General features: G+C 50.4%; 6 protein-coding genes across 12 annotated transcripts; 3 read left to right on the top strand and 3 right to left on the bottom strand.

Annotated features, from left to right (window-relative positions):
- Positions 1–26,526: 26,526 nt before the first annotated feature.
- On the bottom strand, positions 26,527–75,802 carry MORC2 (MORC family CW-type zinc finger 2). 3 transcript variants are annotated; one of them, XM_059485194.1, is made up of 26 exons: positions 75,638–75,802; positions 70,110–70,163; positions 68,636–68,670; positions 67,595–67,663; positions 55,962–56,052; positions 54,424–54,532; positions 53,077–53,236; positions 52,884–52,995; positions 51,527–51,652; positions 47,253–47,332; positions 45,055–45,137; positions 44,118–44,203; positions 40,636–40,776; positions 40,052–40,206; positions 39,796–39,924; positions 38,428–38,533; positions 33,219–33,351; positions 32,644–32,718; positions 32,157–32,531; positions 31,577–31,717; positions 31,429–31,483; positions 30,514–30,655; positions 29,998–30,189; positions 29,810–29,903; positions 28,286–28,474; positions 26,527–27,426 (listed from the first exon to the last, which is right to left on the bottom strand). In XM_059485194.1, exons 1-26 carry the CDS (start codon positions 75,721–75,723, stop codon positions 27,358–27,360), a joined length of 3,087 nt encoding a protein of 1,028 aa, XP_059341177.1. In that variant the 5' UTR covers positions 75,724–75,802; the 3' UTR covers positions 26,527–27,357. The 3 variants fall into 3 exon arrangements, with proteins under 3 accessions (XP_059341177.1, XP_059341178.1, XP_059341179.1); XM_059485195.1 differs by having other exon boundaries at positions 53,086–53,236; XM_059485196.1 differs by lacking the exons at positions 70,110–70,163; positions 75,638–75,802 and having other exon boundaries at positions 55,958–56,052; positions 68,636–68,651.
- A 17,585-nt stretch (positions 75,803–93,387) lies between these two features.
- Positions 93,388–115,254, top strand: SMTN (smoothelin). Its single transcript, XM_059485226.1, has 21 exons — positions 93,388–93,551; positions 98,558–98,718; positions 98,961–99,054; positions 99,161–99,239; positions 99,334–99,617; positions 101,060–101,162; positions 101,346–101,563; positions 101,690–101,753; positions 102,922–103,014; positions 103,537–103,860; positions 104,815–104,918; positions 106,936–107,052; positions 108,049–108,207; positions 108,299–108,374; positions 108,643–108,807; positions 109,355–109,417; positions 109,582–109,645; positions 109,976–110,146; positions 110,244–110,364; positions 110,436–110,587; positions 114,337–115,254. Exons 1-21 carry the CDS (start codon positions 93,501–93,503, stop codon positions 114,485–114,487), a joined length of 2,814 nt encoding a protein of 937 aa, XP_059341209.1. The 5' UTR covers positions 93,388–93,500; the 3' UTR covers positions 114,488–115,254.
- Positions 115,255–115,884: 630 nt separating this feature from the next.
- Positions 115,885–117,519, bottom strand: SELENOM (selenoprotein M). The gene is given in 6 exon segments (XM_059485224.1): positions 115,885–116,505; positions 116,595–116,673; positions 117,098–117,132; positions 117,217–117,252; positions 117,335–117,471; positions 117,474–117,519. Coding segments are annotated over 6 exon segments (546 nt in total). The 3' UTR covers positions 115,885–116,292.
- Positions 117,520–121,483: 3,964 nt separating this feature from the next.
- INPP5J (inositol polyphosphate-5-phosphatase J) lies at positions 121,484–129,552 on the top strand. 5 transcript variants are annotated; one of them, XM_059485297.1, is made up of 12 exons: positions 121,484–122,165; positions 122,959–123,069; positions 124,536–124,644; positions 125,228–125,344; positions 125,416–125,591; positions 126,151–126,262; positions 126,662–126,771; positions 127,062–127,251; positions 127,442–127,579; positions 127,926–128,018; positions 128,246–128,350; positions 128,447–128,812. In XM_059485297.1, the coding sequence occupies exons 1-12, from the start codon at positions 121,558–121,560 to the stop codon at positions 128,579–128,581; spliced, it is 2,004 nt and encodes a 667-aa protein (XP_059341280.1). In that variant the 5' UTR covers positions 121,484–121,557; the 3' UTR covers positions 128,582–128,812. The 5 variants fall into 5 exon arrangements, with proteins under 5 accessions (XP_059341280.1, XP_059341281.1, XP_059341276.1 ...); XM_059485298.1 differs by having other exon boundaries at positions 128,469–128,771; XM_059485293.1 differs by having other exon boundaries at positions 121,487–122,165; positions 128,455–129,552.
- Positions 129,553–129,858: 306 nt separating this feature from the next.
- PLA2G3 (phospholipase A2 group III) lies at positions 129,859–132,307 on the bottom strand. Its single transcript, XM_059485299.1, has 7 exons — positions 131,878–132,307; positions 131,681–131,813; positions 131,478–131,612; positions 130,912–131,372; positions 130,672–130,801; positions 130,427–130,561; positions 129,859–130,268 (listed from the first exon to the last, which is right to left on the bottom strand). The coding sequence occupies exons 1-7, from the start codon at positions 132,305–132,307 to the stop codon at positions 130,088–130,090; spliced, it is 1,605 nt and encodes a 534-aa protein (XP_059341282.1). The 3' UTR covers positions 129,859–130,087.
- Positions 132,306–133,792, top strand: LOC132081274 (basic proline-rich protein-like). Its single transcript, XM_059484885.1, has 2 exons — positions 132,306–132,312; positions 132,396–133,792. The coding sequence occupies exons 1-2, from the start codon at positions 132,306–132,308 to the stop codon at positions 133,790–133,792; spliced, it is 1,404 nt and encodes a 467-aa protein (XP_059340868.1).
- Positions 133,793–140,780: the final 6,988 nt, after the last annotated feature.

The raw sequence follows: 140,780 nt of genomic DNA, 5'->3' as shown, positions 1-140,780 counted from the left end.
TTTAAAAGAGCATCTAAAATATCATTTCATTTAACAGGGTGTTCCAAACATCATTTAGAAATTTAGACTAAAAGTAACACTTTTCCTAGTAGTCTTTCATTTTTTGCAGCTCAGTGCTAACATAGGCAGCAAAGAAGAGAACAGACCACAGCTCTTGCTGGAGCATCTTGAAGAAATGCCCTTGCTTATGTTCTAATCATTCACTTCACCAAAATACCTAATGATGAAGAAAAGGTTGTGAAAGCATTACTAGTAGTGTTACATGGCAATGTAGGGGTGTGATTTCTCAAGTTGAATTTATATCACATAAATTGTACTTAGCAAAAAGCAAATGAAGGGGTTTTATTCAGCTCTCAGACTGATGTTACATGTGAGTAACGTAAAAAATGGTAACAAGAAGGATATTTTTTAACAGTGAACATGAATCTTAATTACATCCCTACGATGGACATCTGAATCTTATGAATAGACAGTGTCTGATTTAGAAAATAATAAAGAATGATCACAGTTTAAAGAAAGCTAGGATCATAAACCCTTTGCTGATGGAATATAGCCTGTTCATTGGTTGAAATGAAGCAGGTAGACAGGACATATGAAATTTTTTTTTTGTGGATCAAACATTTATTTTCTAAAGTGATGCTGACAGATGGTGAACTCACCAACTTAGATATTGCACAGTAGACAAGGGTACATCACTTGCTCCATCAAGTTATCCCGTGGAATGATCATCCAAAGGGATTTTCCCTGCATCTGTGAAAATGTGCCTACCTTTTTCACAATATTTTTGCAGCAGCATTGTTAGGCCTGATCAGCTGGTATGGAGGGTGAGTTAGCAGCAGCAAGGTGACTGGCCAGGAGAATTTGCTTCAATGGATTTTGATCTCCTGGATATTTTGAAGATCTGCTTCAGCCCTGTTTGTCAAACACCACCTTTAAAGGCTGCTAAACAATTGTTCAGGCTATGGATCACATGAAGAAATACTTTCTGGTGTCCATACTGGGCCATATGCTCTTTTTTCTCTCCCTCAACTTCTCCATCACCTCTCATCTGTTTCACATGCGCTATCTTCAAGGTCCACAGGCTACTTTTCACAGAATCTTCAGGCCTGATGCAGTAAGAATGATGAATAGAACAGAGCTGGGATCAATTTTCCAGTTTGGATAAAATGCATTCTGCACACAAATCCAAGGAGAAGGTGTTCCCCCGATGCCCAGAAAAACTTTCACTCCTGCTAGTGTTCTACGTCAACCGCAACTTAGTCTGAAAGAAAAGCTTTTCTTCTGAGAGTGTCTGAAAGGTTTGTATGAAGCACAGATATTTGAGAGAAGCAATTTTGAATAGGAGAGGAAAAACAATGGCAAGAAGTTTTTAATTTTACTGGTTTTAATTTTAAATTCCATGCATGTTTTCAAAAATTGTCAGCTCAAATGCCCATCAACATCTTTTAGTCATCTGTAAGTCATAGATATATTAATATAAAATGTGCTTCAAATCTAAAGAATTTCAAATTTGCACTCCAAGTTTCTATGCCTAGATTTATGATTTCCTACACATATTAGATGAAAGGAAGTCCTTTTTTACTGTGGGAGTGCTGGAACACTGGGACAGGTTGCCCAGAGAAGTTGTGGGTGTCCCATCCCTGAAAGTATTCAAGGTCAGCTTGGACAGGGCTTGGAGCAGCAACAAAGGAGAATCTTGATGGTAGAGAAACAAAGTTGGACTATAGAAGAAACTGGGATTGAAGTATAGGAGCAAGTTTTCTCTCAGCTCTTGGGGTAAATTCAAAGTTGGTCAAAATTGCACTTGTCTGTGATTTTCACTACTGCAACAGAAAGGTTCATGAAAACTATGCAGAAGATAGCAAATTTTAAAAGAGATAAGAATTACAGCATAAAATCCATGGGATGGGTTACAACATGAGACACTCTCTATGGAGAAAATCTCTGTGTTTCAGCACTTCATCATGGTAAGATTTCATGAAGTGCCAAAGAAGGCGGCAAAATATCATTCGGGACATTATTTACTGGAGTTCAGCCTGGCCATTAGTAGGAATTGGGTTTGAACATCATGTAGATATACCACACACACTTTCCCTTCACTGAAAAATTACTGCTTACAATGAATAAGCGATGAGGCTCAAAATTGATTGAAAGCATCTTAACCATGTCAAGTATTTCATTGTAAATGATCTGTGGTCCAAATACTTCTTCCACCTTAGCGAGGGACAAACAAATTCTTTCATCTCATGATGGTTTAAAATTGTATCAACCAATGTTTTCTGCTGAAAAGATACCATCTATTTTTTTCTATTTTTCAAAGAAAATATTCCTAGACATACAACACATGAGAACTAAGTAATTTTAAAGAAACAAATGAAATGAAAATATTCTATTAATAGAATGAAATGAAAAGCTGTGTTTTAAATAGGAGGTAAATATTAAACAGAATTTTTGTACCAGGCATTTGAATTATTGCACCAGCTGTTTTGCCCATCAAGAGAGGCATTTAGCATTTCAGTCTTTTCCAAGGTGTTCATGATCTGCTATGCTGATCTCTGTGTGTGCCTAGGTGTGTGTGGAAGGGGGGGCATGTGAAGGGGAGTGTGTATGTTTGCTTAACACTTGTTGTGGCAGATTCATGCCTCAGCTCCACATTTTGTTTTAGAAAGGTCACACAGAGTGCATATGAAGTTTACTATCAACAAGAGATCAATTCCCAAATCATCCATGTGACTCTACCTTATAAGTCATCTGCTTTGTTGCATATTTTATCAAATCTACTTTCAAACCAGATGGAGGAAGGAGAATGTGAGAATCCCTCCAATGTCTTGCAACTTTTACGCAAGCAGATTTTCAAGAAAGCATCATTTCTCTTTTAAATATGTCTGGAACAGGCGTGATGGTGGTGTCAACCTGTTGGAGTTTTTGTTGCTGGGAGAAGTTGTACAAAAGGATTGGTTTTTACATTGACCAGTTACTGACTCAAGCGCAGGAATACATTGGAAATTCAACTGGGGGTTCCTTTTTCCAGCAGACTACTTCTAGAACAAGCTTGTACACTGAAGCTGACTCTTTTGCTCTCTTTTTGTTTCTTTCCTGTTTTCTTGGTTTCTTTGCCGCTATCTAGACAATTTTGGAACTTTTTTCCCCAACTAAAATTGTTTCAATAGTCTGATCATGATAATACATTTTTACAAGGAATTTTTAAAGTCTTTCCTCGAGTTAAGAAAGTCAAGGACTTAGGTCTTTTTCTTCCCTTATCAATATTGCAATGATATTGATAAGTAAAGACCAACTCTTTGTTTTTAACCCAAGTAGATAATTCCCATCCATTAATCCATTTTGTGGACCAATATTTGCCATTCTGATGGAAGTTGTCACTTCTTAACAATAGACATTCTGTGACTATGTTGACAACACTTTGGGTGAAGATCCTAACTGGTCTTAGCTACACATAGGGAGAAATTTGCTCAGCCAGTGTCAGTCTTAAGCATGCGTATCAGAAGATCTTTCTAGAGCTGGGAATTTTCCCATGAAAGGGATTCAGTTAGGGAAGAGACACTTGCCCCAGAGGTTTACATTCTTCTTGAAGACTGCTTAAGGAACTTAGATGCCATGTCCATTTGGATCTGTGTCTGCACAGAACTTTGTCATGCCAGTGCTTGAAATGCATCTTGAAGAGAATTCACTAGCACAGAATGAATGAGAGTGGAAGGGGTTGGTGGGGCTAACCAGGCCCAACCCCCCTGCTTAAACCAGGATACCTAGAGCCTCTTGCCCAGGAGTCTATCTGGGTGTACTTTGAATGTCTTCAAAGATCCAGGCTCCACAATCTTTCTGGGCAGTCTGTGCCGTGGTTCAGTCACCCTCACAGTAAAGAATCATTTGGTGATGTTCAGAGGCAATCTCCTGTATTTCAGTGTGTGCCCACTGCCTCTTGTCTTTTCACTGAGCATCGTTAAAAAGACACTGGTTCCCTCCCGTTTGCACTATTCCTTCCGCTATGTATGTGTGCTGCCATGTAGAGAAATGTCAAAAACCTCCCTGAAGGCCAGGCAGACAATATTCCCTTCATCTAGCAGTCAAATTGATTCATCAGAGGAGTTTAAAAAGTTGTTCAGCATCAAGTTCCCCTGATAAATCCATGCTGACAACATTATTTTGTCGTCCTTCATGTGCCTGGCAATGCTTTCCAGGTATAGCTGCTCCATCAACTTCCTGGGGATACAAATGAGGCTGGCTCGCTTGTACTTTTTCAAGTCCTCCTAGCTGCCTTTTTTGAAGATGGGTGACATTTGCTTTCATCCAGTCTTTGTGCACTTTCCTCAGTCACCATGATCCATCAAATATGATTAAGAATGGCCTCAGAATAACATCTGCTAACAGCCTTGAGACCTGTGGCTCCATCTCAACAGGGCCTGTGGACTTCATGGAATGCGTACCAATTCAGCAATCCAAAAGGACAAAGACTAGAGTTCCCTTTTAAGACAAAGCACCCTATCATGGAGCTGAGCAGCTTTAGATGTCGGGAAGCTTCCCCTCTGAGAGGATGCAGAAGACATTCTTTTACCTTATCCAGTAATAAAATTGATTGACCACTCACTTGCAATATAAAAAATTAAATTATTTCCAAAATTGTTGCCGCGTAACTAGACAATCATGTACTGGCTGGGTATTTCCCTAACAGATGACAGCACTTTCTTGATGTCTCTTATGTGTACAGACTATTCGAATTAGGTCATTTGAGTTGGGATTACTGGTCTTTGAACTTTCTTTCTGATGAATGTGGAATATTTACTGAAGCAAGGACCTGAAGATGAAAACTTCATTTCCCATCAGTGCACTTGAACATCCATGGCTGTAATGCCATTGTTTCTCACCGAGTCAAGAATTTATGACTACAAAGTGGATCAGCTCCAAAAGGAAAGATAAAGGTTGCATAATATTCTCTCTTGGTAAAGATATTTACCTCAAATGACGAGACCAAATTCTAATCACTCACTGGCCTAAAGCTTCAAGGAGGCGGAGATGGACCAGGTTTCCTTCCACTGCCGTTCTCTTTGTCACCTCAGGGTTTAATAGAGGTATGTAGACATTCAAAAAGACAGTTCTGCTGAATTCATAAAATTCAGTCTTAAAAAATAACCCAGACCCTGGGGAAATGACTTCTCTTTCCCATGGAAAATGGCCTCCATTTGCGGACACGTGCCCTGGCTGACTGTGAGGTGCCATGGAAGAAATATGAAAACTTTGCTGGATTTCTCCAAAACTAAAGCTGCCAGCAAGTAGGACCCTGCAAGTCCTTAGAGCCCCAAAGGCCTCCTTTCATTTGATACCCAGCCCCTGGGGAAATTATTTCTTTTACCCATGGAAAATGGTCTCCGTTTACAGCCACTCACCCAGGCTGACAGTAAAGTGCCAGGCTAGCACTTGGCAAAATTTGCTGGATTTTTCCAAAGCTAAAGCAGCCAGCAACTACGACCCTGCAAGTCCTTAGAACCCCAAATGCCTCTTATAAACTGATCCCCAGACCCTGAGGAAATGACTTCTCTTTCCCAGGGAAAATGGCCTCTGCACTCACCCTGGCCAACAGGGCAGTGCCAAGCATGAAATTGCAAACTTTGCTGGATTTCTTCAAAACTAAAGCTGCCAGCAACTAGGACCCTGCAAGTCCTTAGAGCCCGAATGGTCACCTTTCATCTGAGACCCAGACTCTTGGGAAATTACTTCTTTTTCCCATGGAAAATGGCCGTCATTTGTGGACACTCACAATGGCCAACAGGACATGGCCAAGCTCGAAATTGCAAACTTTGCTGGATTTCTTCAAAGCTAAAGCTGTCAGTAACTGGGACCCTGCAAGTCCTTAGACCCAAAAGGCCACCTTTCATCTGAGACCCAGATCCTGGGGAAATGACTTCTCTTTCCCATGGAAAATGGCATCTGTTTACAGCCACTCGCCCTGGGTCTCTGGAGGGCGCATAGCGTGAAATTGGCAAACTTGCTGGATTTCTCCAAAACTAAAGCTGCCAGCAACTAGGACCCTGCAAGTCCTTAGAGCCCCAAAGGCCTCCTTTCATCTGAGACCCAGACTCTTTGGAAATGACTTCTCTTTCCCATGGAAAATGGCCTCTGTTCATGGCCACTCACCCTGGCTGACAGGGCGGTGCAAAGCTCGAAATTGGCAAACTTTGCTGGATTTCTTCAAAACTAAACCTGCCAGCAACTAGGACCATGCAAGTCCTTTCAGCCTCAAAGGCCACCTTTCATCTGAGATCCAGACCCTGGGGAAATGACTTCTTTTTCCCATGGAAATTGGTCTCCGCTTGTGGCCACTCGCACTGGCAGAGAATGCAGTGTAGGAGTAATTTTCATGCATAAACCTGCCATGCTCAAAATTTCAGGGACTGTCATTCTTAGCTTTCTCTGACTGCTGAAGTGCATTTGAAAGGATGTCATCATTTGGATTTCCTACTCTTTTCAGAAAGATGCAAAAATGGAGGACATGGCATCCTGGATCCTCAGCATTGCTTCGTACCTTATTTCTGTATTTGCTGCCACTGTGCTAAGTGATGTGGTTAGTCACCAGTGAATGATGAGGAGGGGGCTAAAACCTGAACAAAACCACCCCTGAAAAGACACATCAGGTGGCACCATAGAAAATCAATCAGAAACTGGTGTGGGATTCTATTAAAAGCTGGAAATTTTTGGAGGAAACAAAATCATTCTATGTTTTTCAAACCCTATAACATACAGGTAAAACCATATAAAAGGAAGACCTTGCAAAAAACAGTTCAGGTATTGCTATTCTAACTAAGCTGACCTTTTAAATTCTTATAAGAAAATAATTATAAGAATGATAATCAGTTTGCATAACAATCTATTCTTGCAAGAAAACACTTTGCACCTGCAAAATTAAGACATCTATCCTGTGAGAATCTGTGGTGGTGTTCACAGGGGTCCCAGAATGAGAGAAGAGATGAGAATGTAGACTCCATGTTTCAGAAGGCTTGATTTATTTTATGATATATATTATATTAAAACTATACTAAAATAATAGAAGAAAGGATTTCATCAGAAGGCTTGCAAGGAAAGGAAAGAATGGAATGATAATAAAATCTGGTGTCTGACTGAGACAGTCCGATACAGCTGGACTGTGATTGGCCATTAATTAGAAACCACCACATGAGACCAATCAAAGATGCACCTGTTGCATTCCACAGCAGCAGATAATTATTGTTTACATTTTGTTCCTGAGGCCTCCCGGCTTCTCAGGAGAAAAAATCCTGAGGAAAGGATTTTTCATAAAACATGTCTATGACAAGAATCCATGAAGAAAGAATGTAAACACATCTAGAAAGAAAAAAGTTTAGCAGACACGTACACTAGCCTTTACCAACCAATGAACTGAATTTCATTGTGTTGCTGGCCAACTAAATTCAAACATGATGCCTTCTGATACCATATAAAAATGAGCTTTGTGCAATAAAAACTGGGCTATTCTGCACAAAGAAACAGGTGTCTTGTCTGTATCAATTGCAACAAAACCCTTGAGATTTTTGGCTTTGATTCTAGTTCTAGGGATGCAGTAAGCCTTGCTGCAATGATAGGTGTTCACTCTCACAAAGGGACCGACACACCAGACTGGAGAGCTCAGAGATGTGTTGGTGCCTTTTCTGCCCAGGGAAGGTAAAGGCCAGGACCTTTCTGGCCCCACACCTTTATTGTGGGAGCAATCCCTGGATGTGTTCAAATTTTGGTGCCTTCCCTTCCTGGGGGAGGAATATACCCAGGCCCAGGGTTGGTGGGAAGATTTTGGGCTGAGGGAAAGTAAAGGCCACTGACAGATTTCTGCAGTGCTCCACAGTCTCCACAGTGCTCTCAGGATCCTCATCAGGGCTCCCAGTGCCCCTTCCATTGCTCCCTGTCTCCTGAACTGCTCTCCAGTGCTCCTCCTTCCAGTGTTCCCCAGTCTCTCCATTTGGATGGTGGCAATTTGCTGGGCAGTGACATCCCAGCAGGCATCAATGCTCCCATGGGTGATCATTGCTCTCCAGGCACCTCTCCCTCTTGGTTCCATATCATCTGCACCAGCAAATGCACTCTGGAGCTCTCCCTGATGTCTGGATTCTCCTCCTGTCAGGTACCAGGGGAAGGTGGGGGGCCTAGGGGCTGGCACAGGTCCCTATGAGAACCAGGGCTTGCAAAGGAGCCTCACCTACCTCTTCCTCCTGAAGAGCAGGTACCTGCAAACATGGCACCCACCTTGGGCTATTCTGCTGCTCAGTCCCACCCTGAGCAGGAGGTAAAGAGGCAAAGCCTCTTTCTCATCCTCCTGAAGAGCCTATGTCTTCCCATGAGGCCCCCCTGCCTGTCCCATCCCCCGTGGTCCCAGCCGTTTCACAGCTTCATCACCAGGCCTAGACCACTCAGTCCAGGTGGGAACAGAGGTATTTATTTTGTATCCACAGGTGGACCTCATCAGTTGAGCAGCCTCCCAGCCCCATCAGCAGCAGCCTCTGCTGCAGACACAGCTCCAGCCCCAGCCCTTCATGCGCTGGAACAGCACCTGGAGCTGAGGTGAGAGGGAGAGAGAGAAAGAGAGGCATCTGATCAAACAGGCAAGCAGAAGGCAGAGAATTTCTGTAAGATTGGCTCAGGCCACCTGAGATCAGATCACGTTAAGGTGTCCATGGAGATGCCTCTGATTTCCCGGCCCGTGGGAAGGTCCCCAATGCACCCCCTGGTGCAGCTGAGGCAAAGCCAGGTTGGCCTGAGACCTTGGGTGTCCCATACAGGTGTCCCCACTCAGGGCAAGGTGTTGTGGGGTAGGACTCTGCCAGGGAAGGACATGCTCTCAGGTTTGGGAAGGGGACAGCCTGCCATCAAGGTCCCTCTGTCTTCAGCCAGGACTTTCTGTCCTGCATGAGAAGCCGATGTTGGGTGTCCAGGTGGGTGCCAGGGGAGTCCAGCCCACAGGCAGCCTCCAGATCCCACTTCTGTCCCCTGGGGCTGCTTCAGCAGAGGAATATGGGAAAATCCATTCCTGTGGAGTTACCTGCAGAACTGCCTCTGCTGCTCCTGCCGCCGCCTGTTGTTCTTTGCCAAAAACATGAAGATGTTCCTCCGTGTCTGATGTGGCTCCAGCCCATGAAGCACCTGGATGGCTCGTGGGGAAAGGTGTCTGCAACAACAGGGAATCACCATCGCAGAGCTGCCAGCTGCCTCTCCCCTTACCCCACCCTGTGCCCACACAGTCCCACATCCACCCACCTGGTCCCACATTCACCTACCTGGTCCCAGGCTGGAATCTCTCTGCCATTTTCTCTGTGGGGAGGGGGGTTCCAGCTGTCCCCCACTTCCCAGCAACCCCCTTTCTTGGGGGCTGGGATGGACGATGTGGAGCCCAAGCACCTCCAACGCCAAATATCTGCCAAGGAGAGGACACTCTCAGCAAACCAGAGATGCCATTTCTCAGGGGGCCCCTGAATATGTGGGAGCCAGGAGACTTGGTACCCCACCATGAGTGATGGCTGCTTTTGCCCTGCAGAGTTCTCCCTTGTGGGACATATAGGCAAATCCCTGCCCTGCATCTGGATGACCCCCAACTGCACCCCTGGGATGCCCATCTCTTTGAGTCCTAAGAGTCCCCTTGAAGCCCCAGAACATCCTAACCCCATTGAGAGTCCTCTCTTAATCTGGGTCCCCAGGGACTCCTATCACCTGGGTCCTAGGAGTCCCCCCCAGTCCCCAGGGACTACCCCCAAACTAGCCCAGGAGTGCCCAAAAGCCCCCTGGGACACCCTAAGCCCTCAAGAAACATCCAGCCCCTCTCCAAGGGACCTGTCCCATGCCTCATTAGTCCTTTGTGGTCCCTCCTGACCTCCCAATTCCACCCTCTGTGCCCCTGTCCCAGAGGGGTTCTGTGTCCAGCCAGAGTGACCTGACAGAGAGGGTCTCTGCCCCTACCTGCGGCATCTGTTGGTCCTCCCCAGCAGCCCAGGCTTCCCATGCTGCCCATTCCACCTTCTGTTCTCTCCAGTGGGAATTCCCATGCTCCCATCCTGCATACAGCTGCCAGACCTCCTGGAGGTTTCAGGCATGATTAGTCTCAGCTTTTGAGGGGCTTCCTTCAGGTCTCATCCATTTGGCACATACCTGCAGTGCTCTCTGGCAGTTCTCAGAAGCCAGGAGTGTGATGTCAGGCCTGGCTGAAGGAGATAACTCCTGCCTACCTGCCTCTCTCATCCGCGGAGAGCTGGCTAGGCATGGGGTGAGCACACTGCAGAAATACCAGCAGTCATCAGCATGAGCATGGGGCAGATAGGGAACCTGTTTCCCTTGGGACCAAAACTCCACAGGTGTTCAGGAGAAGTCGGGAGCTAGGGCTGTTCCCATGGACCTTCCTGAGTTGCCACACAGTCCAAGTGTCTGAGTGGGATTTCACCCAGTGTGCAAGGATCCCTCCAAACCATTCCCACAAGAGTTTCACCTGGCAGATGGCTCTGACCTTGGCTCTTGCTGTCTTGTGCCTGGCCTCTGGTATGGCAGCGCAAGGAGGGAAAACTTTCCAGGATGCTCTTGTTCCCCTGAGAAAGGAGGAAACTCTTGGGAGCAGTCTGTAAAGTTTTACGGTCACAGATGTGATCACCCCATGTGTGACAGAGCAGCAGGAACCCATTCCATACCTGTTCTGACACTGTGTTTCTCTGCAGCCTTTGTATGTTGGGTGGAAACAGCATCAGACACAACAAGCTGAAACCTGGAATCACAGAATGACAATATCTGGAATTGGAAGGAATCCACAAGAATAAGTGAGGCCAACTCCAGAAGCAAATGATGCCACAGGCTTGAGGAATGGCAGACCCCACACTGCAGGCAATGAAGCAACCAGAAAATCAACAAGGAAATGCACTCACCTGGGGAACATGTGGGCCTGTGCAGCCTGCACACCCTGAGCAGTGGTCACTCCATTGTTGACACCAGAACCTGGCATACTTAGCCTCTGTAGAGTGAAAGGGAGCTGTCAGGAGATTTCCATGGAGAAAGCAGACCAGTCTCCTGCTCCTATAGGAGCCACTTCTCCAAACTCCTCTTCCCAAATCTCATTCATGAACATCATGGAATCAAAGAACCAATAAGAAGAACCCTTGGAGGCCAACAAGTCCAACAGTGGCCACATGCACATGTCTCTTAAATCCCTCCAGGGATGATGAGTCCACCATTGCCCTAGGCAGCCTGTTACATGAAGAAATTTTCCCTAAAATCCCACCTAAACCTCTCCTGGTGCAATTTGTCTTCTGTTATCTGGGAGAACAGGCTGACCCCACTTGGCCTCACTCTCCTTTCATGCAGATGCAGAGAGCAAAAAAGGTTCTCCCTAAGCCTCCTTTTCTTCAGGCTCAGCCCCCACAGCTGCTCCTCATGAGACTTGTGCTTCAGACTCTTTCCCAGGCTCTCTGCCCTTCTCTGGGCACTCTCCAGCACTTCAATGCCCCCAGATTCCAGCTCACCGTGAGCAGCAGAGCCACCCAGGTGTCCTGACTCTCCAGTCCTGCAATGCAGCTGCAGTGGAATTGCATGCACAGGACATTGTCCTGGCAGGACAGGATGCCAATATTCTCAAAGGCGAATGCAGGGTGCTGCCTGTCCCTCAGCTGGAAGGAATACAAGAGAATGGTCTCCTCCACACAACCCCTCACCAAGTCAGGCGGGAGGGAATTAGTCTGGGACAGCCACCAGTAATCCAGTGGCATGATCACGATGTCACCTGCAAAGAGGAGAGTATTGTCACTACCAAGATGAGCAAATTTTCACGTGAGATTAATGGCAAAATGTCAGAAAGACAGGTTTAGTTTGGGGGCAACTCAAGCTGTCCTCCAACTTTGGAGGCAATTCCCCCCTGCCATATAGAGCAGAGTGCACACAGTCCCCCCAAATGTGGAGCTAGATCCCTTCTCACCAGGGATCATCACTGTTGGGAACACCAGCTCCTGTAGACAGGACATGTCCATGTCCAGCTGGAACACAGGTCTTCGAACCACATACACCTCTTCTGTGCTGTTGATTTGTTCAGGGACCACAGCAAAGGTCCCAAGACCTGGGACAAGGACACCCTGCCCAGGAAGAAAACAAAACAGTTGAGATAGCTGTCACATCCCAGACCCTTGAATCCAGGGGTTAAACTCAAGGTTCCTTTACTCTTAGCTGGTGCAAAGCAGGAACCCCATCAGCTATTCTCAATAGGTTAAAAATCACACAAAACGCAAACATATAGAAAACTAAGGCAATTTTGGCAATGGAATAAAAACACTAACAAATTCAACATAAAACCACTTATCAATCATCCCATTACTTAGCATTTACCCAAAAAGTTTCCATGAAAAGGGGATTAGAAGGAGAGACAGAAAAGGTACAGCAAAACACACACATATAGCTACCAGCTCCTGGGTTCCCCCAGAGTCCCAGACAAGGCACAGTTCACATGCTGGCTACCTTGTGGTCAGCCTGTTTTAAGTCCTTGGTGGGACTGCTGATAGGTGCTATGATTGACAGCCCAGCTGGGACAGGGCTCTGCTTCACTATGTAAAGCCTGGCCTGCCCCTCCCACCAGACACAGACCCTGGCATTACAAGTGCAAGATGTCTCGAGACGTTGTTCTAATCCAGACTCTGACAAAAGGAAATGTGAAAACTGTGGGGAAAACCCATGTTCTTCATTTTTTTACTTTCCCTCTTCAAAATATTCACAAAAATTCCTTGGCTAAAGAAGGACCCAAGCCATTCCAACCTAGGGAAAGATTCCCAGGGATGATCATTGGCACAGACCAGCAGGATCCTCCTGTATCTCTCTGCTAGGTCTCTCCACCCCTGGACAATCAGGGCCCACTAAGATGAGTTCTCCGGGGTGGTGCTTGGGGAGGGGGACCACAGGGGTCCAAGACACCAGCCAACCTTGTCCAGCTTCATCTGTCCTAGGATGTAGGCAGACACGACATCCCAGATGGCCACCACCTCTGAAAAATACCAGAACGAGGCGTCAAGTTGCACTCGTGGCATTTTGGGGAGCTCTGTGGAGTGATAGATGGGGCTGACAAAGAGTCTGGACTGGACTGTGCCCCTGGTTCTACTCCCCAAGGGAGCTGGGTTCTCTCTACTCCCCAGGCAGGACTGGGGCAGAACTGGGGATGTGAAAAGTCCTCAGAACCAGGGCTGTGATCATCTAACCCCCAAAAGGAGATGGCAACCCAAGATCCAGCTGGCTCCTGAGAGCCCAGTAGGAGCTGTCAGACCTCCAATAAGAGCTAGAACCTCAAGAGGTCAGAGCTCCCACAGCTCAGAAGCTAGCCCTGGTAAGGGGACATGCTGTGCCCATGGGACCCTCAGAGCAGCCCCAGCCCTGTCCAACCCTCCTTTTCTGACCCCTGAGGCTTTCCAAAACCCTTACCTTTGGTGGAGAGACGCAGAAGTGTGGGGAACAAGTAACTCTGTTTCTTGCTGATGCTGATGGTGGAGCACTTCTCCATCTCCGATCAGCCCCTGCCCTGCCTGTCCCTGAGGGCCCTCCCATTAAAGCTCCCACACCCACCAAAACAGCCCCCCAACCCCGCTTGAGGCTACAGGCAGTGCCCAGCAGCCTCCCCTTGTCACCATGGGGGGTGCCACCTTGTGATGTCACTGGTAGACTGGGGAGGTGCATTGTGATGTCAGCAGAAAGATGGCACTTTGGAGATGGGGGAAGGGGGTTGTGGCAGGAAGAGCCCGTCCTGGCCCACCTCAAGTGTTGCCAGGTGTCAAGAGGTGCCACTGCTGCTGCCTTCCTAGAGAAAATCATAGCTAATGACCAAAATAAACATATAAAAATAGAAATTAATAAGTAATATCTATTTAAAAATTATGAGGAATCTGTTTTCTGGGATTTTTTTTTTTTTTTTTGCTATGAAATATGACAGATTAAGGGTTTTTATCCCGGCTCAAATATTTCCAGGGATCCTCTAGGAAGTGGCACCTCTGGTTTGCTGAGGATGTTTCTGTTGCTATTGAGTTAGGGATGGCTGATATAAAGCAACATTTGACTCCGTGCTCTGAAGGCAGAAGAGCCAACTTTATTAGAACTTTGAGGTATTCACATTGTCTGAACAGAGAGAGACATAATTCTCTCACCCAGGATTTTTCCTGGGGAAGGCAGTGAGAAGCTCAGAGAAGAGAAAACAATTTTTATCTCTATTCACTGCTCCTGTTTGGCACATGTGGAATGTGTTATGGGGATTGTTTACCAAAGGTGATGGTTGATTGGATTGACTGGCCAGTTGGGTGAAAGCTGTGTTGTGGCTATCTCCAGGCAGTCATGGGGTTTTCTTGAGTATCTCTTTAGTATAGTTATAGTATCATATCAATGTAATATAGAATAGCTTAAAGCATTTCTTCAGCCTTCTAAAATCATGGAGTCAGAGCACATTATTCCTGCGTGGGGGGCTGCCCTGCATCAATGGAACTTCACATTTTTATAGGCAAAATCGTTCACCCAGAACTTCTGAGTTTTTACATTGCCTGAGAGACACAATGCGTCCTCATACACCATTAGATCCTGGATTCAAGATAGGGATACAGTAATTAATAAATTTATTTTTAGGGCAATCTATGGGAGATATCAGGAGGAAACTTCAGAAGTTCCAGGGACCAGAGGAAAGGAATTTGGAGGCCTTTCTAGATGAGGCATGGAGGGTTTTCAGCAATCGAGAAGAAGGGTATAAGCAAGGGATGAGAAAGTTAATGGCAGTAGTAAAAGAGTGAAGGCAAAGGAAGGTGGAGACAAGGACCACCTAGGCAAGGACCACCTAGGCAAGGACCACCCCGGCTGGGCAAAGATCAGTATGCAAATTGCAGAAAATTTGGACACTGGAAAAACAAGTGCCCTGAACTAATAAGAAATGGAAAAGGGGACCAGGGAATGGAGGTGGTGGTTGCTTGTACAAAAAGCAACTGCAGGGGACCAGGGGACCTTACCCCAGGGGATCCACTGGTTATAAAAATGAAATGGGGGAAGGAGGAAAAAGAGGTGGAACTTATAGTTCCACAGGGGCAACATTTTCAGTTTTAAATAAAACTTTGGTGCCTGTGAGGAATGAATATGTTTGGGTAAGGGGAGCAATTGGCCAATCTGAAATAGCATATTTTTGCAAGTCACTCAAATACAAATATGGAAAACAGTGAGGCATCCATAAATTCTTATACATGCCCAATTCCCCAGATTCGCTCCTAGGGAGAGATTTATTGGAGAAGTTGGAGGCAACTATTTTGTTTAAAAATGGAGAGTTTACTCTGGAAGTTAATGAGCAAAAATATGTAGAAGTGCTGAGTTTAATACTGACAGCCATTAAAGCTAAAGAAGAAATTAGTGGGGAGAGCCTGAATGAAGTGCTTCTGGGAGTATGGGCCTCCGATGTACCAGGGAGGGTGAAAAATGCACTACCAATATAAATTAAGCTTAAGGGAGAAAAACAACCGGTTATAATGAAACAGTATCCTTTGAGGAAAGAAGATAGAGAAGGAATTAGACCGATAATTGAAATTTTTTTCTCTGGGGTTATTGAAGGAGTGCCAATCTGACTTCAACACTCCTATCCTGCCTGTCCGCAAACCTATGCATCATACCGGGGCGTGCAGGACTTATGGGCTGTTAACAAGATAACTGAGGATCTCTACCCTGTGGTGGCTAACGTGTACACCTTGTTAACATGTTTAACGCCAGAGCTAACTTGGTTTACTGCTTTAGACTTGAAGGATGGCTTCTTTTGCCTTCCTCTCCATGAAGCCAGCCAGAGAATTTCTGCATTTGAGTGGCAAAATTCCAAAGGTGGATGAAAAACTCAGCTCACATGGACAGTCCTACCCCAAGGACAAAAGAACTTGCCCACCCTGTTTGGATAACAACTTGTGAAGGATTTGGAATCCTGGGAAGCTCCACCAGGAAAAATATTGCACTATGTAGATGACATCCTAATAGCTACCCCTACAGAAGAAGGGTGCATGGCCTGGATGGTAAGCCTTCTAAACTTTTTGGGGCTGCATGGGTATAGAGCATCAAAGAAAAAGGCTCAGGTAGTAAAACAAAAGGAGTTTGCCTGGGTTATGAGGTCAGTGCTGGACAATGGGGAAAGAACACATAGAATCAGTGTGCCAAACCCCGAAGCCTCAAACAATAAAAGAGCTGAGAACCTTCCTTTACATGATGGGATGGTGCAGACTATGGATTTACAACTACGGAGTACTTGTGAAACCTCTGTATTTGCTCATTGCAAATAGGAGAGATCTCCAGTGGACGAAGGAAGCCACACAGGCCTTTGGTCAACTGATAAAGGCCCTCATGTCAGCTCCAGCTTTAGGACTTCCAGGCATGAGTAAACCATTCTTTCTCTTCTCTCATAAGAAATAGGGAATTGCCCTGGGAATACTGGCACAGGACCTGGGCCCATACAGGAGGGAGTTGCTTATCTTTCTAAACAGCTGGATACAGCTGGCAAAGGATGGCCAGGTTGCCTCAGAGCAGAGGCTGCAGCTGTACTGAACATTCAGTAAGCCTGTAAGTTCAGCCTGGGCCAGAAAATGACTGTGCTAGTGTCTCATACAGTATCTTCAGTACTGGAAAAAAAAGGCAGCCACTGCCTCTCCCCACAATAGTTTCTGAAATATCAAGCTATCATGTAGATTTTCATGTTTCTCTTGTTTCTCTTTGCTGATTTATGACCGGAGATAGTTCAGGGACGCCACTTGTAAGTTTCCTGTTTCTCCCAGCTGTTTAGGTGGCCTGGAAAGGCCCAGGGATGGCCTTGAAGAGCCCGGCGCTTCAAAGGACGAGGAGAGACTTCTGATCTTGTCTCGGTCTCGGTGTTTATTAATTGTTTATCTAAAAGATTTTCTTTCAGCCCGACAGAGGTCTGCACAGCAAGTCAGCCATGGGCACACTCCGCAAGCCCCCGGGGCGGTCACTTATCTTTATACCCGAAGTTACGTGTACAATATTTATCATTTTTCCCCAATACCTTCTACCCTTATTAACCGGTGCACTTCTAGTAATAACCAATCCCAAAGTGCCACCATCACCACAGAAGATGGAGGCCAAGAAGAAGAAGAAGAAGGACAGGACACGCCCCAATTCCTCCATCTTACTTCTTTAGACCCCCCTGTACCAAAATCCTAAACCCTGTGTTTTACACTCTAATTAACTTATCCCTTCACCATTCACCCAGTGAATTCCTCCCAGTCCTCATACAGGCGTCGTCTCCTGTGTAGGATCAAAGTCCAGCCACCAGACACTTCTGGCAACATTCCAGGACTCCCGAGCCCCCCAAGGGTGGTCTCGGCCACTCTGCACCTCCGTCCTGAGGTGCTGAGATCCCACACTATCATGGTAGAACTGGATGATGTAGAGATAGTGATAACTAACATTGTCAACACACCCTCTTTTCTTAGTGGGAATCAAGGAGAGCCAATTCATCATGACTGCCTGGAGACTATTGAAGCTACTTATTCCATCTGCTCAGTCCTGAAGGACACTCCTTTGGATGATACAGAAACCTGGTTCACTGATGGAAGCAGCTATGTTATCAATGGAAAACAACATGCTGGGTATGCAGTTACCACATCAAGGAACCTAATCAAATTAGGACCATTATCAGCAGGTACCTCTGCACAGAAGGCAGAAATAATTGCCTTGGCCTGTGCATTAGAGTTATTAAAAGGAAAGAAAATAGCCATTTATACAGATCCAAGATACACATTTGAAGTAGTGCATGCCCATGGGGCTATCTGGAAAGAAAGAAATCTGTTAAATTTGCAAGGGAAGAACATTAAACATTCACAAGAAATAATACAACTGTTGGAAGCAGTCCAAATGCCTGAGAAGGTGGCAATCATGCACATTAAGGCACATCAGAAAGTGAGCTCAGAATTGGAATAAGGAAACAATCTGGCGAACAGAGAGGCAAAAGAAGAGGCAAAAGGTGAGGTAACAGTAGAAGGAGCCTTAATTCCCGATGGCCAAATCTCCCTAGAAGGTAAGTCAGTGTATAATTAGAAGGATAGAAAGCTAACTGAGGATCAAAAGGGAACATATAACCAGGAAGAATGGGCGGTTACAGCAGAAAGGAAATTGGTTATCCCCTCCCATTTACTATGGCCAGTAAGAGAGGATCAGTGGAAAATACACTGGGGAATTGATGCCTTGTATAATAATTTGATTGAAAGAATCACTGCCAGGAACTTATATGCCACTGTTACTCAAGTAGCCCAGTGTAGCCACAGCTCTCTTCATAGAGTGAAGGCAGGCACAACTTTCCAAGGATATTTCCTGCAAATTGCAACGAGGAACCTCAGAGAAAGAGAAAACAATTCTTATCTCTATTCTCTGCCCTGTTGTTTTGCACATGTGGAATGTGTTAGGAAGATTGTTTACCTGAAGGGATTTGGTAATTGGATTCTGTGATGGTTGTCTATATTAATTAACCAATCACTTGAAGCTTGTGTCCTGGTTGTGGCAGACAGTCACAGGTTTTTCTTTGGTATTCTTTAGTATCTCTTTGTAGTATAGTATCTCTAAATTATAGTATAGTATAATGCAATATAGTATAGTTTAATAAAGCAATTGTTCAGCATTCTGAATCAATGGAGTCAGATGCCAATCATTCCCTGCGACAGGGGCACCCTGCATTCAATAGCCCAGCAGTGTGAACTTTGCCTCCAGACTAACCCAAGAATACCCCTAAACCAAACCTGGGCCAAATTGGAAAGGGCCATGAACCTGGTCAGCAGTGGCAAATTGATTTTTCAGAATTACCAAGAAAAGGGGGTATCGATATTTATTGGTACTAACAGATACCTTTTCAGAATGGCCAGAGGCTTTCCCTACTAGGACTGCCAAAGCCCAGGAGGTAACCAAGGTGCTGTTGCAAGAAATAATACCACACTTTGGAGTTCCAGCCACAATATCCCCAGATATGGGACCACATTTTATTTCAAAAATAATACAGCAGGTCAGTCAACTTCCAGGCATAGGCTGGGAATTTCACATGCCATACCATACCCAGTCAGGCAGCCAAAATGAGTCATTTGCAGCAGAAAAAATGAGTCATTTGATCAAACAACAAATTGTGAGACTAGGACAGGAGGTTAATTTGCCTTGGCCCCAGTCCCTCCCACCAGCATTGCTGTGACTCCTGACTAAGTCCAGAACTAAAGAAAAGCTGAGCCCCTTAGGAATGCTTTATGGGAGAACATACGGTGGGCAGAAAGGGATATCCACCCAAATTGGGGAAGAAAGACTGACTCCTTATATGGTAGCCCTAGGGAAGCAACTCAGAGAAACTGAAAAACGTGGCTGGAGCTCAGAGCAGAGGGATAGATGGACGAGTGCATGACATACAGCCTGCGGATTATGTGTATGTCAAGTGTCTTAAAGAAAAGACCTTGGAGCCACAGTGGGAAAGACCATTCCAAGTGCTTCTCACCACTTTTACTGCAATTAAGATCTAAGACCAGAATGCCTGGATTCACCACTCTCGCGTAAAGAAATCTCCTGAAGCTCCTTGGAGAGTAACACCGGGTGATGAACTAAGATTCACTCGAACAAAATTAATATATTGCAGTTGAAAATGTTTAGCAATCTAGGTTGCAGGAATTTAATCAAGAAAATTATTTTCTTAATGTCTTAGGGTGACATTATGATGCTTGTATGCCCAGTCGGGTGTTCTGTTTATGCTGGATGTTATATTGGGTGCCTTCAAGGCTAGCTCTCACAGTGCAGGCAGGGAGAAGAAGAAGCACAGAGTTTCTTTATCAGTTGCACTCTCCCCCGCAGTCTGCTGGAACACAGAACTCCACTGTTGTCTGCGCACAGACAGGGAAGAACACAGTGCATCTTTTGCTTTTTAGTTAGTTTAGCTAGCTGAGGCAGTCAGAGTTTTCCCTAGACTGTTTGTCTTTCCCTTTTCTTGGAACCATTCAAACCTGCTTCAGACCAGAACCCAGGGAAACACCAAGAGCTCGCACTTTGTGGCCTACTGGGGTCTACTCTGGGCAGCAGCCATTCCCAGCACCAGAGGGACTGATAACAGTGACCACTCCCAGGAGAGACTTTTCTGAATTTGTCATCTCTTCAGAGTGGTGAATGAGTTTTGTCATCCAGTATTGTTCATTTCTTGTGCTGAGGAGTGCTGTGCCTGTTAAATAAACAGGTTTTTTCCAGTTGTCTCTGAGGAAATTCTTTCCAAACTGTCTGGGGGGAGGGGCCATGTGAGCTTGCTTTCTGGGGGGGGGGGGGGGGGGGGGGGGGGCGGCGGCCTTTTGGAGGTTTTCTCCCAAATTTGCCGTAAACCAGGACAGTTAGTAACCATAATTACAATCCTAGAACTAGAAAATACTCAAGCCAGATAATGCTGAGTGGCCTTGGTCCCAAGCTTTTACTGGATACACTGGATCCATGGGAGAATATTCTGATTTAAAAAACCTAAACCTGTCAACTGTAGTCATGCACAAAAACCAAGTATATGGAAGGCAAGAGTGGCAAAGACAAAGGTTGTGGTCACTTCAAGGGACTATAGGAGAGGAAATCAGGATAGGGTGTAGAAGAATTAATGGAACAGATCATAGGACAGCAATCCAAATTAGTGCTTCAACCTCTCCCACAGGCAAACACCAGGAGGTTTGCAGTCATTCAAGTGAATTAGACTGTTGGTATAACTTTACGTTAGTACAGACAATTGAGGTGGTTTGTCTCTGGGCCCATGACACTACTGGGCTCACCTTGAAATTTAAAATAAATGCCACAGTTGAGCCCATTACCCCAGCCCAAACCCAAATCACACCACCTAGGCCTGAAGCCAAAATTTATAAAATCGGCCCATATGTAATAAGGAAGACAGGCCAACAGCAGTTGTTGAATCATCTCTTAAGTGTGTCGAATTACTAATGCAAACTAACATCTCTGAAATTCAACCAGCCTGCTCTTCTTTCCTAAAGACATCCTTTGAGGGTTGGCTGACACAGTTGCAAAAGCAGGCATATACCAGAGGCAGAATGTGAAGAGATCTGACTGGAATATTAGGGACAGGGCTGGAAGTTTTAAATGCAATTGATTCAGAAATATTAGTGAATAAATTGGCCACTGCAACAAGCAATCCAACAAAATTAAAACAACCCATACAGTCAACTTTGTTAGCATTGGGAACCAGTTAGTGGCAGGTTTCGAAAATATTACCAAGTTTGAAAAAAGCAGAAGACCAAGACCATGGAGTAATTATAGATGCACTTGCTATGGTTCAAGATAATGTGTCTCTGGCTTTTAGTTGTATAGAGACAATTATGGTCACAATCAACAGCTGCTTCAATTATAAGAGAAGGGAGTGAAGGAGCTTTTCTGATTGAGATTCAAAAAGTTGTTTGGGACAATGCTACGGATTTTGAGAAGAAATTTCAATCTTGGTGGACATTGCTAAACTTCACCTATGACTCAAGTGATAACATAGCTAATGCTTTTGTGCTCATACAACGCCACAGTTTACGTTATTCATCCTATTTGAGCATTAGGACTAAATCAGTGCTCTACCCTTCAGAACACAGGACATGGGCATGAAGAGTAAGTGAAAAATGGCAAACTGTGAATCCAGAATCTTGCATTACCTGGGAACAACAGGGGTTAATTTGTGAGAGTAATACAATCAATGCTCAAGATACATGTCTTGAAACTGAACAGGGTGTTTGTCTTTTTGAAATTCATCTGAATACCAGTCAAAGGACTGTGCTTGTAGATATTGGTCAAGGTTGTGTGTGTTTGAGAACTGCATGTGCTATTATAAAAATAGACAAGAGCAATGAACTTTGCTCAGTGAGAGTCATTTTAACCCTTTGTATTTGTAACTTTGTTAAAATTTTAGGGTGTGAATTTCTGAATTTGGCACCAGTTGTATCTCACCAGCTAATTTAGTCCAACAATACAATGTATCACAGGTTGTCACCCACACCTACTAGAACAAACCTCATGTAAATTTATTAAGCATCAGGACCTTGTCAAAATTCTAAGGGATATTCAGAAAACTGGACAGAAAACTTTACTGTCCATTGTGACGCGAAGGAAATAAACAAGGTTCTGCAAAGAGTAAAACTAGATGCAAGTCACAATTGGTGGGGTTCATTTTTCAGATGGTTGCCAACTGCAACCGGGATCCTAAATACATTATGTCACCCCATCATTGTTTTACTAATTGATAAAGTTTTAGTAATTGGTGTAAGTTTAAAATTGATTTTTGTAATACTTATTTGGAATTGGAGACTGTTACAACAAATAGCAATATTAACCTCTTTATCATGAGTACATAGTAAAGCATTAGAAGACACATACCATGAGGATTGTAATTTATACTAAGTAAAAGAATTTACTACTTTATTAAAAAGAGGGGACTGAAGCATGGAGTCAGGAACTAGAGGATATATATCAATCACAGAAATTAGAAGGTATTCATTAAGAATAGGCACATAAGATGGTGGACATTGCTTAATATTTGCTGCATCCTTAGTTGTGTGAGAAAGAAAAGGAATACAGGAAAGGAATATGTGCAAAACAGCAAGAAAGAATGCAAGGATGCCTGATAAGGAGGAGGATGTTTATCAAGAACAGGATACAGTATGCAAGGATACTGAGATAACAAGGCTCCTTGGGCCCCTGAAATCAGATGAATCTGGACTCCTGGCTTGAACAGAGGCCAAAAGATTAGTAAGCATGTGCAAGGCAGCAGGTCAAAAAGTCAGTCCTGAGGAAGACAACTTTACTTCATCCCTTATGACCCCTGAGACCCCCGAGACAACCACCAGAGACAACTGCACACCAGCAAAGGACTGATAAGATGATTAGCATACAAAGTAGAGAGGGAGAGGAGCCAGGAAATAATCTATTCTGAAACATGACGCATATGTAACATTCTAGAGGATAAAAGAAAACCATGTCTGTACAAGGGGTACGCATGTCTTTGTAGCAATATTCCCATCCATCTGGCCAAATAAAAACATACCTACTTTAAAACTCATTTTGTCTTTGAGTTTTAGAGTCTCTCTCCACGTGTCAATTGAAGCCCTCTCTTTAGAGAAAAACAGTAATTTTAGAGCATTTGTCTCCCAGAATTTGTGTCCAAACTGAGACCGATACTCACAGGATCTGCTCTATGTGACAGCAATTGCTTGCATCTTTAATGGGGGTGTTTGGGCTTTGTATTTTTTCCTTTTGTTTCTTTCTCTCATGGAATTTTGTCCCATCTGTCTCTAAGAAAATATAATTGGTACTTAAGAGAGACAAAAGAAGATGCCAAACTTGAGGGGCAGGGCACCTAGCTGCACTTCTCTTACCCTCTACTCCGAGAGGGTTTCTCTCAGAGGGCCAGAGATACTGAGAGAACTGGGCTGGGGAAAATGGGTTTGGGAGCAGCTCCTACCTCTCCTACCCTCTCAGCTTTCAGAGGGGAAAGAGGCTTCGGTCCCTGCAGGAAGAATTTGCAACCAGCACCACGTTCAGTCTCCTGCTGCCTCCTACCATGAGTGGAGTGCTGCTTGTAAGAGCGGCCGTTGCACTGAGACCTTATCAGCACCCTTCCACAGCAAATACAGGATCCTTCACCATCTCCTGAGGTGCCTCAGGGGAAATGCCAGGATCCCTGAGCCCCTTCTCGCTCCAAGGGAGCCTTTCTGGGCCCAGTTTGGGAGACGGTCTGCTGCTGCTCAGCTCCTGCTCCAGGGGTTTTTCGCAAGACTGTTAACCCCACACTCCCTGCCTGCCAGGACACACCGCAGCTCCTACTACAGCTGACTCTTGCTTGCTATCCCAGGTGAGCTCGTTCCTGCCGTTTCAGCTTGCCACTTCCAAGGTTCCTGATTAGGCACTGGGATCGGCTGCCCCTGGAGGTTTGTGGAGCAAGCCCTTTTCCCAACCCTTCCGCCAGCATGTCCGCCATTACAACGTGAGAGAAATAACCGAGCCTGCGCCACAGCGCCCCCTGCAGGCGCGGGGGAATCATCGCCCCCGCCCTGCCCGGAGCCAGCAGCGCCCCTGGCGGCTGCGCCCGGAACGGCACCAGAGGGGAAATGGCGAGACTGAGTCTCTGCCTCTGGGTGTTGGGAACGCCGCAGTTGGTGTCTGTTTGCCTTGGGATGCATACTAGGAAAGAGCTGCTATTCCTTTTCCCAAATATTTGCCCAAAAGCCCCTAAATTTCAAAGTTAAAATAATTCTGAGGGAAGGGGGTTATAGTCTCCATTCCAAGAGATGTTCCTGCCTTCTTTGGCAGACACCTTGGCAGACACCTTGGCAGACACTTGCTTTTCAAACTAAGACAAGGTAAGCTCTGGTTGAGACTCAAAAAGTGATTCAAGAAGTGCTTCAAAAGGACAGGAACGACACAGTCCTCCTCATTTCCTTGCTAAGAAGCAACTCTGGGCACTGATGAACTCTTAGGGACAATGAAAACACACACCCCTCAGCGTTCTCCATCCAAAAAAGATCAGTGTTACTTTACACCTCTGCAGAGCTGTGCATGCCAGGACATCCTCTCCATTTCCACAGCATTTTAGTTCACAGCAACTATCAAGAATTGGCAAATTTTCCAGATTCCCTTGGTTTCTCTCATGAGTGACCCTCATCTTTACTTTCCTGCAGGCGAGAACATCAGTCATCTACTGCTCTTGGAAACAGATGCAAAGGGAATGTGGCAGAGAGCTTGAAGGAAAAATGCAACCTGCCCACAAGAAGTAAGCTGGCATGAAGTATCCAGCTGACAGCTCTGGGAGAAATTTCAACTATGGAATGTATAAACAAGGGATTAAGCTGGCCATAGAGAAGGGGAGGGAAATGTTGTGCAAAAGGAAACATGTCCTTAGTATTTCTGCTGTAAGAAACAGCAGAGGAAGACTTAGGGGAACATCTGAGGCATCAAGAGGCTTAAATGCAGGACAGAGGTGTCCTGACAGGGTTAGAGGCAGGGGACAGGTTTTTGATGGCAGCTGGAATGATCTTCAAGATATGATAGGGACATCCCTGTGTGATACCAGGGAAGAACACCCATAGGAGTGGTGTGTGGTGCAGAGCTGTGGGGCAGTCTCTACCCCTGATTTTAAGAGCTCAACAGGAAAATGCCCTGAACCACTTTATAAAGCTTTGGAGTATACCCCACTTGGAGCCAGGAGTTTGGATTCCCTCTGGAGGCATTCTGAGCCTATGGGTTTTAGAGGTGTTACTAAAACCTGATGTTACACACAGAGTTGCCTAACAAATTTATAGAAACAAAATCAAGAACAAGAAAAAAGCAGCTGCAGAGCATTGTCCAAAAGGGTTTGAGAATGAAAAATCTATTTTACTGGCACTTAAAAGTTCTTGGCTTTCTCTTCCTAGCAAAAAACCTTGGTAGAAGATCAAAACAATTAAATGCATTAAAAAACAAGAGTTAAAATTGGAAATGAGTGGTTCCACAGAAAAGAGGGGAAAAAGACCAAACTTCAAAACAATTGCACTTTCCTAACATGGGAGAAGTAGGAAATCAAACTGTGCCAGGAAGCTCAAGAACTATGTAAGAACAGTTAGCCCCATTCTGGTGCCCTCTGGGTGTCCAAAATTGAAGCCTGTGTGCAGCAGCAGCTCTGAACTGCAATATAACAAAATCTCCTTCTTTAGAATGTCTGCTGTCTCCTGGGAAGGACAAAGACTTCTTTCACCTTAATAAAAAATGCATCTTCTCTGGATTATTTTCATCAGAAACTGCAGTGTATCATCACAACAATAAATCTCCAGTATGTGTGAGGAAATGGAGACTGGTGGAGCCTGTTCCTTTGCTTAAGGAATGCTGCCCCTTTGTGCAGGAGGGTGTATGAGGAGAGGGGAATACTCCTTACCTTTATTTATTGTGGGATGTCAGGCCCAGATTCGGGATGGAAGCAGTCTCACCATGTGCTGTGATAAGCACCTGTAATTCAGGTAATAAGCAAAAGCCTTCCCCCTCTTCTGTGGTGTGTAGAAACTTGGGAGTTATTCAGGACTATAAACAATTAGTGCCAAAGATTTTTGGTGCAAGAGATTTTTAATTTGGAAGGGTTTGCTGCAAGACGTCCATTACACATCCAGGTGTCAATCCCCAGGGTCCATTCCACCTGACCTCCCTGATAGTGGGTACCTCTTGCTTTACACCATGTTTACAACCATCTGGCTTGCAGGGGACTACAGTTTCCGAACATGAGTCCACAGACACTTTGTCCTAGCAGGCCTGCGAAGCTGCTGGCCAGCTGACAAACTCTGATGAAGTCCCCTTGGCCACAAGTGGCTCACCAGGAGTTGGCTGCAGCTGAAGGATAAGGGAGAGTTGTTTTCTTTGCTGCAGGCACAGGGCCAGATGCCAATCAGCGGTGTAGGGCTCCAAAGGCTCCAAATAGCCTCTCTCTAATAATCAGAAATCTCTAATAATAAAATTACCTGGTAGAGCAAATTGAGCAAAGCGACACAAAACTGAGGGGGTGAAAATAGAACAGGGGTCACTTTATTGTCAGGTGGATGAGGAGTTGTTCTGATGCTGTACTTATGTCTCAAAGAAACAGCAGCAGAAGTGAGTGATAAAGTGACTGCAAGCAGAGAACCCAAACGCCAGCATTCTTCCTCTGACTGTGAGCAGTCCAGGAGGTGATCCTCTTCTACAAGGACTTCAGCCTCTTGGCTATTACCACGGTGGCAGTTTCACCCACTTGCAGCAACCTCCTGTTCAGGAAGCTAACTGCAGGTGCCAGTGCCAATTTCCGAGTTCCACCAATGTTCCATCCCCTCTACTCACACTCATACAAGGACATCTCCTTTCTATAGCTCCAATTCATGGCTTGGCTTTCTCTACCTCAAGTTCAGTATCTTCCACAAAAAAAGCCTGACCCCCTCTGCCACAACTCAAGGCTTATTTTTTAATTGCTGCCAGCTTCTTGCTGGAGAACCAGTAAGCTAAGCAGGGCGCTCCGAGCTCCCAGGTTTAGCATATGAATATACTTGAGTTGCAAAAGCAAAAGTTACATCACTAAAACCAGCCATTGTAACAGGCACAGTTCCCATTTCTTTTAAAAATAAATATTTATAAACAAAAGGAAGAGATTCAGAGAACTACAAAATTAAAAATTTTCCTGCCAACAGCACAAATGCTTCTCATGTACAGTCACAGGAACAAGTTGTACACCAACATGAGCGCTGTCTAAAAAACTCTCTCCTCATCAGCTGCCTCAGTCCACCTGCACAGAGATCCACATCTCCCTCTGCAGCAGCCAGCTCTTCTGCACTTCTCCACGACTTGTGCTGGAGCTGCTCAGTCACCTTTCATGATCAAGTCCTCAATATATGCATCCAGTTCATCATCTGTATTAATATCAATGTCCTGAAACCAAAGCAACAAGGAATACCAGTGAGAAGTTAATACTGAGGAACAGCACAAGAAAAGAGGAGCCAGAGCAGCTTAGCACCCTCTGTTACGTCTGACCTGCTCAACCTCTATGCCCCAACCTCCAGCACCCCTCCAGCTGCTGACAGCTTGCAGTGACAACACCCCTAGCTTTCCCTGTCAGCATCCGAAAGACAACACAGGAAACCCATCAGCACCAGATGCTCAAAAAACACACTCAAGTGGTGGATCTACTGTACTGATTGTGGTCGAGGAAGATTTGGTTGGGGCTCTTTTAGATTTAACACATTTTCCTAACAGGGTGAAACTGCTTTCAGATGCTTTCCGTAGCCTTTACAGGTTGATCCTGATTTTATTAAAGTAGTTTTCTTAGTTTAGAGTTAGTTTATTTATTTAAATGTTTCAATTATATATTTTCTATTTTAATTTAATAGTATAACTAATATATCAATTTCACCACAACACTTTTTCATGTTGTTTGTTTAAAGGTTTGCATTTCTATTCGTGGAGTTCAGAATCTGCCTAGGAATGTGGCAAAAATTCCCTGATGAGCACTGCCTACACCTGGGGAAATTCTCAAGCAGCCTCATGGCAGAGAACAAACAGAATCTGTGCATAACATACACACCATGAGAAATCATTCTCATGTGAGAATTAACACACATCAGACTCTCAGAGCCTGGATCCCAAGTGTGGGCAGTGACAGCCAAGCTGCTCCGAGCTGAGGAAGTTGGAGCCCAGTGAGACACTGGAGTGAAACACTGTAATGCTTGGAGGGGATGAGCCAGGTGGCTACTCTGAGACAGCTCAGGGTTTGCTGCTACTCCTCACCCACCTCCTGCACTTTTTGCAGAAGGGCCATGATATTAGTCCTCAACTTCTGCAGTTTCTCCTCTGTTTCCCTCAGCTTCCTTTCTAAGTTCCGGAGGTTTTCCTCAGATGCTTTGGCCCGGGCATCGGCACGTGTCTGATATGAATTGCACAGGTTCTGCAGACCCACCTCATACTGCTTAAAATATTCTTTCTGTAGTAGACAAAACACAAGATGTCACATTAAGAGAAAGCATCAAGCATCAACAAAAACATGAGCATTCACAGGCTGTAGAAGACCCAAACTCCTGGCCCCCATGATCAAATCCTCCCTGCAGCGTGCCTCTGCATACTCTGCCCACCCTTGTATTTACATCTGATTTGCCTACACCAGCCAGCACAGAATTCACACAGCTTTTCACATTCTTCCAGTACCAGAACTGCCCCCAAAGCTGCTTGAATTTAGATTAAGGGTGCAGTGTACTTTAAAAAGCATGAACCCGCAGGTATGGTTGCAGGCCTGACATGCCCTGTAAATTCTAAGTATCCTTGGTACAGATCACCCAGACATCATAGCCTCCCACTGCAAGGTAGGGACAGCTACACTAACCAAAAGCCTCAGACACAACCAAGGTGTCCTATAGAAGAAGCAGGAATAGTAACTCCAGCAAATGCCAGCAGATGCCTGAGTTAACAGAAGAGGAGGAGATGAGACTGCCAATACACACACTTCGAGTCTGGAAGTGCAAAACAGAACAGGCTTTGGTCATGTGCTCATCTGCAGGTGGCTTTTTACAAGTGCCTCCTTGGAAAGGTCTGTCTTGGTGGTATGCTGGAGAAGGAAAAAGTAAGAGAGGCCAGTTCCCTTGCCCTGCATTGCAGCCAGCACTGGTACCAGGTAACATTCCTCCCAGTACCAGGCTGCTGGTGGAAGCTCAGTCCTACCTGTCCTCAAATAAAGAGAAGTCAAAAGTCTTATGGTGTGCAGCTGACTTGCTGGCAGTCAACCTGTTTTCCCAGGGAAGTGGGAAGGGGTTTACTTCAATGTTCTCTCACACTAAAGTAAATGGCCTATAAAGGGATTGAACCCCCACTAACGCTGTGGGCTCAAACCCTGTATGCGCCATTTACCTTAGAGTTGGACTCAATGAGCTTTGTGTCTTCCTTCCAATTCAGAATATTCTGTGAATCTGGGGATAATTATTTGTTATTAATTTATAATTTTTAAGATTGTCGCCAGATAAGTTATAAGGCTTATAACTTATAAGTTATAAGTTTAATAGCAATGGTTAAGAATTTAAGATAGTAGCAGCCAACAGCATTCCCACACACATGTATGGTAATTAAAAACATCCTCAGACAACTCTTACAAGACTCAAGGCATCTCTCAGAGGTCTCATTCTTTTCCTCAGCTACGTTAGTCTGCCAAGGATCCAAATTATTTTTTCAAGAGTGCGCTCCCGCATTAGCAAGACGCACATTTGCCATAAGAAAGGAATATGTGCGGGGAAAACACATAAACTTACTTTTCTAGAAGTACTGAACTCACCAAGGGAAATGCCAACAACCCTTCTGAGCTCATGGAACTCAGCTCATTCTTGGAGATTGGAAAACTTGGAGGCAAGAAGTATCGCAAACAATTCCTGTGCAGGAAAACAAAATGCAAAGCCAGAGCTGGCAGTTTAACAGACTGAAGCAATCAGACTGCAGAGCTCACAAGATCTGCAGTGAACCCACCTAAGGATCTGGACTAGTAAGTCAACTGTTTCTTGGCTGCTGCTAGGACCAGTGGTGTCAGGCTCGATTCTGATGCAATCCGAGGTAGAAGGTTCAGCCATGACCGCATCCTCTTGCTGCTGTGTGTCTGGAGCCTGGTACTCAGGAGAGGGAGGCTTCATAAGCCTTACATCCTCACTGCCCTTCTCCACCCTGAGGAAAAGTATTAAGGGAATGTCAGGAATCTTTTTTTACATTGGACATACCTGAAACACGGTTAACAGTTTCATCAAAATCTGTACCCAAGTGTCACACAGACTTCTAGACACACAACAGCTGCCTCCAGGGCAGGCATCAGAGTGACAGACTGATGGAGTCTGTAATGCCCATTCCTTATGTAGCCCTGGACAGTCTTGACCTCACATGTTTCCTGACATGACAACAGCATATTTGTCTTCAGGATCTATGGCAATAAAACAGGCCCTTCCTCCCAAAAAAACCCCAAGCCTCCACAATTCAGTAGCTCTAGATAGTTACCAGCGATCCCTTGGTGTGGTGTCTGTAGGGACATAATCAAACTTCACCTTCCACCGGATTGCATGCCTGACCCTTTCCACAGCTGTGACACGGCCTGTGAACCATTCCTTGTTCACACGCACTTCCACGTGCAGCCCTTTATCTGTGAGGGGGAAGCAAAGGTGTTTGTAAACATTCAGGTGCTGGAAAGCACATTCTACAGGGGCTCTAGAGATTCAGGCACCTCAGCAGGGAGAACACCTGAACCTGTGACAATGCCCTCAAGCAGTACGGACACCATCAAAACACAATGGGCACACAGGTCAGCTCCTGCTGAGAAACATGAAGATGCATGGAAATGAACTGGCAATTCCGGATGGAAGGTTTCTCCTGTACTCCAAGCTGTTTCACATTGGCTTTATAGTCTCATGATGGGCTCTAGGACAATTTGCCACATGTCCCTAGTGGGCCACTTTTCAGACAGCTCCCTGGAAGCATGCTGAAAAGATGCCCTGCTCTGGCAGATGGTGCAGTACCACCCCAGCTATCACCTTTCCTGGGGTCTCCCAGTCACTCTTCTCTCACAGCAGTGCAGATCTGGATAGAGTCCTGAGCATTTTCCAGCTAGCATGGCTGCATGATCCACTCAGGATAGGTGAACATGCCATCAGCTACACCCTGCAGCCCAGCCCCACCCCTGACAACATCACATAAGACAACATCACATAAGCATCAATCACAGACCTTTCCATGCCACAATTGCCACTGGTCTAATCAAAGGGTTCTCAGCCAAAATTTTTCATGCAAGTTAGAGTAATCTTGGGGTTTGGAGTTCAAATCTACACTATTTTTTTATTTTAAAATCTCATTGATGAAAGCACATGTTTAACTTGTACAACAGTTCTTTTTTATGTCAGATACTGGCTTATTTCTCACCTTTCTGTGCTTTCTTCAGTTCCAACAACTCTTCCTCTCCAGCACTGTCTGTGAGCTGGGAGCAGAGAGAGCTCAAATTAGCCACCTCTCATCAAGATTATAAACACCTGACAAATACCTTCTGCTGGGGAAACCAGCACACTCTTACCTCCACCACCACCTCATTGGAATCCTTCTCTTCTTTCACTGCCAAAAATTTTCCTCGTTTTGTCCTCTCCTTTTTGGGCTCACCCTCCTCCTCAGACCCATCCTCTGGGATGTTCGAGGCCCTCTTTCGAGTGCTGGAAGCCTGAAGGAAGCAAACAAGCTCTAGCTATTAATTCCAGCCTGCTTCCAACCAAAACCTTCTTGCAGCCAAGTTAAAAACAAAACAAAACAAAACAAAAAAAAAAAAAAAAAAAAACCAAAAAAAAAAAAACCCAACACTCAGTATTTTATTTGGTAGTTAATGAGCTTTTCTGGAAGGTTTTAGAGGTGGTATATCATCATGCAAACACTCATCCCACCACCCCATGCATTTTTTTTTTCCCTGGGGAAACAATCTGGTCTAACAGGAAAGAGATGAGACCAGTCTTCTCAAGGAGTGTAAATGACACCCTAACCCAAGAGTAAAGTAGAAGTTCTCTTGTCCTGTGCAGTGCCCACAGTGCACATACCACAATACAGAACAGACAGGCTTACAGGACAGTGGGTGAGGAGCTGAGGGGTTTCATCCCATTGATTCTTACCTGTAAACATTTGCCAGAGGCAGATTTCCTTACTGCTGGCACCTTGGCTGCTTTTGGATTGGGTGTCTCACGTGAGCTTTTGGGACTCTGTTGGCCAGAGAGCGACTTCAGGCTTGTACCTGGCTTGGCAAGAGTTTTTAAAGTGCTGTTAGACTTCCCAGCTGTCACAGTGTGATGGTGTGTCCTTGAAGTGCTGGCCTCCTCCTTGAAGAGCATGCTTGCTAGCCTGGGGGAGCTGGTATTTGGATGATCTGAAGAACTTTTTTTCAGCTGAGTGCAGGACTTGTGAGGAGGTGAAGATCCTGGTGGCCTGCTGGGAGCATTCTTGATTACATCAGGCAAAGGAGGAGATCGTGGGCGCTGAGATCGGGTGTGCTGAAACAAAGGAGGGTAGAGAGAGAGGAAGGGTAGAAGAGTGGGGAACTGCTGTTCAGAACAGCTAAGGAAGCACAAAAGAGTAAAAAGCCTACAGTAGGATTCCATTTACCTCCCTTGAAGGCCGTGTAGTCACTTCCAGAGGTAGTTTCTTTAAGTCAGCCTGAGATAGAATTGGAGTGGTTTTCTACAAAAAACAATAACAAAAAAAGAAAAATTTGAAAAAAAGAAAAAAACCTCCAAACACAAAACCAAACAAACAAACAAAAACACAAAACCAAACAAAACCAAACAAAAAAACAACAAACAAAAAACCAAACAAACAAAAAAAAACAAAACCAAAAAAACAAAAAAAAAAAAAACAAAACAAAAAAAAAAACAGATCAGAAAGTTCATGTTTACAGGCTGCCAGGGGCTGCCGGAACCCATTCCAGCAGTTCTCCAGGCTAAACCAAACAATTATATGGTGTGTTTTGTGTTCTTCAAGAGATATTCCTTCAGCTGTCATTTCCATTTTCCCAACAGAAAATTAAAAGCAAGATGAGATGATCAATTTCTGTTGTTATAACAGCCCCAGCCCTATGAAGGAGCAAAGATGGTTTCAGACTCAGCAGCAGCCCTTTGCACAGGGAAAGGGCTGCTGCTGAGTCACACCTGCTCTACTTAGCTGGAGACCTCCAGACTCACCTGCAGAGCTTCCAGCTTTTTCTGCTGCTGGCGGATTTTCTCTGTCAGTTGTTTCTGCTTTTCCTCATTTGATTTCAAGTCTTTTTTTAGAGATCCCAGTGGTACCTTCTGTTTCTGCTCTGCAGCCTCACATCTAGAATGGAGGGAATGCAAGACACCCTCAGTAAGGACAGCAGAACCTGTACCATCTCATGCAGGATTATCCCAGCATACCATTCTAAAAGCAGCAGGAAAGCCACCTGCCTTTCTGCAGCAGCCACAATCTCAAAAGCAGTGGTTTTCATCTTGGAAAAGAAATATGAATTAAGAATGAAAAGCATAATTGCTAATAAAAAGGCATTTATGCTGGAAATCACCAATTCAGAGCCCAGGAACTGTGACAGTTGTGACAGCTTCTGTACTGCATTTGTACTCCAGACTTTTTCAGCAATTTTCCTTCCTATCACCTTATTTCTTCACATCAGTTCTTCTTTCTACATACTTTTTTCCCTTCATAAAGGAAAGCACAGTACCAGAAACCCATGACTAAGACATTACCACAAGCCTTCCAGTCCCAAATGCCTTCTGCCTTGCCATTCAAGTGTGCTGCCAGGCAGTGTGCTTTGCAATATCCTGTAGCTAATTGCTTTGTCCTTTGCTTTCCTGTAGCTGTTCAGCCCATGGCCAATAACAGTGGTGAGTATCCTACTCTCCCAGGTCCTCTCAGGTGCAGAATCCTGGAAGAGTCCTTGAGAGAGAAGGAAAAGAGAAGCAGGAAGTACTCTCTCAAACGCACTGGCATCACCTTTGAAGTGCCTGGATGAGCAGCTGGCCCTCAGGAGCACTGCCAGAGGAGGAAGAGGGGACTGAGCCCAGGCTCATCACCTATCACCAAACAATCACAGAACGACAGACGAGGACCAGCACTGCTGGGGTAAAATCATGGAAGAATAATTTGAGCCAGGAAAGCAGCAGACAGCCCTTTTACAACACAAGAGATGCAGCAGATTTCATTGGACACTGGAACCAAGCTGGTAACCTGAAGATGTAAGAGAACCCTACTCTCACTGTAGAACACTCAAAACTCCAAGAAGCTGAGGAGAGATGATTCTATCAAGATCTCTAGCTATCAGATACACTCTGATCAGCTTTGTGAGTGAGAAGGAGCAAAAGCAGCAGTTCCTCCATCAGCCTCTTCCCTGCTGAAACACTTTCCATAGAGCGGTTACTTCCTTGGCTAAGAAAGTGTGTGTCGTCACTGCAAAATGACTGCCTGTGAATGAAACCTGCAGTTCCCAAAGATAAAGTTGAACAAGTGGCACCATAAACAGGTTTCCCAGCACAGAAATGCATCTTCCAGCTCATGGCAAGGCTGGAAGCATTGCCAAGCTATGTCTTACAGCACAGTAAAGAACAAAAGCACCTTGAGTTCTGTGACAAGAAAAATTCAGACTACTTATGGCATCCAAACCCAGAGACTGCATCACTGGAGGCAGCAAACCAGAACAAATGTATTATCTTGGTAGTCAGAATGGACTGAAACCAAGACTCCTGATAATGCTCAAGGAGCTTTGAGACACACAATCATCTTCAGCTGGTGCTTCAGCCACCCATCCAAATGACATTTGGGATCCAACTGGATATCAGATAGGAGAATAGAGGCAAGCAAGCCTCACATTATTTCACAGTGTGAAACAGGGACACTGCCTTCTCTGTAACGAAATTGAGTGATAGTGGCACCTGGTGCTGACCTCAACAGAGACAGTGGCACTGGAGGGAGTGACTGCTTCTCATAACACAGACTGAGAAGGGCATTCAGCTCCCATGATCTGGAACATCTTGCCACAAGCAGCCACTGAAGTGCAGGTGGACAAACCAGAAGGGCAGGGAACAGGTCAGTGCCAATAGTAGACACTGTGCTGAGGCAGCCAAAACTACCATACGACCTCTGATGCCAGGACAGTCCCAACACCTGACATTGCTCTGACATTGCATCATTTCCGATTTGGCTGGATGAGACCCTGCACTGAGCCTCACAGTACATCCTCAAGCTTGAGGATGCCACCCATGTGCTTCTCAAATCCTGCCATCCTTCAGACACTACAAATACCTGTAATGGTCAGGACACAGATATGAAGGTGTCCAAACTCTGCACAATGACTCAACAGTGCAGCACTTGGAATGTGCTCCAACCAAAAGCCAGGAGTGCTGGAGAAACTTCTACTTCATGTAAAGGACACAACTGCACTTGCTGCTGGAAAGCACATGTAAGCCTACTTAATCAAGAAATGTCCTGGAGTTATTTATTCTCTCAAAGTAAGACTCCTGAGACTCCTTTTGAAGCTAAAATGACCAGAAGTTTGGCTCACCAGTGCCAAGTGCCCCACCTGCCCTTTCCCAGCTTCCTGCACGGGGAATATAGGATGGCACAGCATGCACTGCAGAGGTACTCGGACTCACCCCAAACAATACCTCAAAGTGAAAAGTAGCCCCACCCACACACCCCCAATTTTCAAGGTATTGCAAATAAAAGATCTGAATTCTTTCATCACTAAATCAAGTTCCTGGTAGGTGATACAATAAAGACTCCCACTTCTGCAGACAGAAGTGCAGAAATATAATGGCAGGTGAGGGGACCTGAATAACACCCTTCCATAGCTACCCTCAGGCCATCCCAGAAGCTACCAGCCCATCTAGGGTCCATTTCCACAAGCCCAGAGGCCCAAAGACAGCTCAGGAGACGTGAACTGGGCTTTTTGGGAATTGCGGAATGCAAATCTGTTCAGAGGAACAGAAACCCCTTTTGGGGTCCTGCCAGGACTGTCCTACGGCTGCCTCAGCTCTGGTGTCTGGTCAAGGGGGCAGCCCTCTGAAACATCTTTTGGACCAACACCAGGAACCAAAAGCAAGTAAAGGAAAGGACTGAGATTATTTGGGAAGAACAAATATGGGAAAAATACACTATAACAAGGGCCAGTTGTACATAAACCTTTGGCTGGTCAGTACACCTCTGTGTACTAACCTCCATGTCTCCCCCTTTCCTAGGCAAGGGCCTCTGTACTGGGGTGCAAGTGTCAGTAGCTGGAGAGGGACCACTGGTCCCAGTGACTCATGGGCCTGAGTGCCACCAGCTGCTGTGACTACAGGCAAGTGAATGAATATGAGCCACAGGAACGTCAGGCCAGAGGAGCCAACCAGGAGGCTACCTGGGAGCAAGGGAGGGGATGTCTAAGGGTGATGCTCAGGAGCTGATCACTGGAGACATGGGTGAGTCTCACAGCTGATGGAGATGGGTATAGGGGTGTAGGCAGAACAGTGGGTGTCTCTAGGCAGAAAGCATGTGGGGAAGAGCAAGGACCCTGATCCAATCAAGACAGAGAAATCCCCAGTGTGAGACACTGGGAGGTCTGGAGGGTGTGTGCGCTATGTGTAAACACAGAAGGAGGTCAGTACACCTCCCCCCGGGACTGCAGGCCTCAGGGCCCATCTATCCCAGTGGAAGTAACCAGAGGCTCGGGATCTGAAGGCCAGGTATGGACATGAGTATTTCCACTAGTGATCCTTCACCCTGATGAGCCAAGAGGGAAAAGGATGAAGCTGCTGGTGTGGTCTGTGGGAGCACTGCACATGCCCACTTGTGCTATCTGTGGGACTGGATGTATGTACATACACAGTCTGTCTGTGTTTGTGTGTGTCTACAAGCAACATCTTCTGAACTTCACTACTCCTTCCAGCCGAAGGGCTGGGGACGTGCCAGCCCCTTAGGTTCCAGGCTCAGCCCTGCCCCAGCATTTTGTCCAGGAACATCCTCAGCACTGCCACACTCCTCGGAGCTCTACAGCAGGAGCTCTACATACATATGGAGCAAACAGAGAAGTCAGCACAGGTATTCTCCACTAGGAGGTACCAAAAGGAAGAAGTCAGAAAGTCAATACTTTGAAATAGCATCAATATTCTGTAAAATTTTCAGCCATGGATATTAAATTCTTTATTCCAATCAAAAGTTACCACCTGGATTCATCCCCTTTGACTTTAAGCCCTGAGCCAAGGGACCTGACTTACAGAGAAGCAGCTTCCCTTCCTTACACAATACAGACAAGAACTGGCTTCCAGCAGTGCTGCTTTCCACAGAGAAGCAACCTAAAGCAATCATTTTCCTCACTCAAATAAATGACTACATTCTACCTACATTTTGTGACTGTAACACACATCACTGGAAAATGAACCACTGTGCTGCTTCCTCAAGCATGCAAAATGTCCCTCCTGGGTTCATCCCAACCATGTGGAATTGCCGCAGTTTGGTGTCTGATGGGTGGGAGCAGTAGGAGCAAAAAAGGCAATTGCAAAGCCCCCCCTGAACTCACCTAACTCCCAGCCTGCACCATGACAGTTCTCCAATTGCCATCTATCGTGCCCATGGCAAACCTAATATAATCTAAACCTGTAATAGCATTTCTGGTGCCAGGGCAGAAAAACAACCAATGATTCAAATGCCACCATATCACTTGGTTGACAGGCTAGAGGCAGCTCTGGCTCCACCCGGCTCAGGCAGGGCCACCCAGGACTAGGAGCTCAGGACCCCATCTTGGAATATCTCCAAGGATAGAGACTGCACAATCTCCCTGAGAAACCTGGGCCAGGATTTGGTCACCCTCACAGGGAAAAAAGTGTTTCTGATGTGCAGAGGGACCTTCCAGCACTCCAGTTTGTGCTCCTGGTGTCTGGTCCTGGCACTAGGCACCTCTGGGAAGAGACAGGCTCTGTGCTTTTTGCAGCCTGCCTTTGTCTGTTTCTATATGTCAATGAGAACGCCCTGAGCCTGATCATCTCTGGGATGGACAGCACACACCAGTGCTGGGGCTATCCTCCCCAAGGACGGGACTTTGCATTTTCCTAGCTGAATGTCAGGATAGGCTTCTGCTGGCCAATTTCTGCAACCTGCAAGTCCCTCTGGAGGGATCTATGACGGCCTGGTTTGTCAGCTGCCCCTCCCAGTTTGGTATCACCTGTCACTTGCTGAGGATGTCCTCTGCAATTTGCACATTGCAAATGCCCACCCAGCATTCAGCTCCCTATACGATTGCCATTGCTGCCTTTTCACAGACTGTGAGCACAACTTAAAGGTACAGAACCCCTCCAACTGTTTTCAAAGAACAGATGATCAGAAAAAAGCTCCACATGTGCAGATAAAGCACCTTGCAGAAAAGTCTTAATATTAACTGATTCTTACCTGTCTTGTTCAGGATCAGGGTTCATGGAGCACACCCAGGTGTCAGGGTAGTTCCTCTCCACTGAGCTCAGCTGGAACGGGAGAGTCCGCCACTTCAGACAGACATCTGTCAGACAGACACTTTGCAAGTCAGAATACACAGCCTGAGACACATGATTTTTTCCCATAGCCCATTTAATGCCCAAGTACCACACCAAAGTGTATCCAACAACAGTAAGACTAGTGGCCAAAAAAGTGAGACAGCCACAGAATATATTGAGTCAATTATTTATTTGTGCTCACAAAACACTTGAATGAAACCCTCAAAGACAACTCTACCGAACAAGAATGCAATGAAGCCTAGCACCAACCAACACCAGAGGACCTCACACTCCGGCTGCAACTATGACATACACAAACTGAATTGAACAGCCAGTTCAGACATCACAGCTCAGCCCAGCAGACAGGCTGTCTCTCAATTATACCAAAGTAACACAAATCATAGACATATCCACTTAAAAAAAAATCTACTAAATTTTTGATGAACCAGGAACACAAATTTGTTTTCCAGAGTACTGCTAGCCTACCAGGAAACCAACAGCTTCACAAAATCAAGTTCTGCCAAGAAAATCCAAATGTCCTCAAATCAGGCTCTGGAAGGATATCAACAAGGGAAGACAAGAAGGAGAAAAAAATCCCTCCCCCTTCAAAAGAACCTTGAAAAGACTGAGACAACCATCAAGGCAGAAGAGCCTAACAAATAATTCCACAAGAATGGCCTCACATTCCTTCCTACAACCACATCCTTAAGTCCCGGGGTGAAAATAAGGGAGCTTGGTGTCCCTCTACCAGGTGACAAAGTGATGGTGTGGAGCTTCCCATTACTCTAACAAGGGCTTAGCCAGAGCTGTTTTGAGGTGCACAGAAGAGAACTTGCATTAAATTCCAAGGAAACTGTAAAAGGTTCCCTCTGTGCTGGCACAGTGCAGGCCAGTGCATCAGGGTACAAATTACTTGGCCACTTCCCATTGCCTGTGCAGATGTTTCACATCTTATTCTGGTGCTGGGATGGGTGCCTTTGGTGAGCTCCAGTTCATATGACATTTCTAAGGCTGTTCTCAACACTGCTACTGGCCATACCTGCCCTGCTCTGTCAGAAGATTCAGTTGAGAAGATCAGTTAGCGAACTAGCAAACTGTGCAGGAAAGGAGCTTTATGCCTGGCTGTCACAGAATACCACTGAGTGCAAACAAAGGCAAACTGCAGAGGAGACAGGCCCTAGGGAGGGATGATAGTCCATCCCAAATCTCCTATGCATTTAACTGTCCCATCTGCAGCCAGGAGTGCTCCCCCGCCTTCCCCAGAGAGAAGCAGCTGGATCAGACGCACCGCACTGAATTGTGGTGGGGATCTCCATGGCTCTCCTGCGCTTGTAACGCAGTTCACTAGACGGAGGCTGGTTCCAGTTTGCTGATAAATAACCAAATTCATCCCAGAACTTGATGATACCTCTCTGGGCTGGAAAACAAACCATATTCTGCTCAATATGGAGTCATTATCACAAAATCACCATCTGCACTTCTGGCTGACCTTCAGCCACCCAAATTTCTCCTTCCAGACTCTGGTAATTGTGAAGTTTCACTACCTATTGCAACATCCTTCCAATACTGAGCCAAATGCTCTCCCATGGCCTTCAGCAAGTGTCGATACTCCTTGGCATCAGCAAAGTCTTGCTTATTATGGGTTGGCTCCAGAACCAAATAGGGCACATCCACCACGCCTACCACTCCTCCACATGCCCTGGAAGAGGGACACAGAGTGACACAGAAGGACACAGATTAAACCAACAGGCTGGCAACATGAACTGTAATGCAAAATGTAAGATGGGCTCAAATATTTGTACTTGCTGTCAAGACCTATTTTGCCTGTCTCTGGAATGAGGCACTAGTACTACCAGCACTCATCAGCACCAAATGGCAAGCTCCTCATACTGCTGCAGGGATGGCTAAAATTTGTGTCAAGAACTCTCTATCAAGAAACCAGGAAAATATGAGGCAGTACTAAATATAATTTATTTGTCAGAATGCAAACTGAAGGCTGACAAAATGAGCAGGCCTCAGGCTCAGGAAGAATGATTAATGCAAAACATGGTTACTGCGCAGCCTAAGTCAGATATAGAAAAATGTGCCAAGCTTAAGCAAAGATTGCAGAAAAATCTGCAGGACTCACATGCCACCCTCCAGCTGTGGGCCCACCTTCTCATACATCTTGATCAGCCGACTGCAGTTATAAATGAACATGCCGTCCAGCTCGCGCTGCTCAATGTTCACCCCAAAGATAAAATTCAGCTCCTTGGGCTCCTTCAGTGCCCTGTAGGGGACAAAACAGAGCCCCTAGGGATGCTGGAAATAAAGCATTCTATCTGCTGGTGTTAGAGAGAGGGTATGGAAGGCCAGCACCCTTGAGCATTAAACTGCTACTTCTGAAAAATACAAAACATTTGCTGAAAGAGCATTACAACTCAATATGAACAAAATACAAAAACTTTGCAATACAAATACTAATTTAGGCTGGACAGAGAATTTTTCAATTGAATATGTTTTCTCCTTCAGAACAGATTCTGGTTTTTACTTCAGATGTTTTTATTCAGTGAATTAGTCTTATGAGAGCGCTGTTGCATCCAGACTGGTCCTTTCCCATGCTATTTTGGTTTGTATTTTCCAGCTATATATCCCTTTCTAGATAAAGCATGGAAATTCAGATTTCAATAGAAAACTACAGTCTTGATATTCTGATTCTAGGAAGTTCTCCTAATTCCAAATTTCACAAGGCTGCTCCTTAAGTTCAAAATCTGGAGGATACAACATACAGCCCAAGCAGAGCTCCTTTTTCTGCAATGTTAGGATATCAATTTGCATGATTTCTCCCTTATCTATGCAGCAGGTGACTCCAAGAAAAGTTGGCCTCGAGTATGTTTGTGAACCCACAGGATTTCTCAATCTGAATCTTTGGTTAGCAGGAATTCTATTTCCATTAAGGCCAAAAGCCTTGAGATTTTGATCTCTTTGTGCTATAAATCAAACAAAATCCCTGTGTCTCACAAACAAGTCCTGCTCTTCAACATACTAAATTAATCAGGTTCCACAGCTTCCCTGATACCCACGCTGAGAATTTTTCATAAGAAGGATACTCAGCCTCAGTATGGAAGTATCCTCAAATATGAGGCCCAAACCAGTAACTACTGCTAGGCATAGCCTATACCATGGTCCTGCCCACCCTTCTCAATTTTGACCTGCTTTATATTCCCCACCTACCCCCATCAAGTCCTTTGCAGTTATGTACCTTATCTTAATGAGGAATTTAACTTCTGCTTAAACGGTTAGCTGAAGATAGTGGAATTCCTTAAAATGTTCAGTTGACTGTCTACTAATACCAAATATTAGGAAGACCTGAACCACACACACATGAACCCTACACAATGATCACCTGCAGATATGAGATCTGAGTCTGTCTTAATGGTGAAACTTTTCAAAATAAATACCAAAAATAAAACTCATATTCAATTTTTGTTTAAGGCCATCATCCCTCACACAGATGCAATGGTACCCTGTGACACAGCATCATTTAAAACAGGTGACTGTAGTACATTCCTAGGAAAACACCTGAAATAGCAGTTTTCAGTAATTTCAAATCTAAACCGTTGCCAAGAGGGGATTTGAACACTGCCAACTGCTGGGCTGGAATGTGACCTGTTGGTCTCAGCTCACTGTCGTAGAAAACCATGATTCAAGAGCATGAGCAAGTGCAGCAAAACACCCATCTCAGGGATTAATTTTCTTTTTCTAACTTCTGGAAAAGAATGTAGAGCCTTATACTTCAAGAAATAGCATGTATACTTGAGGAAGCAAAGGGAGTCGACCACATCCTTATTGATGAGCATCAAACTCCGATTTATTGATCCAGTATGCACACTTTTATAATTGTGTTAAATTAAGTTCATACATATTGCAAAACCCGAGCTCATTATTGGCTACAGATTACACACCAACCCCTCCTCTTGTTTTCAATACCTGTGGTTTGTTATTGAGACCAAAACTTGTTTTTCTCATCCTGTTATTAACTGTTCTCAAGGCCTCCATGTTTGTCACTCTGCTTTCCCATCACTATCCAAGGACAAGGTATTTACTTGTTATTAAAAAACAAGCCTAAGAACTTTGCTGTTTACAGGAACATGTCTGAGAACATGCTGTTTACAGCTGCCTTTTACTTTTCAATCAGCTGTATATTTTCATGGCCTTTTTTCCTTCAAGCCATGTCTGAGCAAAATTCTCCAACATATACTCACCTACAAAACAAAAAGGACATTTCACTTTTATCAAAGAGGACAGGAAGTAAAATTACCATCCAAACCACGGAAAATGAAGTGGTGGGTCAAAAGCCAGGGATTTAATTACTAGAAATTTAGTACCTGTCCTACTGTCTGGATTCAGAGCCAACCTGATCTTATATAGCCTTTGGAAACCTGAAAGCACTTCTTTCATTGATGCACCCAGCATCACGGAAACAGCAGAAAACTGTCCTAGGACATCCTCTGTAACTCAAGAATTTTCCAAAAGACAACAGGGATTGCTTAGTACAGAAGTTAATGTGCCTATTATGCACATCTTTCAGGATTTTTTTTTTGGTTTTCTGAATGAAGTACAATGCTGTAGAAAAGCATAATCCTCTGATCTGCTTCTGATCACCAGTGATGAATGCAGGGACACAGGGAAAGCCATGTACCTGCCCAGAGTGGCTTTTTGCTGCTCAGCTTAGTAACAGGAAGAAGTATTTTGCCCATGGGCAGGAAGGGCAGAAGACTATTCACAAATTTTTTGTTGCACAGTAATGTCACCAAACCCAAGTATTAAAGAACAAAGGTGTAGATGGAAAAGTATGTGGAAGCTGAAGGAAATAGGTTCTCTCACAAGCTTCTGTATCATTCAGATCCTAGCTCTAGCACTTTTAAATTAAAGTTGTATTTATTTGTTTCTTTTCAGCATCTTAAGATGCTCTGGCAACAAGTCTGCAATAGTTCTGACCTAGGCAGCCATGTAAATGGGCATGCATACACATAGGGAATGGAGATGTTCTGTATCCAAATTCCCAACTTCCTCAAACTCAGCATGTGTTTTAAGAGCATTTGTTTCTGGTTTTCACTTCATTTGAGAAATGCAAAACAAACATATATGAAGAGTGAAATATTCCTGTGAGTACATCAAAAACCAAAGTTAATTGCCACCAGAGCTAAGCTAGAAGAATGCCTTGGGATTTCACAGCACTGACTACACCAAAACTCAGCCTTTTTTAGAAAGCATGCCTAAAATTCCTAAAGCTGTTTCATTGTAACTTGCAAACATTTGTTCATCAGCCTGAATCTTATCTGCAAGTGAAAAAGCAAGACTGAAAAAAACTGATATGAAAATCAGGTAAATATTTACAGCAAACAACCCAATCCAGAGACCCACATGTCTTTCAGCAGGTAAGAGGGGAATACCAGAGGTAACCAGAATAGTGCCCCAGCTGCTCAGTTTAACAGCCCAGGTATATAAGATGCCCATGGATATTTAAGCTTTGAGCTGAACCGAAAATACATGCAAAACGGGAGAGCTATATGAGCACCTGGAGCAAACAGCCTAGGTGCTCCAGAGTTTGGAAGCCCCTGCACTCACCGCTGCTTTGCATCCTTAATCCTTTTCTTGACGTCAGCCTCCCGCCGCATGGTGATGGCAGAGTTCTGGACCTGACGCAATGTCACCTGCGAACAGGCATTGCATAGTCAAGCTGGGAAATTCATAAAATTCACTCCATTTATGATATTCTGCTCTTTCAGAAAGAGCTGAGAAGTGTTTCAAGTGTAAATAAGTCACAACTGGTAGACAGTGACAACCAGTGTGACTCCAGAGGCAGGGCAAACTTATGCTAGGTTTGGAGGAAAATGTCTACATGTAAAAAGAGGACTAAGGACATTGCAAACAGGGGCAATGGAGCACAAGGAAACATCCAGGGCACTTGGATACTATTGTTTCCATGACATACCAATAGGAAGCTCAGTGATTTTAAACTGGTGTTACTTGCTGACCTTCTAGTGCCCCTGCCAGCCTTCCTCCCAACTCCTGGCACCAGGGCACAGCCTTGCCCCTCAAAGCCACAGTCCCACTGGAAGGAAGCAAAGAGGCCCTCTCCAAAAGCCCCTGCCCAAATGCTGCAGAGACAGCTGCACAGGCAGCAGGGAACAGCCAAAAGGCCCATAGCTCTAGTTCTGTTCCGCAGGCCACTTCCACAGAGGCTGTCAGCAAACAGCACCTGGAGTCAGGAGGTCACCTTCTCATGCAGGATATATTGGGTGTGTAGGCAGGGGAATGCCAACACACTTCTCACTTGGGCGGCACACCGTGTGAAGATGGTGAAACACACCCAGTGGTGATGAAGCCATGGAGATACCTAAATGTTGCTGGAAGTTCACTGCTGACTGGAGCCACCACCTGCTTAACCAGCACACGGCATGCTGCCATGGGGTGCTGTCCAGTCAGCATCACTCCACCACCAGTGCTCTGAACACCACTTGGTGCTCAAAACACGACATGCTGCCAAAAGCTCAAGGCTCACCCTAGACTCCCGCGTGAGATCCCCTCCGAGGCGTAACTCGAGGGCACGGGCTTTGCTCTCCGCCTCGCGAGCCTTCTCTTCCGCTGAAACATACAGAGACAAGGATGCTGTCAGCCATTTGGTACAGACAGACACCATCAGGCATTCACCCAAAGAGAGCAATTCCAGAGAGCCTTTGCTGCACTGATGTGTACAAAGGTACAAAGGAAACACAAAAATATACAAAAATCAAACCTTACATGAGAGGGTTTGAGAGGTACACCAAAAGCACTGGGCCAGTTCACAGAATTACAGAATCAATTAGGCTGGAAAAGACCTCTGAGATCATGGAGTTCAATCTGTGACCAACGCCACCATGTCAACTGGACCACAGCAATAAGTGCCACATTCAGTCCTTCTGTAAACATCTCCAGGGATAGTGACTCCATCACCTTCCTGGGCAGTTCATTCCAATATATAATGATCCCTTCTGTGAAGAAATTAATCCTAATGTCCAACTTAAACCTCTCCTGGTGCACCTTCAGACTATGTCTTCTCATCCTGTGACTACCTGCTTGGGAGCAGAGACCTACCCCCACCTGGCTACAGCCTCCTTTCAGGTAGTTTCACCTGAGCGTCCTTCTCTCTAAGCTAAACCACCCCAGCTCTCCTCATAGGAAATGCACTCCAGACCCTTCACTAGCTCCATTGCCCTTATCTGACTTACTTCAAACACCTCAATGTCCTTCTTGAAATGAGGGGCCCAGAAATGGATACAGTACTTGAGGTGTGGCCTCACCAGTTCTGAGTACCAGGCAGGGGGGAAGAATCACTTCCCTGGTCCTATTGGCCACACTATTTCTAGCACAGGCCAGGATGTCATTGGCCTTCTTGGCCCCCTGGACACACTGCAGGTTCAGTGATCCCTGCACACCCAAAGGCATCAGGCTGGTTTGGTGATGGTAATGTGTGACATTTTAGGGCCAATGGGACCTGTTCTCAGCACTGGGACAACAATGGACACCACTTTTCAGTGCCATACACTGAACTCCACTTTTAAGTGTCATGAAAGCCTCACAGACTGCTTCAGGGAAGAAGCTTCTCTAAATCCTACTCTTTGCATCTTCTTGAAAAGCAATGGGAGTGTGTGCTCAAGACATGCCCTGGCTATAGGACTCAATGTAAAAATAAATTCACCTATGAGGACTGAGGCATACAATAAAATCTGTTTAAGCTTCATCTTACCAAGTCTATCTTGCCAGGCTGTACTTCCTAAAGGAGGAACAGGGAATATGGCAATTCACACCATTTCATTCTGCTGCTTTTCTTTGGGGCAGGGTCACAATCACACTGCCCTCTGTGATGCTGTACAGGCTGAATGTGGCACCATCCCTTGTATATATGACCTGCAGCCATGTGCAGACATGCCTAAAGCAGCTCTGACACCGGGACAGAGGACACATGCCTCCAAGTGATTTATGTATTTGATTTATGAAACCTACCAGAAGATACAGGTCACATATAAATTACTTACAACTTCCAAGATTCCTCCTTCACTATAGTATTTTTGCATTAAGGGTTAGGGAGGGATGCTGCTTTTTATGTTATATTTCTGGAGATTTAATGCAGCTCTAATACAGTTTAATGCTGTATTTATATGCTTGTGTGATTTATATACGCTGAATAACCAATTATGACAAACTGAGTTTTCCCTGAGGATTACAGAACTTAACAGGAAAGGAAGATCAGATGGGCAAAAGGTATGCCAGGAAGGATTAAAACCAAACAAACCAGGGCTCCCTTGTACACCCAGACCCCAGACTCTTTACATTAAGTGACAGAATAAAAATCTACTTTTTTAACTGCCTTAACAGGAAAGGTGCAGAATGAAAACATAGCCAGAAGCTCATAATATCTTAAAGGTGAGAAAAGAACTGTAGGATGACAGGGCTCAGCCAGCCTTCTGCTGGAGTGGGGGAAAACTGCTGGGACTCCAAGGGTTATCCTGTACATCTGCTACTCAGATGATGAAATGGTCTCTGGAAACAATGTACATTCCTTCCACTGCATAAACGTAAGTCTGTGTCATCTGTAGTTGCTGCAATAATACAGTTCCTGAGCAATTCCAGTGATCCCAGAGGCTGCCAATCCCAGGTCACATCATTCAAGGGTCTAGTCCTCCCCTTAGCAACAGATGAATGCATACCCTGATGACTCACCTATCCTTGCCAAGTGCTCTGCTTTCTTCACCTCTTGCTCTGCACGGGTCTTGAAACGGTTTGAAGTGTATTTGTACATCCTGTGATGATCAAAATTTATTAATCAGCAAACTCAGCAGTAAGGTCAAATCAAAATTTCATCACTGCATGAGAGAACAAGGTCCCCACATGCTACTCTACTCCTCCCAACAGATTCAATAAATGGAAGAGGTTTACATATCATGAACTGGACATTTCTGGATGAAGCTAAGCAAAATCTTTTTATTTCACAGATATTTTAGTAGTAGCTCCAACCACAATATCCTCTCTTCTTCTGCATTAACCAGTGGGGGTGAAATATATCCATATTCTCGTAGCAAATCTCAATATTTAGAGAAATAATTTCTTCAGAAGTAAAAAGGAGGAGTGAATACATATGGAAAGCTTCTCAAAATGCTCCCACCACAGCTAAATAACCTTTCCTGTGAAGAGCTGTCCACAGGTGCAGTCTGACAGGTCCATCTCACACCGGGCTATCTCAAAGTAGAACAACAATTTGGTAAGAACTTCCAAGTTTCAGGACACTTCTTTGTGTTTTGTATCTGACTCACAACCTTGTAAATTGTGCTGGAGATGAAGCAGCTTGTTTCACCTTCCCTGTATGCTAACATGCCAAATACACATCCAAATTCACTGACTGCTGCAGAGTGAAAGATTGGTGCCCGTGAGGCAGAAGTTCATGAATGTGTATCACCTCCAAGCATGTCACAAGGAAAGATGACACCTAGGACAAGCAGAGTCTGCAGGAACTCAGATCACCTTAAGACATGAGGGTTTGGATATACCCAAGAGGATTAAATTTTCCAGTATTTAGCTAAAGCAAAAGCCAAAAAAACTAGAAATGCCGTTTTTACAGAAAGGCAAAACCACACGGAGATGTAACACTTGACTGACCAACTGACTGGAATCACACTTAGATCCTAATGAGGGACAAAATTCCCCCCAAATGCAGATAAACTGTCAGGATTTATGAGAAACAACCTTGTACTTATGAAAACTTTTGTTTAGGTTTGTTTCTGTGGGTGAGCACACAGGGTACTGACATCAGACATAATCTCACCAACAGGAATCCCTTGCTCCCAAATCTAGAAAATTAATACCACAAGAGCAGTTCCCGGAAATACATTTCCCCGGAAATACATCTTCTGCTATTTTTAAGGATTTCCTCCCTGGGGAAAAAGTAGACAAGTGCTAAGACTTCCAGAAATCACAGTTGGTGATTTCATCACGTCAGGAGCTAAAGAGTCGGGATTTTGGTGGTGCCATCTCTAACCTATGTAAGATTGACTAAAGCTATCTGGGGCCAGGAGACAGTACACTCTGAAAACCGGGCTGCTTTCAACATGTTGGCATAACTACATTACTTCATCCACACCTGCCTGAATTCTAAGGAGAAAATAAAAAGACAGAGAAGTAGAGCAAAGCTGAATTATCTCCCCATACCCAGCTCAGCAGGCAGGGCAGCACTTGGGGGGACCATAGGGACAGCACTACTTTGCTATAGGGAACACTATAAGCAACAGTTGGATGTCCTAGATGATGGCACTGTGAACCATCACGACCTTCAAGACACTCATTCCAACTGCCTTGGAGGGTCCTTGTGGAGGCACACACCTGCACAGCCCATATTGCTAAACAAGCTCCAACAGGTATTGGGGAAGAGATGGAAGCAATCCTTCAGGAGACACAGGCCACTCCCAGGGAAGCTGGGAATGTGGCAACACAACTGCAAAGGCTGGTGAAAGATCCACACAAAACCAGCCAGCCCCTGCCACCAGCATGTTATCAGCTCCAGAAAGGTGAGGAGAGGCCTCTCCCACAGAAACATGGGTGGTGACGAACAGAAAACAAGTGTCCTGCTCAGGAGATGCACTGTTATTCCTGAAAAACAGTGCAAGGGCTGCAAAACTTTTTTTCAGTAAAGGCACTTACATACCCTAAATCCACAGTGGATTTCTATTCATTGTCCACAAAGACCAAAACTGGAACCTGCAGACAAGCCACTGTACAGGCTTTTCCTTCAGAGATAAAGGCAACCTGACTGACAGCAGGAGGGAGACCCCTCTGAAAGAAAAGAGCCCTTCAGATGTCCCAGACAAGCACACCAGCTACTCAGGCTGTAAGGCAGCAGCACCTCCACTGTCTGTTCCCCATCCCTTTGCTTGATCAGGAAGATTCAGGATTTATCTGGCCCAGGCTACTGGGCCAGAAACACAGCCAAGCTAAAGAGCTGAGCATCACTGCTACATTTGCTGACCCCAAAGGAGCACCATAATGGAGGTCCCTTCCCCGTGCACTCACACACAAAACAATGCTGGCACAAATGCAAGGGATTGACCCAGTATTACCCTGCTGAGCACTCAAAGCCTAGTAGATAAATGGGGAGGCTGAGCTCTGGCTTCAGCTCTAAAGGAAAAGTGAGGGCATAATTGACCCTTTTCAGCAGGTTCAGGGAGAAAAACGTAAAAAAACCCTACACCTATGTCAGTAAAAGCAAAGTAACCACTTTCAGAGTGGACTGATTTACTGGTTTTCCCTTTAAAAAGAGCCACTCAAGGCAGATTTGAGCTCTCCTGAGGAAAAAGACAGCTTCCTCAACCTGCCCAGGGCACAGCATGGCATCTACCCCAAGAGCAGTGCTGGCTCTCAGAACCCACAGGAAAGACTTTGATGGCTTGTCCTGATGGCCACACAGCTTCTAGAGGCCAAAGCTGGCATTGGGAAGTCCAGCCAGAAGGCAGCAGTCTGGACAGTCTCCAGAGAGGCCCAGTAAAGCCACAATGATTGCCAAAAGACTGAGAAGATTTACACTGTGCTCTGCAGGAAGGTCTTTACTGCTCTGTTGCAGGAATGGGGATCGTAAATGTAAATGTCTTTACAATGTTCAGGAATTTGTACTGGCCTATCACTATAAGCAGATCTACAGGAGTTTGCTCACATGCAGCACAAACAGATCTGTAAGACACATCTGCCACCAGCACACATCAGCTTGGGGCTCCTTAGAATAGACTACTGACCACTTGAAGAAGAAGACACTGAAGAAGAAGAAGACACATTCAGAAGAAGACATGTTCATCTGGGGTGACCTGGGACACCTAATATTGTCATGACGCTGACAGCATCACCCACAATGATGGCATCCTGTCTATAAGTCTCACAAGAAGCTTGTCTCTGATGAGACAAAAATCTGTGTCCTCCCCCGGTTTCTCTCCCTAGTACTTTTGATGAACTACAGCACAAGCAAAAGCAGCACAAGGCCCTCACACGTAGATAAAACACCGTCAAAAATACAGAAATCCAGAGATTCTCTATCCAGTAAATCAGGATTTACAGTGGCAAGTTCCCTGCCTTCCGCAGGGAAACAACTGGCCTGGCCAGCATGAGGAGCAGTGAGTGTGTAACATTCTTTTATTTTGGTCAGGTTTCTGATACCATTTCACACAGTCTCATGAAAGGAGCTGAGGAAGCCTAAGTTAAAAATCAGCCAGGCTCTTCAGGCACTGTCAGTGGTGTGACACTGCCCTGCGGCTGCTAACAGCGCCTAGCAGGCTGGGTGAGCCCAAAACGCTACTCAAAAAATCCACTACTCAAAAAATACTCTACAAAATTACTACTATTTGATTCAAATAAATTATGCCAGGGTATCTAGAATGCAGACTGTGTGCTCCCAGAGAGAGTCTGCCTCAATCAGACTGAAATACAGGTTTCCCCTCCCATGCCAGTAACCTTTTCCAGTCTCTCTTCAGCCAACTGACAGCACACCCCAGCTCACAGTCACATTTTTTGTTTAAGGAAATCTAAAAGGAATATAGGGAAAGCTTTTTCTCAATCTCTATTCAAACCCGGATTAGCTACACATAGAAGCAACTGTTTCAAAGCACTCGGTCTAGTTTCTTTTTGGAAATAATCCTAACACCCACCTTCTGCTTTCCTTCTGCTCAACAACATAGTTACCCAACAGTTTTGTATGAATATGGTATTTCATACAACTAGGATCTTAATTTCTTTGTTTGCTCTGAAAGGGAGCCAATGACTCAGGCAACTTTCAACGGCATTCGATTTTCCATGATGTATCTCTCTTCCCATGATGTCAACACCACATGCCATTCTCTTATGGTCTGATTCTGTGGCGTTAGAGTTAGGAATGGAATTATGCAGGATACACCTTGAGAGCAAAACACTGCACCTTTTCTCTAACTCCAAATGGTCCCACAGATCTTGGATCCAACACTTACCTTGGCTTGTAGAGGCAGCATGAGAGTCGTTTGGTTTGTACTTTGTGTCCATTGATGAAGATCCTCATCCTGGGATCAATATAAAGCACAGCAGCATAGGCACGGAAGGAACGGCGCTCCGGCTTGCTGCAAGAGAGACATCTACTTCAGAATATGCCCAAGAGATACTCTTAGCAAAACAGACAGGTGAAAGAAAAGGTCTTTCTGTTTTAATTACCATGAAACTACATTAAGTAAAGCTTTTCTTTAAATTTTTTTGATCTATGTCTTCTCCAGACTCTTTGTTGAGCTGTACATCATAACTACAGCTACAAGAAACTGATACTCGTGTTACTGCAACCTGAAGAGGGAGTTTGAATACATCTGGATAATAATGGCCAAAGCTATAAACTGGCCTATTTAACACTTAAAGTGTGCCCACCTATCCAGAGCATTTCCACCCTTCAGCGAGTCAGTCGTACGCTGCCTCAGAACCTGCACTACTCACTGACACACATGGTACCACAATACCAGAAAGAAGAGGCAGTGATCAGTGGCAATCACACCTGCCTTACAAACAGGCATTAAATATGCTGAGAACCCTCAGAGGGCCCCAAGGAATTTGCTCAGTAACATCACTCTAATACATAGACAGAGCTGCTTTACAGGGTCTGAAACTTCCTATGGAAAATTCAATGCAGAGGAGAAGCGTGTAATCTCACCAAAAACATAAAGCTTGCTAGGTGTGCCCATGGAGCTCTGGGACTTAACCAAGCATTTGGCTCATTTCAGCTCAGTTTTTTGCTTTCAGGCTACAGGTGATCAACTCAGCAAACACTCAGCTCTCTCTGAACAGGGGCCTGTGCTCTTCCAGCTGCCCTTTGAGCACATCCTTCTTGCCCCTCTCCAGGAAGGAGTGCTCCCCGACAGATGTGATGATACACCCCACCTGCCTTCCATACTATCCACCCCCAGAGGCTGACCTGTGCAGCACCTCATGTTTTGCCACAAAACTGAACACCAATTTGGGAGCAGCACTGACTCACAACCAGCTCTCATTCTGATGAAAACATCTTTGATAGGTGTATAAAATTAAACATAAAACTTAGAGCTCCTTTTTTTATGGTGCCTAAAGGACACTGAGTTTTCTGCTTTGGCGAAGCTGAGATCAGCCATGGCAGGCACTCAACCCGAACACAGCCACAACACCCATGGGCTGACCCACACATGTACACCAAACAGCTTAAGAACAAACTACAGATCTTCTAAATTCCCTAATTCAGTATAAAATGAGAATCTTAAAAAAACCCATGCACATAGTATATAGCCAAACCCTACACTAAATTTGATCAAGGCCTGTTACACCAGTCACACTTACGTTCCCTCTGGGGGTGTTTCTGCCATCTGAATATCTTGAGGGTCAGAAGTCACATCCAGCTCTGGCTCTCCGTTATCCATTAGTTTGAGGTTAAAGATGATCACCAGAGTGCCTGAGAAAGTAACAAGTCAACCAGGTGAATCCCAACCAAACCCCAAATATCTCACTTGTGACCTGCACCATCCACATGTACCTTTCTCACCACGTATCTTATTGAACTGGTCCATCACTTCCCATTCTGATTTGAAAGGGGAATACTTGTAGATGAGCTCCGTCTCAATAGCAAATTTCTCCATGTTGTCCGTCAGGGGTTCACGGCTCCGTGCGTTCCAGGTGGGTAGGGGAACGATGACCTGCAAATCCCATTGTATTGAGAGTGACTCAGGCTCTCCCACTCCAGTCAAATCCCTCCTGCAGGTCATGGTCCAGTGACTTACCCCTCCTCACAGCCCCCTAAGTCACCAGGAGAGGCCTTTCCAGCTCTTCAGTGGTTTGCATGTCTGTCAAATGCTCACAGACCCTCTCTGCCAGCCTCTGAGCTGCCTTCTCAACATACCAGTCTCAGAGTGAACCATTCCCAAGTTACATGTATGGTACTGGCTACTCACACACTCAAGGCCTTTTTTTCCCCTTCTCATGTAGCAACTTTCATAATACTAAAAAAAAAACCACTCTGGCTTAATTCCTCTCTTGAACTCAGATATCCTTCACTCATATTTATCCTGATCTCAGTCTTTGATTTTTTAAAGGATGCTAGCAAGGTGGCTTCTGCCACGTAGAGTAAAAATATACACAGAATTCTAAACTGGAGCTGCACATCAAGGACACAAATCCCATCCCAGAACTGTGGTCAAGCCAAAAAAGTAGCCAGAGCTGCTGTGGGAATTAGACTTACTTTACTCTTCCCAATCTGCTTCAGTCATGGGCTGGCTACCAGCATGCACTGACCCTCCCCAGCTTCACCCTTCAATCCCTCCCTCATACCAGAAGACGCTTTCTGAAATACCACCCCAGTGCAAATTTAAATTATCAACCTTGCCTGGAACAACAATGCCTGAGTTATTTCTTAAAATATACAAGTTTCTCATAGGTAGAACTATGCTGACTTTTTATTAGAAATCAAAAATATTTGTAAGAAGATACACCTGCAGTAAATGACCCGTGGGTAGCAATTTAAAACATCTTTAGTTCTCTACACAAAATCAAATCAGCACAATAAAATTAAATACATCTCAAACTCAAATTTTGTGGGAAAAGAAAAATGCATGTCCTGAACTTAGCATAAGCACACCTTTAAGTGACTGAAATAAGCCCTTCAAACTTGCTCTACTCTAGAGACTTCTTAATTAGAATTAAAACCAAAAGGAAAAAAAATGTGTTGACTTTGCAGAAGCCCTACAGTGTAATGCTAAAAGAAAACCATACACTGATCCCATCAGAGTCACAAACAGCTCTGAGACAGACTCTTCTGTAAGAGCTAGGCAAGTTCAGATGAGGCAGCATTCACTATATTAGTTCATTACAAGAAGCACATGCAAACCTCGTCGATGCCTTCTTCCTCATGGAATGTCCGTGATAAGAGGAGGCAAGTCATGGTGTTATCTTTCTTTGTGAACAGGATAAAATCCTTCCCAATCCGCATGGAACCCCTGTAGGCAGAGGTCAAACTGTGTGTTACACCTGATGCACCATACTGTTCAGAATGCAGGCCACGTTACTGAGCTTTCTTCCCATTAGGTTCAGTTAAGAGATGCCAAAACCAGGTTAGGCAGAAGAGCTAAAACAGCAACTATCATTTCTCTCTAAACACCTCATTCCTTTCAGAAGGCATATCAATCTGGGCATTTTCACAATGTTTCAAAACATTTAACACCAGTCACAATTAAAAGGTGCACAGCATTGCAGACTCATACTATGCAGAAAGTTTAAACAGAAATTAAAATAAAATTAAAAGACAACTGAGGTGAGATGTGACAATAACCTTCAAATCTTTGAGCAGAAATGTCAGTGAGCAAGCAAGCACATTCCTCATTTCACTGTATCCAGAATCAAGTGCAGCAGTCTGGAGACAGAAAATTCATTTCCTAACCTAACTAAAGCCTTACTGACACTTCAGCTAAGGCAGCTTAGCAGCTTGTTGTCACAAAAAGGGACAGTCCCTTCCTTCTCCCCACTCTCCTAAGTTATCCTGTTACCAACCTCATCCAAAACACCTTAACAGGTAACAATTAACATTGCATCGAAAGAAGTATTGGTGTTATGTCAGCGCATTTCTCTTCAGACTGCCTTAAGTCCATACCACAGCAATTCCACAACCTACCTTTTGCATATGCTAGGGCTTCAGGCAGCATTTCTCTGATGTAATAAAGTACACCTCTTGCTCAAGGTTAAGAAAGGACAGAGATCTCTCCTGGAAGCAACAGTCAGGATCTGGGATCTGTCCTGCACTGTAGCTGAACTGACAGTGTCTCAAGATCCCCTAATTTTTCCCCCCAGGTTACTGAATCCCACTGATTTCCCAATAGGATGCATATAATCAAGGCACATGGGTGAGCACAAAGCAGAACAGCCAGAGTAAGTCACAAAGTCCTGTAACTTTCCCAAAGACACAGCAAACTTCTTCCTCTTTCCTAGCAAATCCACTCCAACCAGTGTTGTGCTCCTCTGCACTTATTCCTACCCTTCCTCTCATTGCTTCCATCATTCCCCTTCTCCCTGCATTTGTTTGGTTTGAGAACAAAAAAAATGGTTTAAGTCCATCTGCCTTGCACCAGATAACTTTCCTGTTGGGAGGCTGAAGCACTATTTTGCTGCCTGACTGTAACAGGAAGATGACCATTTTGTCCCTCTGCGTTGGGTCCCAAATCACTGATGTTCAGCTGTACAGAGCCTTCCTGGCCACTGGAATACTACAGCAGATGCTGAGAGAGCTCCTGTCTACCAAAGTAGGGGATCTTATAGCTCATCTGCTTTTGTTTTTTTCTGGGAAGAAATCTATACACCTCTGAGCAAAAAGTACACTGATCATCTGGACTATGACCTCCCCAACCTCAGGAGGCTGGCTCTTGTTGTACCTACGATTTCAAGCCGTTTCCATACTGCCCGATTTGAGTTGACTCAGGTGATCGCTTGGCTGATTTACCAAACTGGATAACACTGGCAGCTTCATCTGTAACAAGAAATAGGGAACAGAAAAGGCTTATTTCTGTGTACAGACACACACAGACACATCTTTTAGATAAAGAAGGAAGGTAACTTCTTCACCACTGAAAATAGGCCAGAAAAAAGGCCAGAAGCCCAAGCTGAAGCTGCATCCTGAAATTGTACCACAGAGCCCTGTGAGACATATACTGCTTGAGGGCACTGATGTTACCAGAAGATCTGTACATGTGCCATGATGCTGACATAAAGAGTTTTAGGTTTCAGTCTAGTTCACTGTCCCATCTGAACTGCATGAAGACATTTCTTTTTGCAAAAAAAAAAAAAAAAAAAAAAAATCCACAAAAATAATCTATTGTGTCCATCACAGTTGTCAATTCTTATAAATTAAGACCCTGGGATGCAGTGGGTCTGTTGTATCCCATGTCCCATTGACACCTCACACTTGAGAGCACTGGCACTAGAGCATAAGTCAGAACTATTAAAAAGGTCAGAAATCCAGAATAAACACTGCTATTTCTCCACAGTGCTGAACTTAACACTCTGGTTAATTAAAGCACTAGGAGGACACAAGCTAACTTTGGCAGCAGATTGCTGGACCCCTGGCAGCAGGACAGCTGGGGAGAAAGTCAACACAAGCCGGTCCTACAGCAATAAGCAGAGGATTTCATTAGCACAGGACAAAATGAAAGGACACAATGGCTTTACATCTCAGAGGGTCTGTCATTTTTAGTTCCAGCCTTTCTACTGTACAAGGGATAAAGACTTTTAACATCATCCCTAGGACAGATTCCTTTCCCTTCGCCCAAGAGATAATAATCATTTCACCAGAGTTTACTGGGAGAAATAAAGTTTAATTCCAGAGACAAGGAACACAAAGTGCCTTACTCTGAAGGCTAAAAACAAATGCATACACACAAGCTATAAGGGAGCACAAGACATCACTCACCCCACCAGGCAACTATGGGGAGGCTGAGCCCATGGACAAGCTAGATTTCAGCATGCAGGAGACACACAGGCCTATCAGCATTGACCAGTTCTACAGTAAAATATTCAGTACTAACACCATTGGTCTGACATGGCATCACTGAGCTGGTGTCAGAACACCATTTTCAGTTGAAACTATATTCAGATTTAAAGACACAAATACAGGAGAACAACTGTGCAAAAACTTTGCTGCCTAAACTGCAGTTGTTCTCAATGGAACTCCACAGCTATTCCAGAAACAGCTTTGGACTGGATAAGGGTACCTCTACTTTCCCTTCAGCCTACTGTACTATTTTCTAGCCAAAGAAAGAAAACACTCGAATGTCTTATATTTGAGATCTGGCTAAGGATGTTGGTGATGATCATCCTCATCACCATTATCATCCAATTGATGATGATCATCATCATCCAGTTTTTATTACTCTAACTACTATTACTGTGTTATTTTTAAAGCCTGGTAAGGAAAGTAGATACAGGATATTAAAAAGAGAAGGACTATTGGAATCTTTTTGCTCCACAAATATTTTTTCAGTAACCATTTTTAAGAAACTTTTAGAAAGCCTAAAGAGGGTGAAGAGTAATTATCCAAAGCACTTCCCCTCTCAGGAAAGGTGATCAGATGGTTTATCACTCATTGTTGGATGTCTGAAATCACCCTATTATGACTCCTCTTTCAGGTCAGAGGGATGAAGGTGATGCTGAGCAGAGGGGAATGTGAGGTAGAACCTCTCTCCAAGCTGTCTTTAGGAGAGATTTAATATTTATATCCTCCCAAGAATCAAGACACAATTTTTTTCCCCAGCTCTTTATAGAGCTGCTCTTTGTAGGCTCTGGAGGGTGTTTCTACTGAAGGCTATTTCTGTCACACTATTTTTGTTTTGTTGTGCCTCAGAGTTACTGGATTTAAAAAAGCCAAACTCCCCAGCAAGAAAAATAGAGAAGGGAGATCTATGCAAAACAAAGAAGAGAAAAAACAAGCTGAACAAATTCACTCAGATGGTCAAGATAAACAGGATTTAATTCATTACCTGGGGGGAATTAGCCTAAAGACAAGTTGAACTTTCCTGAGGATAGGGGAACAAGGGAAAAGCTGTGACATCCTTTGTGACTGTAACAAACACAGGACACCAACCCCACATGGGGCAATGACTGGAAACAGACAGTGACTGACAAATCACTTTGATATATGTTCCTATAATTTGTTTTAAAAATCTGTTAACTTTATAGGAAACATCCATGTTTAGGTTAAAGATTTAACCTTAAAGAAGGTTAAAGAGACATTTTCTCCTGAGAATTGTGTAGACTTCTCCCCTGAAAGTGGCCCCCAAGAGTCACTGTCCACACACACAAGTGCGTACACACTCTAAAGTAGGAGTTGGAGTTCCACTTAAACATTTTTCCTCACTATTGTGAGCCTTGGATAAACAGTATTTTTTAAATACAAATAAAGCAACTACTGAAATACTAAATAGCAAATACTATATACTAAAATATAATAATGCAACCAACACACTACTACTTAATTAACTGCCTCCATTAAAACAAAAGCTGTTTTGAGCTTCCAAATTTCAAAAACACAGTTGAAAAAAAGCAAGACTTGATATATTTGCTTCAATCTCTCAAAAAGCAACAGAACAAGCCCTCTTAAAAAGTATTAGAAGCCAGACAAGGCAGGTAACTGGGCTAAGTCTGCAGAGATTTACAAAGGCAAGTGACACCTGACTGATTTGGTCACCTTCTACAAGGCAGCACTTCCTGTCCTTATGGAGACAGTAGTGGGTGTTGTTTGGCTGGACTTCAACAAAGTGTTGGACACAGTTTAACACAGCCTGTTCCTGGACTAACAGAGGAGACACAGACCAGGCAAGTGGTATACAAAACAAGTAGGGAACTGGCTCATGGGTCATGCTCAGAAGCGATCATCGATGGTTTTCACTCCAGCTGGGAGGTTGTCACAAGCAGAGACTCCAGGGACTGATGCTCTGCCTCATACTGCTCAACATCTCCATACAGGAGCTGGACAGTGGGGTGCTTTTGAATCCTCACCAGCTTCATTGATGGGGGTAAATTGGAATGCTTTCTTATTACTGTGACCTGATGAAGGTCTCCAGGGTGAGAGACGGAATCTTGGTTGATGATCAGAAGGCTGGATTTATTGATATATGATATTTAAGACATTATAACTATACTAATAAGAATAAGGAGAGAAGCTGCAGAGGCTGCTAAGCTAAGAATAGCATAGAAAAGAATGAATAACAAAGTTCTGTGTCCAGCAGAAAGCAAGGACAAACTCTCCTGTGAGTGGTCAGCAAATCCAAACACTCACAGAAGCCCAATCACCGCTGCACCTGTTACATGCCACACCAGCCGATAACAATTGTTTACATTCTTCTTCTGGGGCCTCAGCTTCCCAGAAGATGAACAAATCCCAAAGAAAGGATTTCTATGAAAAAATGTCTGCAACATCTCACCTTTCTAAATTGCATAAATTAAAAAGAAAAATGCTGATGTGAAATGAACAGGAAATTTCCTCACCTGTAAAATATACAATACCAACAAATCACTAAAACAATCCTACAATCTAAGAAAATGCAAAAAACTATGCAAAGAGAATTCAAGTCCAAGCAGCTGAGTTTCAGGAACAGTCCATGAGCTGAAGTTCCTTCTCTTGGAATATCTGAGAGTCCTTTTTGGTCCTGAAACAGACTTCTGCAAAAGTCCCATCAATAGTTATCACAAACCATTGACAGTCTTACAACAATTTCAAACAATTTGAACAATTTTGGAATGTCCTTTTCTGGCTCTCCAATGCTTCAGTGCTTCAGAGCTGCTGAGCTGCTGCCCACTATTTTCAATCTTTTTTATTTAATTTTAAATTTTTTTTTTTTTTGACCGAAAAGGAAAAGAGCAGCAGCCAGCCGAGCAGAGCAGTGCCAGAGAAGGAAAAACCCTGGGGGCCCTGGCCCATGACGGACCAGGAACCCCAAAACTGGCCCACAAAGGGGGGGCCAGGACCAGTAGGAGAAACCATAATCCCCAGAAACATCAAGAGGCCAAGTGATGGCCCTGGCCCAGAAACTTCCTGAGCCCAACAGGCCAGGCGAAACCCATGACACAGGCTCTGCATTCCCACATGCCTGCACCCTGCTGCCAGTACAAGGGCAGCATGGGTGATGACACGCTTCCTTTTCCCAAAACCACTGAGGCATGCCAGCAGTGAGGGAACAGAAGCCTTCCCCAGAAATCCCATCTGGGGACTGGAGATGTTTGTTCCCCACAGCAAACCAGCTATAGTCTCCTCCATCTGTGCCCTCTTCCCCTGCAATGCAAATGCATCGGGTTTTTTGTCTCTCATCTGCCCCATGGCTTCATCCCCACCCCCTCCGGGCTGGGGACCAGAAGCAGAGCTCTCGGGATGCACCTGCCCCCCACCACTAGGGCGCAAAAGAGGCAGCAGAGATGGCAGCCTCCACGGGACAATCCCAGAAAAACCACCCCCCAACCCGCCTAGAATGCTGATCTTGAACGCAGGCAGACGCACTGCCCCTGCCCCCAGCTGTCGCGCACCCCCGGCTCCACGGAAGGAGAGACCAGCCACCGGGGCCGCTGCAGGGGCAGCCGGTCCGGGATGGTCCGAGCTCGAACAAGCTGCCAGTTCCAGGGCAGTCTCTGACACCGACATGGAGGACAGAGTCTCTGATAGCGGCAGAACTGCTGGGGCAGCCGGTGGAAGCAGCGGGGGGGCCAGAGCCGGGGAGGGAATCACGCTGGGTGTAGGAGTGACCGCGGGCTTTTCTGAGGGTCCCGCGGGTTCGGCGCCATCTCCAGCACCATCCTGAACAGGGACCATCTTGGCTTGAGGCGGCGGGAAGGCCGAAGGAGCTGGAGAAAACAACTCCTCCGCTGAGCCAGAAGCTGGAGACGCGTCGTTGTCGCCTGGCAACTCAGCAGCCACAGGCGCAGGCGGGGAAGCCGGAGAAGCCGCGGGCGGAACCGCCCAGAGAGGTGGAGATGGGATCGCCTGGAGTGGCGGCCGCGCCGGCGAGGCGGGTCTTGGAGGCGGACGCAGCGCTGGCAGGGGCGGGGGGGCCTTTGGGACAGGTGCCACCCCCATCTCTGAGTGGGGTGGGGTCCAAGAGGCCGGCTGTGGCAGCACTGTCCACTCCCATCCCCCCTGCGGGGGAGAAGGGGGGGAAAGAGAGCTGTCCATCTGCGCAGGCTCCGGAGAAAGAGTAAAAAAAACCTTCACGCGGCGAAGTTTCACCCCCCTCCGCCGCGAAGCAGGGGGGGCTGAGAAGCAGAATCTCATCCCCCACCGGGTCTTCTCCCACTGGGGACGGTGGAAACAGAGCCTGCCCATAGCAGTTAGAAATCCATGGAAAAACAGCTGCTCTCCATTTCAAAACTGGGAAGAGCTTTCTAAATGCTGGGTAGACAGGAGGGAAAATGCATCCCTGACTCCACATGAATTGGAAAATGGAGTCCATGCATTCCCACACGAAAACATCCAAAGCGTATAGGACATCAGTAAAGAACTCAAAAAGCTTTGCCCATCGAAAGAACTCATAGAGATCTGTTTTTGACAAAAAAAATCTGTCCTCTTCACCCCATCTTTGCCAGAGGGCAATAAGTTTCTCCTCTGAAGGAGAGAACTGAACCTCTTCCTCCAAGGCATGTGTCTTCCATACGAACAGCCACAAGCTACGAAGGGCTGGTTCATCAGGAAGGGAAAAGCCTACAGTACCTTTTGAAAGAGTCCAGCTTGCTCTGGCCAGCTCCACAGTTCTGCTGCTCTTTCCAAACATCTCCCGCAGGGTTTTCAGGTTCTCTTTGTGGTCAGCCTTGGCTGTGAACTCTGTCCAATTCAGGATCTTCAGTTCTTCAGCTCCTGGCTTAAATCCACTTCTGTGGTCACTTCAAAGCAACCATCACATGCTACACATACAGGATTTTACCCAGTGCAGCAGTTTGCTCCTCTGGTCTTATCAAATTAATTTTGCTCTGATATGAGGGGTCACCAAATATTACAGCGACCTGATGAAGGTCTCCAGGGTGAGAGACGGAATCTTGGTTGATGATCAGAAGGCTGGATTTATTGATATATGATATTTAAGACATTATAACTATACTAATAAGAATAAGGAGAGAAGCTGCAGAGGCTGCTAAGCTAAGAATAGCATAGAAAAGAATGAATAACAAAGTTCTGTGTCCAGCAGAAAGCAAGGACAAACTCTCCTGTAAGTGGTTAGCAAATCCAAACACTCACAGAAGCCCAATCACCGCTGCACCTGTTACATGCCACACCAGCCGATAACAATTGTTTACATTCTTCTTCTGGGGCCTCAGCTTCCCAGAAGATGAACAAATCCCAAAGAAAGGATTTCTATGAAAAAATGTCTGCGACACTTTCTTAGACACCTGGACTGGCTGAAACAGTGGGCAAGCAAGATTGTGTCTGAATTTCAAGGGAACTGTGAAGTCCTGCACCCGGGATTAAATAACCTAAGAGCCCAGCACAGACTGGAATCTGCAGGTTGGGAGGAACAGCCTTGTTGGAAGGGTCCTGGTAGACAACAAGCTGAGTATGATCCAGCAGTGTCCCACAACAGCAACTGAGGCAAACAGGATCCTGGACTGTATCCACAGGGACATTGCCAAAGAGATGGAAATGTGATTAGCCCACTCAGCTTTGTGTTTGCAGGCCCCACCTGTTCTGTCTCCTCAGCTCAGGAAAGATGCAGACAGCCCGAACAGGGTGCAAAGGAGATGATCAGAGGGCTGCAGAAACTGCCCTATGAGAAGAACTAGGTCTCCTTCCTTGAGAAGAGAGGGCCCAGGGGGAATCTCATCATACTACAGTACTTGAAAGGTATTTAAAAAGGCTACCCTTCCCTAGGAGCCACATGAAAAAGAGGCAAGAGATACAAGTTGCACTGGGAGAGGTTTCTTCTTAAAATAAGTACGAAATTTTTTAGAGATCAATCAGTCATTTAGTAAATCACTAGAACAACCTACCCAGGTGTGTGGTGGAATCCTCCATCACTGGAGAGACAGGGTGCTAAATCATCTCTTCCCTTGCCCATTAAAGGCTGGAACAAATTATCTTTGAGGTACTTTCCAACCTGAGCACTTCTGTGATGAAAATGCCAGTTAAGAGACTTATTTTCTTCAATTGCTTAAGAATAAAACTACAGTCATTTCCTAAACTAGTTGTTATACTTTCTCAACCCACAAGTTGATTCATTGAATCATTCAACCTGTATTTTGATTCTTTAAATTCACGCAGCACTTTCAGAGCCAGGTATTAGATAAAATTTCAAGCCTGAGTAGTTGATTTCACTGATAGTATGAGAAATGTGATGTGCTGCATGAAATCTATTGTTCGGTTTTCTATGGACTCCTATATAGTTCCTTACAAAAGAGCCAAAGTTTTGGACCAGTACTATTATTCTGTGTTGGGGGAAGAGGGTATTTACTGGATAATAATATATTTATTAATATTGGAAATTAGAAAAAGGTTCTTCACCAAAAGGGTGATTAGGCACTGGAACAGACTCCTCAGGGCAGTGGTCATGGTCTCAAGCCTGACAGAGCCCCAGGAGCATTTGGACAACTGTCTTAGACACAGGACACCCCAAAATCCCACCCTTCCAACTCAGAAGATTCTATAATTTTGACACCTCTCTGCAGGACATGATGGTTCCTTTGAAAAGAGCTGTCCTGTAACATCACTGAATCCTTGGACCTTATGATAACTCATGACTACAGTGTGAGATGTTTCCAGCTTGAATACAAATGTTTTTTGATCTTGAGACCACACAACCCAGAGTGATCATTAAGAGAGCCAATGCAGTGAGTACTGAATGTAACTGCAGCAGGAATCACTTGACAAACATCCCTAATTTTTAGAAATGAGGAGTTGTCATTTGGCTTGCTAATCAGAAGTCATCAGAGCACTCAAATCTGACCAACTGCCTCACTATACCCTCCCATTTTCAGAGCCTGCCAGACAAATCTAGAATTGCCCGAGACAGAACAAGACCAAAGAGAACAGCAACAAGACAGAGTTACACAAACTGTTACTGGAACAGTTAACTCGAGCCCTTTAGCTCTTCCCTCCATTTAGAAGTGCCCAGACGCAACTGAGTTTATTCACTCATCATCCCCAGATGGTGCCCCATCCAGCCTCCCAAGCCATCCTTTCAGTTGACTTGGGAAGATCCTGGGCTAGCATGGGCTACAACAGCACTACAGCAAGTCATGGAGGTATTCTTTTTAACATGTCACCTTTATGTACAATAAAAATAATTTCAATTGAAGTTATCATGCACAAAAATAAAACACTCCCAAGATCCATGATTTCTGTTGAAGCAAAGTCTGTATTGAGGGAGAAAAGTCCAATAAAAAGTTTTCTGCTGACATCTTTCAAAGTCAGATATGAGATCTTCAGGATATCTTTAAAACTGGTAAACCCTGCATCATGAGAAATTACAACTCATATCCCTACAGCTAGGGATGGAACCAGAGAGCCCCATGCAGCGAGTTTGAATGACTCTCCTTAGCTGCTTCTGTCCATGCTGACAGGCAAATGGTGCAGCACACAGAGCTTCCACCTGGCTGCCCTTGGTCCAGCATCAAGACAGTCAAAGGACCTGAATTACATGGTATTTTCTATATACAATGCATAGCACTGTGAAACATCCCTGCAAGGCACAGTATCTGCCAATCTTCTTCACTAAACATTTCAGGCTATCAGGATAAAATTCTTCAACATTCAGCTGAAAGATTAGTCAAAAGAAGCCACTTAATAGCTGTCTTAGGTAACCCAAATATTATTGTATTTCATATCCATCTGTGCTCAAAATTGAAAGTCACTTTAAGACCCAGCGGTGCAGCCAGAATCAGAACCACAGGGATGAGAGCAGGCGAATGTCAAGCTCTTTCAAGTCAAGGCATTCCAGGCAGACTTTCGTCTCTCCCCTCATAGCTTTTGCTCAAGGCAGAGGCTCTGCTTTGTTTTTTTTTTTTTCTTCTCTTTCTCTCCGACCTCCAGAGGGGGTTGTTTAAGGTAGGTTTTCTGTGCTCACAACAGTAGCAACTGTTGCTACAAAATGGGACCACACATGTCATAATGAAAAACTGTTTCAGACTGAATTTTGCAGCATCTGTCTGCAGCTGTAGCAAGGTGCTAGGAGGAGTGAAGAGGCCCCAGTCTCTGCAGCTGCTGCAGAAGCCAGCTGACACGAGGAGTCACAGAGTCTGAGCCACTTTAGCTGGCTGCCCTGCCATCCTCTGCCAAGATGAAGGTGAAGTCCTTCCAGAGGTTCTAGTCCCTGACCAAGTACCAGCAGCCAGAGCATGTCAGTCTCAAACACCGATGGAGCTGCTGCCACCAGAGAGGTAAAAGGGAGGGCTCCCCTCCCTTTGTCTTCCCATACACAGTTGCCCATGGCAAGCCCCGAAGTCACCTCGGGGAAAGGTGTCTGCCATTTTGAGCTTCTCTTGGTTCCCAGGGAGTCCATGACATTTAGTAATTTTGTATCTAGCGATTATTTACTGTTAGTTTGTGCCTGTTGCTGTTTTGCTTGTTAGTAAACTGTTATTTTTTCACTTATTTTTACACATTTCTTTCCTGTGGAAAGGGATTGGTTAAAACTAAGGGGATATAACTCATTTCAGAGCATCCCCCTTAAATTGTCTTAAACCAAGACAATAGGCAATACTTAAATCCCATTTTGTCACAAAACCAGCACTACAGAAGCAATAACTGTATAAAAGCTGCCATAAAATTCTGTGGCATTAGAACAGACACCTGGCACCTTCCAGAGAAACACACAGGCAGAGAAGGTCATATTTTCCTCTCCCCTGATTCTAAGGACTATCAGAAGGCCACACACCTCAGAGCTTTTTTTTTTATGGATGGGGCTTTACTGTTTCCTTCAGCTTAACTGATGGCAGAAAAGTACTCTTGGAAGACCCGTTTAGCAACCTCAATCGTATTCCAAAGAATATACAGAAGGTATCTAGAGTTCAAACCAAATTCCTTTATGGAAGTCACAAATCTGTGTATCAGAGCACAAATTACATTGAATGAAATGCTTTGTATCTATATGGGGTGGGATAGAGTTCAATCTCTCCATGCTAACTTGCATGGGGCTGTATTTCAGAGAAATGTTGGCAATATATGGTTTTCATTAGTGCTGAACACAGCTTACACAGCATCAAGGTCCCTTCTGCTTCTCAAACTGCACCACCAGCAAGCAGGCTGGATTGCACAAGGACTTGAGAGGGGACAAGTCTGGGATGGCTGATCCCAACTGACCCAAGGGATTCCAGACAGTATCATAAAATCCCAGAATGGTTTGGATTAGAATGGGCCTTGAAGATCATCTGGTTCCACTCCCTGCCATGGGCAAGGACGCCTTCCACTAGACCAGGTTGCTCCAAGCTTCATGCATCTTGGTGTAGCGCTCACCAGATAAAGCTGGGGAAGTAGGAGGAAGAGAGGCATGTGTGACCTTGCAGCATTTGTCTTCTCAAGTCACTGTTTTACATAATGGAGGCCTGCTGTCCTGGGGGTGGCTGAACAATTGCCTGCCCACAGGAAGTGGGGAATGAATTCCTTGGTTTGCTGTGCTTGCGTGCACAACTTTTGTTTTCCCTACTGAACTGTCTTTATTTCAACCCATTAAGTTTTCACATTTTACCCTTCTGATTCTCTCCACCATCCCAGTGGAGCTAGAGTAAGCTGCTGTGTAGGACTGAGTTGCCAGCTGGGATCGAACTAGGAAAATATCACAAGAGGAACCTAAAGTACTGAGGAATCAGTGCAAAAATGTTATTTACACATTTCCTTTGTCTTCTCCATATTCACCTCCCAGTTTCACCCAATTTTGCTACCCTGTATGGAACTCCTCACAGGATGATTTACCAGTCCTCAAGACTCAAAGGTGGGTTGACAGTGCTGTTCATTTATGCTAAAGTAAAGCAGAAAAGCTTTTAGCTTTCACCTGCTAGATACAACATCAATTTACTGCAATTCTTACAAGGCAGAAATACATTTGCTATATTCTCATATTACTAAGGTTTTATATTGTCCAGTATTGATCTCAAACACAATGTCCATGATGAAACAACGGCAAACTGTTTTCAAAGCAGAACCTTAATTTCTGCCATGGCACACCTTCTGGTTAGAGCTGAGATACACTGATCACCTGGCAGCCAGATGGAGAAAAGGCTTATGCTACCTTGTACTTGCTCCCCTTCTTGCTCCACTATCCTCCCTTCAGCCCCAAGGCCAACTTCAGTGTACTGGGAAACTTCAAGCTAGGCTGACCCAACTCTAAAATGCAGCAAAAAAATTTTCTTTAGACCAATTAGTTTTCTGCAATGGAAGAGGTAAATGGTCTGATACGTGATATGGTGTGAAAGAGCAAGAGGAGAGGCAGAAACATGTATACAGGCATGGAACATGTCCTTTTCAATGGAACTAAGCTGTTAATTCAACTTAAACCATAACATGAAACCTCGGCTTGCAAATGCAGGTGTAACTTTCTGTCACTTACTTGAATCCATTCCTGTTCCATCATCCAAAAAACATAGCATGAATCCACCTCGCAGGTCCTCTCGTTGCTCTGCAAGAAGAGTTATTCACTGCTCCCATAAGCAAAAGTTATAAGTTCCATAAAATGGGATCAGTGTTAACAACAAAAGTAACACAACAAATAGGACTTTTAAACCTGCAATATGGCTAAGCTGTAAGAAAGAGCACCAGATTTTTGTTACAGAATGACTAAGAACTTCTTCAGTACAAAACTGAGCTACAAAACTGTATTGTGTCAGTGGAGTTTTTCAGCATTCACTACATAGAGCAACTCACTTCACCTGACCCCAGGTGAAGGCTGACTTAATTGCTTCCCCAAGATATTTGTAAAGGCAACAGGGACTTTTTGAAAGGCCACAGGGGACTATGGCACAGAAGAAATGGTAGAACAATAGAATTATTCAGGTTGGAAAAGACCCTTAAGATCATCAAGTCCAACCACAAATCTAACACAGCTGAGTTCACTAAACCATGTCCCTAAACACCAGATCTACACATTTTTTAAATATGGATAGATAGTGACTCCCCCACTACCCTGGACAGCCTGTTCCAGGGTCTGACTACAATTTCAGTAAAGAAATTTTCCCTAATATCCAATCTAAACTTCTCCTGGCAAAATTTGTAGCTGTTTTCTCTTGTTCCTGTCACTTGTTACCTGGGAGAAGAGCCCAACCCCTACCTGGCAGCACTCTCCTGTCAGGGAGTTGTAGAAGCAAGAAGGTCCCCCACAAACCTCCTTTTCTCCAGGCTGAGCTCCCCAGCTTCCTTAGCCACTTCTCATCAGACTTGTGCTTCAGTCCCTTCTTCAGCTCCCTTACCCTTCTCTGGACATGCTCCAGCCCCTCAATATCTTTCTTGTCTTGAGGGGCCCAGTACTGACCCCAGGATTGGGCATAAGATTCTAGCTCTTATTCAGTCAAGGACAACATACGTTTGCAGCCTAAACCCAAGTTAACTAGTGACTTAATTGCTGACATGCAAGGAAGCAGCATGAGTGACTTACCAGTATAAATGTCTATTCTCGTGGCATCTGCATCTCTACAAAGAAATAGAACCACAATAGATATCCAAACGTTAAACAGAAATGAAGCTAAAAATCCAGGCATACACAAGCATTTCCAAAATAACTGGCTGTATAGATCAAAGTCCACAGAGGCCCCACAGTCATGAGTGACAGAAAAAACTGTCCATTTGAACTAAACTCCAGCATAAGACATTGCTAGCACACAAACAGTTCTGGTGACAGGAAGTACCACTGGCATTCTAACAAAAGTCATTCTGGGGCTGGAAATCAAATGAGTACACATTTCTGAGCTCCCTCCTACACAAAACAAACATCACCTATAGTTCTTTTGTTGAGCTGCCTACAAAAGGTTTAGTAACTCCATATAAACCTTCATTCCAATACATTCAGGATTGTTACAGTAAACTGTCATTACAAGATCACTTAAGTGAGGCCCTTCACACGCTGCATCCTCCTCTGTATTTGAAAGTACAGCATGTACAGCACTACTGCCCTCTTTCCAAACCAACCTTGGTTTGCTGACTTAGAGGCATGGCACTATAGAGCAGTAACAAAACCCCACTTGACAAATGCCACAGCCACTTTGTTTCACTTTGATTTCCAGCCCAGCCTAGCTACTTCTTCCCAGAAGACAACCTCTCTACAGCCAGAGGGGAACCAAGGTAAGGGAAAACCACCCCCAAAGACCCTACTTTTTCTTACCTTGTTGCAACCATGAACATAGCGCCAGCCCGCATGTGTGCACACGAACACACACACAGCTGATTCCCTAAACAGAAGCTTTCCAACTCAAAAATGCCCCAGTTTCAGCTTGTTACATCACAAAATGCACACTGTGACAAATCACATTTGAGAGAAAACAATCCCAAAATACTTCCATAGTGCTTCATGACAGTACTTCCTCTAGCTCAAGACAAAAGCACGCAAGGCTTGGGAGGCTTCAACAGCAGGGATTCCCTCCACACACAGATGAGACAGGTAGCCCAACAGCTGCAATTTCCAAAGACCATATCTCCTGAAGTGTCAAAATTCCTTTAGCATTTCTTGCTCTGTTTTTCAGCATCCTGCTTCTGATTTCATTTTCATTGTCATGTTTGATACTATGATTTTTTATATATCAGAGGAGTCACAGCTCCTGTAATATTTATTTTAGCAATTTCTTTACACAAAAAGGCAGACTAGTTTTTTCTTTAAATCTCTCTTGTTTCTGCTATCAATTTGCTTTCCAATATGATTTGTTCCAGGATTCACTCAAACTTGCCTTTCCAGGCATAATTATTTTCTTTTACGAAGTTGATGTGGCAATGTAAGACGAGCAAATGAAATATTAAATTAAAATTCTATTTTCTTTAAAATCTACTAGAAGTGAAAATTGCTTAAGATCAACTAATACATAGGTGAATTAAATCTTAACCAAAGTTACCTTGGGAATTAGGCAGTCTCAGGTACATACCTGGCATTATCTACAAGTTCAGCAAGGGCACCAAACAAGAACTCATGGGTAGTTCTGCAATGAAACAGAAATCAGCAGAGTTACACCAACACTTAAAAAAAGAGACCTTTAAATAAACGAGAATCTCAACAATCTCAAGAGACATAGTTTCCAGCCTCTTTAACTCCACCTCTTTTAAGCCGCTCCCGTGTGGAAGCCATTAGTTATATGCCTCAACATTGAAACAGATGGTGAGAAAAACTTAAGCAGCTAATAAAAATCATTATAATACACTGTCTGTTGACATAAATGCCATATCTCCACTTCAAGACCAAGCTGGCAACCTAACTTCAAATCTAACAATTTTTTAAACATAGATGAACCACATTCACCATAAGGTTACCAGCAAAGATGTGGAGAAACAGCTGATGGAATTTGTTACTCCTCGAGGTTGTTCAATGAAGAGACTAAGACCTCAGAAACCAGTTTGATCAGCATGTTTCAGTTTGCACAAAACCCTCACATACAGCCAACAGGTGACCAAGAAGAAATTTCTTCATATTTTCAGCCTTCCAAGAACAGACACACAGGTACTTCCCACACATAAAATATATAGCTGTCCACACTGTTGATAACCACAAAACACACCTTCATAGCCATCTTCAGGGTGATCACACTGAACCCATCAACACAGCTCCAGTCAGAGGAAAACACATGAGGCTTTAAAGTTATCACTAAAACCATGGGAACAGAGATTTCCATATCTCCACTCTCCCACAGAGACAAGACCAACGGGAACAGTGTTTGGAAGACTATCTACCCAAACAGAAAGCTTCCATAGAAACACAATCTTGGTATTCCTTCCTTTGAACACGATTTCCGGCTGACCTGGTTTCAGCAGGGATACAGTTAATCTTCTTCTCAGTAGGTGTTAAGAGTTGTGCTCTGGATTTAGTGCGAGTATAATGTTGATAACACACTGATGTCTGGTACCAAGCCAAGCATACCCTAAGTCAAGGGCTTTTCAGTGTCCTGCACTAGTCAGCTATACAAGCAGCTGGAGGGGAGCATGGTCAGGGCAGCTGACCCAAATCAGCCAGAGGAATATTCTGTACCACAGAATCTTCTGCTCAGTGTACAAACCAGGGGAGCTGGCCAAGAGGTGCCAATCACTCCTGGGGGACAGGGAGAGCATGGGTCAGTGGGTGCTGAGCAATTGTATTGAGCATCACTTGACTTTTGGGGTTTATTCTTCTCTCACTTTTTCCTATTGTTATTATATGTTTCTTCCCTCCAATATTTGAAAAGTTCTTATCTCAGCCCATGGTTTCAGCCTTTTACCATTCACCTCCCCATTCCACTGGGGAGGTGAGTGAGCAGATATGTAAGATGATTACAGATTTCACATGTTCTCTTGAGTTTACAAGTGTCTATTCAGCTCCACAGGTCAACATCACCGAAGTATATTTAGGAAGTGACCCACAAGCAAATGCATGCTTTAGCACTAGTAGCAATGCTTAAAGAGCACTTTTTACTCCACAATTTTAGGAACACTTCAAAGAAAAGATGCAAATAAGATACAAATAAGGATTTCCAAAGAAAGATGCTGAAACGAAACAATTGATAGCACAACTATAGAAGACAAGAAAGGCAAAACAAAACATATTCACATAGCCCGACACTACTAAACTTGACCATCTCCCAAAACTGCAACCTCTTGTGCTGACACAAGCAAAGGGAAACCTTGCTACAAGCCAATGAAAATTCACTCCAGCTATTTATCAGTAACAGAAATGAATACGTACTATAAAAGTCTTCAATTTATGAATTTAAACACACTTGTCAATATCTAACTTAAGTCAGATGAAGTGCTTTGGCCTGATTTAATCAGCTAATCTCAAACAAACCCATTGGTCTTGCCTTACAGTCAAAAGTGCCTGAAATATTTCACATCCATCATCATCAACCAGTGACCATTTCTCACATCTCCTCAAAAAAGTTTAGGATTATTTTACTTGCAGCACAACTTTAAAAAAACAAGACAAACTGTTGGCAAAATAAAGCCTATCAGAGCTTGCTAGCAACCTGCAAACACGGTGAGGCATCATCAGAGGCAACAACAACCTGCATAAGAGTACCCAAAATACAACTATTACTGCCGTACAATGGGTGAAACAACATATAGAAGGGAGGAAAGGAGTATCAAAATCCATAGTGTCAACAACAGCTCATCTGGGTAGACAAAGACTGGCCTGGATCATCCCACAATGTGCACTTCCCTTTGAGCCAGCTCCATGCAGAACTGGAGGCTTGACAGGGAATCTAAAAGGGGAATCCAACATTGGCAATTTATTGAAACATAGGTAACAAAAGGTCGAGTTAGATGGCTCTAATACATTACTAACTTCAAACGCCTCTACAAAGAATCATTTGGAGTAATGTCCCAAGGGAAGAAAAACTTGTTTTGCTCCTACAGGAACTTCCAGCTTGAACCTAGGTGGACTCCAGATCCTGCAGACAAGTACCTAATTACTAATGAGAGACTCAAGACTTCACTTTTCTTCTGAAGGAGAGCACATCTGGGAAAATGTTTTATTTTGGCACATGCATCAGGAAAAACAGACATTCTCTAAATAATGCACTCTGTTTCAGGCCAAAATAGACAAAAAGCACAAGAAGAAGAGGGAATTTGGTGGAGGGAGGGTAGGGACATATTGTTGGTCTGTTATTACCAGTTTTTCTCAAGTCCATCATTTAGTCATCTTGAAGTCTATTCAAGTGACTTTCTTCGACTCCAACTGTATTCACCAGGACAATTTTAGCTACACAACAACACACAAGTTGCAAACTAAAGGCTACCTACTGCTAGAAGACAATCACAGGTCCTCAACTTTTAACAAAATAATTCAATTTTTTATTATAAATATTCAAAATATGCTAATATAAATTGTCTGGTCTCTGTTATATTTTTGGCATCATCTCAATGAGTAACTTTGGAAGTGTCTTAATATAAGCATTTAATTGTTACAGAAAACCAATGCAAAGGAAAGCAGATGACACTGGAAAGTCATAAAACAATGTACATGCAATTTTCATGTGCTCATACACCCTGATTTTCATTCTAGGATTTAAAAGAATTTTAACATAGAAACATATGGGTTGAAAAAGACTTTTAAAGGTCATCTAGTCCAACTTCCAGTCATGGGCAGGAACATCTTCCACTAGGCCAAGTAGCTCCAAGCCCCATCCAACCTGGTCTTGGACATTCTGAGGGATGAGCAGCCACAGCTTCTCTGGGCACCCTGTTCGACGGCCTCCCCACCCACACAGGGAAGAACATCTTCCTTCTATCTAGTGTGACTCTACACTCTTAGGCTAAAGCCATTGCTCTCTGTCTCATCACTTTGGAACTTACTAAAAAGTCTGTCTTCACTCAACTATTCAAGTAAGCTGGAAAAACACAGTGATATTTTTACTTTTAAAAAATATGGCAACTGAATCTATTCATGTAGATGCTAGAGGCTCAACTCCACGTCCCATCAGACATGTAAGCATTAAGCTGCTATTGGCAAGATCTGCTGCAGTTCCTCAAGCTCAGGGACCTGATCAACTGTCTCCTGTAAAGCACTTCAAACTGAGTGCTCTGAGTCAGACATATGGAAACTTTTCTGAAAGAAGGTCTTAAAAAGGAAGGAGAAAAAAAATTTAAAAACACATGGTTTTCCTCTGCACCCTAGCAGCCAGATGGTTGGTCTTTCACTACAATTTAAAGAATTTAAAAGTTTTCCACCTCCTTTATTATGAGAATACACTTAGCACTGAACTAAAACTTAGCTAAGATGGGACAGGGTTCCTCAGCAAGCAACAGTGTTCCTCAGCAAGCAAGAGAGCAGTCCAGAGGAGACCAGTCTCCTCTATCAAAATCTCTATACTGGCCTAGGGTTGATTTGGGGATTAGCTTGTTTTCTTTTTTGCTCATTTTTTTTCTGGAGGAGCAGGAAAGGTTGTTTGTTATGGGTCAGTTTGCTGCTTTCTTTGTTTTTATAATGACTTCCATTACTCCTATTGCCATTCTTAGGGAAGCATTTCACTTATGCACTGATTCCCATAACCTCAAAAGGCTCTTTGCTCATGATGGACAAGGAGCTCTGGCTTTAGCTTATCCAAGCATTGGCTTCCAGCTCTTTCCAAGAATTTGGTAATGCAGGTATCACTGCAGACATGCAGCACACCACAAGCAGACAGTAGCGTAACCACAATGGCAACATGAAGTACTTTTAATATACTTGACAACAGCAGCAACAACTCAGTCTTTAGCACAGGCTTTATCTTCTTACGAAGATGGACAGAGTCCTGGAGCTTTGCAGGCAAACACAAGCTGCTGAAAGAGCATTGCCATCATCTGCACAGTCTTCTTATCCACAAAAAAAAGACTGTCTTCTGGAGCTGGACATGAGAATTTCACAAATCAACAACAGCACCACAACATGACTCAGTACTGTCCATCTTCAGGCACCAGATTATTCACTTCATATGCAACTGCCACCAGCCAAGCTAAAGAGCAGTGACATGGAGCCATTACTAGGTTTATTTCCCTGTTCAAAGCCCATTACTTTCCTGATTCTGAAAATAAATGGATTGTAATGGTCTTGGCATATGTGAGATTAGTCTTAACTGCTCTTGCATTGCTCTTGTAGATGTATCTCACTACCAACAAAACAAACCAGACAAAAATCCTTTGAAACCAAGTTGCCCATGTTTCTGTGCCATCTTTAGACTGCTGTAGACCACTGACCCTTCACATGCTGAAAAGGGAAACAAAAAGATAAGCCTGCACTTTATTTATTCTTCTATTGATGGACAGTAAGTCAACTCTTCCACAGAACATCAGCAGACAATCTTCGCCAGTGACCAGCTGATCCAAATGAAGCAATGCCAAGTGGTTCCACAGAGTTCTTCCAGTTTGGGCAGAACGAGCTCTTCCGTCTCCTCTATACTTGTCATTAAAGGCTCAGGAGCAGCAGGCAGTCTTGATGGGTGCCTGACCCCACTTAAGTGCTGCTCCCTGATGGTGCTCCTCATTTTCTAGACATGCACCCACAAGAAACTCATCTTCAATAATGGCTTTGCCTCTTCTCAAGAGGCGTTATTTTGGGGGATTCACTGGCGACATGCAAAAAAATCTGACTGGAAAAGAGTACCATAATCCTGTTAGTCACACACAAAGCCAGATGCTACAGAGGGATGGTGGCTGGCACGACAGCGCACACACACTGTTCCGCAGAGGTCGACCGTGCGGGTTTGGTTGCCCAAGGTGACTCCTTGTTCCTCCCGGGGCCTCTTGTCCCCATGCACCGGCTCTCCGTGACCCGTGGACCTGCCCGCGGTACAAAAGCCGGTCCCCGGAAGGACCACGAAGCGCCGGGGCCGGGGGCAGGGAGCCGCTCAACCCCACTGGCCCGCGTGGCTTCGGCCGGGCCCATCGCACTGAGGCGGTGTCCCCAGCAGGCCGGATGCCGCAGGCCCACCCCACCCCAGCCGGTACTCACGAGTTGGTGTGCAGGTATTCGAAGGTAAGCTGGGCCCGGTTCAGGCTGCTGTAATTACTCAGGGACATGGCGGCCGTGGCCGCCATCGGGCCTGGGCCTGCGCCCGCGCCGCATGCACCGGCGGCCGCGCACGCCTCGAGCCCGCCCCGCCCCCTGCCGGTCACGGGTGACGGCCGGGTGAGCAGCCGGCGCTGCGCTGCACCGCGCTGCACTGCACTGCGCTGCGCTGCACTTCGTTATGCCGCGCCCCGCCGCCGCGGTGCGGTGCGGTGCGGTGCGGTGCGGTGCGGTGCGGTGCGGTGCGGTGCGGTGCAGGCCTGCTTTGTCTCCGCCGCGCTGGGATCGCGCCCGGCACAGCAACTGTCCCCGCGGGGCGGAGCCACGCGGCTGTCCCCTATTGGTCAAAAAGGGGCACGTGATGCAAGTGCCTCGGCGCGGCCAATGTGTGCCCTTCGCCGCCGCGTGACGGGTGCGCGCGGCCGGGTGGGAGCGGTGAGGTGGGTGCGCGCGGCGCGCGGGATCCGTTTTTTCCCTCAGGCTCCGTTCAAGGCGGCAGCCGAGCGCCTCAGCGCCGCGGGAGCGGCCGCCGCCTCCTAGGGCGGGGCCGCGGCCGCGGCTGTGGCGGGGCCGCGGCTGTGGCGGGGCCGCGGCTGTGGCGGGGCCGCGGCTGTGGCGGGGCCCCGGCTATGGCGGGGCCCCGCTGCGCGGTGAGGTGGCCTGGGCGCGGTAGCTCCCTCCGGCCTTTGCCGAGGTCGCCGGAGCGGGGGGGCTAGATCGCCGCGGTGCCGGCGGCCTGCGCGGAGGGCGCCAGCTGGCGGTGACTGCTGGGTGCCAGGTTGGAGCGGATGAGGCCCGCCGGTCCCAAACGGCGGGAGTGGCTCCCGGACCCATCTGGATGGAAGGATCCCGCCGCTGATCTCTTATGACGGTTCCGCGCGGATTTCGGCTGCGCTGGTGAAGGCACTACGAAGTCGCCGAGGAGAAGCTCCTGAAAGTGCTCATACTTACCAAAATACATTAATGTAAAGGGTATATAAAATCATAAATATTCTTGCTTCAATTCTGTGCTTTTGGTTCATCTTGAAATGTGAAAGAATTGAGCTCAGGGGCTGTCCTACCTCTGTTCTGCACCCATCATTGCCCCCATCCCCACAAAATACAACCTGAACGCAGGATCCCTGAAGACTAGGAATACTTGTCTGAGCATCTGACTTGTCCAATGGAAAAACAACTCCAATCATTCTTCTGAAATGGACTCTGAAACAGCATGGCTGTGTCTTGGATACTAGGAATCTGAATTTAATATCCAGGAAGGAATTTAAAATCTGAAGGAATTCTGTCTGTGCAGAAATTATTGTGGTATATTTCTTCTTGAAGAATGTCCAGCAAGAATGAAACATGTAAGATAGCAGATTTAAAAAGGATAAACATTATTTGATACTTTATTTATAGGGCACCAAAGGGAAAAGGTAAAGATTTTGTTAAAAAAAAAGAGAAGCACTTTAAATTTTCCAATAGAATCTTATTCATTAGAGGAAAAAAAAAGAAGGCTATGGGAGTGGGATTATTCAGCCTGGGGAAGAGAAGCATCCAGGGTGATCTTACTGCAGTCTTTCAGTACCTCAGCGGGCTCCAAGGGAGCTGGAGAGGGACTTTGGACAAGGGCTAATGGCTTCCCACTGTCAGAGGGCAGGGTTATTGGAATAATGAGAAGAACTTCCATGGGAGAGTTGCGAGGCCCTGGCACAGGGTGCCCATAGAAGCTTGCTGCTCCATCTTTCAAAGTGTGAAAGACCAGGTTGGACAGGGCTTTTGAAGCAACGTGGCCTAGTGGAAGATGTTCCTGCCCATGGCAGGGGGTATAACAAGATGAGTTTTAAGATTCTTTCCATCCCAAGGCATTCCATGATTCTGTGGTATCCAACACATGTGGTAAAAACTTAAATGTAAATGTTACTCATAATTGGTAAATGGCTAAAACCTGAGTTTCATATTTGAGTTGTTTGACCCCCATTCCCAGTTGTGTATGAGCGTGAGCTGACAAGTCTGCGGCTTTGGCCTGAGAACTTAACTTCCTAGAACAGCATTTAGTTCTGTTTACCCTCAGTTTGGCCTGTTCAGGCCAGCAAGTTGTATCGTTCCTCCTGGCAGGGATTTTTCTGTGTGTTAGAGAAAATGCCTTGTGAAGGTGTCAAAAAATCACTGTGCATGTGTGTGCAGTGGCCCTTTTAGACCTTAGCTCTCAAAAGCTTTGCACAGCAGGACACTGAACTGCATTAAAGAATTAGGAAAATTGCTGTTGAGAACTATGTTTTGGTATATTGGGTTTATGACAATCAATGAGTCTATTGTAGATTGTAGCATCATCTGTTGTGCTCAGGATTTATTTTGTTACATTGTAATCAATGTCAGCAGCAGATATTCAAAAGCAATATAAATCCTGTCAGTGTAAGGGCGAGGTAATTACCCAAATATGTGTTCCTGAGGAACATGAGCCTGAACTTATGCATCATATCAACCTTGTCCTGTTAGGTAATCTGAGTATCTCTGTGCCTGTCAGGAACTTTGTCTCATCATCTTACCTTCAGGGAGCAGCCAATGTTTCTTTCCTGGTGTTGGAGAGATTGACAACATTATCTGAGTACTGCAGCAGTGTGGACAGAGCAGCTGACCACCTTCCTGCTTTTCCTATGGGATCTGACTGTTCTGTGGATCTGGCCCTTGGTAGAAGACCAGTACAATGCAGTTCTATTTCATTTGGTCAGCCCAGGCAGGAAATTGCTTATTACGATCTCACCATTTGGTGGTGCTCAATTTGACAAAGGTTAAGTCAGAATTTAATTTTTACACTTTCCCTAGCTGTTCTGCAGTAGGTTTCAGACATGTTCCTGACTTCTGCTCTTTGGTCTCTCTTGCCCAAGTCTTGAAAGATTTATACCTTCATTTGCTGGCTCTCTCACCTGCCAGACATTGGCCCAAGGTGTAATGGAATGAATTCACCTTTTGCAAAGCAGCATTTAGATTACATCACAGCTCTGCCTTGGCCGTGGCAGAGCCATGCTTTGATAGGAACCTCTCTGTCCGTGGATGGAGATATAACAGGCTTGTTTGGCCTGTGTCCCACTGCTGCAAACTGCTGAATTTCTCAGTACTTTAGAGATGAAAGTCTTCCCACTGGAAATTCACCATTGCTGTCTTTTGGGGCAGCTGTTTTTCCTTGGAAACTCTCTCCCTAAACTTTGTTTAAATAGTTCTAGATCTTTCAGTTATACTGGTTATGACAGGCAACCTCTTTTTTTTTTTTTTCTTCTGCTACCAGCACCATTTCCCTGAATTTCTCTTCCAGGATCTGTGGAATCTCTGCTTTCAGTCCCAAGATCTCCGCATCTTACAGTAATGAGCAAAATAAATCTGGCTGCTCAGGTGTCACAGGCAGTACCCCCTCATTTTTGAAGTCTCCAGTGTAGTAGAAGGCAGCAGTTTGCTCTGGTACACATAACTTTCCTCGTAAATGACCTGTGGGTTGGTGGTTTGTGCAGCCTGTACAAGTGGAGCTTGGGGCAAAGTGTACTGTTCTTCTTTAACCCTAAGGCTAAGTTTCTTACTCTGAGATAATCCCCAAGTCTCCTTGTAAAACTAGTCTTTTGATTCCACGCTGTTCAAAATCTGTGTTTCTAGGCTGTGGTGTAAGTTCCCATGCAGTCCCACATAGTGTTTGCTGGGTCCTTAATCTGGCACAGCATTTTGTTAAGCCTCTTTCCACTGAAGTCCAGGCCATAGCCTGAGGTCATTGAAGAGTTTATTTATGTGGCCATTGTTCTGCAAGTTGAAGGTAACTGCTTCTACATCTGTGTGGGCCTTGAGTCAACAATTGTTCTTTTTCTCCCCATTTGTCAAGATGCTAGCCTGCTAAGCCAATACTTAATGCAGGAGTCGTTATAGTGGTAAGTACTAGATTCTGCACCAGACAAGTGCCATGAGTGCAGCCAAGTGTCTTTTTCACACACCTGTGAGGTCTCCCAAGTTAACTGTTTGTAGCTTTATTCGGTCTTTGTGTACATGAAGAAATGTAAAACTTTGTGTTGTAGAAAATTAGGTTTTCAGTTGTCAGAATGAAATAAACAGGCAGTGAAACATAAATCTGACACATCACCAGTAATCCTCAGGTGTTTACTGATCCTGCCTTTATCCGTTGTTTTCTGGAAGGAAAAAATGGCATTGCCTTTGGATGCAAGGTCCTCTGTCTACCTCATGACGGAAGCTGCTGAAGTTCTAGGTCAGTGCTGTTCTACCAAGCATTCACCTTACTTCTTCTAAGAAGATTGGGTGCAGTTGCAAGCCCCAGTAACCAGATTGTCATGGACCTCTTTTCCATTGCCCTGAGTTTGTAGAAAGAATTTCAAAGCAGCTTCCTTTAGTGGGCTTGAAGTCATGTTGCCTCACAGCTTTTTGGTTCATTCTTTCATGTCATGCCGTATGCTGCCTCTGCCGTGTGATGAGTTCTCATTGTCTCCCAGTACAGAATGGGAACTTCTGCTGTGAGTACAGAATGCTGCTGCCTCCTAAACACGTGAGGTGTTCTCCTTTAGACAGAGCATGCCAGTCTCACTCACAGAGAAGAGCTATGTCAAAAAGCATCAGAAGCATTCCTTTTCTTGAGCATGAGTTGTATCTCCATGTCAATTCAATACAATCCAGGAACACAACCCTGAAGTCAAACTTTTAGAAGGAAGTGTTTTCTTCCTGGCTTCTCCTAGTAAGGAGTTATTCCCTGTATGACCTGAAGCAGCCCTGTTTCTTGTGTTCATAGGCACATCTGCCCAGCTTCTCCATCATTTGCATCAAGTAGCAGAGCAATTTGCTGACTAAACGTAAGTATCATGAAGTTGGACCTCTCTTCATGGAAGTGTCTTTTTCTCTTATGTTGGGAAGCCTAAATTCTGCAGTAGTTTTGTGAACAGTCTGTGTATCAGTCCTTACAAGACATGCAGAGTAAGATGTTCAAAGATGAGCACCTACATGTGGAAGGTACTGGCATAGCAGTTCAGAAATCTTTTCTGTAGTGCCAGGTGTCAATCTCTCAATGCTTTGTTTTCAGGAAATGTCACTTCATGGATTTAAATTTGTTATTTCAGTCTAGGTACCATTCTCGGTGAGACACTGGTTGTCAGGAATTACTTTGTAAATGAGTTTGCAGAAGAGTAGAAAGGGTGATTAAGAACAGGGAGACATCTTGGAGTGAATTGTCAGCAGAATGGTGAACAGGGAGGATTCTCTGCTGCCAGTCAGGCTCCCAGTGTCCTGAGCCCAGGTTTGATTAATGAATTAATAACATGAAAAAAAGTCACAGCTGTTACAGCATCATGTCACCGCCTCAGTCCTACTGCAGAAAACACCCTGTGCCTTGGCAGGAAAGACAGGCAGAAGAGCCTACAAGAAGATGGCAGAAAAGGAGCGATCGTGGTGTCTTACAAGACTTTGCCCCACAAACTTGAAAGAGTTATGTATGGCATGAACTCACTGTCAGAAATTAATATTTTGGTCAAGATCCACAAGGGTCCACAGGGATGCTGCAAAGGACCCAAGGCCAGAGGCTTTCTGCTCTGAGCTGGAACAATGATGTTTTTAGTGGCTTCGACCAACATAAGAAGGTGTGCAGGCTTCTTAACAAGGTAGCTAACTAGTACAATTCCTTTTATGAATAAATAATTTTTCCTGTCTCATTATTTGAAATACGTGGACTGTGTTTCTTGTGGGTTTGGTCCAACTCAGTGTCTGTTTAACTCAGGCTGATGGATGTGTGCCTGACATGGGTAGTTCAGGTAATTTCAGTATGGCAACTTGAAAGCAACCAAAAACATACTCTTATAATGAAAAGCTTATGGGAAAATCTTGGGTGTCTCATGGAAGCAGCATCCTAGTAGATTGAGCTGTGGTACCAATGAAGAGATGAACAGATGAATCACCACATCAGAACATACATGGAGAGTGCTACAGAGAGAGCAGGGCTTAGCCAGTAATTTCCATCAAAGCATCTCTCAGTGATGACTAGATAACTGCTCCTCTGGCATTTGCTGGGAATGCCACCATGGATCAAATGTCTTCTGTCATCTCTGAAGGCATTCATCTCTCCTAGCTTTAGCTCTAGACAAGTGCTAGGTGCATGAGAGCCCTGGGCTGCCCTTCTGCCTTATAGGAATCTGACATCAACATGAAGAGCTGACTGCCTTGGTGGGAGAGAATGAGGGGAACTTCACAGATGTGTAATATATTCCCTGGAATGTCAGGGTTTGGGGGAAGCTGGTCAGTCTGGCAGTCAAGAGATGGTGTGAGGAGCAGAAGTACTGTAGGAAAAAGATGTCAGCTCTCTGTCAGTACGCAGCTCTGGAGACTGTCCCTAGCCTGAGCTAGGACTATCAGGAAGCTGGGAAATTCTTGGGAGGCGAAAAAAAGAATCTGTGAGGCAGTGTCATTTTTTCAGCAACTTCACCCTGAAGTTATTTCTTGTTACTCAGATCTTCCATCCAAACCTAGTTATTTTCTTTAAGAGAAACAAAGTCAGGAAATGTTTTATCAGCACAGTTGGATCATCTCATGATGGTTTCACCAGTCCTCATCAATCCTGTAATCCCATTCCTTTGGAGGATGTGTGATATCATCTTGCTTGTTCAATACATCCTAAGCCTCACTTCTTTGTCCTGCATTGGTGATCTACATAATACATCATCTGCATAATATTTTGAAAAGACAATGGATTTTGTTTTGTGAAAGTGGTTTTGCCTGTGTGCCTCTCCCAAACTCCTTCCCTAACCCTGCCCCACCTAATGTAAGGAAGAGCAGAGTATCCATAGGCTCACAGGAGTGTCATGGTGGCTTGTCTCCTACTGGCATGTGGGATAATGGGTATGTGAAAGCCAATGAAGAGACTCCAGCCTGTGTTGAAAGTCAGTTTTGGTGTTGCATCAGGTGGCGCTGGCTGAAATGTAGGAAAATACCAGTATTAAAGACAGTAGTGCAAAATTTAAAGGAAGTGTCTGGCTCTGGGCTGAGGTTAAATGGAGAGGTGACTGCTAGGCCAAAGAGATGCCAGCCCTTTCTGAGGGCTCAGCCCAGGCTGAGCAAAAAGCAAGAAATAGCCAGACAAAGGGGTGAGTATCAGCAGTACTGCCTGACTGGGATCACTCACCAAGGCTACAATCACTGAACAAGGGTGCAAAATCAGGAGAAATTGAGTGTGAGAGGAAGAATTGGGCTAGGTTGTTCACATGGTAGGGGGAAATGGGGGCAAAATAGAAGGCAAAGCTAGTGATGGAGCTGTTTGGGGCCAGGGTGGGCTTGGGAGCGTTACACCAAATCTGCTAGGGTTCTGCGGGTGGGTTTGCCTTGCTTCTGCAGCCATGGTAGTGGAATGTGACGCCCAGCATCACTGAACAAGTCTCCTGACATGGCAGCTGTGAGTGTGACTTACATTAGCAGCTCACTTTATTAGAATCTCAGAAAAGGCCATTTAAGGAATCTCATTTGTGTCCACATCCCTCTGCAGCTTTCCAGACAGGACTGAAAGACAGGGGAAGAGCTCTGCAGGTCCTTTCCCAAGCTGCTGCTGGCAGGGTCTTGGAAGCTGACAGCCCATCTCGCACTCCAGCACACCCAGCCATTTGGTTCAAACTGGGAGGTGACCCTTGCCAGGAGGGATTCAGCATTTCCAGGCCACAGGGATGCATGCCACCAGACCTGTCAGTGTACCTCAGTCCCACCTGAAGTCATCCCAACTCCAAACAGTAAATGGGGAAGCTGCCTGAAAAATGAGGGAACACTTTTGCTCACGAATTACTCAAGGCTTTGGTAGTGTTCTCAAATATTTGTTTCAGTGTTCCAATAAATGTTCTATTTGAAGAGAAATATTGTAATTAGCCAATATTCCACAGAATCTAAATATTTTGCTCTAAGATAGTATTTCCTTTCCCTGCCCCAAAGAGATTTAATCCTTGGCTGATTATGTGGCTCAGGTTCTGGCCATGATGTGGGCTTCCTTCCACTGTTCACATATAGCTAAGGTCTTAATCCAGCCACTGTCATAGCAAGGGGGAGAAAAGAATTTATCCTTAGTTAAACCTGGGAAGAGTTTTCCATCTGACTTCGAATGAGGAGTATGAAAGAACGCACATCGGAAGAGGATGGGAGAATTAGGGGGCAGAAACCAAGCCTCCCTGCCTCCCTGCATCAGCTGTGCAGGGAAGGGGTCACTTGCCAGCAATGGGGAGCCCTTGAAAGAGAGGCCATGGGATCTCAGAGCATGTGAGATCCCTGGAGCTCACAGCATGAAGAGCAGACAGTGTGGGTCAAGTGCCACAACTGGAATTTGTCCCTGCCTGCTCCTCCCTGAGGTTCTCCAATGCCTTTGCTTGTTGCGGGACTTGCTTTCCCACTGGATGGCAAAGGTGCTGCCCAGTTTCATAGTGTGGAAAGGGTTTTAGGCACACCACATGGTCCCTGCTGTGGAGAAACACCCTGCCCTGCACCCAGGGCTCTGCAGTGTTCACAAGTGTCTGCTGGATTCATGGTCTGGAGATGCACCAGGCAGAGAGGAGTGTGAGCCTGCACTGAGGGATGCACCTTGGCATGACTGCCATCAGAGCACACAAGTGGTTGGCCACACTCTCCCTCTCCCAGGTTTGTGGCAGAGCTGAGGTCAGGCTGCTGGGCTGTAGCTGTTGGAACAAGCAGGCACCAGCTTCCAGGTATGCAGATGTGTGAAGCTCAACTTCCTTTTGGGATGCCAGTAACTGATAGGTGCTGGGTGTCTCTTGAGCAAGTGCTTCCCTGAAACATGGAGAAAAATTAGAGGACTGGAGGCCAAAGGATTCAAGAGAAGAAGTAACAGCATGCAGCATGTTGGTGCAAGTTTTGCCCAGCACAGGGAAGCACATTCAGCTGGGAGCCCACCACCCCAGCCTCGTTGAGGTGTAGCTGATGGGTTTTGGACCAACTGGATGCTCCTGCTGCCACTGAGGCTGAGCCACAAGACTAGGCATAGCATGTGGGTTCAAGGGAACCTGGAACAATGGTGTCTGTCACACATGGTAGTTGGTGGGACAAGCTGCCTGCTCTTTTTGCTTTCGGTGGGAAGTTTGGCAGTTACAGTGTGTGTTCTGTGGTGTTTCCTCAGTGACCAGTCTGGCAGTACCTGCTGTGTCTCCATGGGGTGGTTTGAGAAGTCCACTGTAGGAGCATCTTAAGAATTGTGAGGAATTTTTGTAACATCAGATGGAGACTTTGATCCATTTTATGATCTTGGTGGATGTTGATGGTATCCTTCATTATTCTGCTGGTTCACTTTACCATGTGTACCTGGGGCCAGGAACATTTTAACAGGTACTGGGAGAAGAGGAGACTTGTAACACCACCTACTGATATGCAGAATGTTAAAATGTGTGGCATTAAATATAAAACATAAATGCTGTGAGGTGATTGGGAGAAGCTTTGCTTTGTGACAGCTGGATTTTGTGTCCTGCATCACAGCTGCTGGAGTGGGAATGGGGGAATGGTTTGGGTGGCAGGCAGAGCAGCTTCTTGAGGGACCAAACACAGCATAAGAGACATTGAAATGTGGGCACAACTTGCGAGGAATGGCAGAATTTTTGTGAAAGGTTATTTTAAGATTTCTCTGTGTGCCATCATACCACTGAGGAGGGAGAAGGAATATCATGGAAGGAGGTAGCTGGATTGGGATGCACCTGACAGCTGTAAATGAGTCAAAAAGAGCAAAGTGCTGGTTTGTAACTGCCATACATGATGGAGCTGCAGTTGACTGTAGTTCAGTGACTGAAGTTGGGACTTAGGAGAATGACCTCCAGAAAAGGGAAGGATGGGAAAGCGCTTCATGGGGAGCCAGCAGAGCATCATGGGATGCTGGTGGGAGTTTTTGCTGGATACTTGTTCATAGTGGCTTTCCAGTGGATAAATTAATCTTCTATCTCCAAAGTTAATTGGCGATCACATGTGAAATGCTGAATGCAGTACTAGCAATCTCAGTTGGTCAGTTACTAGCATGGTGCTAGTAACTCCAAGGCTGTGGGTTTGATCCTCCTTTGGGCCATTCACTTAAGAGTTGGACTTGATGATCCTTCTGGGTCCCTTCCATCTCAGACTATTTTGTGATTCTGTGAAAAGCTCTGTGAATCTCATTGTGTATGGATAGGGCATTTTAATGCAACAGCTCACCCTGCCTGTTGTATATATTAGGCATAGCAGCAAGGATTAGGAGTCCAGTACAGGTGTTGGCAGAATCACAGCTGGGCAGGGAAAACTCCCAGCCAGGTGTCTGTTTAGTTCTTTCTTACATAAGCCATCTAGACAAGAAGACAAGAAGAAGCAAAGCCCTGGCATGAGAGTATTGCTCCCTACACAGATGGTCTCCAGTCTATAGCTTTCATATCTGAGTTTGTTCAAAGCAGGGAGGGAACCAAAAAAGGATGTTGGTAGTACAGCCAGCTATGCATCAGAGAAAAGTCTACAAACCACTATAAAAATAATGGAAAAGAACAGTAGTAGTGAGATTTATTACAGCTAGGAAAACTTCTCATGTTGTGCACACAGAAGGTGCAGCATTGCCAAGAAATATCTACTCATGGTGAGCCCACAAAATTCAGGTAGTGCAAGAGGACATAGCATGGAGCTGCAGGAAAGGAGAAGGATGGTCCTGGGGAGGAGCAGCCTTGAAGAATATACTCAGGAATATTTTTCCAAGTCTTCTTAATTCCTTGTGACTGTCCCAGGGAGAATCAAGTGTCTCTAAGGAGAAAATATGTTCAGAAAAGAGTCTGGTCTTGAAATAGTTTACTATTTCAAGTAAATGGTAAATGAGACAGAAGGGCCCCTGCCTGAGACAAGTGCAGAGGCAAATAGACGTGTCACCAGAGAGTAACAGATGAAACCTCATCCTCTTTATCTATAAGGACATGGTTGTCCTGGAGCATGGGGCAGCCATCAGGCAGCAGAAAGCCCAGAGGTGTGACAGACAGCCAGGCCCTCCACCTGTTGGTAGGACATGACCCATTGGGAGCAGCACACCCAACTGACTTGTGTGTGATGTGGCTCATTAGCAAATATCAGGTCTGGTTATGTACAGGTGCTCCAAAACATTACAGCTTTCAGGTTTCTTGGGGTCATATAGCACTGGTGTCTGTGATACAGTTTCCACGCTGCCAGTGACCACAAGAGAGCAACTTCTGAGTGCTGAGGCAGATTTGTCCCCAGCTCCTCAGCCCTGGAGGTGAAATTGTGTCTCTAGCCAGGGCTGCCTGCAGCCAGTCTGTGAGTGTGGGCCATGCTGAACCCTGCACTTGGGGCTCTGTCTCCCTCCATGCGGGCAGTGTCACAGCTCCAGGACAAACACTCTGTTTGCCTTGGCACAAGGCTGCAGAGAAGACTTAGGCAGTCCAGGGGGTTTGGCCACCTCTACCCAAGTCTGTTTGGCCTTGCTTATGGCAAATGGCCCTTGCTTGTGGCACAGTAGCGCTATTCTGGTCTCTACTCCCAGTGATTTGGGGGACCTTCCCCAAACCCATCCCTGCAAGAAGAGTCATCTTGGTGTTGACATACAGTTTGTAAATAAAGCTACTTCTTAGGGCAATCTGGAAAACAATTCCTTTATTTCTTCCCAGTGTATTGGTGGTCAAAACCCCTAACTGACAGGCAGGATTCTTGGAGATGCAGATGGCTGCTCTAGTCTTCAGAGAAAGCCATGAAAGGGTTGGTGTGTTTCACAAAACAGTTCAGACTGGAAGGGACCTCAAAGCTCATTTCATTTCATTCCCTTGCCATGGGCAGGAACACCTTCCATTATCCCAGGTTGCTCCAAGACCTGTCCAACCTGGCCCAGAACACTTAAAGAGATGGGGCAGCCACAGCTTCTCTAGGCAACGTGCCAGTGCTTTACCATCCTCACGGGGAAAAATTTCTTCCTAATATCTTATCTAAATCTTTCCTTTGTCAGTTTTAAACTATTCCCTCTTATCCTATCACTACCTGCCCCCAATAAGTACTGGAAGGTCTCCCTAGAGCCTTCTTTTCTTCAGGCTGAGAAGTATTTGGAGATGTCTAGATCCTGGTTTTAGGGCTAAGTGACCAGGAGTGGCATCTTTCCTGAACCCCTGTTCTTTTTCCAAATGCTTCCTTTCTTGGCCACAGCAGATCTCAACATTTGATTTATGGGCTTTTAAGGTGTCTCAAAAAGGAAAAAAAAGAGCTGCATTCATTCAGTATGACAGAGAAATTGGAAAGGCAGGAGGGAAGCTTGCTGTCAGGTCACCTCTCAGGAATGTCTTGTCTGTGGAAATACTGAAGCAACCTCCCCCAGTGCCAGGGCTTCATGTGAGATCCCAGAGCTGCAGCTGAGCTGGAGCCTCCCTCAGTTCTGATAGCACAAAGATATTTCTCTCCAGCTTCATGTGGAGCTTCTGATGTGGCCAGGAGCTGAGGTCCCCCTGGGACCTTACTTCTTACCACTGCTCAAGGAGCAGAGAAAAGCAGGATGAGAGTCCTGTGGGTCAGCATGGCAGGAGGGATACAACCCCTTGGAAGGAAGGACGGTCAGACAAGGGACATTTGGAGGTCTGGGCTGGCTGGAGGGGAAACTCTGCAGCCTACCAGTGCCATCTAATCAGGGGCACAGCTCCATGGGAGGTTCAGATGCCAGAGAGTGCCTCTACAGGCCCTGGCAGCAGCGGCTGTGCAGCAGGACAGGGACCATTGCATTCAGCCTGGGTACACATGTTGCCATGCACAGATCCATCTGGAAATGCCAGCATACAGAACGGAAGAGAGATTCCCACTCTTCTTTGCAGGCTGGCAGCCCTGTGGTAGCTCGAGATGCTGACACCAAGGCCCTGACAGTTTTCAAGCACTCTAGTTGTCTGGGCCCACTGCCAGGGAACAGGCTGCAGCTTGGGGAGTCATGTCCTGAGCAGATGCTAGTTCCACGACAGCCTCTGCCTGAGGGCTCCCTCTGCTTCTGGTGGACATGGCTTGTGGCTGCATCCTGCACTGTGGGGTGCTATGCAGTGCCCTGGGCTCCTGGGCTCCTGTAATGCTGGTACTGAGTGTTTCTCTCTCCCCTCCTTCCTGAGCACAGGCAAAGTAGACTCATGGCCAAGAGGTGCCCAGGTAGGAGCAGGCTGTGTCAGAGGCACTGCAGCAGAAGCAGAACCAGGCTCCTGTGGCGGATGTGGTGCTGAAGGATAGACCCACTGACTCCTGTGGCAGGGCAGGGAATGGGACAAACTGTGCTTGCTTCTCAGGATCCTTGGGGGATTCTGTGCAGGACAGGGGCCAAAGGTCAGTGGAGGGAAATGGATTCATTTTTCTAGCATTTAACTCCTACAAGCCAAGGCTGTGGTGGGGCAGGAGCTCAGAGCCCCAGTGCTGCAACCCCCCACAGCACAAATTGAACTGGACTGGGGTAGGCATGGAAAGGAAGGATGCTAACCCAGCACCTCATGTGTGGATCTACCCTCTGGAGAGGCTCCACCAGGAGCGCAGGTGCATGTCCTGAGCAGATAGCCCCAGAGTACTCACCAGCATTACTCCTGTACCTGCACAGGCAACAGGCAAGAGCCTGCAGACAGAGGGATAGACCTGCCCATTCTCTTCCTCTATGCAGGTAAAGAGGCACAACAGAGATCCAGTCCCCAAGACCCACACCTGGGGCAAATTGCTTCTAGCTCATGGGGAAGTGGTGTGTGCTTTCCATATGCTGGTCCCCATACCAGCCAGCCAAGTGGGACAACTGGAGCCCTCTGTATGTGGCAGCACTGGTCCTCCTTGGGCAATGTAGCACCCCAAAAGTGGGACCTGTCTTGTCACATGGCTCCTTCCTATCCCAGATGAAACAGCACCCCCAGGCAGGTAGGAGGTTGCCCAGTGCCCCTGCCAGCAGCAGGATGTGAGGGATCCATCACACCTGATCCTGCCCTGGCTCCTAGCAGGATGTGAATCATGCCTGAGAAATGGGGACATGTTTAGGCATGAGTACCCTGTCCTAAGCAAGTGGCACCAGTTTTGTGCAGGCAGGTGGTCCCTGTGGCTGGTCTGGCTGCAGCAGAGCTGCCATACTGCTGCCCTCCTGCTGCTACTGCCCTCCAGCTGCACTGTGTGCCCCAGGACGCCTTCCTGTGCATCATCCTGGCCACTCCGTGCTGCCCAGCCTCCATCCACACCAAGGGCAGCCCTTAACCCATCTATTGTCCTGACCCATCTCTGGGATGTGCCCATGCCCAGGTTCTGCCATCTCTCTGAGGGCACAGCACTACATCCACCCCAGGTCTGCTCCTCTGGCCTCTCTTCATGCTAGCCTGTGAATAAAACACACTGCATAGTTCCCAGGGACCTACTGCTAAGGAGGATCTTGGCACATCATCACACCCACGGCTGCAATTCTCAGGAGAGGAGGAAGAGGAGGCAGGGAAAGCCCAATTTCTCCTGCAGCCCCAAGCAGATGGAGGAGCTTTTCTCCTGCCCAGAGGAGCTGGGAACCACGGGGGTACTCTGCCATGGGAGGCCCTGGAAAGAAGTTCTGAGAGCTCCAAAATTCAACCACCATGATGTCATTGTCGATAATAGCATGGTGTCCTGTGGGAGCTGCCCTATTGTCAGCACACAGAGGAGTGGCAGCATGAGGGTTCACATGTGCATGCCATGGGCAAACAACTATGGGCAAACAGCAGCCAAGAGCTGTCCTCCTCCCCTTTTTCCTCCTCCTTCTCCCCCCATCCCCCTCTTCCTCAGCTCATCCTGCTGCTTTGGTCAGCCAGGAGTGGGTGCCTGGCCCAAACATCCACCTGGGGTGACAGGTGTCCCCTCCCTGTCTTCCTCTGGGACTGAGGTCAACCAGGTCAAGCCAATTTGTGATTTTGGGAGCAGTCACAAAATACTGGGTGTGTGGACAGTGGGATGGACAAAGGTCTGTGCGTGTCAGAAGTTCCCAGGAGAGGAGGTATGAAACCAGGAAAGCTTCAGGAGGAAGAAGAGATGGATTCCAGGACCCTTCTCTGCCCACTGCAGCCTGTGTGGCCCTGCACTGCCAGAGGGTCTGTGCTACCAGAACAGAAGGGTAATGCTGGCCCTACACTGTGCTCCTGTGTCCAGAGGAAGGGCTATGCCCCAAATGAGATATTGAATTGAATTGAATTGAATTGAATTGAATTGAATTGAATTGAATTGAATTCTCCCTGCCTGGCACTACAGTCACGTCCCTACCTTTGCATTGTCCCATCTCTGAGTCAGGCAGGTGCCCAGACCAGTTCCAAACATGTGCTTGCACAATAAAATTCCATCACTGCTATTTAACATTATGTTTAGCATCCCCAAAGGGAACCCAAAGGATTCTTGCCTCTCCTCCCTTTGCTGCACTTGTCCCCTGGCTGAGGGAGCCCCCAGAACCCGTGCACCCACCCAGGCCTCTGCCCCTTCATGCAGGTTCATCCCATCTGCTGGGTAATATGACCACCTTTGTCAGCACAGAATACACAACAGCATGCTGTGATTGCTGCAGACTGGTGAGATCAGTCCCTCACATGCCCTGCACCAACACACAGGGCAGTCTCCCCACAGCCCTCCCAGAGCCAGGCCTGGAGCTGGAGCCCTGGGCTCTCCAAGGGGTTTGTAAATATCTCCTCGCTCCACTTCATGGAATAAGGAGGTCTGCTTGGAGTCTGTGCTTGGCTGGCTCACCCCCGGGGAGCCCTGCATATGCTGTGTGGTGGGTGGTGATCCTGGTGATGTGGCAGTGGGTCATTGAGGATGTGACAGGATCACTACCTGGGGGGATGGAGCCAGGAGTGGTGCAGTCCGATGGGAACACAGGCAGGATAAGTGCTGCTGCACATGCTGAGAGCTGTGCACGCAAGGCTACTTCATCCACAAAGCCCAGCATGCTTCTGCTTCCAGGTGCTCCATATGGGAAGATCATGCACAGATCCATCTGGCAATGCCAGCATACAGCAGGGAAGGGAGGTTCCTGTCCATGCTCCCAGCCACACATCAGTATTCATTGCCCTGCTCAGTGCTGCTGCTGGCAGAGGGGCTGTGGAACAAACCTGGTGTAACTTCAACAGCTTAAGGTTGGCAGTGGGGTTCCCCCCATACTTCAAGGGCAGATGAGCTGCTGCCAGCTGTGCTTCCTGAAGGTCAGGAGCTTGGTATGTGGCAGTGCCTGCTCCCACGCGACAGCTTAGCTGCAAGTGATGCAGACCCCTGAGTGTGCTGGTGCCTGGTCCCTGAGGGGCTGTGTAACAGCAGAGATTGAGGGCACGGCAGACCCCAGACTCCTGTGTGGCAGCTCTGTGGCAGACATGGCAGGGATCATCCAGCAAGTGAAGATGATGTTGCTGCTAAGACTGGCAGAGGGTGATGCTATGTTAGATGCCACAGTGCTTGGAGGGGTTGGCTTTAGTGTAGTTGCTTGGGCAGGGGCTGTCATGCTCCAGTGGAGCCCAGTGCTGCTCAGGCCTGGAGAGTGGAGAGCTGCTGAGGAACGTAGGGCAGCAGAGGGCTCTGGGATGCCAGCGCAGCTGGAGACCCACCCGGGCAAACAGGCCTGAAGTGAGACATCTGAACCAACACTCCCAGTAGGGAAACTGCTGGACCTTCTGGGTACCTCTACCACACCCCAGCTTTCTGGCCTACCATGGTGGGTTCTTCCCTGTGTCAAATGATGCTGTGGTCCTGCTCCACCCCATCCATCTTCCCAGTTTGCTGGGAACTCCCAGAAAAGCAGTGAACTTAATCTCTATGACCTTCTCTGGAGAAGCCCCTGAGTCTCTGGGTTGCTGGACAAGGCAGGGAGCAGCACCTCTCCCCCTCACCTAGGAGCTAGAGGCAGATGGCCACTGCCTGCTTTGCAGAGCCCACAACACCTCTGGATTATGTCAGGTACTTAGTCCTCTCCAGGGAATACTTCTGGCCTTTGCCCAGAAACAAGATTGAGCCCCAACAAGTTTGTCCTCTACAGAGCAGGGCTGCACTTCAACTGCAGATAAGGACCTTGGGGTCTCCAGGGGAACCTCTCGACAGTGAGACACCAGGGCTTGGCTGTCCTGGCACTGCCTTCTAGGACCTGGAACAGGATGTAGGGACAAGGACACCACAAGCAGCTTCTGAGTTGGAGCAAGCAATAGGACCATATGAGGGGCACAACATATCCTCAGGGAGCCTTCACAAGTTTTTGGGGGTGCCCTGAGCATTAATCCTGCAGCGGTGTCAGGTAGCAGCTCAAACAGCTCCCCAGATCATGCAGGGGCATCCCACGGTGTGATCACCCGGGCCCGGTGGGGAGGGCCTCTGGGCAGGAGGTGCTGGTGGCTCTCTGCCCCGCATCCCGCAAGCCGAGGGGCGCAGTAGCTCCTGCGGGTGGGGAGTCCCCGCGGCCCGGCTGGGCTCGGGACACTGCGGGCAGCGATACACCCTGGGGCGCTACCCCAAGGTGGCCAGGCCCGAGTTCTGCCACACCGGCACCGGCGTGGGGTCCGGGACGGGAGTGCGGCGCAGCACAGTACGGCACGGCTGCTGTTACACGGTGCCAGAACAGGGCTGGGCACCGGGATACAGGACCCGTAGGTCCGGCGGGGCGGCGCCGGGCCGGGCTGGCGGCGGCGGGGCGAGGCGGGGCGGTGGGAAGCGGTGGCCCTGCGGCGCTATTGGGAGCACGAACGGGAGCGGAGCGGAGTCGGGAAAGGGTGGGAGCGGGGCGGGGCGGGGCGGGAGCGCAGTGGAACCCAGCGCAGGGCCGCGCCGCCCCGGCCGCGCTTTGTTGTCTCGGCCGCCACCGGGTCCCGGCCGCAGCAGCCCGGGCCCAACGGGCAGGATGTCTCAGGAGAATCTCCTCGGGATGGACGAGGGAGCGCTGCGGAAGCTGGTGGGTCCCCAGACTGCTCTGGGTCTCGGGATACGGTGCGCGCCCGCGGCGGTTCCGGGGGTAGGTCGTGCCCGGAGGTTCCTTGAACCGCCCCCCGGGCCGGGGGCCGCTGTCTCAGGCGCGGGCAGAATGAGATCGGGCGGGCCTCGGGTCTGTTGCTCGGCCGGGGGACTCTGGAGCCATGTCTGGGAGCGGATGTTGCGCTGGAGACCCATCGCTGGTCCCAGGCGGCAGCACCTGGAGGGACCCGCACTGGCCTGGGTCGAGCTCTGGGCCGGGGGGAGCTCCAGCACTAGCTCTGGTGATTCCGAAGACTCTGGCCCCGCTGCTCTGGCCGCTTTTGGCTCTTTGCTCGCAACCTGGCCGTAACCGCCTGTCCCGGCTCCATCTTCTCGGCCGGCGGATCCCGGGGAATCGTTCCCCGATGCTGGCGCAGTTCCCTGCTCCCCGCTGTCTCCTTGCGGGCTCCCGCGCTGCCGGGGAGCGGGCGCTGTGCCAGGCGCACTTCCCGGGCTCTGCCTGAATGGCTTTGCATCCCATCCGCTCCTGCGCGGCGGCTCCTGGGGCACCGGCCGGAGCGCTGCCCCAGGAGCGAGAGCTGCAGTCGTGCGCTGCCGCGGCCGGTGGGCTCTGGAGGACGAGGGCCTCCGTGTCCCGAAGACGGGACTCGGGATACTCAGCCGGGTCTGGTGTCCCGGGAAGCCCCTACAAATGCCCGGCTTTGGGCAACCCTGGGGACCCCCGGCCCGGGGCTAAGGCTGTGCTTGCTGCCCTGGGGGTTGAGCCGGGGTGGCCCGGGCCAGCGATGGGGAATAGTCACAGCAGGACGCTGAGTCAGCCAGGAAGGCAGCTCTGCTGGAACAGGAAAGAGTCGGGAAGCCGGCGGGAAGTGAGGGCTGTGCAGTGGGTCCGCACGAGGGCTGCCCCCGGCTGAGCCTTCTGTCCTGCAGCCCTCAGCCAGCTCGGAGTGACGACACGCAGACCTGCCCGTGGTTCGATCTGAGGACCCCACTTGCTTTTCGTGGGGTGATGCCGGGGCCAATGGACCATCTATCCAGAGGCATGGGGATGGATGGTCAGGGTGTCTTCCCATCTTGCCAGTGCTCCAGCTCTGCCACGTCCCAGCCAAGGTCTCTGATCTGAGATGGAGCCTCAGGAACAGTGGGTTCCTGGTGTCTGGCCAGACCAGGGAGGTGGATCTCATCCTGCAGCAAGCACTGCTTCTATGAATGCTTTTTCTTTGACATGCTGAGGCTTCGCCTTCCCAGAGCACTGTGCTTGTGACCCACATTTCCCTGTACTGTGTGGCACAAGCTGGGGAAAGCCTCATCTGAGCTGGCGTGAGGCAGGGAAGGAATTATTTTTCTTCTGGTTAGGTTTTTGGCTCCCCTCAGCTGGAAAAGAATTAGTCCATATAAGGGAAAACTGCCTCTCCCACAGCTTCCTCCCGTCTTCTCTGCTCTCCCCAGCTCTCCACTCTGCCTTGCTTCTCCTTATTTGTCTCAAGTGACACCTAGGCAGCAACATCTAATGTCCCCAGGGAAACTGAAAGGAGGCTGGGCGACTTGAGGAGGTCCGTGCAGCCCCCTCACTCCTGTGCTGGCTGGGCTGGGAGCAGCCAGGAAGCCCCTGCCCTGCAACTCCTGCCATAGGCATCCGCATGATTCCCTCCCCAGCTGCCCACTGGTATCCCAGTCCCAGGGAGGCCGGTTGTGATGAACCAATGGTGCAGCATAAAAGTGACCAAGGTCTTGGAGAAGCTGGAGGAGGGAGTAGTGGGGGATGGGGTGAGTGCTACTGCAGGGTGGCCCTTAGGTGGATGTCCAGAAGCAAGAGATTGTTTGAGTGCTCACAGCTGTACTGACCTCCAGGCTGAGGTCTGCCAGCTTTGGGCTGGGGAATGCTTCCCTCTCCCAGCCTCTCCAACTCTTAGTCTGGTTGACTAAGGAGGATATAAATACCTTTGGAGACAGAGGCAAGGCAGGCTTGAGCTAGGAAAGTTGCTGCCATGAGATCCCCTTCTTCTTATACCCAGTAGCCTTTGGCAAATCTTCAATGGCTCTGAGAAGCACTGCATCCCTGCCGTATCCCTATCATCCAGTGTCCTTCCTGCTTTCCTCTGCCCAGGGGGCAGCCATGCTCCCCATGGCTCTTTCTAAAGGTGACAGTGAAGCTTCGGGCCATAGGAGGTGCTCAGTGTGCCAGGCTCATCGGATGTCCCAAAGCAGTTTCCCTGTGGCCAGGCTCCAGCCTCCAAATTGCTGTATACTGCAGCACTCCAAAGAGCCGGATGGATCCCAGGCTAATTGCAGCCCTCCTGGGGGAGCTGCCCACTGTACCAGGGCTCTGAGCACTGCTGTGTTGGGCACCAGTGGGGAAGCAGCCTATGGGTGCTGTGCCAGTGCCCTTTCACAAAGGCACTCTGTGTGCCGAGGAGGGTGTTTGCTTGGAACCATTAATTTGCTGCCAGCTGGGCAGGGCCCATGGGGCCCCGGCATGTGCCGATCCCTGAGTCTTCCTGTGCTGGCAGGGTTGGGCCCCTTGGTCCTTCACAACTGTTGTGGTTTCTGTCATGCTTTCCCTTGCTACTGGCTACGGCGCTTCCAAAGCTGGTCATTTGCCTCATTCTAGCTCCCTGCTGACGTGGGCTTGGAATAAGGCATTTTCTCCTGCCCTGCCATTTCTCCTGTGGGGAGAAGCCTTCCAGGACCTGAGCGCATGTCAGGTCCCAGCTGGAGCTTCCTGGGTAGGGCAGACCCCAGAGCTGGCAAGTGGGTGTCACTCAGCACACACTGGTGCCAGCATGTTTCCTGCACCAGTGTCTGCAGGGCTGGTGCCACATTGTGTCCTCCTTTCCTTTCCTGGCACTCATGACTTTTGCAGCTGCTGTGTACATGCCCCTTCTCCTCTCTCCCCCAACCAGCTGCCCCGACCCAGCTGCTGGGGCCAAGCCACTCACTGCCAGCAGCTTATTTAGGGAACAGCCAAGGCCTTGGCCATCCAATATGCAGCTGAGGACTGTTTTCCTGTTCTCAAAGCCTTTGGATGGCTGCAGGGAGAGCTTGTCCTTACCACAAAGCTCTGCCTTCAGCTCCTCATTTTGAGCTGAACCAAATTCCAGCATTTCCCAGCCCATCTATGCTGCCCTGTTTGCAGGGAGCCAGGCTTCCTGGCTGGCCACCATTGCTGCTGGACCATGCCTTTGTCCTGGTGGTAGTTGTCACCACTGTAGTGGCATCCTTGGGATGCCACCAGCCATCTAGGGCAGATGGGAAATGAGAGGCCCATGAGGATGGAGGTGCTGGTTTTCTCTCCAACACTCTCCACTGCTCTGGCAGTGCCGTGGCTCCTGCTCTTCCCAGCTGCTTCCCTGGCCTTGTGGTGGCAGAGGTGCCTGCTCTGGATAAAAGCCCAGAGTGGGCTGCAGGCCCCAGGTCTAGCCAGGTTGCTGGAAGGGATGGTGCTGCCTGCTAGTGTGGTGGGGGCTGCTGGGGTGGGAAGGAAAGAGCACCCTGGCTCCAGGCAGCTCCCCCAGATGTTATGTGTGTTTTTAGAGTTGGTTTGCCCTAGGGCTTGGTAGTCCTGGCCACCAGTATCTTCCCAATTGGGGAAGGATAATGCTCCCTATTGGGCTTTGTGGCTGGCAAGGGTTGGAGTACAACAGTTTTGGCTGCTGCTGGTATGGCGCATGACATCTCCATGCCTGCTCTGTGCTTGCTGGCTTCACTAAGATGGGGAATACCCTGCCATATCACCAAACTCCAAGCAGAGAGGGCAAAGGGCGATAGCTTCTCTGGAGAGATAGCTTCTCTGCAGAGAAGTCTGCATACAGGTAGTGGTGTGGGGCCCCCAGTGTGGCTCAGTTCAGGTCCAGTCAAGGGACTAACCGTGATCCCTGCTGCAGCGGAACCCGGAGAGCCTGCATGGGTGGCCTGTCAGTGGCCCATGGGATAGGAAGGGAAGGGACTGATGCACTTGTCCTGTGGCATAGCCATGGCTTCTCCCAGCATGAGGAGCTTGATGCTGACAGCAGCTGGTGTTGGTCATTTGGTTTATTTTAATGAGCTCCATGGGAAATCACCTCCTGGGTTCCTGATGTCAGGGTGGTGTTGATGTCCTACAGCAGGACAGTGTAAGGGTAGTGGGGCCATGCCTGCCCTGACTGGCCTCTCACTGCATATCTGGCTGCCTTCTGCCCCTTGAACATCAGGAGGTGTGTTCATAGCACTCTGGAAAAATTGGAGCTGGTAATGGGGCTGACCTGATCTGGAAGAGGGGGAGCAGCTCTGCATGCCCATGCCAGGTGCTGGCCTTTGGTGAGCTCAGGAGCACCTGGAGTGCCTGTGAGATGTTCATGAGGGGCATTTGTGGGTGAGTTGTGGCTGTGCTTCCCACACATAAAGGGTTGGACTTGCATTTAGAACAGATCCCACTCATGGATTTGGTTCCAAGAGCCACCTGCTATGTGCTAGCAGTGAATGAGGATGGGGAGGGCTGCAAGGTGGACAAGATGACTCCTTGGTGGGATGCTGGGATCCTTTCAACCAGCACCTCCTGGGGAACAGGGGATGAGAAGAGAATAGGCTCTCCTGTCCCTTTGCTGCTGAAGGGACTGGCATGGGTAGGAGGACTCATTCCAGAGCTGGTGCTACTGGGAGGGACAGAGCTGCAGGGCACCAGCCCTTGCAGGCAGTAGGACCACTGGTGGGTGTTCATTTCCCATGCTTGTCTCTTTTACCTTTACATGCCCGGAGGCCTCGGTGCCACCGTGACAGCCCCTCTTCACTATGGCTGGTTCCAGCATCCTGTCCCGGGGAGGCCGTGCCCACTTCCTGCAGGGCCTGGCAGTGCCGGGCAGCATGCGCTGGGCACGTGGGTGCCACACACAGACAGTGCCTTTGTCCAGAGCATGGGCAACTCATGGCAGTATGGGAGAGGGCGGCACCAGGGCTGAGATGGGGACTCAGCAGACAGAGCCAGTGCTGAGCTCTGCCCTGTGCACCCAGCTGGAGGCCACACTAGACCTGGCTGAGCGGCGCCGCATCCGCTCGGCTATCCGGGAGCTGCAGCGGCAGGAGTTGGAGCGAGACGAGGAGACGTTGGCATCCAAGCGCTTCCGCCCAGAACGCAGCAACCACCGACAGGACAACAAGGAGAATTGGCCACAGTGAGTCCTGTTGTGGGCTGGGGTCATTCCGTGCCTCTGCCCTGGGAGATGGGAGCTGCGGTACCTGGCCCCGCTATGGCTGGGACAGATTTGAGTGAACATGAGGGTGGGAGCAGCGCAGCACAGAGCAGCTTGGTGCATGGTGGGGCCTGTTGCCTGGATCTGCCAACTGCCCACAAGGGGTCTTTGCTCGCAAGCACCCGTGACAGCTCCCAGATGGCCACTCCTCTCATCCTGATCAGGTCCCGGTGCCTGGAAGAGGAACAGCAGGCAGCCCTGGCTGCCTTGTCTGAGCAGCTCGAAGCCATCACCAGCGTGGAGGAACTGACAAAACTGGTGAGCAACCATGTGCTGGGGCAGACTGTTTGCTGGGATGGAACTTGTGCTGGGGCTGACCATGGGTCACCCTGTGCCGGGGCTTTTCTTGGTCCTTCCCTTGCAGCTGCGGGCAGCGGGTGAGTATGAGGAACGCAAGCTGATCCGAGCTGCCATCCGTAAGCTGCGGGCTGAGGAGATTGAAGGTGAGGCACCATTCCCATGTTCTTGGGGGGGAAGCCCTGGAAGGTGTGAGATGTGGGCAGCTCCTTCCTGAACACCATCTTTGCTCCCACCCAGCTGCAGCCCTGGCTGGGAATGTGCAGAGCAGCCGAAGGGATGTCACCAAGCACCCCACTGTGCCTGGGGAAATGAAAATTTTCCAGAGGGACAATGCTGAAACACCAGCCTTTACTGGGAGTGAAAAAAGCTGTGGTGAGGACAGCACCAAGCCTCCAGGCGCAGACAAGAGTGGGGAGAGCAGCCAGCAGGACGATGCAGAGCCACCACTGGCCAGGCCAGAGGAGAGTGGGTATGGGGAGGCTGTGAAGCAGGCCCCTGCCCAGCAGCCCAAAGGCTCAGTGGTGAGTGTGTAGAGCACTGCAGGGGGTGGGACTGTTCAAGATTTCACCTTTTACTGGGATTCCTGTGCCAGCCTCTCTGGAGCACAAAGCCCTGGGCAACCTGTGGTTGCCTGACCAAAGGGATTGAGACAGGTGGGGCTGGGGTCTTTGGGGACAGGGAAAACATGGCTGGGCTGTGCCAGCATGGCCCCAGCAGTGGTGAGCTGGGGCTAGGTCTTCTCCCAAGGATGCTACCCGGTGGGGATCTGGGAGCCCCTGGTGCATGTGGTGCCCCCATCTCTGCTCCAGTTCTTGGGGATGGGGCTCTTCGGAAGCAACTGCTGTTCATCTCTCCTGCAGCAGTTTTCCTGCATGGGTAGAAACCTCGATTCCCTGTCCCCTTCTCATGATGGCTGTTCCTCCTAGCCTTCGAGGGGCCAGGGCTCATTCTGAACTGAAGCTGCTGGTAGCTTTCTGGATGGGGGAGGGATAAACTGGTGGGCAGAGCTGCAAGGAATGAGCACAAACTGGGGTTTTCAGTGCAGCAGGGATGACACTGCAGAGACTCTGTGGTGGTAAGAGATCTCTGCATCCAACCCTGTGGGGTTGCCCTGCAAGGGTGGGAAGAGGAGAAGCAATGGGTGTACCCGCAGCCAGGTAAGAAGGTGTGGGTTCTCCCATCTGCCTCTGTCCAGCCCTGCTTCTTCCTCCGCCTGTCCCAGGGTTGTAGCAGGAGACTGCCAAAGGCATGTAGCCTTGTGCCACCTTTCAGCACTGTCTGCCTCCTCATCTGGATGTGCTGCCATGCTGCCCCCAAGCCCTGGCTGGGCTGGGACATCACTGAGCAGCTGAGAGGGCTGTTCCACTTGATCTGGCTGATTTCTATCTGGCCATTTTCATTCCTGGGTTTGGGGCCTGGCTCTCCTGTGCCCCCTCAGGGTACAGGCCCCTCTTCATCTCCCCCTGCCCTAGAGTCATGGTGCTGCTAGAGGCACTGGCACAGCCAGGACTGGCACCTTGTTCTCCAGCTGACACCAGGACACCCCAACCCTGCTCAGACTTATGTCAGAGACAGATCTGTCACCTGTGTGTAGTCCTATGTTTGGAATATTTCTTCATTTGCAAAGCAGAGCTGCAGGTGCTATGGAGAGGGACAGGGATGTTCCCTGCATCACAGAGCCCTGGAGTGCCTGGGCTGGAGGCATGGGGCAGGTTTGGGGTCCCCCTTCACTAGACACTGTCTCTCTCCCTGCCCACAGGATGTAGCAGGGTGTGGGGACACTTGTCCCCCTGTGAGCCTCTTTTTGTGACCCCTGTGCAGGGACTGGCTTGTCAATTCCCAGCAGCATGCAGGCAGCGACCTGGATAGCATGGGAAGAGTCCACAATCTATGCATCCCTGGCTGGAATGGGCCATGGTGGCCCAGTGGGAGACTGGAGCAGGGCTGGTTCTACTCCCCCCAGGCCTGCAAGCAAGAGGATGCGGTGGAGAAGGAGCATGTCCCAGCCAGGATGCAGGAGCTGTGCAGCCAGCAAGCAGGAGACCCCCAGAAACCTGGTGCTCAGGGTGAGTCCTCACAAATGTCCATGGCAAAATCCTGTCTGGGTTGCATGCCTGGGGCCAGCTGCAGGACGATGGAGGGCATACTATCTCACAGTGGTGGGCAGGGCAGCTGGGTGCCTGCAGGGGCTGCAGGATGCATTGCAGGCAGCTGCAGACTACCTGAGCAGAGTCTCTTCTCACTCGCAGCTGTGGTTTCGGGGAACCTCGTGCTCCTGGAGCTGCAGCCAGCCCCAGAACCCAGTCCAGAGCCTGAGGATGATGGTGAGGACCTGCAGCAGGATCAGCCCCAGGCAGCCTGGAAGGAAGGGAACCTGGGCAGCCCTGCCAGCGCCCCAGAGCCCAGTGTGGCACAAAGCCCCAGAGGGGAGCAATTCATCCCGGGCCAGCCCAGTGCTGGCAGCCAGGTACAAAACTAGTGGCAGCTGCCACTGCTCTCCTTGGCCAGGGCTGGCACTCTGTAGGGTGAAGCCAACTTGATAGGTGGACTGCATGTAACCCCAGCTGAGTGCTCTGCCCCTCTGCTCCCACAGCTTCATGTTGGGGTACACTGCCAGGTGCTGGGACCAGGTGGGAGACATGAGAGGCCATCAATGGGTAAGTGTAGCCTTGAGGGGGGTGACATGAGAGCTGGGCAGTGCCACCCCAAGGCCCCCCGCTCCCCTGTCCTGCAGCATGTACATCCCAGGCAGCCCTGGGGACATGACTCCAGCCCACGGACAGGAATGTGAGTGCAGGACACAGCCAGGCCAAAGGCCACCCCTAGCTGGGGGCCAATTGCTGCCTAGCCAAGGGTGGCAATGCCCACCCCAGCCAGGGAACTGGGTGCCAGGCGGGCTGTTTACTGGGGCTCTCACTCTGGCCGGGTTACTGCAGGGCCATGAAAGGGAATCAGTGCCAGTAGCAAACCCTGGCCTTTTGCATTCTTTGTCCCAATAAGGCTCGGAGCTGTGCACGGCTGGCTCTGACCACCCCCACCTTGGGCCCAGCACCCTGCAGGGCCTCCCCACAGCCCTGAGGGATTCCAGTGGCAGCAGTTGCCCTCTTCCTACTGCTGGGAAAACCATCCCCATGGCTGTGCCAAGAGGAAATGGGGAAAAAACCAAAAAGCAGCTCTCTGCTTCCAGGGTCAGGGGTGCTGCCCTGACAGGCAGAGGTTGCTGTCCTTCTGAGGAGCCCCTGGAGGCTGCTGGCTCCTGGGAAGGAAGAAGCCCTGGGAAGATGCTAAGGGTGATAGGTTGCAGACGGCACAGCCCTGGGATAGAGGCAAGTGTGCAAGGTCTGCCCCCCCCCCCCTTGCCTCATAGGGGGCTCAAACCTGGATTCTGAGGAGAGGCTGAGCCCCCTCCCTCCATGGGCATCAATGACTCCCGTCCAAGGCAGAGAGCTCTGCCTGCACCCTTGAAGGATGACCCACCTAGCCCCTTCAAAGTCTCTCCAGAGGCAACGATATGCCAGGGCCTGGTGAGGACAGGGGTGATCCCAACCTTTCACCACAGATCCCAGGGACCCCCACTGCACTGCTGGGCGCAGAGCCTCCCCTCTGCAGTGTGGTTTTGCATTGCAGGACAGAGCCCATGCCCGGGGTTGCAAGGCAGCCCACAAGTGCTGGTGGGTTTTGGCATAAGCTCTGGGGAGTGTGGAGTGATGGGGAGGGAGACTGCAGGGGTGCTGTGCTGCGGTGGGGCGATGCCAGTAGCACCTGTGCTGTGCTCATCCTCTGCCTCCTTTGTGTCATTCCTTCCCTGGCCTGTCTCTTTCCAAGCATCAGTGCCCACCCAGGAGGTCATGGGGACCCCGGCTCGCCCGAATACTCACCGGTGGGAGCTGGTGCCGTCCTCCCTGGCTGGCCCCATGGGTAAGATCCTAGTGATGGCTGCCTCCATTCTCTGCTTCACAGTGGTGGGATGTCCCTGCTGAAGCCTGGGCAGGTGTGGAGCTCTGCAGTGCCAGGATGCCACAGGATGCTGCTGGCTGCCTACCTGCCCCTTTTGCTTCCTGCCCAGAATCCCTCCCTCCTATCCATGTGCAGTGGGGGGAGGGAGCAGAGGCTTTGAGGGGCTGCAGCCACCCTGGGAAATGCTGGCTTATGATGGGATCTCTGGGGGACAGCAGTACCTCCCGTGAGCACGCGAAGGATTGCATGCACGGTCAGGCACTCCGGGGGCATTGTGCGTCGTGTGGGCAACCTCGGGGGGGCTGCATGCGCAGTGTGGCATCCCGGGGCGGGGCCAGCATGCATCGCAGGGGGCACGCCAGGATGGGGGGCAGCGTGTATCGCAGGGGGCACCGCGGGGCGCTGCGTGCACGGTGCGAGGCCCGGCCGGCGGGGACGCGCGCCGGCGGCCGCAGTGCGGTGACCCCGCGCCCATCCCCGCAGCGCCGCGCCCCGCGGGACCCCCGCCCTCTCCCGCCGCCGGCTCGGTGCGGGAGCGCGCGCAGCGGTTCGGGCCGGCGGGGGCGGGCGGCGCGGGGGGGCGGGCCGGGGCCGGGGCCGCCCAATGGCAGCGGGGGCCCCGCACGGCCCCGCCGGCGCCCGCTCAAAACGCGCGGGGCAGCGGCGGCGCAGAGCAGCGCCCGGCCCCGCGCCCCGCCGGCTCCCGCCTCGACGCCATGAAGACCTTCTTCACCATCGAGATCAAGGACGGGCGCGTGCAGCCCCTGGCGCCCCGCATCACCGCCACCCCCGGCAGCCAGCGGGCAGGTGGGCACTGGTGGGGTACGGGGTGTGCAGGACAGCTCCAGTGGGCAGATGGCATCTGTCATAAGGCTTGACACTGTAGGGGTGATCGGCATGGGTGTCATGCAGGGAGGTGGGACTGAAAAAGATGTGGATCTCTCGGGAAGGTGGGCACCGGAGGGGAATGGATATCTACTGGGCTGTAAGCACTACAGGACTGTCCTCCTAATACGACAGTGTGCACAGCTGGGCAGTGGAGTAGGTGGATGCCAGTGGGCCGTCGGGCACTGACATTTGGTGGGCACAAATGGGCAGGTGGAGGCGGGCAGGCTGAGCCAGGCCAGGTGGGTTCTGATCGGTGGCAGGGTGGCAGCAGGGGCATTTGAGTGCTGCCAGAAGAACAAAGCATGCCTGGTAGCCCTCATCCTTTGGCATGCACTCTCATCGTGCTTGGAGCATCTCAGTTTGGGGAGACCATCTGGCCCTGCAGCCTGTCCCCAGCCCTACCGTCTTACCGTGTTTGGGGTCATTCTCCAATCCCTGCCCTGCCCTTGCAGCCCTGCCCCATCCTCTCCCCGCTGACCTGCTGGTTCAGGGGAGCCCACGCCATCCTGCTCTGCCCCATCCCACGGCTGCACTGTGTCTGTTCCAGCCCTGCCCCAACCCTGCTTGCCTGCAGATGTGGCTGGCTCAGGATGCTCCTGTGGCCATCCCTCTCATCAGGGGGTCTTGGCTCCAGCTGAGACACTGCAGAAAGTGCCCTTCTTTGGGGAGGATGATAAACCAGGGCAGTGAGGGGTCTCAAGTGCCCCATCTCTTGCTCACCCCCAAAGCCCTTTCCCTATGCCAGAGCTCAGTGCTCACTGCTAGGGCAAGATGTGCGAGGCAGGCAGATAGCCCAGCCAGAGCCACTCCCCAGCTGTGCGGCTGAGCCTGTGGGCTGGTTCAGACCCCACATGCCTCTTGCTCCCCTTGCAGAGGTGACTCTGGATCTGCGGAATGCCCCCATCCGTATCACCACCATCCCCAGCAGCGTCAGCAGCATCTGCAACATCAGCAGTGTCAGCAGCAATGTCACCAAGGTGAGTGCCCAGGGGGTCTGTGGAGCTGTGCTACACCTGGCCATTACGTGGCAGCTCCAGGGCATGGGGACCAGGGACCAAGGAGTTAGTGTAGGCAGTGTGCTGCAGAGGCTCTGTCTGGTTTTGGTTGGTGCTTTTGTTTTGATAGGGTTTTTTTCATCAAGAGACCCTGGACTTTGTGTGTGGTTGCACAGCCCTAAATGAGCCCCCTGCACTCTGGACTGTGCCACCATGTACTCACACCTGGGGAGGTGTGCAGAGGGGGACAAGGAATCTTTTGTGGGTCTCGCTTTGTTTTCAACACCTTTAAGGGTGGCAACAGCTCAAGGAAAAACCCATTGCCAACCACCCCTCTGTTTTTCCTCGTGGGGATGGGCCTGGGCCATGTGTCTGGGGAGCCTGCCTTGGAGGGGGGCTACTCCTCAAAGGTCTCTAAAGCACTCTGGAGCTGTGGGTTGGGGTCTTTCATGTTTCTGCTATGCCATCCTGAGTGGAGAGTGCCCAAAGCCCCAGCCTGCCGGGAAGGGATTCTTGGGTGCAACTGAAGGAAAAAAAACCTGAAAAAACAACCCTTTTGCAGTGTCTTTGCAGGGAGGGCAGGCTGTGAGGCTGTGGCCATCCTGGGGCTGGGTGCACACAGGAGACAGCCCTTCAAGTGCTTTAATCTGCTCCTGCCCATCTAGGGTAATGCAAGGCGTCTGTGTGCCGCCTTGGCAGGAGCCAGATTGTCAAACGTGGCTCTGTTTCACTCATGGCCCTGCGCACGCCTGGCTGCCTCTGCAGGAACAGCCCTGTGGGTGGCCTGTGTCACTGCCAGTGGCTGTGGTACCACTGGCTTCACCCCATCCTCAGCCCAGCCCTTGCCAGCATGAGGCAGGCAGTGCCCACAGGTGCTGCCCACACCTGCCAGCAGGTCCTGCCTGTGGGCAGCTGGCTGCACTGGGGTGACTTCCCTGTGCTAATGCACTTGGGCATGCTTGGCCCGGGCATTTGTCAGCTCTCATTAGGGTCTTAATGGGTCTGTCTGGTGAGGTGCGGGACCTGAGACCCACTGGCTGCCATGGCAGGAGATGCAGCTTCCAGGTATGCTCCTGGTGGGCAGTGAGGAGGAGGAGGATGAGGCAGTGGTGCTGGCAGCCCTGCCATGTAGGGATTGGTTGGAGGACCAGCAGGCTGTAGGGACCTGGGGGCAGCAGCCACGGTGGCATGTCTTCTTGTTGGTGGGGTGCTGCCTGTACCTGTGCAGGGACCCACTCCCCCTGGGCCAGGCATTGGGGAGCACAGGGGTATGAAGACCTAAAATCCGTGCTGTGACCAAGGCCCTTGCACCAATGCCAGCCTGGGGCCGGAGATGTTGTGCTGTGGGTGATGCTGGCCCAGAGTGGGAAGGCTCTTGGGCAGATGAACATAGCAGTGGTTGGCTTTTTCATTCACCCAGCACTGCCGTGGTCAGGGCTGGTCCCCACCAGCCCCTAGGCTGGTATCTGGCCCTGGAAGCCTCCAGGGGTGGGGGGGCCTCTTGCAGGGCTCTCCTTGCTGAGCCACCTGGTCCCACAGCCGGATGTGCTGCCAAGTGTGGCGCCTGGCTCAGCACCCCTGCACGGGACCCCCGGCTGCTGGGACCAGAATAGCCCACAGGCAGGGAGTGGGCCAGCCTCCAGCCGGGGGGGTGCCTGGGCCCCTATAAAGGGCAGCAGAACAGCTGAGCGGGGCTCGCCGCAGCGCCTGCACTGCTATCATGCCAGGGCTCAGCTTGGAGGGACTGGCGCAGGCTGGGGTGGCAGAGCTGGCAGAGCTGCGGCAGGAGCTGGTGGCGTTCCGGGGGGCAGCAGAGGGGCAGCTGGAGTGGGCTCTACAGCGAGTGCAGGTGCTGGCACAGGCACTGCAGACATTGGAACAGGAGCACCTGGAGTTACGGGCAGAGCTGGGGCGCCTGGGCCGCCACCTCGATCTGCTGGCACCAGGGCTGCAGGTGCCCCCCAGGGAGGACATCAGCACCCTCTTTCTGGAAGCACAGGACCCTTGCGCTCACTTTGAGGGCACTGAGGAACCCAGTGTCCCTGTGGCCCATCCACCCACTTTCTCCAGTACACGCCAGCAATCAACCGTGCATCTCTCCCGAAGCAACAGCAGCGTGAGTGTGGGCAGCCCTGCCCCATGACAGGGGGAAGGGAGGGGGTCACCAGCTCCCAGGGCTCCTGGGGGTATTTGTAGCCCTGGCACAAGGCGTGACTGTGGCAGTGGTGCACGGGGACACGGCACCGTGGGGATCTGCCACTGCTTGGGCTCACTGTGGTGGGGCTGTGCACCCACCTGTTTCGCATTCCCAGTGTGCCAGGTGGGAGGCCCCAGGCAGCAGTCTTGCCTCCACCACAGCACCAGGCACAGGTGGTGGCATGGGTGCATGTGGCCAGTGTTAACTCCGGCTGATGGCTTTGCCGCGGATCGGTTTACCAGGTCACAGGATGCAGGATGGGACCAGGTGTGTGCATGACTGCTCTGGCCGCAGTCTGTCATCTCTGGTGCCCTGTGCCCTATTCTGGGCCTGGCCCACTGCCTGCTATGCATTGCTGGGGGGTTGTGCTGAAAGGGACTTGGCTGTGCTCGGGCAGGGGCCAAACTGGCCTAGATCCTGGCAGGGGTGCAGAGGAAGGCTCTTGACCTGCTGCACAAGCTCTTCTCTACACTAAGTCCCTTAATTCCGTGAAAATCCCTGTGCTGCTAATGGTGTGCACTGGCCTTGCCGACACCTTGCCCACGGCTGGGTAACAGCCACTGCCCGGCCCAGAACTGTGGGCAACTCCTGCTCGCTGGGGGACCCAGCCACCTCCTACCAGGGAGCAGAGAGGATTTGGAGATATTATGGCAGCCAGACTGGAAGGAAGAGAGGGACTGCTGGGTCTTCCTGGGGCATGGGGTGCTGCAGATTGCCATGTTCCCCTGCCTGCCTTGGGCGCTGCAGATGCTTGCAGCATCCACAAGCTGAGAGCACTTAGGCACATCCTCTCTAGGGTTCTCACTGCCTGTAGCACTGGGCAGGTGTCAGGGTGATGAGGGCCTGGACCCTGAGAAGAGGTGGGGGTGTGGCCAGGCCGGCAGGGGGCTCAGCTGCATTGTGATGTTCTTGCAGATGGAGCCAGAGGTGGTGGAGCAGCAGCAGGCAGCAAGGCGAGAACCAGAGCTGCCCAACGGCATGGAGAAGGTGCAAGTGAGGGAGGTGGAGAGAAGGAGCAAGCTGAATGTCGAGGAGCTGAGCAAGATTGAGGATGAGGATATTCTGGATAAGATGGTACTTCTTCCTCTGGTTTGGGCTCCTGCAAGAAGGTAAAGGGACCTCAAGCTGATGGCAGAACACTAATGATGACTTCCCCCTCCTGCAGCTGGATCAGACAACAGACTTTGAGGAACGACGGTTGATTCGAAATGCCATGCGGGAGCTGCGCCAGCGCAAGCGAGGTACTCGGGGATGGTGATCCCTGCTGGAATCAGAATGGTGGTGGTGGCAAATATAGGGTGCTCAAGTGTGGCTGTCCAGCTGCGGGGAAGCAGTAGGAACCAGTGTGTGCTGGTTCCTCTGCTGCCCTCTTGGCTTTGTGATGCCAAGGACATCATCCTTCCCACAAACCAGTTGTGGCCAGCAGCAGCTGCAGGACTCCTGGTGTGGCAGGAACCATGCGCACCACCCCACTTCCCTGCTGATGCCATCTCCCACTCATGTTTGCAGACCAGCGGGAGAAGGAGCGGGACCAGCGGCTGCAGGAGGCTAGGAGCCAATCTGTGACAGGAAGGGCTAGCCATGCCACAGAGACCACCACCACGCAGAGCACTCAGTCAGCCGATGGCTCGGCATGCAGCACCGTCACCAAGACTGAGCGTCTTATCCAGTCCAGTATGAGCTGGGCCAGGAGGGGGGTGTGCCAGCCCTTGGGGGCCTTGCGGAATCCTTCCCAGTGCTCCGCCACCACAGCTCCTTTGCCGTTCGCTGCCTGTCCCGAGTCTGGCTAGACTGTCCTGAGAGCAGGACAGTGTTTCAGAGCTGTCTCTGGCTTGCCCAGAGTCTGCCTGGGGATAATTAGGGTTTTGCTCTGGTGACTTTACTCTGAATCCCCAACCCTGTCAGGATGGCAGGGCCTCATCTGCACCTTTGGCCTGTGTCTTGTCTCCTATATCCCTGCTCTCCCAGTCCCTGGATGGCTCAGGCTGAATGGCTGCAGGGGCTGAGGGATGCCCCAGCTCCCTGTTGCTTTGCACTTGCCTCTTTGTTCTCTGCCTGGGGGGCACATGCCCTCTGTCCTCCCTCTGCCTGCTATGCCCATGGCTCTACCACCTGGGACTTCTCCCTATTGCAATGAGTGGGTGTGAATGCTTGGCAGCACCAAGTGTCTGTGGGTGCCGCTCTTCCCAGCCCAGCAGTTCCCGTTGCTTTGTCCCTGCAGGTGATGGCAGCAAGACCTCCCGTACTACAACCATGGAGTCAAGTTATGTGAAGAGATCAGACAGTAAGAGTTTTTCCTGCCCTTTCCGCATAGCATCCTCAGGGTGTAACCCTGGGGCATCGCTGCTGCTGAGCCGTCAGTGCCCTGGTGCAGGCAGAGTTCTGCCTTCCTGGCATAGCTGCCCTCAGCTCCTGCCCAGGGCCTCTTTCCTTTCTTTCTCTCTGCAGATGGCAACAGCACTTTCGTTCAAACTAAATCATCCTACAGCTCCTCATCCAAAAAGACAGGCAGGTGAGCAGAGGTGCCTGTGGGGACAGCCCCACATGGTCCCTGTCACTTATCTGCTTGCACAAATCCTCTGCCCAGCTTGCAGTGTCCTCACGCAAATGGGACTCCAAAGCCTCCTGGTCCTCGAGGTACATCCACTGTGTTCAGAGGTTCTCATGGGTCCTTCCTTGGGCACAGAGATAGGTCTGCCAGCTGAGGACCTTAAGCCGCCTCTCTTCTATCCCAAAGACATGGAGGTCTCCAGAGTTCCAGGGCTGGCCATGGGCTGAGACCACTGTTTGCTCTTCTCTGGGTTGCCCAGAGCCCCTTTAGCATTGCCTGTCTCTCTCCCAGCATTTTTGACCGTGAAGATGAGAGTGCTTCTCGGCAGAGCAGCCTGGCAGCGCTGGAGCGGCGTCAGGCAGAGAAGAAGAAGGAACTGATGAAGGCTCAGAGCCTGCCCAAGACATCAGCCTCTCAGGCACGCAAGGCCATGATGGAGAAGCTGCAGAAGGAGGGTGGGAGGTGAGGCTGGGCCTGGGGCAGGCTGGCCAGGGCAGTAACTGCTGCACAAATAACAGCACCTACAGCTATGGATAACATCCCATGTCTCCTGCCACAGTTCAAACCCTGCAGCATCACAGACCGCTGTGCAGCGCTCCTCCAGCTGTGGCGTGCCTAACGCCAACAGTATCAAGCAGATGTTGCTGGACTGGTGCAGAGCCAAGACCCGGGGCTATGAGGTGGGTGCCACCTCCTCTTCCTGTCCCACGGCCAGTCACTCTGTCCCTTGGTAACTTTGTTGCTCTCTCAGCACGTGGACATCCAGAACTTTTCATCCAGCTGGAGTGATGGCATGGCCTTCTGTGCCTTGGTCCACAATTTCTTCCCTGATGCATTTGACTACAGTAAGCTGACGCCCCAGAACCGCCGCCAAAACTTCGAGGTGGCCTTCTCTTCTGCAGAGTACGTACCTCTCTTGCCATCATATAGACTTGGGATGGCTTGGAGCAGCTTGGGGTGGCTCTGCTGCTCGCTGCTGGGGCGAGGGGGGACACATGGAGTTGATGGTGCTGGAGGTGGGTGCCTGTAGGTGTCACTCCCCCCATGCAATGCAACAAGGTTAGGTGCTGTGGGGGCAAACAGAAGCTGGTATGGGCAGAGTCACAGGAGGCCAGTGCAGCCCAGTCTAGTGTGGCAAGGGTGGGTATAGGGGTCTGGTTTCCTGAATGTGGAGCAGAGCACCCAAAGGCAGAGCAGCAGCCCCATGAGCCCACCTGGCTTCCAGCAGTACTTTCCATCCTGGGGGACCAGGTGTGGGACTGCAGCCTGTGGGGGGAGCAGGGTTGGCCTATGCCAGGTTCCTCCTTTCACAGTTACAGGACCTCAAACACCATTGCACCTTCTCCAGTTTTCTTCCTGTCCCTTTTTGCTTCTGGTTTTCCTGGGTGCTGAGAGATGGGAGTGCACCTAGCTGGAGGGCTGGCAGCCAGCCCCTCTCTCCTTCCTTCTGTCTCTCTCCCACCCACCCACTCTTCTCCAGCACCCTGCCAGGAGGCAGGGCTGGGGGGTCCCATCCTGCTGATGTCCAGGGTGCCAGGGTGAGATGGGGATTCCCACAAGCTCCCAGGGTGCCGTGGTGCTGTGGTGGAGCGAGAAGGGGGCTGTGGGCCTGGCTCTTGGCGCTCCTGTTAATGGATTTTTTGCCTTAATTGGGAAACTGGTGTGCGGACTTGAGAGAGCCATCGATCTCTCCGGCCTGGAAGCCAGGTGGCCTCTTGTCCTTCCTCCTCCTCCAGCTCTTGTGAGCGTCCTTTCCTGAGCTTCCTGCACCAGGGCTGTGCCGCGCGGTTCCAAGTGGAGCTGGGCAGGAGGGCTGGGCTTGCCCCCCGCCATCCTCCCAGCGGTTCTATACAGGAGCTGTATAGAGCGCCGCTCCACTCTGGAACCCGCACCCCGAGCACCTGGCGCACCAGAACACCTCACTCATCCTCCTACTCCTCCTTCTCTTCCGTCTGTCTTTCCCTCTGGACTTCACGCCTCTCCACGCCACTCACCTGCCCCTTTCCCCCTTGCTTGTGCCCCCCCCAATATCACTGAATGGCCTTGGCATGGGGTGCCTGGAGCCCTCCTGCCCCTGCATCGTGCATCCCCAGAGCATGCCAGAGCGGAGCAGCTGCCAGTGGGATGGGAACTGCACTGATCTGTGTCTCTTGTTTTCTCTTCCTCCCCTCCCTGACTGGGCTGCGGTCACTGGCTTGCCCCTCTCTCTCCCCGCACCCAGGAAGCACGCGGACTGTCCACAGTTGCTGGACGTGGAGGACATGGTCCGGATGCGCGAGCCAGATTGGAAGTGTGTGTACACATACATTCAGGAATTCTATCGCTGCCTGGTCCAGAAGGGGCTGGTAAAAACCAAAAAGTCGTAGCCCATTGTCAGCCCCCCCCCCAGGACTGATGGTGAGAACCTTCCCCTCCAAGTACCTGCCCATGTGCCCACCACCACCAGGGCTCGGCAGGGAACTGACTGCCTCGGCTGTGGATGAGGCTGGGGGATGCTGATGGGTGAGGGGCAAGTCCTGGCAGTGCCAGACAGGGCCCAGCAGGAGGTTGGCAGGGACAGCTGGCTGGGCTTCAGCCTTCTGGAATAGCACCTGTGGGGGTTTGGGCAGGGGGGACTGTTTCACCCTGGAGTGCTGTTTGCTCTCCAGCTGTGGGGAGGGCAGTAGTTAGAACAGAGCCATGCCCCCATGGCTGAGCCTGACCCAGGGGTCAGCTGCTGGGGATGCCGCCCAAGGTGTTCTGAATGGTGCTGAGTGTGGGTGGCCCCTCAGGATGCTGCAGCATCACTGCTTCCACTTGGTGCCTCATTCCCCTGCCTCAGGGTGCATGCCCAGCTCCAAGAGGCTGCCTGCTCATATATGGGCAGAAGCAGGAGTCTGGAAAGTGTGACTCAAGGCTCAGGTCCTGCAGTGTTTGTGCCTGTCTCAGGGCATCCTGGCTGGCGCTAGAGCTCTGGCTCCCCTGACTCTGCACAGTGCTGGCACACCAGGGCCCAAACAATGGCTTTATAAGGGCAGAGTCACTCTCTGTGCACTGCCATTGCTCCACCACTACCCTGAGCCAGGCTGGCAGTGGCAAGGGCTTTCCAAAGGCCCCGAGCATTTTCCCTCCCACTCTCACAGTGGCCAAATCATGAGGTGGGGCTGGTGCCAGCCAGGCTGTGGGCTTGCAGCCCACTGAGCAGGCAGCAGAGACCTAATGCAATGGCTGGGGCCATGGGACTCAGGGTGGGGGGCTCTCCTGGGCCCTGGTGCTCCCCAGGGGCTGGCACTGGCTGGGGTCACTCCTTGGGGTGGGACTCTTCTAGGGGGCCAACATGTGCAGTGGGGCTACTGCGGGAGGGGAGAGGGGAGGTTCAGGGCTTGGGGGTTGAGGGTGTTGTGGTGGGTGGCAAGCTTAGGGTTCAGATCCTCCTTGGGGCCAGATCCCTGCCTTGGGACATCCTTGTGCTCCCAGAGCCTTGGGGGCAGAAACTTGAGTGGCCCAGGCAAAAGCAGCTGAACTGGCCATGGCAGCAGCAGGTGCTGCCAGTTTGTGTCAGCACCGCCCCCAGTGCCAATACAGCCCTTGCTCCAGCAGCAGCCTGAAGGGGAAACAGTGCCTGATAGGGGTGTGGGGCCTGGGCAGGGCCAGGAGGGTTGGCAGAAGTGGTAGGGTTGCTTCTGTGCCCCCCACCCCTTCTCTCCCTGTAGAAAGGAGCAGACAAGAGGTTGCCAGATCCCCTCCATGGTTGGAGTGGGATCCTGGATCCAGCCCTTCCTGGTTGTCATCAGGACTCATAATTGTGTGGTCAGTCCCTCCAAGCGCCCAAGGAGCCCCAACCTGGGCAGAGGCATAGCCCAGGGAACTGGATGGGTGGCAAGACAGAGTAGGCCACCCCACCAAAAGGGCAGGGGCAGAGCCCCAAAGTTTCTATGGGGATGGGGACACAACCAACTGATCTTCCAGGGTGCCACAAGACTGGTAGCTCCTGGAGCCAGGTCCTGCATGGACCCCTGCACTGTGGTGGGGCAGGGGGAGAAGGAAATAGGTGAGGGCTGAGTGAGCTGAGGCAGGGCAGCGCCCACTCCAGCAGCAGGGTGTGCTGGGCTTGGTGCAGGTAGCCCCTGGGTTCCAGTCCAGGGCAGGGGAGGGAGCCAGGTTGGCAGGGCTTACGGGAAGGCAAAACATCCTAGCAGGGCCAGGATGTGAGGCAGGAGTAAGGGGCAGCACATAACCAAGACCACCCCCCCTGCTTTCCCTGAATCACTTGGTAGTGTTTGAGGCAAGGGCACAGCAGACACCTGCAGCCAGGCTGGGCTCTCTCTAGAGGACATCAGCATCAGCTGGAGGAGCAAGAGGAGGAGGGTGGCACAGCTTTAGCAGGGGATGATTGCCAGCACCAAGAAGTGGGATGGAGAGCATCTGGGGAACAGACAATTGGGCCACCCCTGCCCTGGGGCAGGCATCTCCCAGGGCAGATAGCACATGCTTTTCCCAGTGTCAGGAGCAGGACTGTGGTACCAGGGTGGGGTGGGGGGGTGCGAAAGAAGCTCAGCAGGTCTGAGGGCAGCAGTGCCCACACCAGCAGGCCCTGAGCAGTGTGGGGTGCCCATCCCAGCCCCACACGTGGCAGCCTGCTTGAGGCCATGCTGAAGGCTTCATCTCTGCAGGACGCTGGTGGACTGCGTGCCGCTGGTGGAGGTTGAAGACATGATGATCATGGGGAAGAAGCCTGACGCCAAGTGCGTCTTCACCTACGTGCAGTCCCTCTATAACCACCTGCGTCGCCACGAGTTGCGCATGCGGCAGAAGGAGTGCTAGAGCCTGCCCTTTCCACCCCACTGCTGCCCTCACCCCAGAGCTGCCTGTGGGCAAGGGAGCTGCTTGCCTGGGAGGGTCTGGGGGGCCATGGGTCTGGCACTGGGGACAGGAGAACTCTTCCACCAGGGCACCCCCACACCTCTGCCTTGGCAGAGCTGCTTCTGCCTCGGCTAGCTGTGGGCTGACCCTGTGGGCAGAGCCAGGTGGGCACTGCTGGGGATGCTCCCACATTGGCTTGCCCCCCATACTCCAGCCTTTTAAGTTATTTGTTCTCCAGGAATTATTTGCTCTGCAGGCACCATCCCTTTGTCCCTGGGGTGGCACGGGCTCAGACTCGGGCCACCTCATGGGTCTGTGGCTGAGCAGGGCTGTGCAGTTCAACCAGGGTCGTGGTATATCCTGCAGGCAGCATCTGCCAGCGGTTCCCTTGGCCCCCTGCAAGGAAGCCTCTCTGCCCACTGCAGGCCCTGCTTGGTGTCACCTCCCTGGGGACAGCTCCACAACAGTGCCAACTCCCTGCTTCCCACCTCCACGTGCACCTGAGGCACTTCCACATTAGGGGCACCTGTGTGCTGGGGAGGGAGTAGCAGCAAGGGGTCCCAGGGGAGTGCAAGGTGAACGGTGCAAGCTGGGACAACCACCCCCACTCTCCTCTCCAGCTCAGGCCACCCATGTGCTCAGCGCTGCTCGCCCTTTTGTCACATCTCTACACCTGCGCTGACACGTGTACCAACACCAGCCAGATAATAAAGGTTTATCTAGGGCAATGCCTCTGGTTCAGGTCCTTCTGCCAGTGGCATACTGCACACCACAGTGCTTGGGGAACGCTGGCAGCCCAGCTGCTGCAGGCCCCTCTACCTGCAACTCAACTGCTTACCCAGCCCAGAGGGACACTGGGGCATGTACTGCTCCTCACCTTATTGATGATGTCCATAGCTGAGCCACCCTGACCAGGGTTCACTGCCCTCTATTGCCCCAGGCTTGGCACAGGGAAAAACTCCCACATGGCCAGCAAGACTATGGTCAAGTGCAGCTGTGCCCCACTTCCTTCCCTAGGTGAGGGCCAGATGTCTCCAACTGGGCCAGTGCAGCCATGGGGCTTTGGTTCAACACTGCAGGACTCACTCATGGGCTCATGCCCATCCCTCTGCACCCTGTGAGAACAGCTCATCCCATGCCGTGGTGCCCACCACCCTCACCCCTCTATCAGGCTGGGGAGGGGTGACACGGGAACAGCACAGTTGGTCTGTAGGTTGGTAGGTGGCCCACCAGCAGTGATTATGATTGTGCCATCTTCTGCCTCTGTGAGAAGCTCTGGGGCACCCAGCTGTCCTTGGAACAGAGCAGTTTGGGATGCACACAACCCAGCTCCCTCTGAAAAGATGATACAATGCAGATGACTGCAAATAAAAGCTTTACTAGGAGCTGGCTATGATATAAAGCCTGCTGGGGGGTAAAGCCCCCTTCTTGGGACAGCTCTCCCACCTTTGGGACTCAGCACATCTACCCTTAGCACCTGGTGCTTTCTGCTGAGGGTTTCATCCTGTCCCATGCAGGCAGGAAACTGCTGCCCAGTGCTGGGAGCAGCTAAACGTCTGGGCACAGCAAGAGACTGTAAGAAATGCTGCTCCTCCTCCACCAAGGATAATGAGCTCCAAGGACAGGAGGGCATCAACCAGCACACAAGCAAGAGTGGGGGGGAAAACCTTTGCCACTCTGTGACACCGTGTCCAGCTGCCATAACGCCCTCATTCCCTGCACTGGGGACTGGCTGCAGGACCCTGTCCTAAGGGTGCCATTCCTTGCTAGAGGTCTGGGTGTTCTTCCTTGTCATGTTTGGGTGGAGTCTTGCCATCAGCAGTGGGTGCATGGGGGGGCAGCAGTACTGGCAGAGACTTGGCAGGGGCAAACTGGAACTCCTCTGGCACAGGGGCATCAGGCGTCTCCTTGCGGTAGAAGCCCAACTCCTGCACCAGCTGGTTGATCTCTTCCCGGGTCATGTCGCTCAGGGGAATTCTCTGCACCCAGACAGGAGCTGTAGCCTGGCACCTGTGGGGCACCGAGCACCCCAGGCCCTGTGGCAGCAGGTGCCACACTGCCCACTCACCTCTAGCTCCTCATACCGGAGGCTGAGGAGCACAAGCTCAGGGTCAGCACCAGGCAGGTGTTTCATCTCCAGGTTATGGCTGGGCAATGTGTCAAGGAATGGGCAGCACTGAACAGGCCCATGCAATCCTTGTCTCATCCCATCCTTCATCACATCCCCTTCTGTCATCCGTCACATCCCATTCCTGTCTATCCTGTACCATCATCCATCCCAACCCATCTTCTCTCATATCCTATTGCCTTCCATCCCATCTGTTTTGTCCATCATCCCATCCTCTTTCCCATGTAATACCATCCTATCCTTTATCACATTCCCCAACTACCATTCTCCACTCCTCCCCAAACCCTGTCCTTCATTCCTCACAAAACCCCATTCTGTCCCTCAGCCCATCCTCTCCCATACTTCATTCCCTTGCATCCCATCCCATCCCATCCCATCCCATCCCATCCCATCCCATCCCATCCCGTCCAGACCCCAGCGCCGCAGCCACTCCCGGCAGGTACTAGAACGGGATGTCCTGGGTGACGAACGCCTTCACCTGCGGAGAATGGCCAGTCGGGCCCGGCTCAGCGTCGGGAAGCCCCGACTCCCCGCCACGGCCCGGCCCGGCCCCAGTACGTACCTCCCTGAGGCGATTCAGCCGTCACCCGCCACAGGTCTGCGGGAGAGGACACCTCGTCAGGCACCCGGCGGGCACCGGCTCGGCCCCGGCAAGTCCCGCGGCCCCCACCCGCGCTCACCTCCACCTTGCCGCGGGCCAGGTCCTGCAGCACGGTCTCGCGGAGCCGGGGGCGCTCCGAGCCGCTGCCCGCCGCCAGCGCCGCCGCCAGCAGCAGCCACAGCCCCGGCCCCGGCAGCACCGCCCGCATCGCTCCCGTCGCTGCCACGTCCGGCGCGCCACGGGCACGCGCACGGCGCCGTGCATGCGCGCAAAACACGCGCCCACACGAACGCAGTCACGCGCGCACACGCGTGCGCACCGTGTGAATGGCGCGTAAGAGCCGCGAGCGCTCAGCGTGCACAGACCGACAGCGACACCAGCGACACACACAGAGCAACACACAGACAGCGACACACACACACAGCGACACACACACACAGGGCAACACACAGCAATACACAGCGACACACACAGAGCAACACACACACAGCGACACACACACACAGCGACACACACACACAGGGCAACACACAGCAATACACAGCGACACACACAGAGCAACACACACACAGCGACACACACACACAGCGACACACACACACAGGGCAACACACAGCAATACACAGCGACACACACAGAGCAACACACACACAGCGACACACAGACAGCGACACACAGCAACGCACACGCACAGAGCAACACATAGCGGCACACACACAGCAACACACACACACAGCAACACACACACACAGCAACACACACAGTGATACACAGACGGCAACACACACAGCAACACACAGACCAACTGTCATAGTTTTATATTAGAGGCAGTCATGGAAGCGACTTTATAAAAGAGGCTGTTAGCAGTTTCCCCTGTGTCTGACAAAAAGATCAATCAGTAATTAGGTTTGAAAACTGACAATTTGTTAAACCACTAAGGAAAATGTACACGCCTATGTGAAGATACCTGTTAAAGACAAAAAAGCCCAGGAGGGTCTGTTTCCCTTCTGGCCTGAGAGCAGGTGAGGAGGCCGGGCCGGGCCCGCGTCAGGGAGGCCGGGCCCATGTCAGGCTGGGCCGGACCCGTGTCAGGCTGGCTGGGCCCGTGTCAGGCAGGGCGGGCCCGTGTCAGGCAGGCCGGGCCGGGCTCGTGTCAGGCAGGCTGGGCCCGTGTCAGGGTGGGCCGGGCCCGTGTCAGGCAGGCCGGGCAGGCAGTCCCTGCCATGGGCCTGAGCCCCTTCCCGGGGCGCCCACCGGGCCCCATCGCTGCTGGGCAGGGAGAGGGGAGGCCGCAGGGCTGAGGCCGGGCCGTGGCTGCGGCTGCTGACATCTTGCTGCTACTGAGTCCTGCCCTCCTACCAGCCCAGGCCAAGCGGGCCCGCTGGGCCCCAGGAGCAGCCGGGGCTGGGCTGGCTCAGCCGAGATTCTGCTGCCATTGAGGTTCACCTGCAGCCAGTGGGCAGGGGGAGGAGAAGCCATCAGCCCCTGGTGTGCTGCTGCTGTGTCCTGGCCTGGCTGCCCAGATCCTAACTGCGTTCCCCCCAAGCCCAGCCGCAGCTCCTGCTGCAAGCTACAGAGCCTGGCCAGAGCCATGTAACAGTCTGCAAGCCCCGGGTGAGATATTAACTCTTTCAGTGCTTCAATCCTCCCTCGAGTGAGAGAAAAGGACAGAGTGCAAACATGTAGCAGAATAGCATGAAGTCACTGAGGTCAGTGAAGAAGTAAAGTCCCAGATGGGAGGGATAAAGAGATGCCTGTAGTTTTAAGCTGAAAATACTCTTATAAAGATATGGAGAAAAATATAATTAATACATCAGGCTCTTTTTCCCTGTAATGCCTTGAAAAGTCCGGTCGGGAGATGAATCGTTCAAATGGTAGATACCTAGCAAAGGCCTCTGTGCTAAAGTAAGCAGATGTTAAACTAGCTGTGGTCCCATAAGAAGTTTATACAGAGAGAGAGAAAAGAGTGATGAAGACCCTGTGCCCCCAGGGAGAAAAGAAGACCTCTATTCCCAGAAAGTATGATTTCAATGACAGATGAAGAGAACTTTTGCTCTTAAGCAGCTCATCTTTAATACAGTACCCCATAAGTTGACATGGCCCATAAACACAGCTGTGGGAGAAGCTGTAAAAAATGAGGACTTCACAATTGCAGATTTTCCTGGTGGCTACTATTCACAGAAATTCAAAGTCAGGAGAGAACTGTTTTCTTATAGACCAGTCTTCATATATTAATGAGAGACTTGTCTCCCTAAGTAAACTGAAGAAATACTATTCTAAAAGTAATAAACTGACTGAATTGTTTCTGTACATTGTTAGAGAGAAAGAAAAGGTTATGGGGGGAGAAGTGTTCTAAAAATTTTATTATAATTCTTATTATTCTTTCTTTTAGTTACTATTATAAACTTTTCTTTATACCCTTTTCAAGTTTAAGTCTGCTTTGCCTTCCTCCTAATCCTATGTCACAGCAGGAAATTAATAGGGATATTCTAATAAGTGCTCTGGCATTTAGCCAGCCCTGAAACCCACCACACCAACTGTGCACAGATGGGCACCACACAGACAAACAGCATCACACATACAGCAACACACAGCGACCGTGCACAGACCGACACACAGAGACCAACAGCACCACACACACAGCAGCACAGATTGACACATGGAGACCAATGACACCAACACACGCACAATTTGCACAGGCTGGCACCACACAGACCAATGGCACCACACACACACAGCAACACACACCAGTAGAGCACAGATCAACACACAGAGACCAACAACACCAACACACAGAGCAATACACGCCAACAGCACCAACACACAGAGCAACACAAACAACTGCTCATACACACAGAACACAGCATTGCACTGACCGACACAGAAACAACACACCAACAACAGCACCACACAGCAGCAACACATACATACCAACAGCACACACCAACACACACACACACCCCACCCCGACAACCCTGCACATCCTGACACTCACTGACCGTGAGCTCACCATGTCCTCGGGGCAAAGCAGGTGAATGACATCCTGAGCTGCACTGGGGGTGCTGTCAGCAGGCCACAGGAGGTCAAAGAGGCTCCTATGAGGCCACCCCTCAAGTGCTGTGTCCAGTGCAGAGCAGTGATATCGACTCTCCTCAGTCTTTTCCCAGTTGCCACTACTGATCACAAATTATTTGCAAGTGCTCCTCCACGATGGCAGGGACTTCCCACAGTTCCTTTGGCTCCTGACTGAATCCCATGGCAATCCAAGGATCTTATACTCTCTGGCCAGTATCCTCCTCAGCCTCACTCCTTAATTCACCTGGGTCTTTCTCCTCCTCAAGCTCCAGCCTTGCCCAGACACTGTAGCAGGCACAGGATGAGGATAAACCTGTCACCCAGACTCCTGTGTATGTGTGCACCCCAAGTGCAGGTGTTCAGACCTGCCTGTACAAAGTGCTTCTTCACTGGAGCACATGGGCACTGCCACACACAGGTACAGCAGCACCTACATGCAAAGCCACATACACACAGCTGCACAAACAGGCACACACATCCCCAGCTACACACACAGCTGCACACACAGACCAGTACACACACAGAGATGCACATGCAGCACACACAGCCCATGTGTAAATACACACATGGCCAGACACAACAACACACACAAACACACTCACACGCTCACACACAACTGCCCGAGGGTGTGTGTGCTCACCAACAATGCAAACACTCTGCAGCAGACCACAAATATATCTGGCACAAGCTGACAGAACGGCTTCAGTGGTGAAAAGTCATATACACAGTAATGCAGCAGGGCAGGCATTCATTTGCAGAGGCAGATGTGCATGAGCAAGGACAGATGTGCACTTGCAAGGACAGGTGTGCAAGGACAGGTGTTCGTGCACAAGAACAGGTGTGCAGGGGCAGGTGTTTGTGCACAAGAACAGGTGTACACACGCAGGGACAGGTGTGCAGGGGCAGGTGTTCGTGCACAAGAACAGGTGTGCACACGCAGGGACGGGTGTGCAAGGACAGGTGTTCGTGCACGAGAACAGGTGTGCACACGCAGGGACGCGTGTGCAGGGGCGGGCACACGCAGGAAAGGCTTTCGAGCGCCGTCACGTGAGCAGGGCGGGGCGGCAGGTGCGCGAGGGGCGGAGCCGCTCCTGCGCCTTTGAGGCGCCGCGCAGGTGGCGGGCGTGACGTCACTGTGCGGCTACGTCACGAGGCGGGGCCGAAAGGTGCGCGGGGCCGGGTCGAGGCCGGGGCCGGGGCCGCGGCCGCTCCGGTCTCCTCCTGCCGATGGACCCGGCCCGGCGCGGCAGCGCCGACCGGGGCTCGGCCCCCGGCGCGGGGTCTCGACCCGGCCCCCCGCGCGGCCCTGGGAGCGCGGTTCGGCTCCCGCCCGACGCTGGGGTTTCGGCGGCGCCTTTCCTCGGCGGCGGCGTCCCGGGCGGCCGTAGGAGCTCCCGACCGGACGGGCACGGCTTCGGGAACGGCTGCCCGCGGCGCGCAGGAACCGAGGAGCGGCCTCAGGCCCATACCCCGCCTGAGGGTCTCCCGCTGCCGGCCCTGCTGTCCCCCGGCCCGGGCGGCCCCCCGTCCCCGGCAGCTCCCGGCCGGGTCACCTTCCCCGCGCCAGCCCCGTCGGAGCGGCGGGAGATGCTGCCCAAAGCGGAGTCCAGCGACCACATCGCGGCCTGGGCGGGCCCCGCCGTGCCCCGCGCCCCCACGCTGCCCAAGGCCGTCTCCAGCGAGTTCCTTGCCGGCGGGTGGGCGGGCCTGAGTCCCCGAGCGGAGCCGGGAGAGCTGCCCGTCCTCTCCCGGCCCCTCGGTCGTCTCGGCCCCAGCGACGTCTGCGATCTGCTGCCGGACTGCCCGGGACGAGCCCCCGAGGACGGCGCGTTCCGGTGAGTGGGGCCGCGGGACGCTCGCGGGGACGGGGCTCGCAGCACCCGCTGTGCCCCTTCTGCCCGCTGTGGCGGATTCAGCAGGATGGGATGCGGGGCTGCAGGCAAGCTCCCGGCGGGTAGCGTGTCTGGCGCGCACTGTTCGTGCGGGATGTCGTGACAGAGACACCGACTGTGCAGTGAGTGCTACCTGCCCCCGCTGTCCCCGAGCACCAGGGCTAGCGTGGCGCTGCTGTCCTTCCCTATTGAATCGTCTCCCTAGTGACTGAGGCTCCTGTCACTACCAAAAGAGCCTGCGGGCCCTTTGCTGGTGCCCGTTGAGCAAGGGCATTAATGTGTTGTGACGGATGTCGCTTTGCGTTGGTGAAAGACACCGCTGCAGGGTTGCAGCACTGCTGTCACATGCGCTGCCCTGGCCTTTGTGGCTGGCAGGGGCTGGGAACTGAGATCCGGGTCCTTTCCCCAGGAGCCTGAGCCTTCCTGGGGAAGGGGGGTGGTTTCCAGAGACATTCTGTCTCGCAGTCTGTCTGTGTCCACTAGTGGTGATGAAGACGAGGGCTCTTTGTGTTGGTTTCTAGAATTTCAGGTGCAGATCATGGGGGATCTTGGAGGGAAGGATCTGTCTCTCTCATACAGGAATTAAGGACCTTGTATATATGCCATGACTAAGCTTCAGCTCTGGCTACTTCTGTTGCCAGCAAAAAGCTTCTTTGGTGGATCTGGGGGCTGAACAGGGTTACAAGGAACCCGTCCGAGCCTTCATGTTAGCCTGTTCTTCCTTTGTCCTCCCAAGCATCACAGTGGTCACCTGGAACGTAGGTACAGCCATGCCCCCAAATGATGTGACATCCCTGCTGCACCTCAACACGGGCGAGACAAACGATGTGGACATGATCGCCATTGGGTAAGAAGATGAGGTGCAGCTCCTCCTTTTCCTTCCCCTTCCCCCTCTGGCGAATTCCCTTTTCAAGGAATCCCCAAAGCCGTGGGGGACAAGGAATGGAAGAGCTGCAGCCCCAGCCTCCCTTGGGGCATGGGGAGCAGGGAGGGGTGTGCATCACAAATGATAGCATGTCAGAAAAAATGATGGAGAATCAGCTCCTGGTAAGATGGGAGTCCTGAGAGGAAGTGAAACCCTTGAGTACTGATTAGACTTGAATACTCATCAAGCCTGAAGTTGGCTATGCTGGACCAAGTTAGCCCTGCTCTTGCTGTGAGTTGTGGCAGTCCTTGGGTCAGGTTTGTCAAGGCATTTGACTCACCTCGCCAAGTCCTCTGGGAGCATTCTCCTCCTCTGTGCTTTTGCATGTGGTATGCAGGCATCAAGGGCATAGATCTGTTCTCCCGAGGCTGGATTGGCTCCATGCCCCTGGTACACAGATCTACTAACAGGGCAGTACCACAGCACTGTGCTGAGGCTGGTGAAGTGAGGGTGGCTGTCCCTTGAGGACTGCAGTGATGTATGAATTCCTACTATGGCCAGGGATGTGCTGTCTTTGCACAGGGTGCAGGAAGCAGCCTCTGCCTATAGGTATGAGGTATTAAAGCTGGATCTGCCTCCAGGACTGCCCCTGAGCTCCCAGCTGCAGGGGCAGAGTGATGTAAAGGCTGACACTGCTGGAGCTATGTTGGAGCCAGCTCGTTGTGTTGGAGCCAGCCTCTCAGTCCCCTCAGCCTTGCAGGCCAGTGGAATGGGTCTGTGTGGGTGGCAGAGGTCAACCTGAGCTGGATGGATGGGGTGAGGGGTGTAGCTGATAGTTAGGGACCTGCTGGGACCATGTTCTGGCCAGGGCAGAGTGTCCTGCTACTGCTCACTTCCTGGCATCTCTGCCTAGCTGTGTCCTTCCTCTGACTTGTGTCTTTGTGCTCTAAGCGCTCGATTTTTTTAGGCAAGACATTTCCTGATTGTGCTGTTCTCTGTGGACATTTTTCCTTCTCTTCATTAATTGCTCAGCTAGGAGGAGCACTATTAGCTTTCTGGTTGCTGCTGCTCTGAGCTATGCAGCTCAAATACATCTGGACACCTTGACTTCTCTGTAAAGACTGAAAGGCCCCATAAGCCCCTCCTGCACACCGAGATGGGCTTTAGGCTTCTGCTCAACCCTGTGCAGCTTAACTGCTTCTCCTTTAGAAAGGACCAAAGCCTCCTGGATTCAGGGCCACTTGTGCCTCCTGCCACCACATGGCCCAGAATCACTGGAGCAAGGACGTGGCTGGTTTGCACTCCAAAATCAGTGTCTTCCCTTGAACTGCCCTTCCCACCCTGTCCTGCTGCCCAGCATTGTGCTTTGGCACCTCTCCCAAGTTCTCACTAACTGGGACACAGTTGGTTTCCTGGTGTGGCTGAAGGATCTGTACATTTCCTCTCAGGCTGCAGGAGGTAAACTCAAAGATAAACAAACGCTTGAAGGATGCCCTCTTCACAGATCAGTGGAGTGAACTCTTCATGGATGTACTAAGCCCCTTCCACTTCATCCTGGTAAGGAGTCCTGAAGGAGTTGGCTGCTGGTGTTCTCTCTGCCTGCCAGGCAGGTGGGACACAGGAATAGAAAGCTGGGAGGGAGGTGCAGGGGGAGAGCTGGCTGGAGGGACAGCCTACAGCCATCCAGGCTGCAGGGACTGCTGCTGCATCTCACCCAGCAAGTTGTTTGGCTTGTGCCACCCAGCTGCCTTTCCTGTGCTTATGCTTCCCCTCTGGTGCTTTGGGGTGGCTTTACCTTGCCCCCTGCATTGAACCAGGGTGAGGAGGTAAATGTGGGAACTGGCTGGTGCTGCTGGCAACAGCCTGCAAAACTCAGGGCAGGGTCAGCTCCCCCAGACAGGCTCAGTTCCCCAAGACATTTGCCTCAGAACATATGTAAGCCCAGCATCACTGAGGTTCAGCTTTGGCTGTCAGTGCTCAGGAGGGTATGCACAGATCTCTGAACCAAATGTGCTGTTAGTCACCTGTAGGATGGAGGGGCACACAAAGGGTGGAGGTACTGCCTCATGGCCTGGAGTGAGGGGAGTTGTCCCCTTGTCCCCAGGCTACCATCATATTCCAGCCCTTGCTCCAATTCCAGGTCAGCACAGTGAGGATGCAAGGTGTGATCCTGCTGGTGTTTGCCAAGTACTACCACCTGCCCTTCCTTCAGGACATCCAGACAGACTGCACCAGGACAGGGCTGGGGGGATACTGGGTGAGTATGGCCCTGGGGGGAGATTGCAAGGGGCTGGCTTCCCAAGGAGTCATGGGATCCTCTTGGTGCAGGGCAACAAGGGTGGGGTGAGTGTTCGTCTCTCCATCTTCGGCCACATGGTCTGCTTCCTGAACTGCCACCTGCCAGCACACCTGGAAAAGGCGGAGCAGCGCAAGGAGGATTTTGCCACCATACTGCACATGCAGCAGTTTGAGGGGCCCGTGGCCAACGGCATCCTGGACCATGAGTGCGTACCCCACCACTTTGCTTCCCAGTCTGGGCTCTAGTGCCAGTCCCAGTCCTTGACCACCTCCATGTAGGGTGTGGGGTCTCCCCTGCATCCCAGCACAGCTTGGAGGTTAGGTCTTGCCTGCAGAGCTGGCCTAGCATGGACTCAGCATGGTGGGGTAGGTGTTTATAGAGGGGTCTTGGTCTCACCACATTCAGGGCTGATACAATTCCTGCCTTACTAGCACTCTTGGGGTTTGGGACCAGTCAGAGGGCCTAGCTCTGTCCCTGTGTCCTGGCTTTGTGATCTGAATCCAACGGGTGCCTCATGTGGAAACTTCCACCCTTGGTTTCAGTTTGGGGAAGTCTGGCCCATTTGGCTAATGGTACTTGGTCCTACCTACAGAATCCTGGCAGCTGGCCAGGCTGCTGGCTGAGCAGTGACTTGTGCCAGTGTTCCCAAGAGCACCTATATTGTGGGCTAAGGCTGCCCCCAGGCTGGGGACATCTTACCCCTGCTGTCCCTGGCTCTGGTAGCCTCAGCCCTTTCAGCCCGTTGCCCTTGCTGCCATCCACAGCCTCGTGTTCTGGTTTGGGGACCTCAATTTCCGCATTGAGAGCCTGGACATCTGTTTTGTGAAGTATGCCATTGACAGCAATGTCCTGAGCCAGCTTTGGGAGAAGGATCAGGTGAGGGATGGGTGTGCTGCCAGCCTACACTGGAACCCTAGCAGTGATCGACTCTCCCCGAAACTGCCCATATGGCTGTTGGTCAGGGCATGTCCTCTTGCAACCCGTAGGACACAAAGAGCCCTGGCTCTCATGTCTCTGGGGGAGGAAGGGACAGCAGAATCCCAGGTCAGTCTGGATGGAGCTGGGCACACTTCCCTCATGAATGTGTGAAGGAGAGCTGAGGCATTGAGTCTACAGGCTAGCTGCTGGCATAGACAAACCCTGAGAGCTGTGGGAGCTGGCAGGAATGGGACTGGGATTTCACAGTGTGCGAGGGTGGGGAGATTATGTCGGGATTTGTGGAGGGGTCTGGCTATGGGGGTTGCTGTGCTCCTTGATGTGCTCTCTTCCCCACAGCTGAACATTGCCAAAAGTACGTGGCCTGTTCTCAGAGGCTTCCAGGAGGGACCCCTGAACTTCCCACCCACTTTCAAGTTTGATGTGGGCACCAACAAGTATGACAGCAGGTAGGAGAGCAGGGCATGAGGTGGGGCTGAGATGCAGGAGCTTTGGGGTTCAGAGCCAGTGTAGGTGCTGGTGTGGATGGGTGGGGAGAGCAGCCGTGCTGGGGTGGGCACAGGCTGGACTGTGATGTGACGGCAGTGCTGCTGCCAGCACAGGTCTGTCCCAGCAGCTGTGCTGAGTGCCAGGGTGAGCCACATCCTCTGCCCACATGTGCCATAGTGCCAGGGGGAGGCAGTTTGCATCAGAGCCTACTGCCTCTGCCAGGCAAGAGATGCTCTTCTGTGCCCTGCAGTGCCAAGAAGCGAAAACCTGCCTGGACTGACCGCATCCTGTGGAAGATAAAACCTCCCAGCAAGGGGTTGGGCACAGGTGGGCACCGGCCCAGCCAGGGTGTGCTGTCAGTGAGCCAGCTGTGCTACTGCAGTCACATGGAATACACTGTCAGCGACCACAAGCCAGTAGCTGCCATCTTTGCTGTGCAGGTGAGCACTGTCCAGGGCTGCTGGGAACACAGGCAGGAGCTGCAGGGGTGGAATGTCCAGCCTTGTGTGGGGAGCTTACTCCGGTTTGGCGAGCTCAGCTACCTTGCCTTTTACTGGGGGCTGCTGTGGGTATGTGCATGGGGTCCCTGGGCAGCAGAGGCAGCTGTTTGCCATGCCCTTTCTCTGGCAGTTTGCTTCCAAGGTGGACAAGCCCCTGGTTGAGATTTATGTGGCTGATGAGTGGAGCAGGCCTGAGCAAGCAGTTGTCAGGTACAAGATGGCTGTTGGCTTCCACCGGAGCTCCTGGGACTGGATAGGACTCTACCGGGTAGGGGCTTGGGGGCTGCTGGGGCTGGAGGGAGTGGGGAGCACTGCACAGCACTGTGGGGTCCCTTCTGAGTTACCCCCCACCGGTGAACATGGTGAGGGCATGGAGCTGTGCCCTCCCTTCCCCTGGCATCATGATGTGGTCCTGCTTCAGGAGGCTCTGGTCCAGCAGTTCCTCCTTCCCCTGCTCTGTGGGCCCCACAGCACCCCAGGGCACACCTGCAAGGCGGCTTTGGGTCACCCTCTGTGAGCAGAGCCAGCTGAGCAACAGGAGACTGAAGAGTGACTGTGCTGAGTGGGGCTCACATTGTCCCACTCACTTGTATTGTCCCATGTATTGTGCACAGGTGGGGTTTCGGCACCCTAAAGACTACGTGTCCTATGTCTGGGCCAGGAGTGATGATGGGGAGCGCTGCCTGGAGAAGCAGCTGTGTGCACAGGTGAGCTGGGGCCAGCCCTGCTGTCTTGCTGGCACTTCTGCCCCACACTACAGGGATAATCACCCCTTTGTGCCCCTGGATGGGGGAGGCAGGCACCTTGTTATTGTTATATGGGGCAGGCTCATGGTATTGGCAGCAGAGATTTGTGCTTTTGGCTGGGGTTGGAGGTAGCAGGGGGGGCACCCTTGTGCCAATCCTGGTGGCCATCAGGTGTCTCTGGACTGCAGGTGATGTTCTCTGAGGAAGCACTGCCCAAGGGGAATGGAGAGTACATCCTTGGATACTACAGCAACACCTCCAGTAGCATCGCTGGTGTGACTGAGCCCTTCCAGGTGAGCACAGCCAAGAGGTGAGGGGGAATGGATAGGGCAGAGGGGGGTGTCTCTGGATGGGTCCCCTGTGAGGGTCAGCTAGCAGTGCTGATGCAGGGGTGCAGATTTCCCTACCCAGGTCAGAGGAGGGCAGCAGCTCTACAGACAGCTCAGGCAGCAGCTCAGAAGAGGATGACAGTACACTTGTCCTCCTGGCTCCCAAATCCCGTAGTCCCAGCCCGGGCAAGATGAAACGTCACCGGAGCCGAAGCCCCAGCCTGGCCAAGTTCCAGGGCCTCATCCTGCGTCCATCAAGCCGAGACAGGGGTACAAGCCGCAGTCCCTCACCCCAGAGCCGTTGCAGCCTCCCCAGGAATATCCCCACCATCCATCTGCCCCATGAAGAGCTGGGGCACCATGAAGTTAAAAGCAAGGAGCTGGGACAGGCAGCTGAGAGCCCAGACAGCAGCTCATTCTACCAGACTGTGCAGGAGCAAAGTGGCCTCCGGCGTGTCTCTGCTGATGGCTCCCTGAGCAGGGCTGACCCCCGGAACCTGGGCCTGCTGCCTGCACTGCGCCTGGAGATGATTGACCAGGCCCTGGGCCGGCGGCAGGAGAGCGCAGACCAGGGCTATTATCCCTGCCGGAGAATGAGCACCACCAGCCCCCCAGGCTGTGGCCCCTCCCCAAAGGGGGGGCACAGCCCCCAGGAACTGGACAGACATAGCTGTGCCATGGGCCGCTGATGCAGTGGCTCCCTTCCTCCTCCCCATAGCGCGCTTGCTGTGTGCTTTCCTCTGCCACTTCCCTGCTGAGACACTCCCTCCCTTATTTATTGCAGTGACTCCTCACCCCTGTTGTGTGCCTGGCAGGTAGAGGCCCCCTCCTTGCTGCCCCCCACAGCCCAAGCTCCTGCCCTGGGCTGTGAGGTGACCACACAGGGGAGGATGGGCAAAGTTGGTCTAATGCAGTTTGGGGAACCTCTCACGAACTTCCAAGTGCAGGACTCTTGTCCCATGGGAGGAGTGCTGGCCTTACACCTGAGATGGCACAAAAGGCCAGGGCAGGGCTCTGGCAAGAATGGTGATAGGCACAGAGCAAGGACCACCACAGGGTAGCCTGGAGATCGGAGATCAAAGCTTGCTCCCTCCTTCCCTGCTCTACTACTGTGCCTCAGCCTGAACATAGTGCAAGTGACAAAATAAATGATCCTGCCCACCCCAGCTGCACTGTGCTCACTGCTGGAGGCAGGATCACCCCTGGGGTGGGGGCCACAGTGTCAAGAGGGGACAGCAGGCTCAACTCTTGTACCATATACCATGCTCTGACCACCCACCCTTTATTTTTTCTGCTGCATTCAGGTACTGACCTCAACCCTCCTACCCTGCAAGAGGGTCAGGATTACACCTCACTGCTCAGGCCCCCCAGTTGAAGGGTCACCAATCTAGGGGTGGGGTGCCCTGCCATCCTCCCTGCCCCAGAGCACACCAGGGAAGGACAATGAGTTTCCTCTTTCCTGAGCCCTCCTATTTCTTTCCCCTTGCTTTTGATACTCATGGATGATACTCCTTGAGAGGCTTGTCAGTCCCTCTGCCTGCTCTGGCTGTGGTCCCCAGCTCCATGCTGTCATGCCAACAGCCATGCTCAGTGCCATCCTTTGACTTGAGGACCAGACCCCAAGCAGGTCCCAGCTGCTGCACAGCACATTTTCCGCCCCAAGGCAGCGCTGCTTGGGTGTCATCAAAGCACTGTGTGGGGCTAAGCTGGTGTCTGCTCTACAACCAGATGCTGGCACTGCTCACAGAGGGTACCTCCCCTGGCATGTGTCTTCCAGTGTAGATGCTTGGCCTTGGAGCTCACACGCAGAGGGCCCCAGCGTCTTAGAATCTTTTTGAGCTGCTGTGCCGGTACAAGCACAGCCCTGGTCATCATGGTACAGCTGCTGGAAAAGCAAAGCTGTGAGCATCACTCTAACCCTGCAGCACCAACACCCACTGCTCCTGCCCTGCAGCCTAGTAGTGGCACAGCGTAGCAGGGGCCAATGCTTGCACTACTGGTTTCCTGCCCCACCCAGGCCCTGGCCTCTTCCCCACTTACCTGTGTTGTGACCCCCTGCCTGGGCTGCAGGCAGCAGGCAGCTCTAGCACAAAGCAGTCCATGGTGATGCGGTCAGCCAGGACAGCCACGTCCATGTCACTGCAGTCCCTTGCCCTGTGGAGGCACCGTGCCAGCCTGCAGGCACAGGAGGGCACATGTCACCAGGTGCTGGCCAGGGCAAGCATCCCACCTCTTCTGATCCCCAACTGTATGCACACAGTGGCCTTTTCCTCCTGGACTCACACCTGCGCGTGCAGTTGCAGTGGAAGAGTGTCCGGCTGTCCATGTTGTGCAGCTGGTACCTCACCTCATGGGGTGCAATCTGGTGCTCACACTTACGCAGGTGCTTGCTGCACCTGCACCCCCTGCCCGGGCCTGAGGACAGTGGGGAGGTAATGGGCACCCCCAGCACATGACCCCACCAGCCTGAGGCCTTGGGCCACCCCAGCTGCGGTGTGCACGTGCTGCCCACAGTACCAGCTCACCCTGCTGCCTGCGCCCCTTCACAGCTGGTACGGGGGTGACTCCACACTGCGTTGTGGCTGGGCTGGGTCCAAGGCTGCCACACAGAGGATGTGCTGAGATTCCAGCTCCTTGCTCTGGTCCAAGCAAATCCTGTCCTGACACTGTGGATGCTGTTGCACGGCCAGGCTCTAGCCCCCACTGCACTGCTGGGTGCCTGGTTGTGAGCTCAGCCTTGTCCCTGGCTGACGCAGGGGTACCTGGGCCCTGTGGCTGCTGGGCTGTCTTAGGTCTCCGTGCCTGGCGGCGCCCAGACTTTGCCCTCAGCTCCTGTCGAAACCGCTTACGCCCTGTTCTAGAGAAATTCCTTCCCTTGCCCGGGGGCTGCACAGTGGGGCTGCCCCTCTCCTCTGCTGGTAGACTGGGGTGGTACTGATTCTGCTGCACCATCCTGGCCAGAGGCACTACTCCATAACGCTCACACCTGGGGACACCACGTGTTGTGAGGTCCTGCACACAAAACGAGTCAGTGCCCGAGGAGACAGCCGGGCAGGAAACGCTGAGGGCCGGGGCACCCCCGGGAACTCACCCGCCCCACCAGTGCCACTGGATGCACTCCTCGCTCTCTTCCAGCACAAAGCACGGCACCTCCAACAGGTTGAAGAATGTGACGCCGATGATGTTGGAAACGGTGTCGTTGATGGCGAGCAGGCACTGCCGGAACCTGCGGGCAGGGGACCGGTGAGGAAGGCGGGCCCCCAAGCTCCCCGTTTCCTCACGCCCTGGGCTCACCTGGTGTCGCAATCGCAGTGGGACACGGTGTGCAGGCGATAGTTGCGGATGCCGTAATTGAACTGCAGCGCCGTGATCTGCGCCCAGCACTGGTCATGCTCCCGACAGCACCGGTCGGGGCCGCGGAAGAGCCCTGCGGAGGCGCCGATGAGCCGGAGGGAGACCGGGTGCTCCCGCCGCCTCCCGCCCCTCCATACCCAGCTCGCTCCAGTTCCCCGCCGAGTTCCCCGCGCCGCACCACAGCGTTCCTGGCAGCGTCCAGCCCCGGCGGCGGCGGCGTTGCGGTCCCGGCGGCACGGGGTCGGTGCAGGCGGCACGACGCCGCCACAGCGCGGACAGGGCCCCGCGCAGCGCAGCCCCGGGCGCGGCAGGCGGGCGATGCAGGCAGGCGGCACGGAAGGCGCGGGCGAGGCGCGGATCGCGGCGGGCCCAGCAGGCGCGGAGGCGGCCGGGGGCAGCCCAGACGCTCTCGACCAGCGCGGGTCCGGCGGCGGAGCCGGCGCTCAGGAACGCCACGTACCGCGCGCCGCCCGCGCCCACCGCCTCCCGCGCGCACACGGACCCGCCGAGCCAAGCGCGCGCGCATGCGCACAATGCCGCACAGGCCACAACCGCGCGCCCCCACATGCCGAGCGCCGCTCCGCCCCCCCACCGCACCCGGCTTTAACCCCGCGCCCGACTGCGAGCACGTCGCTGATTGGCCCGCGCCGCGCAGGCCCCGCCCCGCCCCGGGCAGAGCGGCGGGACGCAGCCGGGGCCCCCGACCCTGGCTCCTCACCCCGCGCACCGCCCCCGTCCGGCGCAGCCCCCATCCCGGGCACCCCCCATCCCGGGACGCAGCCGGGGCCCCCGACCCTGGCTCCTCACCCCGCGCACCGCCCCCGTCCGGCGCAGCCCCCATCCCGGGCACCCCCCATCCCGGGACGCAGCCGGGGCCCCCGACCCTGGCTCCTCACCCCGCGCACCGCCCCCGTCCGGCGCAGCCCCCATCCCGGGCACCCCCCATCCCGGGACGCAGCCGGGGCCCCCGACCCTGGCTCCTCACCCCGCGCACCGCCCCCGTCCGGCGCAGCCCCCATCCCGGGCACCCCCCATCCCGGGACGCAGCCGGGGCCCCCGACCCTGGCTCCTCACCCCGCGCACCGCCCCCGTCCGGCGCAGCCCCCATCCCGGGCACCCCCCATCCCGGGACGCAGCCGGGGCCCCCGACCCTGGCTCCTCACCCCGCGCACCGCCCCCGTCCGGCGCAGCCCCCATCCCGGGCACCCCCCATCCCGGGACGCAGCCGGGGCCCCCGACCCTGGCTCCTCACCCCGCGCACCGCCCCCGTCCGGCGCAGCCCCCATCCCGGGCACCCCCCATCCCGGGACGCAGCCGGGGCCCCCGACCCTGGCTCCTCACCCCGCGCACCGCCCCCGTCCGGCGCAGCCCCCATCCCGGGCACCCCCCATCCCGGGACGCAGCCGGGGCCCCCGACCCTGGCTCCTCACCCCGCGCACCGCCCCCGTCCGGCGCAGCCCCCATCCCGGGCACCCCCCATCCCGGGACGCAGCCGGGGCCCCCGACCCTGGCTCCTCACCCCGCGCACCGCCCCCGTCCGGCGCAGCCCCCATCCCGGGCACCCCCCATCCCGGGACGCAGCCGGGGCCCCCGACCCTGGCTCCTCACCCCGCGCACCGCCCCCGTCCGGCGCAGCCCCCATCCCGGGCACCCCCCATCCCGGGACGCAGCCGGGGCCCCCGACCCTGGCTCCTCACCCCGCGCACCGCCCCCGTCCGGCGCAGCCCCCATCCCGGGCACCCCCCATCCCGGGACGCAGCCGGGGCCCCCGACCCTGGCTCCTCACCCCGCGCACCGCCCCCGTCCGGCGCAGCCCCCATCCCGGGCACCCCCCATCCCGGGACGCAGCCGGGGCCCCCGACCCTGGCTCCTCACCCCGCGCACCGCCCCCGTCCGGCGCAGCCCCCATCCCGGGCACCCCCCATCCCGGGACGCAGCCGGGGCCCCCGACCCTGGCTCCTCACCCCGCGCACCGCCCCCGTCCGGCGCAGCCCCCATCCCGGGCACCCCCCCATCCCGGGACGCAGCCGGGCTCTCGACCCTGGCTCCTGATACCGGGCACCGCCTCCGTCCGGCGTACCGTCCATCCCGGGCACCCCCTGCTACACGCACCCTGCCTCACGCGCTCTCTCCCTGGGCACTCACGGGTGTGCTCTCACGTGCACGACCCTGGATGCATGTGTGTGTGCAGATGTGCACAGGTGCCTGCACGCTCACCTTGAGCACACGTGTACACTCGTGTGTGAGTGTATGCCCATGTGCCGTGCCTGCCGAACCACGTGTGTGCCCTGCACAGGCTGTAGCCATGTCCCTGCTCAAGTGTCCACTGTGTGCAGTCAGGACACAGAGCACTGTCCTGTCCAGCCCCTGCAGAAGCTGCCCGTGGCCCAGGATCACGCCTGTTTGAGAGCTGAGGATCCCTGAGACAGAGCCACCACAGCCCCCAGGGCAACTCCTCCTGTGACCTGTACTGAGGCGTGACTCTCACAGTACAAAGGTGTTTCTTGATATTCAAAGGAACCTGCCATGTCCTAGTTTGTGCTTATTGCATTTTCTTCCAGTACTGGACATCACTGGGAAGAGACAAACTCTCATCTCCTTGCACCCTCCCTGCCTGTGTATTAGCAGGATCCCTGAAAATTCCTCTGCTCCAGCCTCAGCAGAGCCTGCTCCTGCAGCCACTCCACACAGTACAGGTGCTCCAGTCGCTCCACCACCATCACGGCACTTTGCTGGACTCAACCCAGCATGGCTGTGCCTCGCCCAGGTTATCCCAGCTGGAGCAGCACAGCCTCCCCATTGGTGCTCCCTGCCTGCCTTTGCCTCGTGCCATGAGGACACATTCCTGCCTTCTGCTCAGCTGGTGCCCAGCAGGATCCCAAGGATCCCTGCGGAGCTGCTTTCCAGCTGGTGGCACAATTTATGCTGGTACAATATCCCCCTGTGAATCAGGATCTCTCTACCCTGGAAATACCTTGGGAGGGTAGCTGGACTGTGGGGCAGAGCTTATCCCTCCACCTATCCCAGAGCCCCAGTGCCCCAGGGAAGTGTTGTTTAGGGTGGCTAGTGTGTCTGGGAATCCTGCTGCATCACTGCTGCATCCCAAAAGGATGCTGGCCCCGCTGTGGAGAATTGGCCCACTGCAGTCCAGATGCACCTCTTGGCGGGAAGGGAAGGGAAGGGAAGGGAAGGGAAGGGAAGGGAAGGGAAGGGAAGGGAAGGGAAGGGAAGGGAAGGGAAGGGAAGGGAAGGGAAGGGAAGGGAAGGGAAGGGAAGGGAAGGGAAGGGAAGGGAAGGGAAGGGAAGGGAAGGGAAGGGAAGGGAAGGGAAGGGAAGGGAAGGGAAGGGAAGGGAAGGGAAGGGAAGGGAAGGGAAGGTTCCTCTGGTGTGTTTTTTTCTTCCATGGCTAGTCTGGAGTCATGTCTGTGTCCAGGCTGATGCTCTGCCCTGCTGGGTTTCTGGGGGGGGCAGGGGAGGTGGTCTGTGGATCCCCATGTGCCCTAACCCTAACTGGGAGACACTGGGGCCTGATGGATGGTGCTTGGCAGTGTGGGCTTATCTCACCTTATCAGGATTTCCCTGACAGCAATGCACTGCAGAAAGAGCAGAGTCCACCCCATGGCTATGATAGGGCTGCTGTGTGCCACCCATGACATCACCCCACATGCCACATGTCCTGGGAGCTGTGTTCATGAAGCTGGATGAGGGCTGGCAGAACTGGCATGCCAAGGCTGGAGAAGGGCTCTGCTCGGGAGTACCCCAGATGTGGGAGAACCAGCTTTCCACCCATAGGGATCCACAGAGTCCTCCTGCCATGGGCTCTGCCACACTGTGCTGTGTTCCTGTCCCAGTGCCCCCGGGGCTGCCCTGTGCATGCTTTGTGACCCCTCATGCCCAGCACCCCGGGGCTGCCCTGTGCCCGGGCTGTGTTGTCAGCCCTGTGGGGCCCCACAGGGAGGGATCCATGGGGCAGCACAGGACAGCCTTGGCTGACAAGTGAATGACTGTGTGAGAGACAGAAAACCCAGTTTGGGTTTGTCTGGAAGATAACAGGGGATAAGGAGGGACGCCTAATGCTCTGGCCTTCAACGCCCAAGCAACTAGTGGCTTACAGGGCTGGCCCTGCAGCAGACCTCCCCACTGTGTAATCATGCAGCTACTGGCCTGCTGCCAGCTGCTGGCACAAGGCTGGCGTCTGGCTGGGCAGTGAGGACATGGGGCTGAGCCCTGGGCTGCCCAGCTCAACAGGCAGCACTGCCAAGCCTGCACCCAGCCCCACTGACGTGGCTCAAGGCTGTAGACAAGGCCAGCGTGCGGCTAAGCTCCCAAGGACTCAGGGCTGAGCCTGCAGTGGGGGAGAACTGAGCTCTGGTTGAAGATGCCAGCAGTCATGGTCCATGCAGGGAGGGGGTCCCAGCCTGGGTCAGCAAGAGTGCAGAAATGGGCTGGTGAAGCAATTCTTTCCCGCCTTCTTCTGCACGCTATGTTCCATTTGGGGCTCCCCAGTCCAAGAAAGATCCCATGCTGGAGTGAGGCTAGTAAAGGCTGCTGAGCTGGTCAGGACTGGAGCTAGGCTTACTTGGGCTGAAGAAGAGGAGGAATCAGGCTTCATCTGCCCTGAACGCTGAGTCATGGCTGGACTAATTTCTTCTCCTTTTGCACTCCTCAGGCCAGCATGGGCATTGGGGTGATGCCTCCTATAGAGACATCCTGCAGGCAGGGGCTGGATGAACAGACTGTGTGAGTGGCTGCCAGACCTGGAGCCTCACCAGTATCTCAGTGCTGACACACCCCCAGATGTCCCCATGTCCAGCCTTGCCCTTCGCCCCAGCCAGCAGCAGCACTGGCTCCCCATTGTGTGTGTATCATGCATGCTGCTGGCCTGCTCGTGTCACCTGGGGACAGGCACCCTTGGAGGAGATGCACAGCTCTGCCTCCTGGAAAAGGAATTGCTGCAGCACTAGATACCAGCCTATCTGCTTTTTACTGATCTAAGCTGGAACTTACAGCTTTGTGGAAGGGAGCAATAGAGCATCCAGGGCATCCATGGCAGGACAGGCAGGACATGAAAGGCAGGACAGGGAAACAACTTCATGAGAAAAAATGTCTTGTGAAGGTTGGAAGACAAAATTCAAGTTGGAATGAGCAAAGGAGTTATTCCACGCCTGACTTGAGATTATCAGTTCAAGTATTTTGCAGACCCAGGGAGACCCTTGAAGGCTCCTGGGGACTCTGGCATGCATCCACATGTCCCTCCACACCATGCTGGTTGGTGGGCACTCCCCAGGCTGGCAGCCAACACAGCCACCACCTGTCTGCCTAGGAGAGCCTGGGTCAAGCTGTGGTCCCATGTGACATCTTGGTCCCATCTGGATCCCATCCCCTTGTGGCACCAAGACACCACACGAGTGCTACCCTCTCCCACTGGTGTGACTTGGGACCCTCATCACACAGCAGCCAGAAGTGCCCCAGCCTGCTGCATCAGGCTACTCAGGCTTTCCATCAACCTGATGGAGATGGCAACACTGGGATGTGGTGGGAGTAAGGCACTTTTGCTGCTTTTGTGGCATTTGCCTGCTCCCTGGCTACCCTGTGGGGCCAGAGGCCAGGGTGGTGGGCTTAACTCACCTGCACCCAGCAGTCCTGGCTCTAGGGAGAGCACCAGTTCAGGCTGGGGTGGCACTGGTGCCCATGGGTGCACAGGCCACCCTGGGCAAAGACAGCCCGTGTGCCTGGCCCCAGCCTCTGTGAAGGCTGTGCTGGTTGTCATCATGTAGCATCTGCCCAGATTTCTTCAAGGAAAGAGACATCCCTCTAGGATATATTGTCTAATTTTATAGGGGAAAGGGACTACAGGGGAAGACTTTTCTCTTGCCAGATTCTCATTGCAGAAGCAGAGCTGGCTCCATCAGCTATTTTCAGTATGAGGCTGAGCCGTAGGGACAATGGAAGTGGTCAGGCTCTGCACATCTGTGGGTCCTGCAGCTCACAGGAGCCATCTCCTGCTCTAGGTCCTCAGCCACAGCTGCAGCCTCCTCAAGGTTTTTTCCAAGAGTCATAGAGCATTCTGAAGGCTCTGGGCAGCCTTGTCTGGGTGACCCTGATTGAGCCAGGGACTAGAAAACCTCCACCCTCAGCAAGGAGTTGCACCTTGCTTCCAGCAGGAAATAACTAGCCTTGTCCTATAGGAAAATACAAGGAGAGTATTTTCTCCAAGACTTAAGGAACACAAAGAAAACCACCCCAAAACTACCACAAGGCACAGAGGTTCCTTGTGAGAGGATGGTACTTTCCTCCTACTGATGGCAGGAGGAAATTACTACCATTTTCTGTTTTCCCTTAGTCCCTAGGCATTTCCCCATGCCATTGTGATCAGTGCACCTGGTTTTACTGCCCTGGTGAACATGTCCCTTTAAATTATGGGAACTACCCAGGAGGAAGCAGCTCTGCAAGGAGTAGTACCTGACTGGTGCATATCAGTGCACTCCAGGTGAAGGTCACATACGTGATGAATCAGCAGGAGCTGGGCTTACCAAGAGCAGGAGGGGCAGCAACTCAGAGCAGGGACTCCTTTCCCAGCATGCGTGGGGGCTTGGCAGGAGCTGGGGGCTAGCACGCTGGGGAGAGGAAAGTTCATGGGGTTGAGGCATTTCTGGAAAGCCCAGTTACTTTTCTTTCAATGTCCAAGGAAAACTGTGGGCTGGTATTATCATCTCTTTGGAAATGAGATGAAGGGACCAAAGCAGCTTGACAAGAGAAAAAATTCCCACGTGCTTCTGATTTCCTTCCCATGGTGTGCAACAGATGTGACTGAGCTCTACCTGTGACAAATGCTGGGAAGGTTTGGGTGCCTGCAGCAGAAGTGTGTACGGCACTGGGTGAATCATTTACTGCAAAGTCAGGTGAACAAACCACAGCTCGTGTGTGCTTGTTACTCCCAGGTGGCAGAGCAGGGCCCTGCACACAGCCAGCTCCACCCTGAGCACCCCATGGGGACTGGCAGGGCTGCAGCCTGTGCCCCTTGGCCTGCAGCCTCCACACCATGCCCACATCACTGTATGGCTCAGCAAAGGGGTATGGGTGCATCTCAAGCTTAAAAACTTGATGATTCCTCCTTGAACTCCCCACATCTCCCAGTAAAGCCAGTTTCCCTGGTTTTGGTAAAGGAAGCAGCTAATGTCAGATGGCCTTGGGCCCCAGTGAATTTCTCCTTCCCACTGGAGCTGAGTCTGGTGCAACTGAGTCTGGGCTTCTCCTGGCTTAGTTCAATGAAATTGCTGTCCTGGCTGTCATTTGTAGTCCAGCCTAGACACAAGGCAGGAATTACAGCAATTTCTATGGAGGGCCAGCCTCAGGAACAGTCACACCACAGAGCCTCTGCAGATGTCAGCCAGCAGCAGGATGAGGCCAGCTGTGTCCCAGGCTGTTAAAGGTTGTCAGTGGTAACAAAGAAGGGTAGTTACACAGAGCAGCAATTCATGGAGTGAGTCCTGGAGACATGGCATGCTGCTGACACAAGGGATTCTGCAAAGGCAACTGGGACTTGGGAACTTCCTTGTCCCCTGGCCAAAGATGGTAGCCTGGGCCTGTGCTGCTGTTGTCATGACCCACTGGTCAGGGGAATGATGTTCAGCACAAATTCTTACCAGGTTGAACAAAGCCACTGGTCACATGTCAGGAACTCCTATGTTTCATTGTACAGTCACCGTAACTCTGGCAACCAGCCCACTGCTTAGACTCAAAAGGTGTTGGCCAACAAGCCTGTAAATTCTTATAACACACTCCCACAGGGTGCTGCCTAACAAGTCACACAACACGTTTCCATAAACTTCCCACTTGCACAACAAAGTCCAGTGCAGAGTATGGGGTGGAATATGGTAAGTGTGCTCTGCCCAGGAGAGGAATAAACACAGAAGAGGGAGAAAGAGAACAAAGATTATAATCAGTATGCAGATCCCCTCTTGGTCTTGCTGCATGGGTGGTCCAGAGCTGGGGTTGTGAGACAAAGAAAGTGAAAAAGAAAAGGAGGGAAAGAGAATGAGTAGGCCCAATCCACTTTATTTTCTAGTTAACCTGGTAGAAGGCTTTTTGTAAACTTGACTCTTTGTGCTGTTTTGCTCATGCATGCACAGCCAGCCATTTCAGCTCTCCTGCAGGAAGTGCGTTGGAGGAGGGAACTGAGCATGAAACCCAGGGGTGATAAGGAAACTGGCTAAGAATGCACTGCCCAACCTCCATGGGACTCTCTCTTACAGTCATATCTTTCCTGTTGTAAATCAGAATGATTGAGACAAAACATGCCTATGCCTGGTCCAGTACAGCCATCAGGAATGGTGACTCTGCAGAAGCACCAAAGTTTTGTGAGCAGCAGGAGTCCAGGGAGCCCAGCAGACTGGGGAGTGGATCTGGTCTAGAAAACCACCAAGTTAAATAGCAAATCCAGCTGCTCTTCCAGAAAGCTGGATTTGTCCCTGGAGCATCCCTGAAGAAGGAGCAGTGCTGGTCAGGAGGCTACATGTTTTTGGTTTTGGACACTCATAGCACCTACAACTTTGCTTTAATTCATCCTTGTGTCCATGTCAGTCATTTTGGAGCACCAGAACAGCTTCACAGGCTCTCAAGCTTCAGACTGCCTCTACCATGTGGCCACACCACATGCACAGTTACCTCATGATGCATTCTTGAGGCTGATAGTCACCTTTCCTGTGCCCTGTGGCCAGAGGTTCTCCAGGAAGGGAAAAGGGCAGATTTTCATCAATTTCATTTGGATTCACATCATGGTCAAAGCAGAACTGGCCGTTTTTCTTGGAAAGCACAAATTAAAACACAGGAGGAATCCCTCAAGCATTGCCATGCACCTCCACCTGCAAAGATGTACTTCAGGGTTATGCAGGGACATAGGCTTTCTGAGTTCTGTTGCAGGAACACAGGAGAAGCTGTAAGCAGATTTGATTCCACTCACATTCCAGTTCGTGATGATGTAACCTATCAGGTCCTCAAACTGAGGACCCGAGGTGGTGACTGAGGCACAAACCACAAG

This window comes from Ammospiza nelsoni, chromosome 18 (assembly GCF_027579445.1).
Source record: "Ammospiza nelsoni isolate bAmmNel1 chromosome 18, bAmmNel1.pri, whole genome shotgun sequence".
In the NCBI taxonomy this organism is placed as follows: Eukaryota; Metazoa; Chordata; class Aves; order Passeriformes; family Passerellidae; genus Ammospiza; species Ammospiza nelsoni.
This window is presented reverse-complemented; position numbering and strand designations above follow the sequence as displayed.

Excerpts from the sequence above, each read along its gene's own strand:
- SMTN (XM_059485226.1), top strand. The coding sequence starts at position 93,501 with ATGTCTCAGGAGAATCTCCTCGGGATGGACGAGGGAGCGCTGCGGAAG. Across the intron at positions 103,861-104,814 it reads CCCCGGCAGCCAGCGGGCAG|AGGTGACTCTGGATCTGCGG; the intron begins GTGGGCACTGGT and ends CTCCCCTTGCAG. Across the intron at positions 108,808-109,354 it reads TGAGCGTCTTATCCAGTCCA|GTGATGGCAGCAAGACCTCC; the intron begins GTATGAGCTGGG and ends TTGTCCCTGCAG.
- INPP5J (XM_059485293.1), top strand. The coding sequence starts at position 121,558 with ATGGACCCGGCCCGGCGCGGCAGCGCCGACCGGGGCTCGGCCCCCGGC. Across the intron at positions 122,166-122,958 it reads CCCGAGGACGGCGCGTTCCG|CATCACAGTGGTCACCTGGA; the intron begins GTGAGTGGGGCC and ends TGTCCTCCCAAG. Across the intron at positions 126,263-126,661 it reads AGCTTTGGGAGAAGGATCAG|CTGAACATTGCCAAAAGTAC; the intron begins GTGAGGGATGGG and ends TCTTCCCCACAG.
- MORC2 (XM_059485194.1), bottom strand. The coding sequence starts at position 75,723 with ATGGCGGCCACGGCCGCCATGTCCCTGAGTAATTACAGCAGCCTGAAC. Across the intron at positions 40,777-44,117 it reads ATTAAGGATGCAAAGCAGCG|GGCACTGAAGGAGCCCAAGG; the intron begins GTGAGTGCAGGG and ends TGTCCCCTACAG. Across the intron at positions 33,352-38,427 it reads CCTGATCCTGAACAAGACAG|ATGTGAGGCTGCAGAGCAGA; the intron begins GTAAGAATCAGT and ends CCTCCATTCTAG.
- PLA2G3 (XM_059485299.1), bottom strand. The coding sequence starts at position 132,307 with ATGTGGGGGCGCGCGGTTGTGGCCTGTGCGGCATTGTGCGCATGCGCG. Across the intron at positions 131,613-131,680 it reads CACTGCGATTGCGACACCAG|GTTCCGGCAGTGCCTGCTCG; the intron begins GTGAGCCCAGGG and ends CCCTGCCCGCAG. Across the intron at positions 130,269-130,426 it reads GGCAGGGGGTCACAACACAG|CTGTACCATGATGACCAGGG; the intron begins GTAAGTGGGGAA and ends CTTTTCCAGCAG.